Genomic DNA, 125,856 nt, shown 5'->3' with positions numbered 1-125,856 from the left:
TTTACTGCATATATGAATATATAATTTTATCAATACCTACTAGTACCTGTATACATTCTGAAACTGTGATGATGACATTTGGCTAACCTCTTATGATCTGCATTTGTTTAGTCCTAATATAGTGTCATTATTACTATGGTGATGTAATTGTTTATAAGGCATTCTACAAGCTTGTTTTCAAACATTCCTGGGTATGCAGGAGATAACATGATACATTGTTCTTGACATGATATTCACACGGCCATTATTTTAAAATAATAAGTAATCATTTATACTTCTGTAAAATATATCAACAACATCAAAACTTTAATTCTTGTGATGACACTAGGTAGAATGGGAAAGCACCATATAAAAGCAATATTTGGGGAACATTAATTACGTCAAAATTCGAAGGTAAATAATATACACATACACTATTTAATAAAAGTAAAAAATATGAACAATAACTTTATTATCACTTTTTTGAAAAAAAAATGTCTACTTAAATTACAGTTTTCCTATGTTTAATACAATACTGAATGGTTTCATATATGGTTTACTGTGTTTCGATTCTCTTCTGGTTTGTCTTCTGGCGTGTAGGGGGGAGGCGGAATACTGCTGTCGTGGATCTAGAACAATGAAATTCATTAAAACATCATCAAACCTTACCTTACCTAGTGAGAGGTGGTCACTATAAGAGGCTTTATTAAAAAAATAACATGTTAACTGAAGTCTTTTGAAACGTGTTCGTGTTTTATTTAGAACTTGACCACTTTTTTATTTAAAAAGTAGATAATAATTAAAGGATCAGTGTGTATCTTGTATTTGTATAGCTACTTACAAATCCAGCATTGAGAAATGCTACGGCAGGGTACGTTGCAGAGCCTGCTACTGGCGTTCGTGAATATCTGAAAAAGATAGGAAATTGTTAATGAGTAAGTAATTTAATTAGATATAACAAACGAGTTGGCATCCTCTGGTTTAAGCTGTTGGTAGTTTTAAGCTAAATAAAAGACTAATCTAAGTAAGTTAATGTAAAAGACTGATCTAAGTAATTCTGTCTAAATAGGTAACTTTCGATTCCCTTTAAATTGAGGAATATATTTTGTTATGGAAATATTGCGGGACTGATGACTTGGGCAAGGCATGGCATGGCAACAAATTATTGTTTCAGCTTTTCACTAAGAAAACCTTTTTCAGGCTTGTGCAATCCATCACTGACTATAGAAATGCAGCGACACCTATACCGCTACATAAGCAACATAAACGTGCCATTTAAAATTTCTAGATGTCGCTAGTGTCATATGCTATCGGAAAAAATATCTTCAACCAAAGTATCACGAGGCAGTAAATTTTTGTATAGAGCCAGCCATTTTTATTTGAATTTCTTATTTAGAATAAAGTTTTCTTATATCTCATTTTTAACACAAACAATAACAATATTTTATTCCCTAGAATTAAGAGATCTGCTGAGGTTACTTGACCAAGCCAATGTTTAAGTGTTTACCATGCAGCTAAGTAGGTAAGTCAAATAACAGTGCCAAATTCATCACACCAAAAGACACGTTAATAAAACGTTTTTGGTGTTACTACCAGACCACAGGTCACCGTAACCCACCGTTTAACTTGGGCCGGTTGTAATTATTATTTAATCTACATGCCAAGACCCGTCCTCTTTATTGTAAGCCCTCAGGGTAAATTAAAGGTTTCAAGGAAATAAGTACCTTCTTATATGGCAGGTACTTAGGTATATATGTTTATATGGCATCTGACCGTAAAAAGGTAAGAAGAAAAAGCTTGGGCAGGTGAAAAGAATGAAGATAGGTTTCATTTAGGCGTTCTGTTTCTAAAAATATATTTAGCCAGAGATCATAGAGTGATTCACTCTCTTCAATTTGTAGCAGGTATTTGTTAATTCTTCAGGCTAAAACGACTGAATTAATGTACTTAAATAAACATTGGTAGTACCTAATGTAGATTATGTACCAATCTTTTATCCGGTTGCGGGAATTGGGAAGAGTTTAAACTACGAGAAATAGCTGTTTTACGTTAAATTAAAGGCTGCTTTTGTAAAATCTGAACTCATGGTAAGCCATTGTTCCTGGTAGCTCGATAATTCGAAGATATTGCAGTGTATTGATACTTCCAACAACTAGGTACGTTGCAATTACGCATTACAAAATCCGCATTATTCTGAGTATATAGGTAGGTACCTTTCCTATTTGTATTCGTAATTCGTTGGTGTGTTTTAAGTTTAACAATAATTTTTACCACCATGCACAGAGAGTGTGGCATGTTTTTGGTAATTAATAGTGTATGTAGTCAGTACCTACCTAAGTACCTAATTAAGGGGTTCTTTCTATAAATTATTGTACTTGAGAGGGCGTGCTTTAAGCACCCATATATTTAATTTTATGTTACGTCGGAGACGGCCCTGCTTGTCGGCATCCCTCTGGTAGTCTACCTAATGCAAAAATGTTATCCCATACAAAATGCAGGAATAGACAACGAACTTCCTTCAATGACCTCTAAAAGGGGTACTTTAAGATAATCATTAATATTTATTCTTAATATTTATTATATAATATTCACCTTGGTGGGGCGTCTCGTAACCTTTCTTCTACGTACAACTGTAGACTTCCAATAGACAGACGGCCGTCACCGTTGTACCCTGGGCCGAAGGCTCTGTGGATCAACATTAATCTTAGAATAATACTCATTTATCAGAAGTCTTATTAGACTAAATTAAGAATATACTTCTGAGTTTAGATTGCTATAAAATGAAGCTGCGGTTGTAATGGCAATTTTATGAATATACTTAGGTAATCTTAGATAAGTGCATTTGTGACCAAAGTGTAGATACTAGATACAAAGGCAGGCTTAAGGCCTTAAGCGTTCTCTACCAGTCAACCTTTAGGAGGAGGGGGAATAGTCATTAGAATTTAGGTCGTAGACAAAAAAGCAAAGTTTACTTTACAACTTTAACCAGATATACGACTCTACATACTAAAGTAACACATAACATGTTACCTCAAATCCGTAGCCGCACAAAGTTTGTAGAGTAGTACGAACGTGGCTATAATCCCGAGGATCAGCGCTGCTCCCATTATCACCTGAGTACTGGAAATCAGAAGAATTTGTTCTAGCGATTCCCTGGAACGTAACATCAAATTCGCTATTGATTAAAACGTATGTAAATCGCCTAAGATCATTAATTCCTTTTTGAGCTACGAAAAATAGGTGAAAAATGATTATGTCCTGCTACGGGCTACGGCGTAGCTCGTAGTAAAATATGTGCGTACATAAAAATAGTTTCATGTCCTCCAGTCGAGTTTTTATGCTAGTGAAGAATTAGGTAAGAATTGCTCTTTAAACTACCTTTGCAATAAAATAGAAGTACCTATAACCACTGTACGGTAGGCAAATGGAAACGCAAAAAATATAGGGTTCAAGGTACTAGGAAATATTTGTTATTGTTATTAATGTTTTATATTGAATTGTTTTTTAGATTCATTAAGGAGAAACAAATAAAAGACGCATTGGACTAGAGTTACAATTTTCAAAGAACCGCAACTGTTTATATCCACGGTTTACATCTAAAGAATGTCAGTGACTGAAACAAAAATAATTGATTGGTTTCGCGTTACGTATTGTTTCAAAAACATTGTGGATATTTCTTGCGATCATTTCTAGTATGTAATTAATATTAGACTTTATTATCTACACTCGTATTATAAAGAAAAATATTGCCATTCTTCTAAGAAATTAGCACTTACTTTGTGAGTGGACAATTTATCTACACTTAAGTGCAATAAAATTGAGTTACATAAAGAGATTATTAATTTTAACTACATATTCATTATTCAGTAAGCCATTCTTCTTTTGTTTCTATAAATAAATGGCAATCTAACCCGAGTGATATACTAGATGTTAGAAAAATGTCGTCACTTTAATATTTTCGCTCAAATCCTCGCAATTCCTTTGTCGTATATCCCGCTTATAACAGTGCATGCGAACCTGCAAGTCCATTTACCGAGGTTATCGTAGCAAGGCTGGCAAATCCCCTGCCAACACTGCAGGCTCCCGTTGCCGTACGCGTTGCAACAAGGACCCAAACACTTCTCCCCTAAGCCTGAAATATGAACGTAGTTTTAATTATTGTTGTTGCTGTTTTAACTTTGACTCGTTTTGTTTGGCCAGAAGTGTAATGCTATATAATTTAGAGACACGTTGATTAGTTATTAAGCGATTTGTTTGTGTTTAGTTCGAGTAGATCTAATTCGGTTAATTTCACGTTAATGGTAATAAAAGTTTGGCATAAATAAAATAGTTATGGCTATGTTGAGGTGAGCCCGACACAGATCAATATTAACTAGTTGTATCATGACATATATGAATTATGTACATTTTAAAAGAGTGAGCTATGTTAATAAACAAATCCTATGCCTATATTAACTAGGTAAGTAGGTAACCTAGAATTTCCATCCAGTCTACTTCGTAAGTCCAAGGATAATTAAGCTTAATTTGAATTAGTCTCATAACTTCCAAGGGAGCAGTTACCCAGTGCCAATAAACACTAATATAAGTCAGATGAGCCGAACTTGGGATGCTTGCCAACGCTCGCCTCGGCCGAACCAACGGCTTTATGCACAGAACTATAAGAAAACACCGCAAAGCTTTTAGTGCTCGATATTCTATCTTTAAAAGAAAGATGGCTACCAATAGATATTGTTTTGTTTTTGACCACCTCGTTGTTGGAGGAAGACTGTACTAGAACGCTTTTCGTGGAAACTGTAGAATCCGGATGAAAAAAAATGATTGTCTATGTCCCTTTGTTAGCCTTTAGGTTATCTGTGTAGCCTTTCATTGAAATGCATCATTTAGATCGAAATAAATCTAATAATGGTGGGATATATTGTTAATCCTACTAAATGAATAAATTTAACATGAGTAACGGTACTAATTAAAATTACAATTAGTTCCATAATTAGTAGTTTTTGAAAAATGTTGACGTGAGTAATGGGCAGTCATTTTAATTGACAAAATTCGTAATAAGTCATACCTAATTGATTTCAGAACAATTGATGGAATACTTATTCTTCTGAATAGTTTGTACCTACATATATGTACTTATATGTATAGTATACGAATGCTAAGTATATATTTGAATTATGTGTTAAGGAGATAAATCAACAATTTAATGCTGAGTATTAGCATGACAGGAAGAACATGTGTACTAGAGTAAACATTAAAAAGATATGGCTTAATCTAGGTGTCTTTGGAAAATTGTTTGGTGAATTTTTCTTTCATTCAATCATCCTTACATGGCACTTTTTGAGGGCAGAGTATTTTGATTTCCCATTTGATAACAGAAAGGGGATCAGTTTCCCAAAATCAGGAAAAATATAGGATATGAGAGGAACTGTATAAGCTTACCGTATCAAAATCGATCGTTTGATTTACTAGATAATGTTTAAGTACTCAGATACAGTGACTTAACGTGTTACTTATCAGTACAATAATAGTTGGTTCATAATGTTGCTATGAGCTTGCTATATTCGTGTACTTATACATATGCATATGCATAGCTAACACTAACAGTCATTAGATTTTGAATTTAAAAGCTGAAGCTAGCCAGCTGCAGTCTGAAAACAATCAGAGATCTACAAGGTTGTTTCTACTTAGAGAAGAAGGAAAGGGTGCCACGAGCCCAAGGGTGACAATGATTTTTATTTCAGAACTGGTAACTTGTCCATCGGGTGCCCAGATAATCGCTAAGTTTTGGGGCACCTATTTATAATACATGACTCTATTTCCAAGGACCTGGGAATGGTCCCTTTTAAATTCCACCTCGCAAACAGTTGCAAGAGGCTGTGAGCCTAAACCAAACACCGCCGATTTTTTAAAGAATTAGTTGATAAATGAAAACTTACCAGGACATCTTATACATTTGTTGTGATAGTGATTAGGTACGTATCCTTTAGCGCAATAGCACGTGCCGTCAATGCAGTCGTATTCTTCTCCAACGCAGTTGATTTCTACACATTTGTCTGAAACAGAAGATAACATGGATAACTAAATGAAGAATAATAGGTAAAATAATGAATAATGGGTAGACATATTCGTATCTGCATATACATTTACCTATAAGTTTTGTATTGGTCATCCCCTGTCTAGGTAAACATCATTACTTTGTTGTTTTTGTTGTGAATATGCAGATTTGAATTTCTATGTTTGCTTACAATTGCAATATGGGATGAAAGTATTTATGGTGATGTAAGGTGAAGAGTTTGTTTGTTTGAACGCGCTAATCTCAGGAAATAATGGACCGACATTCAGTGTTAGATATCGAGGAAGGCTCTTTTTTTTTCGACTGCGCACATTAGTTCCCACGGTTTGCGGGTGAGACCGCTGGTGGAAGCTGGGGAGTAGTAGTTCGATTTCTAAATTCTTACTACATGGTACTTAACAAAAAGATAACCTATTTGGCAAAATAGGCTTTGTTATTAATACTTTTCCGCGAAATATATAGTTAGTACCACTAGTACCTACATAATTATGTACTTACAACAAGTTTTATAATATACATCAAATGCACTTCTTGGTAATTAGAAACAGGAAATTTTGCACTCAAGAGTGCTTTTCTGTGAAGTGCCTAATTATACATATAATTGTTATGATATGACGCTCAATAAAGGCCTACGCAGACCGGGACGGAATGGCAAGGGATTTTAATTTTTACTAATGGACATTCAACCGTACTGTTACAGAAATACGACATAAATTGCTATGCTTTAAAATGATGCCGTGGCATTGAAAGGGATTTAATCGAAAAGACACGCCACAGGCTCCCGTGGCGGGATGCCGCGGCATACTGCGGTAGGCAACGGCATGACACGGACTCCGGCGCTCGTCACAGGCTCCCGTGGCGGGATGCCGCGGCATACTGCGGTAGGCAACGGCATGACACGGACTCCAGCGCTCGTAGTAATATACTGCGGGGTATTAATATACTGCAGGCAGCAGGAGTCGCTGAGGCGTGCTTTGTCATGCCGCGGCACCCCGGGGCATGCCGGGGCATGCCGTGGCATGCCGTGGTAAAATGCTGGTATGCCGCGGTATCTAAGCAGCCGGTGTGCGCTGACTCACGGCAAAATCCCTTGCCATGACGTCCCGGTCTGCGTAGGCCCTAACTAATCGAAAACACAAGTACCTACATCCTGAAAAGATATAAACACTTGACTATATTTAGACAAACTAGTTACCAGCGTATTTGTGAAATCTATAGTAATATAATAAAGAGGTTTCTTTTGTTTATAGCAGTTTCGGATTTTCAGCAGTTTCTGAGTCTTTATCGAAAAGGCTTCAAACTGCTGAACCAATTTGAAGACTTTCAGCGTTGGTAGGCTACACTCTTCCCGAGTATTTCTGTTATTAGTCCTGTTTCTGTCGTCAGTTAAGGTATTTGGCGGGATTCTAGCAATTAATAAGTATTTAATTTGTATATTATTGTGTTTACTACATTACCTACTTATTAGACGTTAAGAAAGCGGAATACCTAGGTACCTACTGGTCGATTTCAAGTGAGGAAGAAAATAAAAACTTACTTAAAAATGACCTAATATGACTACTTGGTCGTATTTATTGAAGTGGATATCTACATTACCTATTTTCTGTTTGTTTTGTTTACATAAATAAAAACCTACAGATAAATTAATGAGATCTGATAACAATGATTAGGCAATAAAAAGTTTGTATAGGTACCTACTACTTACCTACCATGAGCGCTAAGATGAAAACACCAGATAGGTTATCATACTTTCAGACATTTTTTCCGTTCTAGTAATTTCTTTTGCCTTATTTACCTCGTTAGGTGTATCTTAATGTTTATATTGTTAATATCTACTGGTATAATCTATTGGAATAAATATTTGAACAAAAACATTACCTTCGTCTTCAGTTGTCTGAGCACACACTAACACAAAAAATAAACAGCAAAAAACGATCCGGTTCAACATTGTTATAACCTTACAATCATTTTAACTATATTACACAGGCAGTACAAAAAAACAATACCGTTTTGAACGCACTAAACACAACCACTAGCTGTATATTATGAACATTTTTGATATATTAAAATAAGGTACGGTGATAAGTTATCAGAGATCTGCACTCGTGTGATACTATGCTTATCGGTACGCGTCACCAGTCAGCGAGCGGCGGTTACCACTGCGATTCACAATATCGGTGATTTACATTTAACCTTGCAAGCGCCACTGTTTAAGACAATGACCATCACTGCTGCTGTCCCCGTATTATACTGACTTTAAAGAATATAGAAATCTCATTAACAAAGACTATAACTCTTCGTAATTTATGTACACAACGCGTTTTTCTTCATGTGATATTTATTTTTCTCAATGACGTGTAATTTCCCGGGCTGCGTAAAATGATTTATCGAATTTACGAGCCTCTGTACCAACTTCTAAGGTCAATGAAATTGCTTTCATTAATCACTTTCATTTATTTATTTTAGTCTTTTGGGGCTATAGATCAATTAGTGGAAACCTTGGCTCTGCCTCGCCACGAAAAATAAAGTAAGTTTCATTTTAACTGGATTTTTTTGTGTTCCCTTTTTTCTACGAGCGTACTTAATTAGGTGCGAGCTAACGATTATTTTACTGAAGCTATTTATGACCCTATTTTTTTTAAACGAATCCCAAATTGAAAATCGATGTCCAAATAAAATCGTTAACAGAAAAAAAGATGGCAGACAATGGGTATTTGATGCTAAATTATTCGTGAGTGCATCTTCAAAACCACTTAAAGTTTACATCAGTCTTGTCCAACGTTTTTTATTTTCATGAATAGGTTTTAAGATCTATCGTTACATTATTAAGATTGCAAATAGTGACTAGAGATAATTTATTTTCACGTCGCGACTCGTTCAATTCTCAATTGATAGATTGATGATGACGCGATACCTATAGGTGGGTACTTGCATTTTCTGCTAGGGCAATGGTACCAATCTACCCAGTTTTTTTTATCATAAACGACAACACTGATTGTATTAATAGAATAGGTATATAAATTATAATAACTAATACACACGCTCATACCAATTCTGGTTTTAGTTTTGTTTACCCCCGCTTATGTTGTGTTACCTAGTTACCTGAACTACTCTAAATACCTACTTAGTTTATTTCAGAAAACGCATTCTTTGAACAATATAATATGGGTTTGTGTGTTATTACTTTTATCAAAATTGATCCAGTTTAATTTGCGATATCTATAATCCACTTTTAAATTTTAAAGTTCCTTCACCTAATTAATTTATCAATATATTTCTTGTAACTTGCAATGATTGTGCTTTCTTTTAAATTACGATACAAATAAATACAAAGTTGTTTTGCCTAAGTACTTTAAAGTAATCTAATCTTGTAAGAGATGACACACATCTATTTTAAGCCAGGTGTCAATTATATGTTATCTTAAGTATTTTGTCAATTCATCAAAATTTCTGGCGTCAAAGTTTAATCTTGAGGAGATTTTTATTTCCGTGGTTTTTCCATTAAATAATGTTAGCATCAATGTTATACTGTTTTTCAGGGATCCGTACTCAAGGGGTTAATCGGGACCCTATTGCCACATACTGTGCTACTAAAACTACTTTGAACTTCGCTGTCCGACAATGCGATGTTTTTCATGAAGCGTGATAGTTAGACAGTCGTAATTTTCTCAGATGATGTGTTTCTTATGACTAGGATAAAAATACTGAAAAAAGTAGAATAATAATTTTTTTACGAGGCATCTGTTCAACAAACGTAATTTTTTGCTAGTTATACAATAGATAATAGTGGGTACCTACCTACAGAACCTTTTGTGCTTAATTCTGACACGTTCTTGGCTAGTTTTTTAAACTCATAAAATAGTTTTAATAAGCTTTATGACTGTATTTCATCTCAGGGGAACCGTGTTATACATTTGCGCTTGGCAGTTCTCGTTTCGCGGTCATATTTTTTCCATAGCCATAAAAAGCTAGGAAGGTCGGCAAAGTTAATTAGTTTATAAACTAGTACGTACACAAAAAAGAACCTTTATGAAACTAGTTTATTGTATTCTCATCTGTGGGTATTATCCAGTATAATACCTACGGTAGTTGCCAACTTCCTCTTTTTGGGTCATCAAGGGATTTAGATATTCAGAAGATAATATAGTTGATACGTAGGTAGGTACATACCTTTTGAATTTGGTAATATTTTTCCTTCAAGTACTTACGTGTCAATAGCCGATAGCTAAAATAACATGATATATCTCTTATCCTTTATATAATTGTGATTTTGTTTTCCGATATGCGGTATCAAACAAAATAAGAATGCAGTCATGTCTGCCTAGTGGAATCCACATGTGACCAAAGGGCTGGTCTATACTTCGGTTAAAGAATATGCATTGCCATCCAGAGTTGCATACAGCCAGCCTTTTGGGGTCGATTTCCGCTGACGAGTCTTTTGACACTCGGTGATTACGTAGCTTTCTATATAAAAAATAATATTAAAAAAAAAAAAAACGCTAGTCATGTATTGTCATCAGAACGCAGAGCGTGTGCTTTCAACCTAATCGAAGACCGGGAAGTGGGTAAAATTGAGATTCCAAGATTTTCTTACATACACAGTTATTTACCGGTGAAGCAAATATAAGCGTGTTAATTAATAAAAAAAAATGGCACCTAAGTATACAAACATACAAACTTAGGCATTTCAGCGTCTTTGTAAATTAGTTAAGATATGTAACACATAACACTGTTGCTTTTAACATTTTCAAGTACTTATACATTATGAATTCCTAGCAAAAGCAGAAGTAGACAAAAGTTACAGCGAGAACGTACTTCAAATAGATTTTGTTTAGCAAGCTCGTTTGTACGTATTAAGTTGACAGTTGGTGTTCGCTAAAACACAGCAGTTTTGTCTTGTTATGATTGTTTCGAAAATTATGGTTTTAGGCACAAACTCTCGAACAACGCTGATAAAATGGGACAACTTTTGTGGCGTGATGTATTGTTCAAACAATTTGTGAACATGTTACGTTTATTGTTTTTTTTTTCTTGTCACATGACGCATGATACGGTTATTGTAGATTTAGGCAAACAGGAAAAAGGTTATAAATAAAATTGAAAGAAAATATACTTGTAACTTGATAGATATTAAAATAATATGAACGGTTTTCAGTAGGCACGTCAATAGTCCAAAAGGCAGTCGGACAGAACAGATAACCTGCCACGAGCCAGTTTCAAGAAAATATTCTCAAATAAAAATAACCTAGCTCCCAAGTAAAAGCCGATATAACAAGTCATATCTACCTAAAAATATACGTAATATTGAAAATGTAAGGACTCTTAAAGACTTAACATACGTACTATTCTGGCAGGTTTGAGAAGAAAACCTTTTTTGATTTAATGAAAATATACGTAAAAGGAAATCCTGAATTCATAATCTATGCCCAAAATAGCAAGGAACCTCTCGTGATGTTGGCATAATGTAAGTACACTTACCTCAGCCTTTCCTGTTATTTTTCGGTAAAATAGCTTGATATTATAATATTACTGGCTATTTCCCATGCTTTCACCTTACACCGACATAAAAATCAACAACTTCTCCAGGCCTCATCAATTTCCATGCCAAAAAAACAAAGAAACATTCAAATTCGTTCGAAATGTTTTTTTGAAATTATCTAAATACTTAGAACTAAAGTAGGTATATTGATTTATTCATTACCTAAGTATTACTTTTGTACTTACCATCGGATATGAATTTACCGGTTCACAGAAGACGGAAGCCGACCGACTTCCGAATTTTTCCTATATTACCATTACCGCGGCCCTCGTTAACAACTTACTTTTTCATGTAATAAGGCCAACTTGGTACTTTTTGTCTGGAAAAAGTTTTATTCAAATTCTATTACAAAACTCATTTATATTCAAAGTACATGTCTGCCGTGAATGATATCTCAGCAAAACAGAATTATTATGAAATATTGGGAATATGATTAGTCTAAGCACGAGTTTACTTATTGTTTTTGTTTCAACGTCTTATTGTACCTACTGACATGACACTGCTTACAATTATTAAGGAAATTAAATCAATAGCTGCAAATTATTTATTTATTTATTTACTAGAAGGAGAATCAACAGCTGTAACAAAGGGATAACAATTCTATATGATATAGTAAGCCAATTATAGATTCTCACGGGTAGAAACTGAAAAAGTAACAGACAACTTAGGATCACTAAAAGCCTAATGGACATTTACACATATTTTAAAAGCACAGTAAGCAGGTACTTATGTTAAAAATGGCTCTCCCCAAAGCCTAAAATACTGTTAAAACAACGTTACCATTCCAGTTCAAAAGCTACTAAATAATGGAATTCACTCTAAAGTCATCGAGGAATAGGTAGGTAGCAACAGGAACATTTTAGTCAGCGGAACCCATAATTATTTCCCTGAATTTCAACTGTGGCGAACATTCGGGACAGCACTTAGGAAATTATCACCATGTAATAATGGAATTGTGCCCGTTTCCATAAATGTTTTAACCCTTTTTCTAATATTTGCAAAAATTGAGATAAAGGATAAAGAAATTAAAGGCTTGTGTTTAAACACCACCCAAAAAAGTACCTATTTTACTACCAAAAAAATTCTAAACGGTTACCAAAATGGATAAATGGTCACCAAATAACGTTTCCAAAAATATTATTCAATAAAACCATTTTTTCGTATAATTGACTACTAAAAAAATATATGGACGGCTTTAAAATACACTTTAGACCAAATATTATATATTGTCACTACTTAGATGTTACCAATTATGTAATACCATGACTCCTAATTTGGCCATTTTTGTTAGACTAAAAAAGCTAACGATCGCTAGAATATTTCCCAAATACCAATTAATATACTGGGGTTCCCAAACGTACGTCGCTTATTTATTGTTATATGAATTTGTGTGTAACTCAGTACGTTTAAAAAGTAAGCACGCAACATGCAGCAAGCATGGCTTCTGTCACGGCTCCGGCGCTGCGTGGCTCCGGCGGTCCCATGCGAGCTTATCGTCGCAGATGGTTTTCACGCTCACCACCGCGGCTTCGGCTTGCTGGCCGGCTCCGCCGGCCAGCCTCAGCCGCGGCGGCGAGCGCTGAAACTACCTGTGCCTCAGCTCGCAGGCCGCCTCGCCCCTCCGCGCCTACGCGGTTTTGAATTGCACTCTAGGGGTAGGGCAGACAAGACTACGTGGAGTCGGTTTTGCAGCGATTCCTTTTCGTCACTAACTTTGATTTTTGGTAGTAATATTAATCTTTTAGTTGGATAGAATTTGGTGAACATTAATCCATTTTGGGAACCAAAAATAATATTTGTGCGAGATTTGCGATTTTTCTGATGTTATTTTATTTTTTTTTGGATCATAATATTATATACTTTAGTGCCCTTTTATTAAAGTCAATTTATTTTTTTTGGAGTTGTTTATTTTATTTGGTGCCTCAGCTTAGATTCTTAAAAATATTTTTGGTGATCGCCTAAATTATACCCGAAATTAAATGATATCGGGATCCAATCTATAGATGAAAAACCGCTGAAATACCTGGAATTTCCTAAGGGTTTGCAGCATCCAACTATAGCGATAACCACGTTATAAACAGCCGTCAAATCGGCAATTTGACGCCGGAAAAGTACTAAATGTCCTTACCTTATAATACCTACTTAACCTTTTCATAATCTTTAGATAAAATATTAATCATCTTATGATGTTGCCATTTAAGATCTACCCACGTATTCCACTGAAGTGTTTTTACCTCCGTTAATTATCAACGCTACTTCCCGCTTTAATTAATACAATAGCACAGACTCTATAACAATAAGAAAATAATAAAGAGGAAACATTTTTTTTGTTTCTTTGTTTGTCCAAAGGCTCAGAAACTCCTGACCAGAGTTGAAAAATTCTTTCACTGTTGGAAAGCTACACTCTTCCCGAGTAATATAGGCTATACTTTATAACGGTACGCGTAGTAGTTTCCACGGGATGCGAGTGAACCCACTTGAACTCGGCTAGTATTATATAAAATAGAATTGTATTAAGCGACATTTACTTTACTTTATAATTAAATTATTTGTAATCAAGTTAACATTTCTAACGGTAACTATTTGCCCCATTGAAATATAACTTCTTGATTCGATTACGAAACTGGACCCCTTTCAAAAACAAATGGCTGTAGGTAATTGTTCCGTAAGTTGCAGTTCATTTAATAATATGCTTTGAAAGAGGTCCTGTTTTATGTCGAATTGTTTTCCTTGTTAATTTATCGTGTATAAATTTAACTGCTCATTTATATATAATGTACGAGAATGTACAGATTTATTAAATACTAGCTGTTGCCCGCAACTTCGTCTGCGTGGGCAATATAGAATAGTCAAAATACTACTTATCCCGTAGGTGCATTCTTTCACGTGACAGTATAATTAGGATTAGCACTTAGCAGTCGCATAGATTCATTGATCAAGGTTGTGTTGTGGATGTGACCATTTATCTAAACAAAAGAAGTAAAGTTTGTGACGTTGTGAATATCTCTGGATCCAGTCAGCCAATTTGGAAAATTATAACGTATGGTGCGTAAATAATTTTCACAGGAAACAGTTATAATCTATGTCTATATGCTTTGAGTCTGACAAAGCTGTCATTTGTACATTTTCTGCAGCTGCTGCGACTAATCAGAAGCCAGAAAGTCTGTCAGTCTTACCATGGATATCGTCTTGTGTAGTTGACTGGATTGAAGGTAGCTAGATAGGTAGTCGCTCCAAGCAAAATATTGGTACTCAAACAGATTCGGTGACTGGAAGCCAACACCAACATAGTTGGGGAATAGCTGGATGGATGATAAAATGAGTCATCATCATCAGCAGGCGCATAGGGTAGGATAGTTTCACTACTGGGGAGAAACACTTGTATGACGGGATTTTCTGTGCACTTACTCACTATGGTAAGGCTGACCCCACATTAGGCGTGCGCGATCCTCGGGCGTGTGGTAGCGCGGGCGTCGCGAGCGCGCTGCGTGAACGTCGCGTTTTGCTGCCCTACGGCATGTGCACGCGAGCACGCGGCGCTCGAGTTGCGTTCTTACCCCTTCGCCCGCTAAACGCCTTAGCAGTTAAACGTCAAGGAGAGCGGCACGTGCGCGCCGCGAGCGCGCTATAGGTAAATGCCGCAGGGCAGCAAAACGCAACGCACGCGCGGCGCCCGCGCTACTCTCACGCCCGAATTCGTACTTGAAACCTGCAGTTTTGCCAAGATTTTCAAAATGTACGCTTGCAATTTGTCATTTCTTGGTGGAGCCAGCAAATCGAAAGAAACATAAGTGTTGTATACTGTGCGTCACTACCGCACACACCGGGAAAATTTCGCTCTTGCGGAAGACGTTTATATACCATATTTTTTGTCACACAGGACGACAGTATCCACCGAAACACTTTCAAAGATCTGACGAACGAACAAATCAGACCTGACTTGGTCACCTGGGGTCAATCAGAGCTCTATGAAGCGATCATATGCTTTGGCTCCTACTGTTATTGCGGTTTCTGAAAATGTATTCACCTCATTCAACGATGAATGTAATTCTGATGGTACTATTAAGAACACTTGCTTAGCGCAGAAGCTGACGTTGGCAGGTCGACTCTTTTGACTTCTCGAGTAGGATACCATTGGTTTTTGTGCAATGCACACCTTTAATGCATGCTGGATTAGGATAGGATACAGGTGGATAGGATTTGCAACAGAAAACAATACTGTCTTTGTGATTGAATGACATCAAACGTAGTTTTATATAAAAGGTGTTTTTTTAGACTTGGCTCGGGTCATAAAGTAAATAACCACTAGAGAGCGCACTCGCCAATTTCTTCTAAGAACACGACTCACCACTGCGGGCGGGGGGACGCGGCATAATCCGCGGCTGCTATTGGTCAGTTCACGGTCGCTACTAAAGGATCGTACTGATCGTAGCCTTATAGTACGCGCAAAATCACTAACTTTTGGCGAGCGTCGGGGCACTGTATGCGCAGTCAAGTGGTTTTATAGTCTTTGGCTCGGGTGCTACTGAGACTGTTCGTAATCGTGACCAGTGTATTTGCGATCAGAAGTTGAAAGTAAGCATGTCTCTGGTATGCGACGCGTAATGTGTTCGTTTTCAGACGCATAAAGCATTTTACGTGTGTATGGTATTAAATCGAGAAAGCTCCCATTTCTTATCTGCACTTTGTATCTGGGCTTGTTCTTAAAGCTACAGAATAGCTACCTCACGCTTAGCAGCGCTTGCGAGAGACAGGTCCTCATTTCTTCTAGGATTAAGTTTACATATTTTGCATCAGAAAAAATAATTAAGGTCTACTTAATACTACTCACTCAAAGTAATTTGTTTTAAGGCCACCACATTAGTGGAAGATAAGCTAAACTATGTTTATGAAAAAATCCTGATATGAACTCCATCTGTAACTTTAAATGATAATTAATTGGTATACTAAAGTCATCATTTTTGACATAATGTTCAAAAATTTATTTAGATGGCACCGTTTTAAAATTGGCTGAGAACTATTAATTTTCCTTTCATCAAGGTAATAATTATAATTGGATTTTGATGTGGCACGGCAAACTGACAAACACTATTGAAATGTCTATCGAAAAATTACACTACGTGTTAAAATATGGTGAATTACGGAAAATACACAACTCCATCTGTTGAAATAATAATCCTCTATAAAGAATGTATGGTAATTTATTGTCATTTACCACCTCGCTCCTTTGTCAAATTGTATGTATTTTATTTAACACAGATTACCACAGATGGAGCTACTTTAACCTTGGCTAAACAAAATTTTCATTTTTTTTTTCTTCCGAAGTTACTTATGAAGGTGTGATTTTCTGTGTAAAGATTAATAGGCCGATCAACTAATATAAGTACAACATTCAAATGTGCAGTTTTGACAAACAGATTGCGTGTCGTAATATTTTACATCTTGAATTCACAAAATTAATCATATCTTTTGATAGAGTGAATCGATTTCGATGAAACAAAAACTAAGTAATACCCCAAGCTACGTAGAATTTTTGTATATAAGCATTGTCTGAATTGAATTCGTAGATTTTACGTGAATCCCGAACGAACAAACAGATAAACAGACAAACAGACAAAAATGACAAAAATGATGGAAATGGGTTCTGCTAGTTATCCTTTAACATGCTGGCTATTTTTTTTGTCAATTTCTTCAATGTACAAAAATTACTTTTCTACAGATTTATTATATGTATAGACTTACGTTATGTACATTTGATAATGAGGCTTAATCTTTCAATGTATATATGTAGCTTAACTAGCTTATGTAAGCAAGTATATTTTAGTCTATCATCTTTCTTGAAACAACGCAACAAGCTATTCGGAGCTTTCACTAGTCATCACCTTAAAGGTGGTAAATAAATAGGTATGCATTTTGGTTAAGATTTTTTTCTTAACATAATTTTTTCATTGGTTTTTTAAAGCCAAACATGGAATTACGAAAAAAAAACATTATGAAATTAGCCATCAAGGGAGCGTACATTCTCAATTCAGCAGAATGTCATCTTTCGAAAGGGAAGTGTCTCAGTCTAATACGGTAGGGTTGTCACGTTTCGGATAAGATAATTTAAGATTAGGGTTCGCAAATACAAAATACATAAAACAAAAAGTGAAGAGGAAAGTGAGGGAGCATTAAAAGTTTGGCTGAAGGCTAACAAGTAAGTACCTTTATTGGATTAAGCTCTGTAATCCTTCTAATGGCGACAGTTGGATACTGAGTGGTTCTTTTAATTTAGTTGGTGAACTTCCATCCATCCTCCATCCTCCAAGCCCTTTTCCCAACTATGTTGGGGTTGGCTTCCAGTCTAACCGGATGTAGCTGAGTACCAGTGCTTTACAAGGAGCGACTGCCCCCTCATTCCATTTACCCAAGCAACCCAATACCCCTTGTTTAGACTTGTGTCAGACTTACTGGCTTCTGACTACCCGTAACGACTGCCAAGGATGTTCAATGATACTTGGTGAACTTCATAGACGTGATATGAGGCCTCATTATGGAGCATTCATTTGTAAGAAATACATAATAATATATTAAACTGTAACGCCTTGTTTTCAGACGATATTTTAGGACCTAGGTTTTAGCTACACAATGAAGAAAGCAAATGAACCTTTGAACCCTTAAGCTTCATCAGCTTGCAATACAATACAAAAGTAGGTACACATATTAAACCTATACCTGTATAAAGAAAATCTCTCTATACTATGAAGAAACCAATCAAGATGAGATTCGGTAAAAGTATTGAGAATGATTCACAATGTCCCTGGAGAAATGAAGTATCTATGAAGTCCCTTGGCTACGTTTTATTGTGGTAGAAATATTACTTGCCTAGATTTACTAAAAGAAAAAAATAAGACTTCTTAGTAACTGGAGAAAGGTAGACAAGATATGTAATACTTAAAGGTAAGTATATCTACTTGTAAAATGTGAAAGGATATGACAACCACCTCTGCATTTGCATAAACGGAGAATTCACATATTCGCATTTAACGAACCACTGTAACAGAAAGAAAAACAATCATCAGCTTCAATAAGATACAATCAAATTGAAAATTTCCTCATTTTAGGATGTCGGTTATAAAATATTGTTTTACCCAAAAATAATGCCTTTTTAATCAAAAATAAACAGTCAAATTGTTGCTCAAAAACGCCTGTACGGGACCCTTCACCCCTTTCGTTACGCACTTGACCTATTTTATATTGAACTGTATAAGTGGGTAGCTATAGCTTTTGAAAACGATTGGTGTTGCTATGACAACACACAAAAAGATACTTTATATAAGTACGAAGAAAGTACAAAAGAGATTAAGACTGAGTTCGTCCATTAAATTAAAGACTTATAATTTATTAAATTAGTTTACGCATGTGTTGTGTTTGGGAAATTACCTTATTAGTCTATGAGTTTACTTATGTTGTTTTTTTTTTAGTTTTGAATAGTAATATTTTGATGCAGTTAAATGGCCTGATTATTGTCTCGTAATGAGTTTCTTCTTCAACGTCTTGATTATTACATTTACTTGAAATATTTTTGTAAATTAAAAGCTGTCAACTGCACAAGAGATTCGGTATACTTAGGTCTAAAACAATGCTACAGCCTACATTTAGCACAATTTATATAGAGTAAACAACAAGAGCAGTACCAGTAAGTAATTAATAAAATACATGTCGGCTCGTAACGAGGTAGGTACCGTTGTACACTAATTAAGTAATGTTATAACTTCATTATCTATAACAAGAACTAGCTCTAACGTCGGGCTCTGGCAAATAATTAATGGTTACCTGCTAATGATTTTGTAACAATACAAAGGACCATGGGCAAAAATGTATGAAGCCTGGGCTCACCCACCAACAGAGATGAGACCACTTTGAATATACTTGTAAAGCACTAAATATAAAGATTTAAACTCATTTTTGCGAAGAATCCATGGGGTTATTTTTCTATAAATATTTTTCTCCGACCATAAATAAACTAATATTCTGCAAAAAGTAGTGCTGTTATGGCATTGTAGGTTTTGTTATTGAACACCTTTAACTAGTTTTAAGTCCAGGTTTAATGTATACATAAACAATAAAACAGCTGCTAGCAGTTAAAATTATTTTTGTTAACATTTCAATCAATACCAATAATAATGTCGTCTAAATATCCTGCCGGTGGATTATGCATATCTACAATTTTCGAAAGTTGCCCTCGATTTCTCAGAGTTTCCATCATCAGATCCTGGCCTGGTGATGAAGGTGGTCCCATAATCCTAGCATAATCAAATCCTGCGAATTAGGTTTTATGTCATGTATAACCAAGCGCACTACGTCTCTTAACAATTGTCTTTTTCTACAAAACCTATTTAGGTGCATATCTTTTTTTTGCCATGGAATTGAAGATAGTGCCCATAGTAACAATTTTAGTACAAACAAAAACCTTCACAATGGCATATGCTATAACTCTGTTGGACAATGAGCCCAATTTGACTCATGGTCCTTTGTAGTGTTGATGGTTATGTTAAGGGTCGGTTGCACCTTTTAACTAAGTATAAAGATAACCAAACCTTAACCAGCTGTCAATTTCTCGCAGATTTTTCTTATCGGCGATTTGACAACCGGTTATGATTTGGTTATCGTTTTAGTTACATGATGCAACCTACCCGTGAATTCACCCTAATGTAAGAAAGTGAAACAAATGAAGAACAGTGATGAATATCTAAAATATTTCTAAAACAATACAAACGCATTCAAAATATTCACATTTAGTGATCGGTAGACTGGTCTAGAAGTAAGCTTGAGTGCTGAAGTAAGACCTCGTCCCTTTTGCATTTTCCATCCCTGATCGTACGAAGTATTATTGGCATTTTTCACGTAGGGGCCTACATATGTATTTGTGTAGCATCGTAGAGTTTGCACTTTCCTCCGATAGTGGCTAGGTGAACTCCTATTGATAAGTCTAACCAATATAATGAGGAAGAATATATATGTTACGGGTAATGCTAGAAGGTGGAGTAAACCTAGGTTTACCCGGGTTGACTTAGTATTACCCAAGCTTCTTGGGTAAAGTCCGAATAATAAGTAAAATAAATTTTTATTCGGGGTTTACCCATGCTCACCTAGGTCTACCCGACTCCTAGTAAACCTAGGTTTACTCCATCTTCTAGCATTACCCGTAACATATATATTTTTTAGTTTGTACCCTAAAGGCTCCAAAATTACTGAACCGATTTGAAAAATTCTGTGACTGCTGGAAAGCTACATTCTTCCCGAGTAACGTTGGCTATATTTTATCTCGGTAGGTATGGGTAGTTCCCACGGGAGCGGGTGAAAATGCCGGAAATCGACTAGTTTTTCTTTATTTTTTTTCAATAAATGACTGACGAAATGCAAATATATTCTGGACAGTTATCAACTTTGATGAAAACCGATGTAAAGTTACGTAACATTATGCAAAATAATTGACCTATAACCTACATAAATTGAATTAATTATTCATGTGTAAATGTTATGTAACCCGGCATAGAATAATATCCCGGGGCAGTTTGTAGGAGGCAATTACAATTAGCACGAGGCAGCCCACTGCACACAGGTGTGGCTTCAACTTCCAGCTAAAGCTTAATTTAATACATACTATGTTACGCTCACCCTTAATTTTACTGAGAAATAGATTAAATATCGTGCTGGCCTAGAGGGTAAAGGACCAACCTCCCAAGTATGAGGGCGCGGGTTCGATCCCAGGTCAGGCAAGTACTAATGCAACTTTTCTAAGTTTGTATGTACTTTCTAAGTATATCTTAGTGTTTCGGATGGCACGTTAAACTGTAGGTCCCGGCTGTCATTGAACATTCTTGGCAGTCGTTACGGGTAGTCAGAAGCCAGTAAGTAAGTCTGACACCAGTCTAACCAAGGGGTATCGGGTTGCCCGGGTAACTGGGTTGAGGAGGTCAGATAGGCAGTCGCTTCTTGTAAAGCACTGGTACTCAGCTGAATCCGGTTAGGCTGGAAGCCGACCTCAACTTGATTGGGAAAAGGCTCGGAGGATGGATGAAACAGATTAAATATAACAATAGGTAAGCACGTACAGATTAATGGAAAAAATTACAGCGCAATTTTATGAAAAATGAAAATAGGAAGCGATACCTAAGGATAATTAAAAAAAATGATAATTTAATAACACTTTACTCCAGTTCAGCTTTTACGAAAGTTATCCTATCAAAACTCAGTCAAGGTAAAAGTTGAGTCTTCATTAAAATGCTGTATTGGTAAGACTTTCTGTATTAAAAAGTTAAGTTTATTTTTTGTTGGTGTTCGTTTCTTGGGTCAATAGATTTTCTTTTTGCCGTCAATTCGTCTTCACGTACAGTTTTCGATTTTCTTTTGTCTTATCAGTGTGTCGATGTTTTCTTACCTCCTAGATACTTGGAAGTTTCACATGTAGACTGCTTTACCAGGTCTTACAATAGTTTTCTAGTAGGAAATTGATTTTTCTCTTACATCCTGTATCCATCTGAGGCGACAGGAGGTTGAATAGTGTTTTGAATAGATTGCTATCTTTTAGTTTGAGTTGTACCTATGTATTCAGAAGCTAGTGAAGATAGATGTAGGTATATTCTCTCTCTAATACAACCAAGTGATACTGTGGAGGAAAGCCTAGTTTGTGATTCCTATGTCGGGTATAATGGTATTACGTTTTTCGAGGAAATCCCGAGTTCCGTAGAGCTTACGTTTGTGTTGCTCAAAGGCATAGCATAGCTCTTCATGGCATATTGTTTCATATCTCTACGTAATAAAATGGCGAATATGTGATGTGGGCTCTTGTATCATTTAGGTACTTATCGTTCTGGGATGAACTACTTATGTCAAAATACAATTCAAACTATTTAGGAATTTATCTATTCTATACCCTCGTTGATTAGTAGCATAATTGGCATAACTGCCTCCATTAAAACAAAAATGTATTCACCAAACTACCACCGCTAGTTGGCAGTGTTCAAACTTGTCGATTCGAGAGGATGGTTCCCAAAGTTTGAGGGGGCCGCGAGATCATACCCAAATTGTACTTGCAGATGCCACCTGAATTTATGCAAATCCTCGGCTAAGCTTCTATAAGTTATCAACGGCTATGTTGCGGTGTTTGAATATTATTTAAGCGTACCATCCCTCGGCCCTTTATGAACAATCATAAACAAACTAATGGGTCATTAGAGTTGTTCCTATTAGTGAAGTTACTATCTAAATTCAGATCAATGTTCAAAAATATAAATTATATAATTACACTAGATTTTTACAGTGTCATTAACTGACCTTACTAAGTATTAATTACACGGTTTCTTAGCTATGTATGCTTATTATTTTACGTAAACTACATCAATACGCACTTATGTTGCACCATGAAAGTTTTTGTATCTTTAAAAGACCTTTATTCGACACATATTATTTGTTAGATTAAAATAGAGGTTCGCACATGGGACTTAATACCGTTATCAAAAAAAGTTTCTATGGAAAGTTCACCACGATTCACACTGTGGTTTTATGTGTTTTGGTGTGTTATATTTTTGTGCGTGTTGTATACTATGTGGGTTAGTATAATTCCGAGAAAAGTATACTGAACTCAAAACACATTTGACCAGGCAATTATTGGTCCGTATCCATAGGGCTCTTAATGCATATGTTAAACTTAAAAAGTGTTTCGTATTTTATGATTAATTTTAAGTTCAATGTTTGAAGATAGTGCTCATCACTTTAAATTATTGTTTCAATGGCATAAAATTCTTGAATTAAACATATTTAAATTCAAATAATTCCTTTGAAGCGTCTAAAACCCATTCAATTGGAATGATTAAATTTTATCTTTTTGCATCAATTTAATCTTGGTTTGAGAATGAAATTACGATTTATAAATGTGTATTTTTCTTAAGTAATAAGAAATTGAGCAATTACGTCTGAAAATAGAAGTAAGAGTATTTGTTTCAATATAAAAGCTCTAGTTTGAAGAATTCATTTAAGTTTATGATGAAAACGGCGGCTAAATTCAATGATTTTTTTCTTCTATTTACATTTTCGTTATTGATTCTTTTGATTAACTTTTTACAACCTTCTCAGTACAAATTTAGAAATGGCAAATGATTTATAAAGTTGAAATTCATGAACAAAGCATCGCCTTTTACGCCAGAAGTCTTAAAACTTCTAGTATTTGTCTATATATCTGTAAAAGAAAGTCGTTTTAGTTTCGCTGGTAAGTAGTCACCAACCAGCTACGGGAAGCAGTTATCTCGGGGCGCGGTTTAAACCGCGAGCGGAAACTAGTCTTTTTATACGGACCAAAAGAATAGGTACTCATATTCTGTCATCTATAGGCAACCATAAATATCACTTACCTAAAATTTCCATTAAACCTAAACGCTTCAGATTTCAACCAATTTAATCTGAATTCAGCAAAGGCGATGAGCAGACAATTAGGTTCAGTATTCAGATTGTCTTTCCAATGAGTTTATCATACATAAATACCCAAAGTTGAACTCATGAATTCGTCCGAATCGACTCTGATTATGCAAACGAGATCTAATCCAGCTTTGTAAGGCGTCGAAGTCAAAAAGCATTGTATAAACGTCCATCCAGGAGATATTTTAAAGTACGTTCGACTAGAAAAAAGATTCGATTTTCTCTCATTTGGAGTGAAACGTGACCAGCACGGGTGATGATGATATTGTCAGACTTGTCGAGGTGTAATGTTCGTTATACGGCACGTGTTGCGAACAATTTGCTACATTGTATCTCAATGATATTGCTATGCAATTAGATGTGTCGGGTAAGTGAACGTTTTATTGAAAAGTGCTGATTGCTTTGTTATAGAAATTGGACTGAATTTTATTTTTAACATTTATAAATGTGGTCATGTGAGGTACTGACCTATATAAAACGTTGTTTACTTCTTCATGTAGCTAAGTTTTACGAAAGTGCTTCTTATTTATCCCTTTTGTTATTATTCCATGAGAATATGTCGGCATAGATCGGTAAGGTAAATAAATGAGTTATCAGAAAAAGCTATTTGAGCGAATGGAAGGCGACTGTTGTCCTTTGCCGGCTCTAATAATATTTTCATTGTTTCAACCCTTTGTCTGAATATTTTTGTGCCTCTCAGTTATACAGCATATTCTTCTAGATAAAGAGTCTCGTGAGTGAGTCTAGTAAGATTTAATTTAATGTGTAGAAATATTGGGATAGTATTTAAATTCCAAAAGTTATGAAGTCGGTATCAGTGGTTTCACGGTGTTTATCAGCACCCTGAAAGAAATACTTACTAATTGGAAACAAAGTGACCTATAACCGCCTCTGTACCTACTTATAAAATTTTATCTCATTATTTCGAGCCGTTTCTCCGTGAAATGGTGTTAAAAATATAAAGCGCAAAGTCTAATTTCATTCCACTCATATAATCATCACATTACATTGCAATCTCTACATGAAACCTTGTATCCAAAAATATAATATGTCGTAACAAGGGAACAGCCACACGCTTGCCGCAAAGGACAAAAAAATATTAAGATAATCATATAATCATGATTCAATAATCATATCGGGGTTGGCAAAGAAAGTTACGGGTAGATCCTTTTATATAAAGTGATTTTTTTACCTGAAGCTCGGTTTCAGTGGGTCTTGCTTATTCCAAATTACACAAGGGATGTGAGGCAAATAATATTTTCCCGACTCCTTGCCAAAAATCTTTTTGTTTCTTGAATGGAATTGGAGCTTTGAAATCAAAGAGATTGTTTTGTCTGTGCGGTTTAATTAGGAGTTGCTTTGCAAGTTGCACCTTCTCAAAGGTATATAACTATGATCTATATATTATATATGATAGTGTGTGTTTTTTTCCACAAATAGAGCTTTCAGTAAAAGAAAAATCGAGTATTGTGCGGGACAATACAATTTTTTGTCAGCCAATAGTTTGTTTTTGCTCATAAATCAGCAGGTGTGAAGATGAATAGTACAAAGCTATTTAGCCGGTGTCAGATTCATTGCCAATGACCGGGTCGTCGATCGGTTGACTGTTTGGTCTGCAGTGTAATCTTAGTGCATATACATACATATGTAGGTAGTACCTACCTATCTTCATAGAGCTTTGGAAATCCATTCGTTGTAAAAATAAATTTTAATACGCGTTTGGAAATGTCGATTCTACCTAGATATTTTTATTTCACAGAACTGGGAGGATATGATTGCGAGCATAAAATGTATTCATGAGCTACATAAAGTTTGTAATCGTTAATCCGGCTGCAGCAAGTTGGATCAATACAAATATTTAAAAAACAAAACACCATTTATGTAATATTTGCGTCGCGCGGTACCAAAGAGCTCGAATTATTTATTTTCTTTCTATTTTATAGGTCTTCAAACAGACATTACTTTATATCGATTCATACTGAAATAATATTCGTAATGAATTCCAATAGTTTATCGGTTTTCTATTCAATTAAAGTCAATAAGCGTACCTAACTGGTGATATAACTTTGAGCCTACTAATCAACTAAGTACACCCAAAATTACAAAGTACCTACGTGGTACTTTAAGTTCAGGCAAATAAACTTTTAATTGTACGCTATGGAATATTGTAATTACAATGCTAAACTTACTTGCGTAGCCTAGTTTACATTGTTCTGAAGGCCTAGTTAAGATATGATGACTATATATTTTACCCACTAGTCGTTTTCCTGCGGTTTCTGCCACCTCTCGTCTGAACTCCTCATCTCCCGAGCCTTTTCCCAACTATGTTGGGGTCGGCTTCCAGTCTAACCGGATTCAGCTGAGTACCAGTGCTTTACAAGAAGTGACTGCCTATCTGACCTCCTCAACCCAGTTACCCGGGCAACCTGATACCCCGGCGGTTTCCACCGCCTACCGTGATAAAATATAGCCTTTGTTAATTGTGTAGCTTTCATACAGTGAAAGAATTTTTCAAATCGGTTCAGTAGTTTTGAAGCCTTTAGAGTACAAATAAAGAACAAAGAAAAATGTTTCCTCTTTATTATATTAGTATAGATTTATTTGCATTTCTCTCATGTATAATCTAAACAATTCTATTTTGAAAAAACCACAGTCCGATTCGAGTGCCGCGTTTATTATTCCGTTTTCCAAGAGAAAATCAAACATATAAGCTTTGGCTTCTATTTTTATGTTCTATTCGAACGAAAACATGATAGAACGATGTATTTTTTCCCACAGATTGGTACTTTTTGTTCGATTTACTTAGTTCTGTGCTTTTATAAGTAATTCCTGCGGCGGGACTTAGTGGCGGCTTATGATATAAGCTGGGAGTATTTAAATATGCAAATGTGTGACGACTATGTTGGTTGAATCTTAATAAGGTGCTGAAGTGAATATTTTGGTACTACGGAAGTTATGTCAAAGCTTGTTGAAGGTTGATAAATATGGTTAAATATCTGTAAACGAAGGTTTAGAGTTAGGTGTATTTGTCCCGCGTAAACTAAGCAGACTACCTTATTGGAATCAATGACCAATTATAAATTTAAATTCAGGCATTCTATTAGAAAGCCTACAATACATAATATCTACGTGGGCAGCTTAGCAGCTAGCAAAAACTTAACTTGAAATAAATTGCTACAAAAGGGCAAATATTTTATCACCAACGCAACGCTTATTTAATTTAGTTGGCGTTGACATTTAGCCAAATTACGTTACACATTTTCCTTTGGATCTTTGAGAACATTCTTACCTATAGCTTATGTGTTAAGTCATTCATGTCACTCGATAAGAATAAGAAATTCCTGTGAAGTGAGAGTAGAACTCGCATGAAGGATACCGTACCCCCTAAAATGCTAGTTTTCAGTATTTGTTGTTTTATATCATCATCTGTGAATATTTCAGCTGCCTAGCTATCATGGTTCAAGCGAACACGAGACAGCGAAGTCTTACCAAATAGGGTCAAGTTTTATCCTATCTCTCATAAGTCTTCCTATCTCCAGTAACCAAATCAGCAGACAGATACATTATTGAAAGCCACCCTAAGATAGCATAATCCTTCATCAGTCTGACAAGCTAATACAGTCGTATCTCCACTCATTAATGGATAGTCCTATATGATTTGCTATAGTAAACCTAAGTGCCGCATATTATGTACTGCGCTATATACTAGCGAGGGTAATGATCAATGACAACGTAACTGAAATGCATTAGTGGGTTTATACGTCAAATGTGTATTATATTACGGTAGTAAAGAGCTGATATACACACTGGGATACACGAGGCGAGTTTTTCAAGCTAGGATAGAAATCCGGTAGTCTATTGAATTGTACTACTTACTGTACTGTATAATAATGGTGTCCAAGGCCGATTTCGACCACGACGGCTGTTCTCATATCAGGCTGTGCAGGGCATATTATAGCATAGCCGAACCTCTTAACATGATGTAAGATTATTTAAAGTAATAGGTGTTCTGAGTCTAACCGTGTTCAATGCTGTGCTCAATCTGGTTAAATACAGTGCTCAATCTATTTTTCTAAAGTTACCAACCGTCAACAGTCGCATTGGTCGCTTTCACAGTACCTGACAGATCACATTACGACTTCTCTAACGTATTTTGTCAGGATGCAAGTTGCCAAACCCTAATGTAACGGTAATGCATTGATGCAGGTGACCTAGAATGGCTAATGGTCGGCTAAAAGTAACTTATGCGGCTTTCGATTTCCCGACACTATCCGGATAAAGGCGGAAAAAACTGGATTTCGTATTCCTGCGATTTTTTCATCGATTTGTAGCTATGTATGCGTAGGTGTATTTTGGTCAGAAGACTTTACCTACTAACTGAAAAAGTAAAAACTCAAAAACACAGCCACTTCAATATCTTGTAAAATATCGTCTCTGTAATTTTATCTAGTTTTTACTATCAAACCTTTACTTAGAAATTAATAAAAAAGGTTATCTACAAACGCGAGCTTTCTAAGAAAAATGTCTACTCCTAGTTGATTTTACGTCTACAAGTTTTTATTTATCAAATATAGAATTACTTGTGAGTATTTATTGCTAATTTATGTTTTTAGAATGTTTTTGACAAAAATAAGTACCTATTTATTTTATCGGATTCTTTTTATTTTTGTAGTGACATAGAAATACTGGACAGGGTACACGACTACATACACGAGTAGAGGGGATTATCGTCATACACGAGGCGGCCATATTGCCACGTGTCAGACTTTTTTTTTAAAGTGGCTCAGGCATAAAAGGCGTTGTCATAAAGATTCTGAAGTAATCCAAAATCAAAATTCGGTGCTCATAGAAATCCATCTAAAAGTTTGTAAATGTGACGAAAAAACCCATTGAAGCGTTCAAGAAACTTTTAAAATGGTTTAAAACCGCATCCCGGTCGTAACATCCATTTCTTCCGTAGTAAGACGATCGCTCTCTTTTTAACGACTTTTTAAAGTGTGTTATTTTGTTGAACACCCTATGTGATGGAAGTCTTAAAGAATTTAAACTAACTTCCGAAATGATGTATAAACTGCAGAAATTGATATTTGTACTGACATGCTTAGATTTTTTACGAATTTAATTACAAAAAGTGATTACGTACTAAATGGCTGATGCTAACATGCAACAATAAAAAAAACAGCCAGCAACTAGTTATAAAATATTTGTCTTTACAAGTACCTAGTACCTACTTCAACGACAAACAAAAAATTGCCATGAATACATACATAAAAAGTCACGCTACCTTACCCAGAGCAAATCACGCGGGGTTTGACGTACCAACAAACTTCGCAAACCCCAACAGCCAGTTCTTTAATAAAATAATTTTCTTTCAAAGCCAAATAGACTGGATACCGAACAATGGAAAGCCGACGCGATCACGACGTGCCGGGGAAAATGAAAAACGAAACAGGTCATTCAAATGAAACAGACCGAACGAAACTTAGTGTGGAGTCCATTGTTATTCATTTTGCTAAAATCGTCAATCAAAGTCGAATATGAAAGGTCTATAAAACTGTGACGTAAATCCAGTCTGAAAGTCAGGGTAGGTCGGATTGGGTAACCAAAGTTTTGTCTATTACATCTATTTCAAGGTAAACTGGGAGAAAACTATAGGACTCAAGTGTCGCAGCTGATTTTAGGTAATGTAGATATTTATCGGTTGGATCATCTCTTTGGCTACCGGCAATTTAAAATGGAACTTTGAGAAGTTTTGATAGGTAGAGAAATTGCTACAATAAATTAGTGCAGGATTTTCTCAATATTTATCTAAAGGTGATAATCAAATCTAAAGCGTAATTTAATCAGAAAAGAAAAGTACTACCTACGAGTATCTAGATGTTTCAGTGCCCTTTCGTCACCTGCACACGATGAACATTTTCGTATTAGAACGGTAATGGATGAACCGAATAGTATTGCCGTTGACAACTGTGGTTTTAGTTCGTAATCAGTAATGTCAGAACGAGCTTTTACAGCACTTTTACTAGCGGATTCAGTCATCTTTCGTTTAGTTACCGGTAGTAGTTTTACACTGCTCGTACGAACCTAATACGCTAGGGTGAAAGCGTTGTAAATCTTATGCAAAATTACTTTTTTATTAGCAGTAGTGGGAATGTCCAAATATTTAATAGATTCCATAATTTTGTTTATGGAATCGAAAGATGTTGCAAATATAGATCTGAATATTGATTGATATGTACATAATTTATCGCCTGAGGTACCCTATTATTAGGTATTTAATCCATGAAAGGTTGCTCAAAATATGCCTTGCAAACTGCAATATTTATTCCGAAATGGCCCGCAGTCCAAATTATGTATTATAATAAACCTTTCCAGAGTGGTTGGTAGTCGCTAGTGATTAATGTGAGATGTCAAAAAATACTCTCATACCGTCTTGCACGATTAACTTGAGTGACTTCGAGTATTCGAGCTCCTCTATATTACATCAGTGTCCTCGCCAAACGATTTTTATTTCAATTGAATGGAGATTTAAATTCAATTAAAATATGTAAGTAATTTAGGTTAGAAGAATGTTATTCATCATCATCATCATCATCTCAACCATAGGACGTCCACTGCTGAACATAGGCCTCCCCCTTTGATCTCTGAAGAATGTTATTGCTCTGTTAAAATTTCTTTTAATCAGCCTGTCTTTAATCAGGTACGCAAAGGACCAACATGACAATAACAAGGACCAAGCTTGTTTATTTTATAAGTTCAAATATCACTGGCCGATTATATAGATTCACTGGCGACTTTATGTCTCCATACGTTTTCCCGACATTACGAAACTTCACATAGTGACATAGTGGCGCCACTTTTAACATTGTAAAAAAGAACATAAACATAAATAATATCAGAAACAAGGATGTTTCGCAAATGAGTCAACAGGGCTTTATCATTAGGGTCACGGCAGATCGGGGGGCGATGAGAATAATAATTTGTATGAAGAAGTGTGTCAGCCTATCCTTATGTTACGTATGTTTATCTATTATCTATCGGCGCATACGCTGGTGTTCGAGTTGTTTATGTGGAGTTATCAGGCGCCGCTCACTGGGGATGTCTCATTTCTTATCGACAAATAAACAACAACAACAAATTAAGGTTAGTCAATATACTAATGGACAATAAATACGCTTGTTGTCTGTTTGTTGCACTCACTTGTTGATTAGCAACAATTAACTGTCTTGTTTTCTATTTGCCTTTCTGATAATTCTAAACTATTATAAGTATTTATAAATATTTTGTCTATTATTAATGACGGGGTATTTCCGTGAACATCTATATTAAGTCGTTGTATAATAAAAGAGAATATCGAGTAAATAAATGGATACGAAATATATAATCAAACAAAACACGTTAGCAGACAAGTGAAGCAGTATCCTTGTCAATATGTGGGACATTACAAACAATATAAACACAATTACAGATACGCTCACAGTTGTGAGTAAACAGTGACCTGTGACCCCGCTCGTTATTTTTAGTTAGTACTAACTTCCTGCCGCTATCTCTCTGATATCGTGTCTGTTGCTATGTGCACGCGATGTACCAGAGTAATGTGTACTAGTCTTTAGAATGGTATACAATAGACCAATTTTTTTTCCGACGTTTGGACCAATTTTTCTACTCGTTCAAATATTATTCATATTTTAGGACCGAGTTATTTTTTATAGAAAATATATTTTAAATTAAAAAATTACACTTTTGGTGTATTTATCAAGTTGTTATTATTACTGGTAAGTTTATATAAATCAAATAGTTATTTGTATTCATGAGAATAGTACTAGTAGAGGAAGCGATAAATAGAATGTTTGTTATTGTACCTAAGCTTGCACTCGTGATAAATAGAGCTATGTTGACAAACTCGAGGTATGAGCTAGGAATTGATTTTGATTGAGCATCGGTGCAGCGTTGCATCTAAATTCCGTATTTTTACAATATTTTGCTTGGTATGAAAAAGAAAAGAAAGTCAAAGTAAAAGAAAGTAACCTTACCTATATTGAAGGTAAATAATGCTTTACATATTTGTTTCGATATAAAGATATCGGGCTAAAAATATGCTAAGGTATCTATAATAACTAAGACCGAAGTAACTCTTATAAAACACGAAAAAGGACCACAACAATTTCGGTTCTAAATAACCCTTTAGTCTGTTCTGTCCAATAAATCACTTGTTGTTTAGAAGAATATCGTTATCTAATTACCATGACAATGTTTTGTAAACGTGGTTATCGATATAAATAAGTTTTAAGTAATTCCGTACTCTGGACCATCGGGGGTTATTTTTAGAGGCGCTAGTGTTGGGCCCGATCCATTCATCAGGTATCTGTGTGAGGGACCAAACAAGTGTGGAGTGCCTGTGAATTTTTTTAGGTATAGCAAGGATGAACTTGAAATATTCCGTATGTATTTTTTTATTTATTTTGTTTTAATATTAAGGTTTTTTAAATATTTAATACTTTAAAAATTAGGCGAGTTTTTAGATTATATTTGTATAAAGTTTTTTTTTACGTGTTCTTAGTTTATGTTCTGAATGTGTAGGTATGCATGAGGGTGAATGATGTCATTTATGAAAATTGAATTTTCTTTCAATTGCGTTTACATTTAAAAATTACAATAATTAATGTAAAAATCTGAGTTCCCTATTTTGCCTTCAGCAAGTTTTTAATTGACGTAAAATACCTACGTACCTATTAATAATGCATGCGACAATAATTCGATTCATATAAAGAATTTTTGAGTGGACTTTAATCACCTACGTAAGTGGACTTTCAAAATTATGGAATAAGCCCTAGAAAGTTTTATCAATTATCATTGAGGTATATAAATAAAATTGTAATTAACAAAATCTAATTAATGTCAATATAGATTCATTGAACACATAAATGTTGGTAATTAAAAACCTTCATACCTGTTAATAAAGTTTATATTATTAATAGCAATTTAGTGCCGAAATTAATGAAAGCTATGTTATTCACAGTCTGCCAATTTAGCCAATATCAATTAATAAATTTATAATTACATTCCTATTGTAGGATACGTTTACGTACGCTTTGATTTAGCACAAATAGTTACTACCACAACTTTTCGACATAGATAGCCCAAACTGTTACTGTTAAAGCTTTTTTATCGTCCCACTGCTGGGCTGCGGCCTCCTCTCACACGGAGAAGGATTGAGCATTAATCACCACGCTTGCTCAATGCGGGTTGGTGATTTCAGACTTTACCTATAGTCCAAAATTGCTTTCAATTACGCTCATCATAAAGTCCTATAAAACTTTTCCAATGGCTATAAAACTGAATATTTAAATAAAATGTATTGATTGCTGCTTCAAAATTAATACAATCTCTCTGTGAATGAGAAAATTATATGATTTCAATAAAAAATGGTGTATTTGGCCATTTTGATAAAGAGCCGATTTTAAGGTTGATGTAAATACTTAATTTGGAAAGTTGATTGACCGTTACTGTTCAATTGACTTTCGATCTGTCGCATAAAATATAGGTCGATACTACAAAATACAATCAAACAGCAATCATGTATTAATTGCTTATTATAATTTATCTATTCTTGAATTAGAAAAAATATTCAATCGTTTCAAATTACAAAATTATATTAGTCTTATTTCAATTTGTTGAAATAATGTATGAAAATGAACGTTACATAGTTATTAAAAATGAACGCGGATAACGCGGATAACGCGGATAACGCGGATAAGTTTGGGGTCGTCATTCCCGAAATGTGTTGTAGACAATACGAACCATTGAAGTAAAAAGCTGTTTACTAGCTTTCGTTATGCGCTATCAAAGTTCATCGTTTTAGCTTGTAAAGACTATTCATAACGAAGTATAATTTTAGAAGGAACCTACCTATAAATATTCTTGTTGATAGGTTTCTATGTACATAGAAACATTGACTCTTAACTTCTAAAGACCGATTGTTTTCAATTAATCATGAGCCGGTTTATTTCCATTCACTTTCACAGTTATTATTGAATATAAGTTATTTTTTACTTATCTGCAAATTATTATTGTCATTAAAATTAATATGCCTGTCCTTATAATATTAATATTTACTAGACAAGATAAATAGCATGCCTCTTTGGTTGAAGCAACTTTTTTTTTAAATTCTCGTTGGTAAATTAAACAAATGCGTTACTTTAAACTTTTCAAAGAAAGTATTTTATGACTTTATTTAAGAGATCTTTTTTATTCATCATATTAAATAAATGGGATCGTATTATTTACTTTTGTTTGCTAAATTGTAGCCATCAAACGAATATATTTGACTTATGTATGACTGCGAAAATCTTTTATGATCTAAGGACCAAAACAATTTCTTGCAGTTAGAACTAATGGAATAATTGCGAATGTATTTGATCCTTTTATTTATTGGTTATTGATAGCTACATTGATTTGTCATAATATCTTAGATCTTATAGCACGAAATACCTAATAGAAATTTCAGGTTTTATTTTTCTGATTACTTTTTATGCTTAATCAATATCTAAGATTGATATAAATTATATACCAATTCTGCATTAATAGATAATTAGGAATATGATCTTTATTCATGTTATAAGGCTGGACAGTTTGTTCGTGTTGTCTTGAACGCGTTCACTCCTGAAAAAAGCTTTCAGTATTACGTAGACCATTTATTTTATTTATTTATAAATATTTTATTATTTCGTTGTTTCAGGTCTACATCGTAATGATACTATACAGTAACGAACACTTAGTATATGGCGATGTCAAGATCTACAGTATAAACGATGAAGTATTAAGTTGTAGTGGATGGCTGTCCACTATTATATTTAATTTTTGTAATAATACGTATAAAATAGTCAAGAGGGACACCTCGTTAATGATAGGTAAATATTTTCTTAGTTTACAATTTAAATATTCCTTATCATCACTTAAGTATTATTTTACTAGGATATTGATAATATGAATTATTATGACAGTGCAGCCTCCCTAAAGTCTAATTAGCGTTTACAAACTACGCTGAGTACTTATACCCTAAAAACTTGAGTCTGAAAAGTTCTGTCTGTTTATCTTTTCGGTTCGCATACAATATCTTGGCAAGCCCTCCCGCGAGCGCCGAGTCTGTGAACGCTATTAGCTTTGGGTTATTATGTAGTACTTACATGATAATTGAGGATGGCCAAACGTTAAGATTATCTACGAATGCAAACACGTAACATAAAATTCTTCTTTCCAGAAAAAATGGCACCTAAAGACTTACAAAAAGACACAAGTAGGAGGCGACTGGTCGACGGAGAGAGGTGGCACCGGGTGCGAAGGCAGGTGGCCTCACAGTGTTGTCTCCACCCATGCACGGTAGCCGATATCATAATGTACTGTCCCAACGATGCGAAACTGCTGCAAGAAAACCCAGATATATTCGATTAAAGCCACGACTTAGGCCCAATGACACTGACAGTTAAAACGTCATTTTGCATAAAGGAACCCTTTACTTTGAAATTTGGAAGCTAGTAAGCAGTTCTTTTGAGAAAAAGGAGGTTTTAAATGTTGTTGGGGAAATTGGGCCTTGATAGTTAGTTTCATAGCAGAGTATTACTATTTATAAATAATGTTTAAGTGTACAGTAACAAATAATTTAATTGTGGAATATATTCTGTGCTGGTTTGAAAGCTAATTCGATTTTTTTACCCTTTGCTTTGGTTGGTGTGCAATATCATGAGTGTGTTTTGAATAAACATTGGTTAGTTATCCAGTATTTGCGGTTTTGTGGTCTGTTGTGTGGTTTTCGCTAAATGAGCTTTATATAGGAAAATAGAACTATACGCTCTAAATATTAATATCGTGCATATTGTAGGGTTTCAAAGCATATGATATGGCTCGGCATCAGCTAGTTAGGTTCAAATACCAAATATGTAATTACGAGTGGTTTTTTAGAGATGTTCATACATTTAACTAAAATATTTCTTGTGTCCCTCTTACTCAAAGTAGATAAATAATATCAGTAAGCAGGTAATGATGACAGTAAATTTTCATTAATAATTATTTTAGCTATCTGCTATATCTTAGAACTATCAGAGACAACGTAGAATATTCTCTCTAGAGAGAGAGCGTAAACTATTTCAGAGTAACCGCAGAGCGGCGCCGCGGAAACGTTCCCGTATATAAGGGAAAGTTTTGAAAAATGCTAATGTCCCTGATTGTGGACACTCTAGATTTATCGTCATATTAGGTGCAGGTACCAACTATGAGAACTTTGGCTGGAACCGCCACGGTATCAGGTTATAGAAGATAGTTTTCTGGCTATGTCTTGGTTGGAAAAAAATATATAAGGAAAGGAGTTATTTTTTGCTTGAATTAGATAGATGTTCCTATACAGTGCTTTATTAGATATACCAATTTTATAGTAGATGACATAATGGGCTGTGTTATCGCTACAGGTAATCTCTTCCAGACAACCTTAGGATCGTGAAACAAAAGTTTATACGGTAGGCAGTTAGCAACAAAAAAGTTTCAGCAAAAAGTGAAATCTGTTGGCATTAATAATATTGTAGTATGTACCACTTCATGACGCAAGCCATATAAAATGTTAATGCGAATTAACAAATAATTACAAGCGTTTTGAATTACATTTCATACCTGTTTCACATTACAAGTAGATGCTGTAAAATTGGTAACATTGAAATTTAGGCATTTATGTTTTATGAATTAAATCGAGGATAAAACATACTTAAAATGGCTATTAATCTGTTTGGGAGCATGGCAGTGACTCGCCAAGTCAATCAAAATATTACCACGGTCATATCATCTTTTCTTAAAAGTAGTTAAAGCTATTATCGAAGGCCATTATCGAACTCATAAAGGGGTTCTTTTTACAATTCACGAACATCCTAAAATGAAACTTAGTTTCTTTTTACAATTCAGGAACATCCTATTATGAACCTTTGTTACTATAAATCAAGATAGCATTACCAAGATCGCAAGCACTACGTTATGCTGTCAATCCTCCCTGTCGTGTCAATAGCCATCGTTCAATCAAGGTCTACCTGGTACCGGATTAGTCTGGCTAGTTTAATTGCGCAGTAAACTAGCCACATCCACACGGAAACCTGACAGCGATACTGTGGGGATTGTGATTGAAACTATGGTAAACGATTCAAGTGTTGGTGAATTGATTGTTTAACTGAGGGCTGGTTTTCAGTACAGTGGAGAACATTGACCTGAGTATTGTAGATTTTTTTAACATATTGTTTTTAATTTTGTTTTTAACATAGCATTACATAGCATTACATAGCGTAACATAGCATTACATAACATTTTTAACAGATTGTTTTTAACATAGTGATGGAATATTTTTGTTAAGGAAAAAAAACGACGTGCACCTATTCATTAAAGAAATAAAGCAGGGAACTGTATTCATCCAAACATTTGCTTGTCTTGAATCTCTGAATTACTTACCTATAATGATATAATGAAGATGAGGGCAATGCCATATGAAGTAAGAAGACTCTTGGAATCTTTGGCAACCGTACCTAAACCATGGTTCAATTTTGACACATAGGTAAGATGTTGGAATATTAAGTTACCTTTCGATCTGTAGAGTAACGGCTGGCTCTATATGATACATAAATAAGAGCTTAAGCCACCCACAAAAAAGTATGTACAATCATCATGGTAGTTGTACCTATGTATTTAAATTATTATGTAGATTAAACCATTTGTAACCTATATTCACAGTGAAATTGTATTACTGAATCAGTTTTCGCAGCCTGTTTGCTAAGCTGGTTTATCTATAAGGTAGAAATTGATTATTCCCATTAAATAAAATATCATCTCAGCTATTGAATTAGCATTAGTAATGCGTTTGATTTCAATTTGTTATAAAAGAAAAAAGATAATATAAAGAACAAAACCTTTTCTAGCCTTTTTTAGCCTTTTTTAGCACATCAAGGTAAAAAGGCTCTTGTGAAAAAAAAAAACTGTGGGTATATTTTTAAAGGCACTTTGATAGTTCCTATCCCGTGGGAAAAACTGTTTGATCACCGAGTTGACATGACGTTGTTAATGAAACTGTAAAAAGAAAACTTTGCTTATTTGTACCTACGTTTAGGTACGTACTAAGAGAAAGGTCTACAGAAGAATATTATAAAATACTGAAGTATTTCGACAATCCAGTGGTTCTTATTGTAGACATAGCAAATAGTACTTGGATACAGAGTGTGATAATTGCTCAATTGTCATCAGTACCTATGCTTGTTAGAATGAAAATAGGTACCTAATAAGAGAAGGAAAACTCAAGACTCTTCACAATTAAAAAAAAAATAGGCTATAGGTAGGTACTACAGGTGTTAGTAAAACTTTCTTGAGGTAAAAATATTTATCGCTTTATGCAGTTGTTAGTCAGCATTTTCAGAGGATCCCCGGCCCGAAGGAAATTAATTTACTCGTTATTTATGTGGAACCGCTCTAGAATATAAATTGGAACGTTTTCCTGCTTTTTTCGCTGATTCCGAGGTATCGTTTCTTTTACCAATTTCGCTGGCAATTAATAAAAATTAGGATGTAAGAGCTTCCATGGATGACTGTATAATTGATCGTCATTGCCACTGATATTTTATAAATTCCTGTTTACTAAATTAGGCAATTAAATTACGATATTAGGTACTTTCGTTTTTAGAGTGATTTTACTTATTTATTTCCTCGTAGTCTTGTTTATTTTTCTAGATGTAGGTAAATGGGGGTGGTAGTGAAAATGTTACAAATAAATAGAAAGTGGAGTAAAAGTTAGGGTTCAATTAAAATTGAAAACTGAACTCGTAATGTAAATAAACCGGCCAAGTGCGAGTCGGACTCGCGCACCGAGGGTTCCGTACAAATCCTGTATAGTTAAAAAGCGAGTCTCGCGCCAACCGTTCAGTTTAGAACAATCATAGTTATGGTAATTTCCTGAGAGTCAAAATAATTAATATTTTTTATTTTATAATATAACTAAAATAGTAGGCCAGTACCTTGTAAAAGTTATTTTATTAAAGTTATTTATATACAACATTTTATAGTAATCATTCAGAAATCTGATTGAAAATAACTAATTATCTCTTAAAGGTCATTGGGCATATCTCACCCGCTTTGTAAAAAGTGGCGGACATGAATCAAAGTAGTTTGAAATCTTGGAGAATATTATGACGTTTCTTTGAATATAAATATTTTATTAAAACTCCATGGAGACGAATGTCCAGGATCGTTTGAAAAATATAAAAGACAAGCAGTTTCAGAGGATTGTACAGGTTGCAGTGCTAGTTTTTATTGTTAAAGACTTTTCATAAAGAAAGAAGATGCCAATTCGGATGACCAGGATCTGATGAGGATCTGGAAACCCTGAGAAATCGAGGGCAACTCTTGAATATTGTAGGCACGCATCGAGTCAAAACCAGACATGTGAGTGTATTTTTGAGGGTACTTGTAAACAGTGAAGGTTTGGAGCTGATTTGATTATGGAGACCACAGAGAGTCGAGGGAACTCCTGAACGGTATGTTGCAACTACCACGTGTTTGGGCTTATTTAATTTGTATTGGCGAAGACTTTCCACATAGATAGGTTAAACTGCCATTGTGGGATCGATAGCAAAGATCAGATATAGTTATGGGAACTCCTTTACAATTTATAACGTAACCTTGTGTTGGAGCTTATTTTATTTTAGGAGATGAGAATTCACTACTAATGGGATCTTTTATTTTTTTAAACATACATAGAGTTCTCTCAACTTTCTCACGTCTCCATCATCAGGTAAGCTCTAAACTTTCACTGTTTGATAGTATCACCAGACATACATCTGAGAATCAAGTTTTAATCCTATGCATGCCTACAATTTCTGATAGTTGCCCTCGATTTCTCAGGATTTCCATCATCAGATCCTGACCTGATGACAATGGAAATAAACGGCGAGTATACTCTTTCACTACAAAGAAATGATTTCTCAAATCCGTCAAACTTGGTCGTTTAAATTCCCCATTGAAATGAGGAAAATATTTGATGTTTACACCTGATTTTCTCTAGATTCCCATGGTTCACATAGATGCGACTAATGCCATAGTAAATCAGAGCCTTTATCATTATACTGTGCTATATTTCGTTCGTATCCGCCGTGGGTATGGTTTCCATACTAAGGTGCCCAATGACCTTTGAATGATTTAAAAATGTTCACAGTTTAGAGGCAATTATATTTAAGAAGGGTTTGATATGAATTTCAACTTTAATATCTCTACGCGTTCATGTAAAAAAGGGTAGGTAGTAAGTTTATAATTATTAAAAAAATATTTTATGTCGTGTAAGCAAAAATAATATTTTAATATCTTATGTAACTTCAAATTTATCATTTTCGCAATTTTTCCTTTATCTGTAGGTACTATATAACGCTGCTTCGTGCCGAATTTCAAGATTCTGAGTTCACGGGAAGTAGGTTTTGATTCCCTAGCGTGTGACGGAAATTCGTTTAAGGTGTCGGTATAACTGCTGTATCTTTTAATCGCGTTAACTTAGAAGTTTGATTTTTTCACTGCCTAAAGGGACAATAGACCTAGGTATTTGGTATAAATTTCAATTTGATACCTTTATTCGTTCGTGAGAAATAAGGTAGTAAGTTTCATTTTATTAAAATATATTTTTTATATTATATAACTAAAAAAATGAGATTTTCGCAATTTTTCCTATATTTGCATTATATGACAATGCTTCATGCCAAATTTCAAGACTCTGAGTTTACGGGAAGTATCCTGTAGGTTTTGATTCCTTTGCGAGTGTCGAAAATTTGTTGAAAATATCGACATAATTGGCTGTATCTTTTGATTGGCTTGGCTTAGAAGTTTGATATTTTCAGAGCTTAAAGGGACAATAGACCTGAGTATTTCATGTTAATTTCAGCTTGATACGTCCACGCATTCTTGAGATAAATTGTCTTGACAGACAGACAGACAGACAGACAGACAGACAGACGGACAACAAAGTGATCCTATAAGGGTTCCGTTTTTTCCTTTTGAGGTACGGAACTCTAAAAAAATATATCTTTAACCACAGCGTAGGTACGGATGAACATGAATGATAAAGTTACCGAAGTTTATTCATTTTCACGAAAAAATGGGAATTGAATTAAAAAATATTTAAATGTTATTCGATTTATATTTCGTAAGTGTATTTCGAAACTTAACGACCAGATTACTTGATTTTGAGCTAACTAAATGGTAAAACAATACTCCACCTATTTATAAACCTGATTAAAACCAAAACAGTAGGTACCTACTGTACGAAAATAACTCATCAAAATAGACGTAACTAAATTTATTTACACGAATTATCGAAAACTACCGAATATGAATTCATTAACGACATGTAAACTTAACATCAAAATTCATTCAGGTAAAAAGCTATCAAGTTGAAGAGTACGTAAGCATTCAGATGAGTGTAAAGGTGTGGATATAGTGAAATAAAAAATGCTTAAAAATGCAATTTTCAGCCACAGCGGCCACTCTCGAAGGAGATTGGTTGGACATTCAGGTACTCTCATGGCCCGATGGACTGGCAATCCGACACTACCGGAGAAAAATCAAGTGTATTACTGACATTTGATCTCCGAGACACGGGTAGACTCTGGACTGCTTTATGAAATTTCCTTACAACAAACAATGCTATTTTCGGCCCGAACCAGGAATCCAACCTCAACCTCCGTGCATAACAGTCACGCTTTATGACCAGTACCAACGGGGCAGTCTTATAAAACTATGATTTGTCCTCAGTGTCTCTCGGTTATACGGAGTAAATATTTGCTTGCTACGTGACCTACAAACTGAGCTTACGACAATTGTGATTTGTAAGTGTATTGGCATCTACAATCGGCTTTCAAATCCTTGTGTGTCTTGAATAACAGGCTTATTGGGCATGGAAGCAGCTCAATATTAATTCTTCTGAACTTTGAATGGACATACTTAATGAATCTCTGTTGGAACATGCATACATTCATGCGTTATAAAGTGAAGCGACTCATTTTGGGCACACATTTTAGTATAAAGTACCGTTGATAAAGTAATGTAAGTATACATACTTACATATTTTTTTACCTACCATATTTTTTTCGTGTTTTTGTAAAAAGCTGCAGAGCTTTTAGTAGATATGTATCATCCGCTAATTTATTCAATGTAACCTCACCCTATCTTTCCCATAACGAGTATATAAGACGAATATTCTCAGAATTTACATACAACTATAAACTTTCATTTGGACAGCACCTAACTGCTTAAACGGTAAGAACATTTTCATTTACTATTAAATTGCTAAGGACAGAATTTCCATAGATAACTTTTCCATACTGTTTTTCATAAGTGCATGCAAAGGAGTATTGTGACTCGTAATTATATTTGAAATGAGATAAGTGGAATATAAGCGTTTCGATATGGTTTTAACCATTCTTTTCAAATAAGAGGATATTCTCAGCTGTTCTAAGTTCTTCCCTGCGAAAAATATAGATAGGTAAAAACGCCTAGAGGAAGAGAGCGATATTGTAAATCAAATTTTACCAAAACCAGCTTTCTCTCTATTCAATCCTCAGCCACAGTTTTCGCAGAAATGTATTGAATAAATCAAAGGCATGTATAAATATATGCTGTATATTCACTCTGTTCAAACAAAATGTTTTAAAATTAAACCAAAAATATCGAATTGCACACTAATTATTAATTCAGTATTCTTTTTATATCCTTGCTGTTTAATTTTGTTTACAGAACTGTTTTACTAAACAAATAATCAATTAAACTATGTTTAAAAATTCTACACTTCTGTAAAAATATTTACACGATCACCATCACGCGATTTATCATTAACTTCATGAAATGACCGATCAACAAAGGTCGCGGGTTACTTTTCTGTTTAGTTGGACCATCTATCTTAGACATATTTAAAACGGGCCAGTAGTAACCAAACAAAATCATTTTTACTAAAACTAAGCTGAAAATAAGCAATCAAGAAAAAATGCAGACAGCCCCCGAAATGCCTGGCCCTCACCACTTCCTATGTGTTATTGCTGTAAAGAAGAAGTCAGGTCTTGTAATAACGTTTCTAAAATCTAGCCAGAACCATAAACATAGGCTGACAATTAGCACTTTTTGACGTCAAGTCAAAATATGTAAAGACTCCAAAACTCTCACTCTCTACTACTTTCGAACCCTTTGTGTCTTATGCAGTTGCAAATCTAGCCAGAACCATGAAGCTGATCATCGTGTCCTGTCTCCTGGCCCTATCCTACGTGGCTGCTGACCAGACACCAGTCATTCTCTGCGGGAGGCAGTTGGCGAACACACGGGCGCTCCTGTGTTATGGGTCCGACTATGTCGACAAGAGAAATAGGATTATGACAAGTTTGTATATATTTTTTTATATTCATAAAAGTACTTTTTGTGTTAAGGGGAATGAATTAGTTAGACTCTCAGAGACTCTCTGACTCTTAGAGGATAGAAGTAGGAAGGTATCAAATTAAGGTCCAGGTCATTTTAAAAGGTAATTCTGAACTAACACATTTTCGTTTTGGATTGTACCTACTTAGGTATCAAATAAAATAAAGATAGAAATACTGAAAGCTGCTAAAGCATTAAAGTTGGAAAAATGCAGAACTAAATGTTTGCTTGTTGTTGCTCTTTTCTCTTTAAGTTATCTAATAACTTCAGTAAGAACTGAAAGTCATAATAATTTTGCAGTGTTTTGTATTCAATAAACCATATAATACGAAGCAGTTAAAAAAAAACTTTACCTACTTGACCTAGATAAAACCAGGTAAGGAAATTCTCTCTCCAAAAATCAAGAAAGGTATTTGAAAGCCCTTGAAATTTTCGGTAGGTCATGTTTATTCAACTAGATGCATAACACAACAGTGTAAGAATATTCATCGTCACGGTCCGAGGGTTCTTTTTTCAAAAGCACAGACCCCTAATTTTAAATTAAGAATATTTGTTTACTTTTTAAGTGTCATACTGGCATGATAGCAACGACCAAGAAGGATGTATGCTGTTCTCGTTCTTATGCTTGTTTTTTTTTTGTTCAGCTGATTTCTTCCCGGGAGATAAAGCCAATGAGATTGACTGGCCCTGGACTGGTCGTCGAGGAAGTTTGTCTGCCAACTGGTCGCGATACAAGAGAGGTGGCCTGGCTGATGAATGCTGCCTCAAACCTTGCACCACTGACGTTATTCTCAAGTACTGTTAGACGAAAACAAGCTTTTATTCCTGCGCTTTTGAAATGAGACACTTTTTGCAATCCTATACGAATCTCTGTAGTGATATCAGTAAACGTGTGCTAGCTACGAAAATCACATTGCGATAAGATCTCATTTTGAACGCCCTCGAATCTAATATTTTTGTACCAATTTATTTATCGTAAGACCATAAGTAACTAGTCCACATAAATGTTTGTATACTCATAGGTACATTGTACCAAAACCTAAACAGGTTTTATTCGAAATGACTGAGAAAATTATTGAATAACACATTATTTGTACATTTTGAATTAAAATAAAAATATATAAGAAAAGAGAAACAAGCTTTTCAATGTCCATTGAAATTAGTGTACATTTTACGTTTTTAATTTCCAATCTACGTGGGAGGGAATACAAATCAGAGGTATAAAGGAGAGCTATTGTGTTCCGGACGGTGGAAAAACAACCAATGTTTGAATAGGGAATATCAATATTGATAAATATGAAGGTATAAAGCCTGCTTGCTATGTACCTACACGTTTTTTATTTCTAGCCAGTAATAAAGTATCGAAAAGATGTTACATGGTAAAACAAATATTTGAATATCGAAACAAGTGGGTAGGGGTAGCCATTATGAATAATTGATACCTAAATAAATGCTAGCAAAGGCTTATTTTTTAGGTTTATGAATAAAATCAAGCAGAAAACATGGAATGTTGTCTGAAAGGCCACTTTATATACTCACTCTAATATATAATATAAATTAAATGGCATTTATTATTCGCTTAGGTAGGTGTAGTATTTATGTAGTAAGTTTACCTTATAAACACATTGAAACATCTTTAATTAAAATCCTTCGTAGGCGAGCAAACCAAAGTCTAATTAGATGTAATTAAAGTTAATCCCATAAAGGAGATATAATATAATATTTTATGTTTTCATTCATAATGAGATTTATTGAAAGCGTCCTATTATTTTATAAATACCTTTGGAGGCCTACTATGATATTTTTTGGAAGTATTTTGTAGTAATAATTTGTTAATTAAAGATTCTCATAATGTGGGTTTCCGTGAATATTATTCTGCAGCTATTTACATTTTGCTAAAATGTCCCACTTAAAAGACGCTTATATTTATAATATATGAATGACCTCAGACATAAATACCTCAATAACAATTTCCTTACTCGGGAATCAGACTTACACCTTCAACTAATATCATCAAAGATAAAAAAATGCCTTCAGTAAAAAAAGTTACCTAGTTCAACTTTTTGATCCATAAGTTTCCATTGATGCTTATCACCCTTTCAACATTCGGGATATTGAAGTCATCGAGTGCCATAGTTCAGAGCAATATTGGCAGCAGATTGCCCCAATATGTATCTACGTACTTTGAACATTTATAGCGCTTTCAGATAAGCGGTTTTTTGTTGCGCGTAAAAAAACCGATCGTATCGACGCACGACATTTTCCGAGCGGAAAAAATCCGTCGCGCAGTTTCAAGTGGCATCTTTGGTTCAATTTGGTACAATCAAACAATACGGTAGTTTCCAACGAGTCAAATTCATTACTTTTATTTAACTGTCAAAAACTGTCACTTTCTTTGCAATATGTATGAAAGCGCAACTTATGACGTCACAGATTTTTCACATCAAACTGGATTCTTATTTAGCTTATATTATCAATAAAAAAATTGAATCAATTATTCCATCAAAACGATAAATGGAAGTGACATTATTTTTAGATGCTTCACTAAATGAATATGACAACGTAATTTATTTTTGACCTAGTCATCCACCCAATTGACAACTAGGTACCACCATTGTTTTCTGTTGTTTCGAATACGATGCTACAACGCATAGGAAGCGAGCGATGTCGTCACTTGGAAAACCTGAGCGGGAAATCCGCTAGTATGAAAAGGCTGTTAAAAGTAATATTTAAATATTTTCCCGTGGTTCCCTCGTAACGTTTATTAGTAGGTCGTTATGGTAACAGGTTTCGTGTTCAGTATAATTTGAAATGTAATCAAGAATAAATGTGTAGGTAATTTAATTTGTAAGTATTGGGAGAACGTAGGAATTAAACGTTGGGATTTTTGCACGGTGTTTTTTTTTTGGTATTACTTAGTGATTGAATTGTGGTGTAATACCATATTTATTAAGGCAATGTTTTTTCAAACTAATAACTTACTGTGTTCAAACCAAAGCATTATATAGATTTTAACTAGCTTCTGCCCGCGACTTCGTACGCGGATCCTGTCCCTTATGCCAGCGACTACGGGGTCAGCAAAATCAAAGATCTGAATAGTCTGATATTGAATTTTAAGGGACCGAAGAGAAACGTTCTATATACTTAATTTTTGTACTTTAACAGCAAAAGCACAGCAGATTAAACAAAACGCTGAGAATTGAACCGCAATAGACGTGACCATAGGGATAAAAGTAGTGATTCTAATTAGTCCGCATTTGTGTGTGGCAAAAATATTACACAAGTATTATTACGTAAAAAAACATTAAATAGATGACAAAGTCGTGGTGACTTAGTGGAAGTCGTGGTGGTTTAGTGGGTAGAGAACCAATCTCTCAAGTATGAGCTGAAGGGTGAGGATACCTCGGTGGACTTTAAACGCAGATTACGCGCTCCCTGTGCTTACCATGAGGCACCTACCCTCCGAGCAGGGCTACTAATCCTGTAAATAGCGACTCCACTCTGGACGGCCAAGCCAAGCCAGAGGCGTGAGACCTACCCCCGTCATGATTCACTCCGACTGGCCGGAGATGGGGGACAGTATACTCTCCCTGGAGAACTCAGTATATATAGCCCCGTGGGGTCGCTACTCCCCGTCTCCCAGCCTCAGATGTCCTGCGGTACCTATATCTCATTATTATTGTCGTTATTATCTCAAGAGCCTTGCTATAGTCTAGCTCGGCCCCTGGAGTTCAACATCAGGTGTTTTAGATCTTCAATTTGTGTAAGTCAATAGAAAGTGCTTATCAAATTGAACAACTTTTGCTAAAACGTCATACCTGTATATGGAGAAGCTGGGCTCTTGGGGTTCCACATTAGGTGTTCCAGATCTTAAAATTTATTATCTCAGCTGAAAATGCTCATCACATGAAACAATTTTTGCCATGGCATCATTTTTGTATCTCTTATAGTTTTGTTGGTCTGTTGGAGTTCTGCACCAGGTCTTCAAGTTTCGAAGATAAATTATAGCCTATATGTTGACCAGGCTTAATACTGATACAACAAAGAAAAAATCATTGAAATCCGTTCAGTAGTTCGGAAGATTAGCGTGTACAAATCTAAGAAGATGTATACAAACTTTCATCCCCTATTTTATCCCCTTAGGGATGGAATTTATCAAAATCCTTTCTTAAGGGTTGCCTACGCCATAGTAGCTTTATGCATGCAAAGTCTCAGTCCGATCGGTTTAAAATTGACAAAGTTTCATACAAACTTTCATCCCCTATTTTATCCCCTTGGGGGTAGAATTGATCAAAATCCTTTCTTAGCGGATGCCTACGTCATAACATCTACCTGCATGCCAAATTTCAGCCCGATCCGTCCAGTGGTTTCAGCTGTGCGTTGATAGATCACTATGTCAGTCAGTCAGTCACCTTTGAGTTTTATATATTTAGATATAGGTAAATACTTTTAAAAACCTCAAGGTTCATCAGTTAGCTTATTCCGTATTTTATGATCTATTTACTCACAAATTGACATTGATATGAGATGAATATAGAACAGTTACACGTTTTTCCTATCTTTTTTGATATAATATTCCAATAAGTATGACAAATTGAATGAACATTTCGTAAATCAAATAAATTCAAGTGGAAGTAAGTATGGCCGGATATTAAAGAAAATATTTTTCGTATTATCTTTGATATCTTTCTTTTCCTTAGTAAGTTATACACTAAGTATACACTTAATATGTGTATTTCATTATATTCAGAAATTACCATACACGTGTAGTTAGATAGCCCTTAAAATCCTGAAATGCTTGCTTAACTGATGTAGACTGTTTACGAAGTCAATGACTATGAAGATTTTTCCTCATTATAAGTTTCTTTGTCCTTACGAGTGTCCAGTTTTGATCTGTATCAGTTTTGACCATTATGATCATAATATAACTTTTTATTATTTACTGCTGGGCATCGGCCTCGCCATCTCGCTTCCACATTTTCCGATCCTTCAACCGTGTTCACCAATCTCGATAATAGCCATCCAGTGCGTAACGCCATCGCTTCCGAGGCCTAGGCCTGCCCGTCCTGGAGTGTCCACTGGGTGACATTTTCTGACTTGATTTATGTAAATTGCAGATATTTTGTGAGCTGTCAGTATCTATATGTAAGTACATAGGCACGTAAATAACTTAATTCTTAGAGATTTATTTACTCTTCCTACAAGCTTATAAGGGTCGCGTACCTAGTCTTAATAGGAACCTTCCTTCAATACTACCGTCACTGAATATGAAACTAATTTAAGCTTCGAAGTTCACTATCGTTCTAGGCTGTTAGATACTCAGGAAATCCCTTGAAAGGTTATATAATTGTATACTCAAAATAACATGTGTATTTCTCTGGACTTTAGGTATATTACAGAAAAGCAATTACACGATCAATCATCAAGCCGACCCCAACATAGTTGGGAAAAAGGAAATTGACTTGCATGATCATTATGGATGCAAGGGTATTAAAAATATTTCTTATTCATATAGCAAAAAAGGAAAACTGAGAAAATTCAAAAGGGTTGCCTTTATAGAAATTAATACTTGGCTCAAAGACACAGTTCATTGAATTGAAGACACAATTTCTAGACGATTGGATAACAGCGTATACGGGATCGCTCATAACAATAAAACGACACAAACAATGTCTTATATTGTCTATTTATTGAATGGAACCTTTCAAAATAAAGTACACAGTAATTGACTTATGTATAACGTAGTTTGAATTCCTTACAAAAGTTGTGACCGTATTCACGTTTACACACATATGATTCTTTAATTTTAACAGGTATTTACAATCAGTTCAAATTATATCTACAGTAAAAGCAAACAAAACTTTACAAAAGAACTTTAGTTTAGGCCTCTTAATTGTCATAAACGTGGCTAACCAACCATACAAAATGAAATTAGCAGTGACATTATTAAAGGCGTCATATGCGATTAAACAAGTCTAAGATTAAAAAAAATGGCATTCATACACACAACATTAAGTGATATTTGATTCGAGAAATAGTACTTTTTCTTTATGTAGGTAAATGGTAAATGGTAAAAGGCTCTTATTAACAGTAAGGATTTTATTTACATTATGTCACATACCAAAAACACAAACAAAGATTTCTTGCGCGAAATAAAAGACTATTATTTCTTTCAGACATTAATTAAGTACACAATAAATTACTTAAACACTAATAACTAAACTAATAAGCTCTTATAATTACAAAAACGTCTTTGATTCTTGAACACAATTTCGTGTTTACTAGGCTATCTATATATTTTTTTAGTTTGAAACAGTTCATCACAGTTTACACTGTCTGCCAAATTAATGTGGCCACTATAATAACACTAGAGATGTGCGTCTGTAGTTTAAGTCCAGATGACCACACATTTGATTGGTCCGAACTGTCCTGGGGTCACGAACTTGGTGAGAAATCTGTAAAACGAAGATTTGTAAAAAAATGAACTTAAGGGATGGAAGAGAAAATTGGGAATTATTATTAGGAACTTACGTGGAATCTAGAAAAAAAGAATTCCTAAGTCTTTTTTTATAATTGGTAGTGATAGAAAGACTGTTGAAGTACAAAAATTGGAATAAAGTATCTACAAATGCCATATTACGGATAATCTGCACTCGAAAGTTTATAACATAGGGCGTTTGACAACGGTCCAAACAAAATAAAAATGCTTAAAGTACCCTAAAGATACCGTAAGTTATACTTAGGCGGCTGCGAAAAAGGACAAAGTTACGAGAACAATTTACCGTGGGCAGGTTGTCTAAGTTTCCGTGGTAGTAAATCAATTTGGCCTTTATTAAGGACGAGAATCGAAATCGATAACGTTTATTTTACAACGAAAAGAGGTACAAAAAAAGTTTTGATGACTTTATAAGTAAAATGGGAATTTAAACAGAATTTTTAAAATAAAATAAGTGACGATTCTTCTTTAAAAAACTTGTGAATTTGAACGATTCACTCTTGAGGATTACTAGCTCAAATTAATGTCAACATTGGTATCATGATTATCTCATTTTATTTGCCAGATAATTAAAAAATATATACATTTATGTATATTTTTGCTTATACGAGCGTGATAAATTAGCTTTTTTTCACAATTTGTACAATATACATTTATTAGCCTAGTCATAGCAACAAAATATGTTTTAATTTTGAAAATCCAGCATTCCACATCAATTTGAACGAATTCCCTAAATAAAAGCGATTTGTTTGTGATGTAAATTCTCAATTTGTTTGTGTACTGTGTAAAATATTTACGCGTGATCATTATTTTCAAATAAACCTACACGTACACTGGAGCCATGAAAATTGGGTCACTAAATAAACAACAATACCTCCAATATTAATATTCATAGCATTTTCATTTATTCCCTAAAAATAAAGGTCTATCTATATTATCTAAAAATATAGGTATATTCTCTAGTCATATGTAGCTATGTTTTAAAAATTATGTTATATGTATAGTATAGGTATTATTAATTTTACCTATCTACAATATCAGACAAAAACCTCTATAAAGCCTTTTCTCACAAAACTGGCACCGAATCTTTATTATAAGTACCTACTTATATGGTACTTTAATCAAGCCAATCTCTCTATGTCTCACAGTATACACCTTCCCATTTAAGGAGAAACATAACTTTACCAAACAGCAGCAATACTAATAACCTACTTGATTAATTTGATTATGTTGTGAATTCAATATTGACGTGAACCAGTAGAATTCAAAGCGTGTGAGCTCGAAACTTAGGTAAACGTACTGCATAACCTTATACTAATAATGCAATGTACATTTATGTATGTTATGTTATATTGCGAGTACGTTAGTAGATATTTGAATGTTATCTAGGTTATATGATTATTAGGTATATGTGCTGCAACGTAATTAAGTCCTGCTCGCCCTCATTTTTTGATTTCCACTTTTTATAAAAAGTGGATGTTTTATTTGTGGTATACCACAAAAAATAATTTTGATGACAAATAGGATTTTACCCAATTTTCATGCACTGGAGTGTAAAGTATAAAACGCAAATGGGGTCTCATCTTAATTGATTGCGAATTAAGTGAACCAGTAGGTAGTTATTAGTACTTACATAATCCTTACAAATATTACAAATGCGAAAGTGGGTTTGTACCTATGTTATGCTAAAATGCTAACAGCTGACCCAATTTTGATGGAATTTAGGTACCTACAAGAAAAATGGTAGCCTGAAAACACAGTTATACTTAGGCTAGTTTACGCTAACTATCAAGTTAGTATTAAGCTGGTGGGTGGTAAGGGATTTACAAGAGACGTCACGGGCGAAAACTTATTCAGCTATGAATGTGGAATATTACCTAAGCTCTGCATCTGATGTTGGCTGAGCACCACCACGATACGGTCTTCGTCCGGGAACTGAAGGTCGAGATCATGCTCCTTCACTTCTAATTCTGCATCTGTTGGGAAATCAAACGGTGGTTAAAGCATGTAGGTACTCTATGGTTATTATTTCATATGTTTTAAGGTGTTTCAGATGTCACTAGTCACTAATCAATGATAATTAGGTATTAACATTGTATTAAGGATCAATAGTTATCGTGGTAATTTATTTAAATAAGTTAATTAAGTCATAAGCAACCATTTAAAAATAATAATAATAAAATAAGTTATCAATTTCAGTATTTTTTTAAAATTAATTCTAAAGTTAAACAGTGATGGAAAAAAAGTTAAACAGACGTTTGACACACATCTTTAGGAAATGTATTCAAGTTTTTGCTATAACACCTGTCAAACATTTTAGCAGACGGAGCAGACGTAACAGACATTCTTGTAATACAAAACAGCACTATTTAGAAATATTTTTACAACAATACAACACCTGTTAGCAAACATACATAAAATAAAAAAAATATATCGACTAAACCAAAAAGCTATACAGTTTTTATTCCATCACAAGTTTACCCAACGAGTGCAGAACAGAGTACTCGATTCATTTAAATGTGGTTTACGAATATAGCATACATAACGATTTCGTCGAAAACCTGCAAAACTGAAACTCGAAACTGAAAAAAAGAATCGAATCTATCAGCACAAAGAGAGTGCGGCTTTATTTGTAGTTTTATAACATGGAGTGGTGGCACAATAAATATAGTAATCCAACTGTGAAAAACTGTTACAAAATATCCTGAAACTAATCTAAAAATAAACAGGATTTACAGTTAACTAAAAACCAAAACACCTGAACCTGAACACAGTGTAAAAAGGTAACCAGATTGTTGCGAGGTTTGAAGAAAATTACAATCTAAAATCATCATCTGTCTAGTCATCACAACTATGTTAGGGCCAGCTCCCAGTCTTGTAGGATGCAGCTGAGGACCAGTGTTTTACATGGAGCGACAGACAAACACTTATTTTGTTTGGGCCTGGTTTGAATTTGATCTTCGTTTTTGGTCAAAAATTTTGTCAGAACGAACAAGGCCTATTCAGCAACTTCTAGATAAAATAGAAGCATAAATTGATATTGATACCAATACCTAGTGTAGTTCAATAACCATTTTCCAAATAGACTTGAATTAGAAAAATCCAAACATAACATGAAATATTTGTTTCATTGGCCTATGCAAATATTACGATACACGTGAGGCAATCAATATATTTGTACATAGTTTCAATTCGTCAGTTTCTAACTACACATCATCAATGATAAAATATTTGAAAGTTTAATTTCAGTGATTTATTCCAAAAATAAAATCGAAAAACTAACGAAAAACGTGGAAGGATGTTTCACTTTATAGATTCTGTTGAACTACACATCTTACGCGGATTTAATTTACAAAATCTTTAAAATGATAGTAACGAAACCAATTAAAACTTTTTGTTATGCTTAACAGTCTAATCCCACTGCCAATAAACCTACATTTAGCTCTAGGCTAAAATCGACTTATCTACCTTTTCAATTCACAAAAAATAAAACCAAAAAATGGATCGTGAAAACTTGAATGCCCCTTAGGGATAGGTACCTTATTACATATTAACATGCTTAACCTAAATATTTAAGAAGGTATATAAATGAAATTAGAGTAAGGTAAACGCGGGTGAAGTCGTCATGCCCCAGTAGTCGTCAATTAATCTAAAAACTTTGATTATTTTTTTCTACATAACTTAAAATGGGCCGGTTTATATGCCAACATATTGTTAATAATATATTGCACAATTGAAATGACAACACGGGGTTTTAACAGTCATGGCATCGGAGATATGTAATTCGAAACGTGTGTCCTATAACAAAATCGTTTTTTCGTGAAGTTCAGCTGTCAAAAGTGAAACTCAGCACGTGGTTTTGTGTTTTGATTTACATAACTCCAGTGGGGTCTGTGGTATGTTTCTTTGTTTAATTAGATAGTTAAGTTTATTTGCTAACGATGTAATGTACAATTTGGAATACTTTTAACATAGAAGATATATTTTTTTAATGTGACATCTATTGGTACTTTTAAACTCCCATTTGACCCAAAACTCGTCAATTTTAGAATTATTATGACGAGTACTGGGACATGCTCAAAAGTTGCACCTAAACTCGTCATAACGAGGATATTTTGTGTTTTACAGTACAAAATGCAAATAAATAGCTAATAACGGGACTTTTACAAAATTGTTAACTCTCTAGAACAAACATACTTAAGGTTTAGACTACATTTGTTGATGAAACTGCGTTTCTTTAAGCTTTTTCTTAGGGGTATATTTTACTGTGATGGTTTTTGATGCACGTACACAGTCATGTTATTCGATTCAATTAATTTGTTTCTTAATGGTTAAATCCCCTATTTTCTATAAGTATGCACTTATTCATTGGCCGCTGTAGGACTAAGCCATTCGATTAAGATCTACCGCTTTGGCTACAAGTTGGCGCTCGCTCCCTGCGGGTCCAGGATCACCGGCCCAATCGCCACTTACCTCGAGGCACCTACCCTCCGAGCCAGGCTACTAACCCTGCTCAAATGTCCTTCGGGGCTAATTAAGATTATTATTCGATATTATTTGTATGTCTCTACCAGACCTCGGGACTATAGAGTCCCGGATTTTTGGGAGGCAAACGTGGGGCCGAAGCCAACACGCTGAAGCCATTTTGAGACAACTTTAAATGAAATGGTGACACAAAACCGGCGATTATCCCTGTATACACTATAGAAATGTAGCCAAGGAAAACCCCCGGTTCTGTGCTAAACTATTGCTAACTTTGGATAAAAACTACTTGGGTGATTGTGATGGGATGCTAATGGTCTAGGAATGGGGAAACTACGGGAACTATGGCACCTGCCGATGACAATGTATTAAATACATGTAAAAATGGCAGGTGGAGACTCGCCACCTCACTTCAGTAAGTGAGGGCCCAGTGGCCCTCGGGAATCAGTCACTGAACAGTAACAAGAGGGCAACAGATACATGAGCGGCTGAAGGGTAAGGATACCTCGGCGGACTTTAAACGCAGATCACGCGCTCCCTGTGGATCCAGCATTACCGGCCCACTCGCCACTTACCACGAGGCACCTACCCTCCGAGCAGAGCTGCTAACCCTGCTCTAGCGACTCCACTCTGACCGGCCGGTGAAGGCAAGCCAAGAGGCGGGAGACCTATCCCCCGTCATGCTTCACGCCGGCAGGCCCGAGACGGGCCCCGAGGACACGGTGGACCACACAGTCCAGGAGTGCCCTGCGTGGGAAGGGCACCGCCGGGTCCTCGTCGAGGCTTTAGGCGGCGGCGACCTCTCGCGTCCGGCCCTGGTTCAAGCCATGGTCCGGGGCGAGAGGGAATGGGACGCCGTCGCCTCCTTCTGCGAAGCAGTCATGCTCGAGAAGGAGGCGGCGGAACGTCAGAGAGTTCGCACCTCTCATCCCGGCCGCCGCGCTGGAGCAGGTAGACACCACAGGCGCCGGGTGTCGCGAGACGACTCCCGGCCACCGTAGGCGTGGGTCTGTGGGCGGTGAGTTCGGGTGGCTCATCGCTCATGTCTAGTTAATAGACAACAGACCCGTGTCGGCGGCGCGTGTTGTTCCACGCGCTCCTCAAAGAGATGTCAGCAACCCCAGCGGGGCCCAATAGGGCCAAGGCCTCCCGGGGCTGCGGGTTGTTCGAAAGAGATACCGCGGCCCTAGCACATAAAAAGGCCTACGACGAAACACGACGGTTTTTAGTCAGTAAGAGTCTGACACTCCCTCACCGCTGCCAACCCACAGCGGGAGGGGTCATTTGATGATTTTTGACGTGGTTAAAAAAAAAAAAGCCCGGAGATGGGGGACAGTATACTCTCCCTGGAGCACTCGGCTATTATTGGGTTTGAACGATTAGTTGTAATCATAATTTTGCATGCGCTAAGCAGTTCAGAAGTTTTGATGAATGACAACCTTACCTACATATTTATGAATGTTAGTAATTATTTCGCGGAAAGCTATATAAATGAATGTGGCTTTAATTTTTTGTGAAACCTGATTATTTTACAATTTCAATATTTAAATAGTCATAATTTTACTCGTGCTACATATGCACATGACTGCATGGTTATTATGATTAAGAAAATATAACATTAATTTTATAGACTGATTTTGTGATTCCAAGCGTTTGATTTTAGGAATATAAATTAAAATGCAACTATGTATCTGTTTTATTGAATACCTGCTCTTCTAACAGATGGTAACCTGCTATTCTAAATAGGGATTTGGTTTTCTATCTATCTGTATGTTTCAAAGGTATGCTTAAAAAATTGAAGCACAAAAAAATGTATATACCTTGAACTTTATGTTCAAAAATATAGAGTTCATATTAGCATTAAAAATTGACGAGTACTGGGAATATTTGACGAGTATCGGTACAAATCAGACGACTACTGGTACAAATCGCCCTTTTTTTACTTTTTCCTTAATAAATACATAAACCCATCAAAATGATTAAAAAACATTGGTTACTTAGAATAACGAATAAATTATCTATCACGTCATGCAAAAATTGTCATTTTCTATTAAATATTGAACACACAGTAGAGCTTCAAAGTCAGTGATTTCCGAAATCCGACGACTATTGGTACGTTTACCTTAATTGGCAAGTAGGACTATAAACTTTAATTGCTCTTTAACTTTATCCAGACTTTTTCATGTGGTACGTTCATGTTTTAGGTTATAAGTACTTCATTTATTCTAAAACTGAAGTTTACAAAGCCTGAAGTAGGTCAATAGAAGTTCACATACCGTTGAATATTTGGTCTATGGGATTGAATTTCTGAGTATTGTTGTTAGATAGGTACCTATATCTAAATCAGTCTGAAGTCGGGATCTATGTTTGGTTGATTAGCCCGTATAAAGGAGTCTCCAGTATGTTAGACTTGTCTATGGACATCAAAATTTAAAACGGAATAAACAGACGTAAATTCTAAATTATATAGACACAACGACCACGACTTTACTGCTTAAAAGTGACAAAAATAAAGATAAATACAAAGAGATTGAATAATCATATAAAGTGTACATTTACAACATATTTATATTCGTATTTACTCACAAGTCTGAAGTGGGGTGGTTGTAACATCTTCGAGAACCGTCGTAACCTCCGTCGAAATAGGCGTAGTGGTCGCTAGGGCTGTAACATAAATCTTTTATGCACCTCTCACTATACGGCGTAAATATATTTCAATATTTAGGAATATTTTCGTTGTATTGTGAAAGAGGTTTTATCAAGGTACAAACGTCAAATTGGACGTTTAGTTAGTATTATTTTTCTATGCATTAGGTAATTATAAGATAATATTTTTCTTTCAACCATTTAGGGTTAACAGAGGAATATTTTTCAATGTAATTCAGTTTTAATAGACAGGTGACTGTCATATTTATTAGCATATTTATGCTGTGACTTATACACAAAAAAAAGAAATGATTATTAAAATAAAGTTTTTGGTTTAAATAAGCCCTTAATTTTCAGGTAGGTACTTCAATTCTGTGCTTATTACACTAGGTTTTACCTAGCCAAAAGATTTATTTCTAACTTGGACAGGCTATAAAAAGGAATTGTTTCAGGCAAGAATCTCCAAGAACAGATATGGAACACGAAAAGCTCTTTCCTTATATAAGTACCTACGTACGTACTCCATATGTATGTGTTACATATGTAGGTATGTATGTATGTGTATATCCTCTGTGAACACAAAACTAATGCGGCTATATCATCTCACTATGTGGCATCTACTCATTTTCTTGGATCAACTGATGGAAAATATGTATTTAGGCTGCTCAAAATGGGTATTAGAGCAATATACTCGTACGTGTGTGGAGACGACATTTTACGTTATGAAGTCGTCACGTTAGTTTTTTTCGTGTTCTATTTTTTTGGAACAAGGTATCGTGTGTAATGTGTTCTAGCTTAACCTTTTTAAGAGATTTATTAGTAAGTGCTTATAGAAGTATAAAATTATGCTGGATCTATTTAATTATAATTTTGTATTTAATACTACATTATACTAGGTGCATTTTTTTTTCAGGATCTATACCTGGACTTTGTTCTTAAAAAGGATAACTTTGAGATACTTCAAAAAATTTAACTAACCTGACAGGTATGATCTGTATCCACTCAAAAGTGCCTAAATCTCAAGGTATAATAACAACAAAAATACTTTTTTAAATTCACTTAAATTGTGAAATAGAAAAAAGTATATCTTTAAACTTACTGTAAACCGTGATATCATCTCTCGCCGACCCCATAGAGTTTTCCACATAACAGTAGTAGGAGCCAATATCATCTCTAGACATGTTCCTCACTCGAAGTAGCGCAGTGTGCTTGTAGCCTTGCGATTTTAAACTCATCTGGTATTTTGATCCTGTACAGAAAGGAAATATTGTGACAAATATAATATAAAGACGAGCCTATGTGGGAATTGTGTTTGATTTTGTCTATAATTGATTTATTTTCGTAAAGTGAATGAGCATTCGCTTTTTTGGTTTAAGTGCGTTTAAACCTCAGTCTATTCCCATATTTCTGTGATTCCCATCTATCAAATGCTTAAGAAAATGCTTTGCGTCTCTATACATAAAAGAACTTGATATGGAAAGAATGCTTCAACACTCGAATTAATGTTCTTTCTATAAACTGTTAAGTAGTTCGTTACTTCTTAAACAAACACTTCCACTGAGATTATAAAAAGCTTGCTATTAATCCTCTTAAAACAACGGTAAAAAGACAAAAATCAAATAAGAGGTTACTAAAGTATTATATTCATCTTACCTTTTATCTTAAAATATCTTACCGTTATAAAGTTTATTAAGATCAATGTGTGTCCAATACACAGTGGGCGGTGGATTCGCTTCAATCCTGCACTTTAGCTGCATCGTTTCTCCGACGTACACGCCCAACATTTTCTGAGTAAATCTAGCTGTCGGCTTGCCTGATAAAAGTATATATTTTATAGTTACATAGTTTCTTATAAATATATGTAAAGGTTAGCAGCCTTACTAACAAAAATATCTAATCATCTTCTAAGCATCATTTTAACTAATTACTACTTACTTAAAGCAAGTAGTGATTAAATGTCAGTTAAAACATGCTTAGGCAACGTTTATAAGTAAGAATTTTCTTAAACAGCCCTTAAGTATTACTTATTATTTAATTCACGATTATAAGTAAGGCTGTATATGTCAAATGCTGAACCTATTTTTATACAAAAGTAATACACATTAACTCTTTGTCTAAATAATCTTAGCAAAGATTGATCTAGAATTCGAGTCTAAAATTGACAACATTCTTAAGTTTCAATTAAACATAGAAAATTACGTTGAAAAGCCAATGAAAACCAACGATGACAAGAAGCAGAAGTAATCTAATATCTTCAAACTAATTAAATTGTATTGATCTTTGTACATTGCTCCAAAGTAACAAAGTTGATCGCTAAAATGTAATGGCTTATGTTTAACTGATCACCAGATATAGTAACAAATAGCAGACAAAAATAGTAAATGATCACCAAAATGAAACTCGCATTTTAATGTAAAACTATCACCAAAGTTTTAACACTTTGCTATCCTATTTAAGTGAAATTACTCCAAAATAAATCATGCGTAAGCCAAAAATAGTAAATGATCACCAAAATTATACCACCATTTTAAAGTAAGATTATAACCAAAGTTTTTAAATTCTGCTATCCTATTTAAGCAAAATGAGTCCAAATAAATCATTGTTATCCCAAAAGTAGTAAATGATCACCAAAAGCAGTAAATGATCATCAAAATTATACCAGCGTTTTAATATAAAATGAAAATCAAAGTTTTTACATCTTGCTACCCTGTTTAAGTAAACTGACTCCAAAAAAATAAGTTCGGCCTGATACAATAAGAGTTATAACATTATGGGGACCCTTTTCCTGCACTAGGGTGGAAAATTGTCTATTGCATGCCTCTAAACAGTGCGATAAGAGTGTGTTTTCGAGGGAGTGTATTGAGAAACACATTCTTCTTCTTCTTTCTCCTGCCCTGTTCCCAATTTTACTTGGGGTCGGCGCAATATGTCATTTTCTTCCATTTTCCCCTGTCACTCGTCATACTGACACTCACGCATGCATTGCAAGCCGGACACATAACTTAATATGGCATCATAATACTTTATTTGGTAATAAGCCTACATTTTATGGCAATCACAGTGACTTATTTAGGCAAAAATAATACATTAATTTGGTCGTCAAGAGTTGGTGATCATTTACTAAATTTGGTGGTCGAATACAATTTAAAGTGAAGTCGTGACTAAAATAGCTGGTACTATTACATTTTTAGACTTTATTTTTCTGGTGTTCAATAGATATTTCTGGTTACAAAACTTAGGGTATCAAAGCATTTTATGGTGGTCATTACATTTGTTCCCAAATGTAATTACACGCATTCTTAAACGTATCAAGTCTTTAAAGCCGAACGTTCTTCTAAAAGCAGATAATCATTGAACTTATGTAGGTATTTTAACTCGCTCCAGAGGTTCATTTATCAAAGCCAAACTCTTGAAGTCGGTGTAGTTATTTCAATTAAATTTAATATTAACGAACTTCGTGGATGTGAAAGTTCTATTAGGATAACAAATTGTATGCTGTTAGCGTTCAATTCTTGGTTCATTTATATTCTAGTTTCAACGTAGATGTAGTTCACGCCAATATTTTGCCAAAGTCTATTAGTAAGTATCGTTAAAAGAACCTAATAGGCTGATCTAAGATACCGACATGCATACATATATCATTCGGGACAAGATTCCTTCTGAATGGAACATCCTCATCGCGTATTCGCGTACGTGAGAGATTGCACTAGCTCCCGATAGTAACTTACACAGGACATGGAGTAGAATCCTCTTGCTAACTGAAGGTGGGACCCCGTTCGTAGCAATGCAGAGGAGGGCCCCATTCATGTCGCGAGTCACAGTTGTCATGTTCAACCAGGCTCCGCTCCATTTGGTGACTGCAAAGTGATTTTGAGTCACAAAGTGCAATGTGCAACGATGTGGATAGCGTCGATATGTTCGTGTGATAGAAGATATTTGAAATTGTGTTTGGTGTTGATTTATTTTCAAAGTTAAGAAGGATATATTTATTTTTTCGAAAAAAGTGTTAAGTACCTATCTTGTACGTAGTTTGAGTGATTTGTACGTTCGTAAAGGACAGGAGCGTATATAAGAGTAGAATTAAATTAACGCAACCTTTGTAGATATTTATAATTTTTACTATTATATAATGACCTCAATAAACTCACACGTTACTTAACTTTAAAATAAACTTTAAAGTATTTTTGTTACAGAAAACGAAAGTGTGAAAGGCATGGAATATTTGAGCAGTCTTTAAAATTGAGTGGTGTTTCAGTATTTTTGCATTATTTACTCAATGACATACCATAGACACCTTAGATGACTTCAATAGTTAATTCCGTTACTTATGAAATTTACTCAGAAGTTATTTATTTACCTACCAGTCTCTCTGCCGACATTAAAAGGGCCAGAGTCCTCGCGTCTCCAGATGATGGTCGGCTGTGGAGTCCCTGATGCAGCGCAGTGCAGCGTCACGTTATCTCCCTCCCAGACTATCACTTCGCCGCTGCTGTCCGAGTCCACGATATCAGGCGGGACTGGACAACATTCGAAGATCATTTTATTTCAGGTTACCGTATAATCCAACAAAGCTTCTCAGAAACACTTTATAAGAAGTATTTTAATTGTATTTATTTAATTCTTTTTGCTTGCACATACTGTTTTATGGTGGACTTGTCCTCTACCAGTCTACCTTTGTGTCACTTGACTATTCGTTTAAATTTGCTTATGTTAACCTCACGGGCCTAAACTTCTTTGACACTTTTGTACCTCAATATTAAACTGATAAAAGTTTTACCATTTATGCGTAATTAATAAGGTAATGTAAGTAGGATAAAGGAAAACGCAAAGAGGATTAGGTATACATTGCCATTTGCTTCATCTCCCCATAATACAGGAAAAACGCCGCCGCACCGCAAAAATCCGAATTGTACTGACTTAAATGCAATGAGAAAAGAGTAGGAATTGTGTACTTAACCGACGTTAATGAACGCTAAAGGAACTGGTGTAAAATATCATTGATTTCCAACTAAACCTTACGCCGTGTGGAGTTTAATTAGTGTATTTAAGTGAATCCGTTTAAATGATACCATTGTTTCGATGTCAAGATTTACTTACTAGTATTTAATCACTGTGTGATATTGAATTACTGAAGCCACTTTATATTGAGGACGTAGTACTGTGTTACAGACTAGCTGCTCCCCGTGGCTTGCCTGCGAGGCCTTCAAATTAAAAGAACTACTTCACGTACAAGGATAAGGATAAGTGCCTCCTCTTTCAGCTATGCCAGCCGCTATGCCAGTAGGTAGTCCATTAGTATGTACGGAAAAATCACGTCAAAATTAGTCCAGCTATATCAGCCAGAACAAACATACACCCAGACAATAATAATTATGAAAGAGTGGATTATCCCGTAACCAAGGCTTAAATCCGTCCATCTATCAATCATCATCTGTTAATTAGCCACGACGCCTTTCAAAACCGCCATTTTGTTTACAATACGAAACAAAAGCACGTTGAATGGCCGTTCCTAAAGACTAAAAAGCAATAATAATATCTGGTGCATTGTCAATTCTTTTGTTTGGGAGAGAATGGCAGATTAAGCGCTAACTCCGTGTGCAGTAATTAATGAAACTCAAGATAATAAACGTCAGGTGCCAAGCGACTATAACTCACGGTTATTATTCTTTTGGAAAGAACCAACCGGCTGGATAAATTGGTGTATACAAAAAAGTTAATATCGAATTGGAGAGATATTTGCGGCCGAGAGCTTGAATTGCCTATTTATTGAAATGTTTGGCGAACCTTTTCAATTGAATGTATAGGTAACTAAAGCAATACAATACGTATTTATAATTGATTTTGTTACTAGCCTCAAACGTTAATTAAAAAGTAGCACTTATCCTCCCTCCACAAAAGAGCTTTCTGAAATAATTTTTAAAATCGGACCAGTACCTAATTCCTGAGAAGAACACCGTTTTGGGAGCTCAGGAGCTGTTATTTTTAGTTTAATGTTCGAATAGCACTAATTCATCAACCTTATTAGAAGTTTACATACCTACAAATATACATACCTGAAACATGTAGATGATGTGTTTGCGTGATCATAGGCTCCGTATTAATCTGACACATGTACCGGCCGCCATCAGTAGGTCTGACATCTCGGATCAGCAGCGACCAGGACTGGTCTCTTCGGGAGACACCGACGCGATGGTTCTTCGTGATCACGTGGTGACCTATAGTGAGGATCGTTTGCGTGTCCACTCGGAGCCATGCCACCTGGTGAAGATGAGAATTTAATTAGGTCGGGGTACGTAAATGTTTTGATTTGATCGAAAAGAAAGGTGCCTTACAGCGCTTTCGTTCCCTGTTGTAAAAAAGCTGTTGGTCATCGTTTAGTTGATATCGAAAAACCATTTGCATTATGCATATTTTCAAGATCTTTTAAAGATGATACCTCAAAATGTGGGATATGAAAAGTGATGAATCTATATAGGAACATTACCTACTCACTACACTCAACAAGTAAACAGAACAAAGTAAGTATGTACCAAAATGATCCTTTATCCAAAAGCAAAAAAAAAAACAACCGAATGGCATAACCACGAACATAGCTTACTTAACCGAGTCTGTCTCTAATCTTCTTAAATACGTCTGTTTGTCTGTATTATCGTGGGTCTTGCAGTAAACAAGTCTATCTGTAGCCACAGGTGTCTCAAACGGCGACTTAGGTTTATTTATGAAGGTCTGTGCAACCATATTCACCTGTGGTTCATGGCAAAACTTACTGCAGACTCCCACTACCATTTGCTTGGTTAGAAGCAGAACTGCGTTATACTCATAGATATAGAAAAGTAGATAGATCGGCAAACGAGTGATTTTAGTGAAGCCAAATCAGAAAAACTTAAATCTGTTGAGTGGCTTTTTCATAAGGGAGTAAATATGTGCTGGTCAACCATAAAATCGGTGTTTTTTTATCTTGGTCATAGAACATTAAAAATATTTTCAAATTATCGAGAATTATGCTGTAAAAATTTGCGCTTGATACGTTCTCACGTTTTCATTTCTGTCAAATGGTATTGTGATGCCATATCTAGGGTTATACGGAATAATACAAAATGGCAGTCAGTATTAATTGTTGTACATAAATTCATTCACTCATCACTCATACCAAAATGTTAATTTATGTAATATTTTTTAACAATATACTTCAAAATAATAAAATTGATTCGATCAGAGAATTCTTTTGTTCTTTCAAAATTATCGTACGCCGCATTTTCATGATAAATTCCTGTAAACTATGATAAAATACCGTGAAAACTATCACAGAATCTGAAAGCTAAAAGCATATTTTTGAAACAAGAACAATGTGTATATGTGATATTTGCCTTTTTAAAATATTACCGCTACATTTCAAAACTTACTTTTTAATTTTTTTTATCTGTAAAACATTGTTCAAATAGAAATTAAATCAAAATAAATGACAGCTTACTTTCTACCCCTACTTAAGTAAACATACCAAACAAGAAAAAAAGTATTGAAGTAGGTGAATAAGATATGTTTCACTTAATTAAGCTTACTGCAAGTTGTAAGCGACAAACTAATATGAGTAACTACCGTACCGATATTATTTAACTAGCTACTTGTAACTTCAAAGACGTAAGGTACAGTAGACTGCACATCAGTGGTAACTGACATGCACCTTGACTCAATAGTAATAAGTACGATTTTCCTATAAAACTGTTACCACTGACATGAAGTTGACTGTACAATGTACATACAATGTATAGTTTGAACTACTACAGAATGTCTTATTAAATAGAGTTCTTAATTAAAAGGCCCTTTATTAAAAACTACGCCACTCGGGTCCAATAACGATAAGCACTAGAAGTCTTACTTATATTAAACGAAGGTGGTATTTTTCAATATTTCATAATTTTTCTCTCAGTAGAGTAATATCTGTAACTTTGTTTGGCAATATTGGTTATATGATTTTACAGCAGAACTAATCAAATCAAGAAAATCAATTTGGGACTAATATTAGATATTAATGTACCACACTACTTCGGTTAGGAAAATTCCTTTAGAGGCAGAATTTTGACACTAACCATTTAGCTATTTATAGACAGTTTACGGCGAAGTTATAGGTAAAATCTAGAGTAGGTACTCATCGAAACCTAAAAAATACAAATCTTAAACAGCTCTTATCACCTAACACTAGAATTACTTATCCCATATACACAACAAATTCTTTAAAATCCACTTAATTCACGTTACACGGCACGTAAACGATTAGCCTTCAACTTACCAAAGGGCAGTTTCTAAGCTAAGGATCCGGATCAAGTGTTCGCAACAAAGGCACTTGTTCTGCGAAAATTACTTACTTCCTTCAGGTCGAAAACCACCATGTTTCATGGCTGTAAAGCTTTACGTAATTCGCAGTCTGGGACTAAAGCTATGAACCGTTGCGCCGTGAAAATGTGATAAGTGTTCAACCATTATTTGTATTTTTTAGTTTTTCGGTATTGTTGACTTTTTTTGTTTTGAATTTTGAGAGAATGATAATGTTTTTGTAACATAAATCATCAGAAAACGTACTTTATAGAATAAGTCTGACATGAATCTTGTGCAGAGCGAAATCAACTTTTAATTGCAGGCTGAAACACTTTAATTATTCCAGCCACACCAATAACATTTTTATTCACATCGCATTGACAAGAAGATAAAATTAATTAGGCCTCTTAACTCTACCTTTATTTCTGAAAATACTCAAAGAAACATTTCCTATACAAAGACAATAACAATATTTCATCAACCAGAAACCAAAGCCGCGTAATAAATTGAGCAATGACATATTTCAGCCTGTAACTGTACCTTCATAATAATTGCTCTCAGGGACGACAAACATTTGGGCTCACATGGAGAACAGAATGACTAGCGGAGGTGCCATAACGAATAAAGGGTCGTGACAGACAGACAGACAGACAGACGGACAACAAAGTGATCCTATAAGGGTTCCGTTTTTTCCTTTTGAGGTACGGAACCTTAAAAATCGCCTAAGAAAGTAGCGCGCCAAAGTTCGGGTGAGCGGGGTTGAGGAACATTAATGTCTTCGCCCTCATACGCCTTCTTTGGACCATTTGACGTTGACAGATGCCTCAAAGAACTCGAACGCCTCGTTAGTTCACTTGTAACTGATCGTTTTGGTAATGCCCACCGTACGAATTTGACCTAGCAGAAGGCGCCTGACCGACCTTCATTATGGCATCTCCGCCGTCTTTCCTTGCTCCGTGTTCGGTCTACATTTCTGCAAATATTTACGCAAACGTACTGGAACCTTTTCTATGAGGAGGCGTTACTGGTGAATGGTAACGCATTACCGGTGGAAATGACTAATGGTAACTATTAGCCTAACTAATGACGGAGCGTAACCGAACGGTCTCGGAGGTGTAATACGGGAAACGAACATCAAAGGCATATGATGTGTTCTTATCTATTTTATAGGGAGGGCTTTTGTTAAGAGCCTAGTGTAATCTGGAGAAATGTGATAGACATATGACAGTAGTTTTAGTGGGATGTGGGGTGTAGGGATTGGTGATTTTTCAAGTGAACATCTTGTCTTTGGTGGTCTTATTTATAGGTGCGTGGTCGCCTCGAAGGTTTTGAGATATGACTGTATGCTTGACGAAATTCTGTTTTTTATAGTGAGGCCTGAGACAAACTACGATAATCAGTTAATGTAAAAGTCAAATCTATACATATAATAAATCTGTAAAAAAAGTGTGTCTGTACATTGAATATATTAAAAAAATAATAATTGGGTGGGGTTTAGAAACAGTAATGGAGCACAAATCCAAAAAAAAAAATTGTCTGTATGTCTGTATGTCTGTATGTCTGTATGTCTGTATGTCTGTATGTCTGTATGTCTGTTTGTTTGTACACGCTAATCTTCGGAACTACTGAACGGATTTCGATGATTTTTTCTTTGTTGTATCAGTATTAAGCCTGGTCAACATATAGGCTATAATTTATCTTCGAAACTTGAAGACCTGATGCAGAACACCAACAGACCAACAAAACTATAAGAGATACAAAAATGGTGCCATGGTAAAAATTGTTTCATGTGATGAGCATTTTCAGCTGAGATAATAAATTTGAAGATCTGGAACACCTGATGTGGAACCCCAAGAGCCCAGCTTCTCTGTACCATATACAGGTATGACGTTTTAGCAAAAGTTGTTCAATTTGATAAGCACTTTCTATTGACTAATACAAATTGAAGATCTAAAACACCTGATGTGGAACTCCAGGGGCCCAGCTAGACTATAGCATATAGAGGTATGACGTTTCAGCAAAAGTTGTTCAATCTGATAAGCACTCTCTGTTGACTTATAAAAATTGAAGATGTAAAACACCTGATGTGGAACCCTAGGAGCCCAGCTAGACTATAGCATACAAAAATATGACGTTTTAGCAAAAGTGGTTCAATCTGATAAGCACTCTCTATTGACGAATAAACATCGAAGATCTGGAACACCTGATGTGGAACTTCAAGAGCAATATACACTGTCTTAAAATGTATAGAAATGAATGTTATGAAATAGGTATGGTGAATTAAAAAAAGTAATTAGTCCGTCTTTTAGATAACCCTAAAATAATGGACACGTATTTTTTATTTTCTTCTTCTCACACACAAATAATAACGAAGATATAACACGCTTGAATTTTGTGTTAAGTCACTGCTTAGTACAAATTTTACATACCTAGACGTGGCGTCACGAGCCCCCACTCTCCGAATTTGTTGCGTTATATCTCATTATTATTTTGTATGTCTCTTCCAGACCTCGGGACTACAGAGTTCCGAATTTTCGGCAGGAAAACGTGGGGCCGAAGCCAACACGCTGAAGCCCTTTTGAGACAACTTTAATGAAATGGTGACACAAAACCGACGATTATCCCTTTATACACTATAGGAATGTACCCAAGGACTATCCCCATTTTAGTGCTAAACTATTGCTAACTATGGATGAAAACTACTTGGGCTATTGTGATGAGATGCTAATGGACTAGGAATGGGGAAACTACGCGAACTATGGATACCTGCCAACAGGCCCGCCGCTAGCAGTTTGTTCGCCCGCGTGCAAAACTGATTATGCCGCCCTACGACTACATAAGTTTTGTCAAAAAATATTTAGGGGCGGATTCAGGGGGTCTGGGTCCAATAGAAAAGAATATGTACATGCACCGCTCTGATTGCAGAAAACCCACCTACTTTTGGAAAAATAACTATTGCAATACATAACATACATTACACATAACTTTTTATTTACTTGAAATGTTCAGAGTAGGTAACCTAAGTAGTCCTGGGTTAGCCCATAAGCAAAAGGGCATCAATACAGTGCAATCATTACCCAAGTGGCCCCTATGTATTGAAAGATTGTGATTAACTTAAACTAACGCACTTAAATATCTATAACAATGTTTAAAGTCAGTAACATATGTTATTTGGTGGATTTCCCGTTGAAAAGTTAACTTATAAGACACATTTTATATGTAAGAAAGCGCGAGCGGAGCGAGCGCGAAAATTTTTTAGTCTAAGGATACAAAACAAATAAAAACCACTGTAAATAATAAAATAAAAAGCAAAGTCAAAAAGTAAGATATGTACAGAAGTGAAGTGCAAAAGCCGCGAGCGAAGCGAGCGCGATTTTTTCCTTAGAGTTTTCATAAATAAAAAGCCATAACGGACGTGCGCGAAAAATGTTTTTTCGGAATTGAATGCCTCAACAATTAAACAAAGATAAAACGCGATGTCTGACATGGAGCCGCGAGCGCAGCGAGCGCGAATTTTTTTGGGGATGCAAAGGGTGAAACACAAAATTGATAGGAGACGACCAAAGCTAGGGCGGCTTTTTCTGACATTTTCATGGTTTAATTTTGCCGCCCCCTAAATAGCATTTGCCGCACGCTACGCCACTGGTTAAGAATCTTCAATTTTGAAAATGTCCTTTCAACAGATGTACCTAACTAAAAACCGGCAGTGTAAGTAATATTCTTAGCGATATTGCTGTGTTCGGAAATATTAAAATCAAATCATTAGTAAAAAGATATTGTATTTTTTAAATATTACGTGATAACTTGCTAGATTTGCCGCCCCCTAGGACGTGCCGCCCGCGTGCTGTGCACGCGCTGCACGCCCGCTTACGGCGGGCCTGCCTGCCAATGACAATGTATTAGATACATGTAAAAAATGGCAGGTGGCGAATCAGACTCAGACCCCCGGGAATCAGTCACTGAATAGCAACAAGAGGGCAACAGGGACATCATGAGCGACTGAAGTGTGTGGATACCTTGGCGGATTTTAAACGCAGATTACGCGCTCCCTGTTTGTCACTTACCACGAGGCATCTATCCTCCGAGCAGGGCTACTAACCCTGCTCCAGCGACTCCACTCTGGACGGCCAAGCCAAGCCAGAGGCGTGAGACCTACCACCGTCATGGTTCACTCCGACCGGCTGGAGATTGGGGACAGTATACTCTCCTTGGAGGACTCAGTATATAGCCCCGCGGGGTCGCTACTCCCCGTCATCAGCCTCAGATGTCCTGCGGTGCATATATCTCATTATTATTGTCGTTATTATCTCAAGAGCCTTTGTCCCAATTATGTTAGGGTCGACTTCCAGTCACGATGCAACTGAGTACCAGTGTTTTACAAGGAGCGACTGCCCATCTGACCTCCACAACCCGGTTACCCGCTCAACCCAACACCAATTGGTAAAACTGGTCAGACTTACTGGCTGACTACCCATAACGACTATACGAATGTTCAATGACAGCCGGAACCTACAGTTTAACATCCCCTCCAAATAACGGTCATTGGTATCCAAAATATACGTAGAAAGAAAATACAAACTTAGAAAAGTTGCATTGGCAGGTACTTGCCACATCTGGAATCAAAGACGCACGCTCATACTTGAGAGATTGGTTCTCTACCCACTAAACCACCACGACTTCCACTAAGTCATCACGACTTTGTCATCTCAATAACATTTAATGTTTTTTTTCGTAATAATACGTGTAATATCTTTGCCACACACATCATAAATGCGGACTAATTAGAATCACTACTTTTATCCCTATGGTCACGTCTATTGCTGTTCAGTTCTCAGCGTTTTGTTTAGGTAGTCTGCTGTGCTTTTGCCGTTGAAGTACAAAAATTAAATTTATGGTACGTTTCTGTTGTAATGGCTATGCGTATTCCGTTGTTTTCAAGTCAACGGGCCCTTAAAATTCAATATCAGACGATACAGATCTTTGATTTTGCTGACCCCGTAGTTGCTGGCATAAGGGAAAGGATCCGCGTACGAAGTCGCGGGCAGAAGCTAGTACATAATAAATGATTTTAATAAAGTATGTTGAATTTTTTTTAAGTTACTTTTTCTACGATCTATTCAAGTATTACAACAAAGAAAGAAAGACAGCGTTGATCTCAAAGTAATTATAAAACTTTACTTCTGATAATACTCGTTGCATTCGCTCGTTCATAGGAAAGTACATTATTGGATTTAAGTTTAAAGCTTACATTTTCAGGACATCGCTAGAATGCAATAATTTCCAATATTAAATCTGTTATCGTGAGAAATACCTGCTACAGTGAACATTGAATATTTCGAACTATTCTTGGCTACTGGACTGTCACGTTAAAATGTGACGGCTCCGGCGTGGAGTCCAAGCTTTAATGACATCATAATTTCATAACCCCGAATTTTGGATCGGAAATAATTATTATCGAATTCACGCTGCTTGATTTTACGAAATTATTTTCAGTCATACCTGCCTATAATATTATATCATTTATTTTCTACGTTGATCTGTGTGCATTTTCATCATCAGTTCTTAGATTGATAGTCATAGACTTTAGTTAAAAGGACAATTATTACTCCGCTTTGTTGAAAAACTTTTTCTTATGTAGGTTACTTATCTACCTATATTAAATATGCATTTCAGTAAAAAAACAAAGCGTTAAAAAGTTATTATTAACATAATTAATTTAAATGAACTTCCGAGAAATCAGACAATGTGTTTATCCCATGTAGGTACAATCGTGGGCAGCGAAAATGCTCAATTTTCAGAAAAGCGAAAACTTAATTACTGTCAAAAAGTTCGACCCTTTGAATAAAACGAACAATTAATTATTTAAGAGGAAATCTTTTATATAAAACCGAAATATTATTGCTTAAAATAATGATTCATTATAAGCAACTGTCAATGTTGTATTGACGATATCGATTTTTAGTTACCTAGTTTTAAATAAAGAGCCATAAGTAAATTCGTGATTGTTTATCTTTAGTTAAGTGTTTACTCAAAATGAGTATATATAGATATCTTACAATACAAGCTATACCAAATATCTAGCTACCTGGTACAGAGACATTAAAAATACTCTTACCTTATAACTCTCCAAGTTTTCCACCTTGCAAGTGAGTGATGCATCTCTTCCCAAAATCACAGTGACATTGGATTCCCTTCCGATGAATATAGGCTCATCTGTCAAAAATAAACCTTATGTCAACAGTAATATAACTTACGATTGCATGAACATGGCCCAGGTCAAATAATTAAAACATATACGCGAGAATACACAAAAACATAAATTGCCAATTTAATAATTAATGAATTTCAAAACAAATAAATTGTTTTAGTCGGATTAATGTATATTGTTTACTGGGTAAATAAATCGAGTTATTTAACTAAACTATTTGTTCTCGCCAATGTTATCGGCGTAATTTGTATTTGTTAATTACATTTATTAACCAGTTTCGGTTTTAGCGGGTGAAAAATTGACTTGCTGAACTAGTTCTGTAGGTAATTGCCCGAGTATTATTAATTTACCTTTGTGAACTACGAAGGTAAATTAATAATACCTACCTTTAAACTTTTGCAACGTAACTGAAAACGAAAAGGTATAATATAGAGATTCCACAGCTGTGTGCTATACAAACATAGCAGGAAGAAGAGTGACTCAGTAACTAGTTTAATTAAAAATGATTTTTAAGCTATTGCATAGCTTCTATCGCAGGCCTTGAGCGCGGGGACCAAATCCAGAAATTCCGTAACGAAAAAACCTCACGCTCCCCACTCCGACGGGCACGGAGGTGTGGCTTGAAGGCCGTGCATCGTCTAACGTCGTGTCAGTTCGGCAGTCTTCGACACGGCGTTGTGTGTCGTGCGATTAGACGTATTGTACGACTTTACGGAACTCGCCCGAATCGAGACGAGCTGCTCCGAAATCGGACGAATACATAATCAGCTGTTTGTGAGAAAGTATATCTAAATATATAAAACTCAAAGGTGACTGACTGACTGACTGACTGACATAGTGATCTATCAACGCACAGCTGAAACCACTGGACGGATCGGGCTGAAATTTGGCATGCAGGTAGATGTTATGACGTAGGCATCCGCTAAGAAAGGATTTTGATCAATTCTACCCCCAAGGGGATAAAATAGGGGATGAAAGTTTGTATGAAACTTTGTCAATTTTAAACCGATCGGACTGAGACTTTGCATGCATAAAGCTACTATGGCGTAGGCATCTCTTAAGAAAGGATTTTGATAAATTCCATCCCTAAGGGGATAAAATAGGGGATGAAAGTTTGTATACATCTTCTTAGATTTGTACACGCTAATCTTCCGAACTACTGAACGGATTTCAATGATTTTTTCTTTGTTGTATCAGTATTAAGCCTGGTCAACATATAGGCTATAATTTATCTTCGAAACTTGAAGACCTGATGCAGAACTCCAACAGACCAACAAAACTATAAGAGATACAAAATGGTGCCATGGCAAAAATTGTTTCATGTGATGAGCATTTTCAGCTGAGATAATAAATTTTAAGATCTGGAACACCTGATGTGGAACCCCAAGAGCCCAGCTTCTCTATACCATATACAGGTATGACGTTTTAGCAAAAGTTGTTCAATTTGATAAGCACTTTCTATTGACTTACACAAATTGAAGATCTAAAACACCTGATGTGGAACTCAGGGGCCCAGCTAGACTATAGCATATAGAGGTATGACGTTTTAGAAAAAGTTGTTCAATCTGATAAGCACTCTCTGTTGACTTATAAAAATTGAACCACACCTACACCTGATGTGGAACTCCAGGAGCCCAGCTAGAACCATGACGGGGGTAGGTCTCACGCCTCTGGTTTGGCTTGGCCGTCCAGAGTGGAGTCGCTAGAGCAGGATTAGTAGCCCTGCTCGGAGGGTAGGTGCCTCATGGTAAGCACAGGGAGCGCGTAATCTGCGTTTAAAGTCCACCGAGGTATCCTCACCCTTCAGCTCATACTTGAGAGATTGGTTCTCTACCCACTAAACCACCACGACTTCCACTAAGTCACCACGACTTTGTCATCTATTTAATGTTTTTTTACGTAATAATACTTGTGTAATATTTTTGCCACACACAAATGCGGACTAATTAGAATCACTACTTTTATCCCTATGGTCACGTCTATTGCGGTTCAGTTCTCAGCGTTTTGTTTAATCTGCTGTGCTTTTGCTGTTAAAGTACAAAAATTAAGTATATAGAACGTTTCTCTTCGGTCCCTTAAAATTCAATATCAGACTATTCAGATCTTTGATTTTGCTGACCCCGTAGTCGCTGGCATAAGGGACAGGATCCGCGTACGAAGTCGCGGGCAGAAGCTAGTAGGTGTATAAGTATATGTATTTAAGAAAAAATTGTTTTCCTATCGGTCACCACGCTCAAAAAGTGTAACTTGAATTAATATCAAAGAAAAAGAAATAATGTATTAATAAAATAAAAAATAAAAATAAAAAATAAATAATAATTATAATTGCATAAGTTGATACAGAATGCTATGCAATAGCTTTACCGCGGCAGTCCCCGAGTGCCACACGTATTTTTTTTTAGTCATTTCACATGACTTACATGACTTGACATTCAATACTCTTTTAATCACCGTCTGAAAGCAACAATTAATATTAATATGAACACAGTCCAGTCACCATGACTACGTTTCTATCGCATCTACCTACACATTTCAACTGCAGGCAACGCCTAAGCTAGTGAATTTCAGGCACATTACGCACAAAGGCAGCGTAGGCTATTTCTGATTGAGTGTAGGAGTGTCCGTCTAATCTTCCACTTGGCTTGTGCCGCACTAGTTAACTAGCTGGCTAGCCAACTGGCCAGTGCAGTTGAGTGGCATTTGAACATTTCAAGTACGACACATAGCCAGGCCCGCCGCTAGCTGTTTGTTCGCTCGCGTGCAAAACTGATTATGCCGCCCTACGACTACATACGTTTTGTCAAAAAATATATAGGGGGGGGGGGGCGGATCCAGGTGGACCGGACCCCATTTGCAAACTAAGCAATTGCTTAGGGCATCAATGCAGTGCAATCATTACCCCCTATGTATTGAAAGATTGTGATTAACTTAAACTAACGCACTTAAATATCTATAACAATGTTTAAAGTCAGTAAAATATGTTATTTGGTGGGTTTCCCGCTGAAAAGTCAACTTATAAGACACACTTCATATGTAAGGAAGCGCGAGCGGAGCAAGCGCGAAAATTTTTTAGTCTAAGGACACAAAACAAATAAAAACCACTGTAAATTAACAAAGCTAAGTCAAAAAGTAAGATATGCTCAGAAGTGAAGTGCAAAAGCCGCGAGCGAAGCGAGCGCAATTTTTTCCTTAGAGCTTTCATGAAGTAAAAATATCATAAAAAGCCATAACAGACGTGCCCGAAATTTTTTTTTTCGGAATTGAATGCCTTAACAATTAAACAAAGATAAAATGCGATATCTGACATGGAGCCGCGAGCGCAGCGAGCGCGAATTTTTTTGGGGATGCAAAGGGTGAAACAGTCGAAATTGATAGGAGACGACCAAAGCTAAGGCGGCTTTTTCCGAAATTTTGTTGGTTTAATTTTGCCGCCCCCTAAATCGCATTTGCCCCACGCTACGCCACTGGTTGATCTTAAATCGTTTTTAAGAATCTTTAATTTTAAAAAATGTCCTTTCAACAGATGTAAGTACCTAACTGAAACCGGCAGTGTAAGTAATATTCTTAGCGCTATTGCTGTGTTCGGAAATATTGAAATCAAATCATTAGTAAAAAGATATTGTATTTTTTAAATATTACGTGATAAGTCGCTCGATTTGCCGCCCCCTAGGAAGTGCCGCCCGCTTACGGCGGGCCTGCACATAGCAAGTTTCGAGGAAACGTTTGTAACATCGTCTTTGCTGACGGCTTAATTGTTTGCGGTGATTGAATTCATGGGCGGCCATTGTTATGTGAATCATAACTAATTTAAGTCAAAGGACTGCTTCGGGCATTGAAGCTGAAGCTAGAGAAACAGTAAAACTTGTTAAAAATGAGATTTCACATAAGAACTTATCAACAACAATTGGCACTTGTACGAACAATTATAAAACTTTTCACGACCTATTTTCTCAGCAGAAAAGCTCAATAGTTTTCAATTAAACCAAACACCGCAACAAATTACCTTTCAGCGGCGAGGTGAAACTGATTCCGAACTCCCACCTGGATTGCTGGAACAAAACCACGGGTGCAACCGGTACACAAAATTATCAAAGTTCGAGTGCTAACAAAGAAGAGGACAGCAAGCTACATTTTATCTCCACTACAAATAAAAGAATAGGGACTCAAGTACCTTCTCCTATTTTCGCCGTCCCAATCGCATCTTCGATTGCATTTCACGCTCAAATTGTAATACATAATTTCCTTAATGCTGTAAGCTTCTTACTTCTGCAATGTCACTTAATTACGTAAGAATATAAGAGGCTTCAACTAAGTGAGTCCTTATAGAAAAGGTTCTATTTGAGCGGGTCAATTTTAATCGATTTATTTGCAAGAAAGGTGAAAACAAAGTATGAATGTTTCTCAACTTATTATCTATACATATAATAAATCTGTAGAAAAGTAATTTTTGTACATTGAAGAAATTGACAAGAAAAATAGCCAGCATGTTAAAGGATAACTAACAGAACCCATTTCCATCATTTTTGTAATTTTTGTCTGTTTGTCTGTTTGTCTGTTTGTTCGTTCGGGATTCACGTAAAATCTACGAATTCAATGCAGACAATGCTTATATACAAAAATTCTACGTAACTTGGGGTATTACTTAGTTTTTGTTTCATCGAAATCGATTCACTCTATCAAAAGATATGATTAATTTTGTGAATTCAAGATGTAAAATATTACGACAAGCAATCTGTTTGTCAAAACTGAGCATTTGAATGTTGTACTTATATTAGTTGATCGGCCTATTATCAACCTTTACACAGAAAATCACACCTTCATAAGTAACTTCGGAAGAAAAAAAAAATATGAAATTTTTGTTTAGCCAAGGTTAAAGTAGCTCCATCTGTGGTAATCTGTGTTAAATAAAATACATAAAATTTGTCAAAGGAGCGAGGTGGCAAATGACAATTAATTACCATACATTCTTTATAGAGGATTATTATTTCAACAGATGGAGTTGTGTATTTTCCGTAATTCACCATATTTTAACACGTAGTGTAATTTTTCGATAGACATTTCAATAGTGTTTGTCAGTTTGCCGTGCCACATCAAAATCCAATTATAATTATTACTTTGATGAAAAGAAAATTAATAGTTCTCAGCCAAATTTAAAACGGTGCCATCTAAATTATTTTTTGAACATTATGTCAAAAATGATGACTTTAGTGGAACAAATAATTATCATTTAAACTTACAGATGGAGTTCATATCAGGATTTTTTCATAAACATAGTTTAGCTTATCTTCCACTGATGTGGTGGCCTTAAAACAAATTACTTTGAGTGAGTAGTATTAAGTAGACCTTAATTATTTTTTCTGATGCAAAACATGTAAACTTAATCCTAGAAGAAAGGAGGATCTATCTCTCGCAAGCGCTGCTAAGCGTGAGGTAGGAAATTTAGGATTCTGTAGCTTTAAAAACAAGCCCAGATACAAAGTGCAGATAAGAAATGGCAGCTTTCTCTATTTAATATCATACACACGTAAAATGCTTTATGCGTCTGAAAACGTACAAATTACGCGCCGCATACCAGAGACATGTTTACTTTCAACTTCTGATCGCAAATACACTGTTCACGATTACGAACAGTCTCAGTAAGACCCGAGCCAAGTCTAAAAAAACACCTTTTATATAAAACTACGTTTGATGTCATTTAATCACAAAGACAGAATCGTTCTCTGTTGCAAATCCTATCCAGCTATATCCTATCCTAATCCAGAATGCATTGCAGGTGTGCATTGCACAAAAACCAATGGTATCCTATTCGAGAAGTCAAAAGAGTTGACCTGCCAACGTCAGCTTCTGCGCTAAGCATGTGTTCTTAATAGTACCATCAGAATTACATTCATCGTTGAATGAGGTGAATAAATTTTCAGAAACCACAATAACAGTAGGAGCCAAAGCGTATTATCGCTTCATAGAGCTCTGATTGGCCCCAGGTGACCAAGTCAGGTCTGATTTGTTCGTTCATCAGATCTTTGAAAGTGTTTCGGTGGATACTACTGTCGTCCTGTTTACGTGTGACACAAAATATGGTATATAAACGTCCTCCGCAAGAGCGAAATTTTCCCGGTGTGCGGCAGTGACGCACAGTATACAACACTTATGTTTCTTTTGATTTGCTGGCTCCACCAAGAAATGACAAATTGCGAGCGTACATTTTGAAAATCTTGGCAAAACTGCAGGTTTCAAGTACGAACACATGAAGTGGACTCTCACAGATACGTACATTTTGCCTATTCGTGAACTAATGCAAACATTTCGGTGGAGTCTCGGCTTAGGCCACCACATTAGGCGTGCGCGATCCTCGGGCGTGTGAGTAGCGCGGACGCCGCGCGTGCGTCGCGAGCGCGCTGCGTGAGCGTCGCGTTTTGCTGCCCTGCGGCATTTGCAGCGCGCTCGCGACGCGCACGCACCGCTCTCCTTGACGTTTAACTGCTAAGGCGTTTAGCGGGCGGCTGGGATAGCGGGCGAAGGGGTGAGAACGCAACTCATGCCTTCACACATGCCGCAGGGCAACAAAACGCGACGTTCACGCAGCGCGCTCGCGACGCCCGCGCTACTCACACGCCCGAGGATCACGCACGCCTAATGTCGCACGCCTAATTTTCTGTCACACAGCCACACACACAGACCCACACACACACACACACACACACACACACACACGTGCGTTTTTTGTCTGCACAGAAAATCCCCAAGTCATACAAGTGTTTCTCCCCAGTAGTGAAACTATCCTACCCTATGCGCCTGCTGATGATGATCACTCATTTTATCATCCATCCAGCTATTCCCCAACTATGTTGGTGTTGGCTTCCAGTTACAGAATCTTTTTGAGTACCAATATTTTGCTTGGAGCGACTGCCTATCTACCTATCTTCAATCCAGTCAACTACACAAGACGATATCCCTGGTAAGACTGACAGACTTTCTGGCTTCTGATTAGTCGCAGCAGCTGCAGAAAATGTACAAATGACAGCTTTGTCAGACTCAAAGCATATAGACATAGATTATAGCTGTTTCCTGTGAAAATTACTTACGTAATAATTTTCCAAATTGGCTGACTAGATCCAGAGATTTCCACAACGTCACAAACTTTACTTCTTTTGTTTAGATAAATGGTCACATCCACAACACAACCTTGGTCAATGAATCTATGCGACTGCTAAGTGCTAATCCTAATTATACTGTCACGTGAAAGAATGCACCTACGGGATAAGTAGTATTTTTAACCCCCGACGCAAAAACGACGGGGTGTTATAAGTTTGACGTGTCTGTGTGTGTGTGTGTGTGTGTGTGTGTGTGTGTATGTGGCATCGTAGCTCCCAAACGGATGATCCGATTGTAATGCGGTTTTTTTTGTTTAAAGGGTATGTCAGTCAGGAGTGTTCTTAGCTATGTTTGGTGGAAATCGGTTCAGGTCTTCAAGGTCATCAGCTCGTTTGCTAGATGTGATAGGAATGTTACACGCTCAGTTTACTTGCAAGTATATGTGGGATCTGAAATTTGAAACACTAATGTCTTTTGGAACCACTGAGCTGGTCTGCTGTTAAGGCACGAAGATAGGAGATGTAACCCTGAACTGCCTCTTAGTAAACCCATCGAGTTTGGGCTCGTTGAATTTGTCTTGGCGAGTTCTCTTCATGTTTCTGATTGACGAGAACCTGATGCTGGAAATGGGATGTGGCGGATGAAACCCTGGAATGCCGGAATGAAACGGATAATCCGATTTATATTTTTGCTGAAAATCTAGAATGTCCAAAGGTTAATCTTTATTGTTGTTCAATCTGTGCAATTCTCCCAGAGCCAGTTTGTCATGAGGATTGTTAAACAGCTTTCTTTGGCCGAGATAGCATATAGCGACCCCATCTTAAGATAAAATAAATTAAATGAAAGAAGGAAACATTAAGGAGCTCCTTTAAAAAGCATGAAATAAAATTAAATTATAAATTTAAAAAAACCCCCGACCCAAAAAAAGTACGCAATAATTATGACAAAAGGTTAAAAACGATAAACCCTATAAAAAGCAAAAAATAACTTTAACACTACGTAAACTAAATTTTGACGTGTCGGGGGACCGCTTTTTACCTTCATAAATACACTTACACAAATCAAATGATACCTACCTAATTACAACATTCGTTTAAAAAAAAAAACACGTATCTAAAGTAATGAATTAGAGCGGTCCCCCGACACGACAAAATTTAGTTTACGTAGTGTTAAAGTTATTTTTTGCTTTTTATAGGGTTTATCGTTTTTAACCTTTTGTCATAATTATTGCGTACTTTTTTTGGGTCGGGGGTTTTTTTAAATTTATAATTTAATTTTGACTATTCTATATTGCCCACGCAGACGAAGTTGCGGGCAACAGCTAGTTGGAAAATAAAATGAATATTTGAGTTACTCATAAAAGCTCATAACATAAAACTTTTGGCATTAAATATTTGTATTAAGGTACTTATAAAGAAATATTCTAAGGTCAAATCCTTTAAGAAAAATGATTACTGAATAAAAAGTGCTAAGTAGTAAGTATACATTGAAATGGAAATCTATTTTTAATACAATTTCATGAGCAAATTAAACTTGAAATAAATTGCTGTGTAAGTACTTGGGATGAAAAATTCAACGGTTTAATAATAGTTTTCTACATCTAGATACAATTCTCTTACTGAAGTGTCGCTCCAATGTTCAAATGTCTTAAAAAGGAATGAATAATGTTTTCTTTACATTTCTTGAGGAACGCGAAAGTTTTCTTCTTTGCATAAAAAGCTAATTAAATGATGGTTCGAATACTTTCAGGTCTTCATGTTATTTATTTTATTAATGAAGGAGGTAGGTAAGAAAACATCTTGAGGGAACCTGGACTATATAGTCTGAAATCACCAACCCGCATTGAGCAAGCGTGATGATTAATGCTCAATCCTTCTCCGTGTGAGAGGAGGCCTGTGCCCAGCAGTGGGATGATAATATTATATATAGGTACTACCTGTCTTTGGTATCTTCTCCGTAATTCAATTTCGCGTTACATCACATATCAAGAGCAATACCTACATAACTATGCGTGTATGTGATGTTACATCATTATAAAATCAAGTCATAACTTTGTATTTAATATACCTACTTACTTAATAAAAAAATCATCCTACAAATGGTATCTACGAGTGATCATCTAGTTTCAAAATGTTTCATGTTTTTTACTAGTATGAAAATAATAGTAGGAATGCAATATTCAATGCCAATTCAATATGCTGTTACAGAATGAAAAAATAGACAGTGCGATGGTATTAATAAATCTGTTACTAAAACAGACTTATTTAGGTAGACATAGTACGTTAGTTAGACTAAAAATGTGAAATATTTCAAGTTATCAAAATCAAATCAAATCAATTCAATTTATTCATTTTGTGAAACAGGGGTGATTACAGGTGTTTGTACAGATTTATGTACAAACCATGTCCCGCCGATAGGCATACAAAATTATTTAAGAGATTACAATAATATAAAATGTCCGAGTATATGAATGTCAAAATAAAAACAAGTAAAAAAAAATGTGTCAATAAAGTTGTGTTAATGTCATAAGTAAAAAAAATATATATATAAATCGTCATCAGAATTTGTCAACATAGGTAGGAACTTACATAAAGTAGTTAAGTTTCCTTTTTGTGAAACCATATTAACATGCCACATACCCATTGAAATGGGTCAAAAGTGGATTTTTATTTTGTCAGCTTCGAATCAAAGTAGTTATTTGGCTTTTTGCCCATACATGCTTACCTGGTATTGATTGCGCGCTTACAAAATAACTAATTATATAAAATGAAATACAAAATATCATTGAACATTTTTAGCGATCGTGAACATTTTTAGCTATCGGTACGGGTAGTCTAAAAGCAGTCTTCCCTAGGATTATTGAGTTGGCCCGATAACTGGGTTGAGGAGGTCAAATAGGCAGTCACTCCTTGTAAAACACTAGTACTGGTTAAACTGGAAACCGACCCCAATATAGTTGGGAAAAGGATAGGCAGATGATGATACTTTCAAATTCGAAATGCTATAAAATATAAACTGCAAATATTAACTTTCAACAAGGGTAAAAGGTTGAAAGACCAAGTGATTTTCAATCATAACTTTAATTTTGAAATTCTACATTAGTAAGAAGTTTAAATTGCTGTATTATGAAGCTTCTATTGTCTGTTAGTATAATGATTGTAGGCGTTGATTAGCTCTCAATCCTTTTCATAGTGAATCGAGAGCTTTATTCAAGTGTTATTTTAATTTCTTTGACCTGCCTAGTGATCGATAAAAGATTAGATATTATTGAATTGATATTATGATTGAACCTTAGATATTATTGAAGAACAATGTTTTAAATAATTGATACCAGTGTGGATAAAATAACTATGTAGCTACGTGCATGGTACCTATGCTTTGGGCAAGTGAAAATGAAGTGATTAACATAACATAACGAAATGCAAAACAGTAAGTATTACTAAACACCAAATGATGTAGATACCCTAATTGAATTCTCTACCTATTGTTTTTTTTAATACAAGCTTATCGAAATCCATCTTTATGATTTCGGTGACATACTTAGTACCTACGTACTTATAACTATTTATTTTAATTTATGCTAGGTTTAGGATGACTTTTTTCCACTCACAAGCGGGTTTTTTGTAAGTATATGAATGTTACAAGCTGCGCAATTGTTTACCTTTTCTATTTGTATGTAAGTTCGTTTACGCCATCTCAAAATTCCTTTCTCTTCGGCCGTCGAGTAGTTACTATCAGTTTCAAAGTATTATACTTTAAATTGTTTCCTTCCGAACTCCTTGCTACATAGCTGCGTGGTTTCGACTTACAAACTATCATAAACTAGAGAACCAAGTCACGGACAACTACAGTCATTAGAGTTACTTCAACAAGTATCCGATAGGCCATTATTAGTTGCTACTATTTATAAATGTAGTTTGTAGCTTGGTAGATACCGATATATAGGTGCTTCGTTTAAAATTATAATTCCATTGATAAAAGGGATGTTTTCTTTTCCGTATATAATTCCGTAGGGATTTTGAAAAGGGTGACATTTTGTCATGGCCTGGCCATAGGCAAAGCACACGTCAAAAGCCACGAATTAAAATGTGTGGACATTGTGCATATTGTCATCATCATCTAATACAAATTATTATTTGTATAATATATAATAATACAAATTATTATTTGTATTAGATTAGCTTAGAGATTAGTAACAAATAATAATTTGTATTAGATAATTTGATAGACAGCGGTTGCATTTTAAAATTCAATTTATTCTTCAGTGTTAAGTGTTCATATCTTTGCCTCTCATAGCAATATTTAACTTTTCAATTATGTCTCGTCGTAATCAAGGAAAAGCTTTTAACAAGATCTGTTTGTAACACGTGTGGTTTCATTCGCTAAGAAATTTTCCGCTAATTCTATTTAAAGGCACACAATATTTACTAGAAACGGAATAAGGAATGTTTTTTTCTTTCATTTATATCCTTTATATGTATTTTTATTTCATCTTGTGTGCTGAAGGCTATTTGAAACTGATTTAGATATCCTGCTAAATTCCAAAAGTTCGGCCAGCCAGAATTATGAATTTAATGTTAATTCGATTCTAATTCTTTGTTAGATTGCATGTTGACTGACATAAAAATGTTATTCTATTCAATTTTTTTTTACAAAATCGTAGCGGGTTCCTTAATTCAAATATTTTGAATGAAAACTATTTCTGATGTTCAAAATTGGAACACGTGGCTTAAAAAAATATCGTCCAAAAATTTTCGTATAACTAAAACGATTTTGTTAAAGATACTTTTTCGCAGAACCTCGTGCGAGCTCTCAACTTGCCACGTGTATCGATTGCTGAACGAATAGAAAACCCGATCTCGAATTTGTACCGTCCGTTTACCTCCCATTTTTAGTTTAACCAAAAATATTTTGGTAACGCATCCATAGACACAACGTCATAATTATGATGATTTTCTTTACATATTCATTATATTTTTAAATATGAAATATAAAAAGACATTTAAAAGTATAGGCAATAAGTAGCCACCGATATCGGGCACACTGTCCAATTGGTCCAGGGTACCGGTGATTAGGACCCAAGAGACAGAAACCTCACAATACATGCCGTAACAAGAAGTACCTGAATGCCTACTGAATCAGTCCCTTGATCATCATCATTATTACCTATATTGATTATCGTATTTTATCAAGGCCTCTTTTAATAGTACGTAGAACATAGATCACATATCAATAAATGAAATAATACAACCATAAGTAACATAGAATGATATAACCCATGATTACCCATGGTTGCATGAACTTTTATTCGTATCATTTTTTCCTGTAACCTCACAATGTTATTAGAAAAAGGATCGCAAGAAAATAGCTGGCATTGTTTTTCCAATAAATATGGATTCTATTGCTGCCTGTTAGCATAATATTGAGTAAATAGTTACAATTATTTATATTGTTTTTTTGCTAGACTTTTGTTTTCTCGTATAAAGATGAAATCTCCAGCAATAATATTTTGTAGGTAAACACTTCAGATAACTGTCGTTTCCTAAATGCTTAATTACCGTGATTATACTACTATGACGGATTTGCCATGGCTCATGGCTCGATATCATGCAATGGAATATAGAGCTCTGAACCTTTGGGAGGACAACGCTGAAGCCAAAATTCGTAGTATATCTTGAGTTAGCCACGAAAACTTGAGTTGGACCCCGTGGAATAGGTACGCAGGTCTTCGAAAACTTTTTAAGAAAAAAATACGGTTACACAGGCGATTATGGACGCAGAAAAATCAACAATTTTTGTGAGATTTTCACTTCATCTTCTATCCGCATAGATACATTTCAAAACTATCACTCAGCATTGTTCACTAAGCTGCTTCTAGTTCAGGTGACTTGAAAGTATACCGTTCCAAATAATGTTCTTTACTTTAATTAATCGATATTAGGTACGTTTGTCGGAATTTCCCATCAACCTGCCAGTCAGGTGTTTGGCAGTGGGGAAAATGTTCAAAGCGACCGCATCTTTGGTACTTGCTGAAGTACAGAAAAAGGTATTTACGGCCTTTTCAACAATCTTGGATATATGAAATAGAAGAGCCATTGATCAAATGCCTGCCTTTGAGGTGTTGTGGAATTTTCTTTTCTTTGAGGTAAAATGCCACTTCTGAGAAAATATTGTATCTGTGTAAAGCAAGATCTTGATACTTAAAATGTACACACATATACATATATATATACATAATGTTGAACAAACAAACCCACATGAGTTGCTGTGATTTTATAGAAATGATCGAAATAGAATTTCATTTCGCAGAAAACTATTACCTAAGTAGTTCATCGAAAGACGAAGAATATAAGTATTTTATTTTTTTTAAAGAAATAGAATCACAGATGTTCTTTTAATGGAAAAAGGTTGAATCGTGCTCAAGAGGTAGGTAGGTAAATAAATTCAAAACATATTTTCATAAAATTACATTTTAAAAATTAGGTCTAAATGTAGGTATATTTATTCTCCGTGTGTCCCAATCAACTGAAACCATCTCAACGAAATCATATATTCTGGTGAAATATTTATGTCTGAATTATTGTATCTTCATATTTCCTGGAATAAGTAAACTCATGAATAGCTTTTTCCATTTTAATATGGATTACTAATATTTCAAAAATCGTAATTATGGCAATTTCCATGCTCACCTTTGTTAAAAGCAGTTCTTAGGAAAAGGAAGATTACAGATAATTGACTTAATAACAGCATAAGCCCTACGTCGATACGCCAGAACATTGTATTTTCCTATTTACAAATCTTCAAAGCCAGAGAATTCTTCATCCAACAAAACATTTAATAGCTCGAAAGTGAGACATTTAAATTGAAAATGTAATAGGAATTTAAACGTCCGCTTTGTATGCAAAATATAAAATTCATAAAGGAACGTTTAGTGTAGCAGTTAAGATAGCAATTTCTCTAAGTGCTACGACCGCTACGGGCTACGGAGCTACGGGCTACGTAGCTACGTTCTCACGTGTGACATTTCAATTATTTTGTCACTTGCAAAATAGATTGCGCTCAGAATGGTGACGGAATTTGACGTTGATATTAAGTTATGTGATTTGCTTGTCCAAGTTTATGCATGAAAGCATTCCTTGTCAAAGGTAACTGTGTTATTTTATTCGATCGGACAGCCTATAGTTTTATGGGGAGAAAAGTTAAGTAAGACTGAAGGATAATACTTGCAAGTACCTACATAATATGTTAATTAAAGTTTTGTCTATTTTCAATCTGTCTCCTGTATAGTTGAGTTTATAAAGTAGGTATTTACGTATCCTGGAAGATCTGGTAATCATTCCAACACATGAAAGTTTAGAAAGATGAACTACAATTTAAAGAATATGATGATGCTCCATGAGTAGATGGACTGTTTCGACTTTAACTTTGCTCTTGAAAAAGAATGGTAAGTACCTAAATTAGTATCATCTATGCCAATGGACGTCTATTGATGAGCAGAGGTCGAGGTTTATGATTAGCCTAAGGTGCCTGTCACGTACCTATCTAAAATAAACTTATTGGACCAGGAACAGTTTATAGTGCATCAATTTATTAGGTTAGTGCGCATATGCATCGTTGATTGTATTTTGTTCTCAATAAGTACGTGTGCCTGTCGATACGACATTTAATGGTTACTTAAACCATTCCTTAGTGAAGGATCTGGGGGCACGGCAGTGCCCCAGCCAAGTCTCGAGCAAAACGGGCACGGCCGTACCATCTTTTCTCCAAGCGATTCGCGGCTGTTTCGCCCCCCCCTATATCTTCGACGTGGACAAAGCTAGGAGTTTAGGTTTTCGGTGAATAATAGTAGGCATTAGAACAAGCTTAAGTTCGAAATTACATGCCAATTGAATTAATAGTTTAGGAGTTACGGTCGATCAAAGTTACACCATTTTGTCACTCACTGACTCACTGACTCACTGATTCACTGACAGATCATCAAAAATCTAAGGTACTTCTAGCAGACTTAGAAACTTCAAATTTTGCACCAAGATAGGTCATTAGCCACATATAAAGGAAAAATTATAAAAACATTAAAAAATAATATGCCATAGAAAACAATTTTATATTTGCGGTTTGGCAAGAACATTATGTATGGATTTTGACTGCATTGTTAACTTTGTTCGTTGTTTAAGAACCTATTCAATTGGATGAATACATACATAGAATAGAAAAGAATAATATAAATGTAATACATAGACTATCATTAATACAAATTAATACATAAAGTTCATAATTCATTAAATTAATAAAGCTAAAACTCCATTGTATTGCGATAAATATTGTATGCGCGCTCGATAGATGGCGTTGTACCTGTCTGAATCGCGCTATGGTTTCGTTACAAAGCGCAGTCTAAGTAGTACTTCAAAAATAATTCGATAATTTTCATTTGATAGCGCCATCTGTCTATGAAAAACCATTTCGAAACTAAAAAATATTGTAGTGATAATTGATATTCGGAGAACTTTACTTGTTATTTAGTTTAGTTATAGTTTGTAAGTTAGTAGATATATATTTATTTAGTTAGTTATTTGTAAGTTAGTTTAGTTCTATTTAGTTTGTTAGTTATTTATTATACATATATATATATATGCTTGTGCTGTTAAAACCAAATTTGAAATTATATCTAGAGCGTATGTTCATCGGGAACAATTCCCCATATGCATAGCTTATGCTACATATAACCATACATAAGAGTCAGGGGCTGAGCCTAAACAATGCAATGATGGATATAGGTTCTTCAGTTTTTACCTGTGGTCAAGCATACGTGGCCCTTTCAAGAGTGACTAGTTTGGGTGGATTACATTTAATAAATGTGAATTTTAGTAGTATCAAAGCTCAGGAGACAGCAATAGCTGAATATAATCGACTCCGAAGTATATATCGCCCAGACTTGTCTACCTTAGAAGTAACGAAGCCTCAGAGAAGAAACAAAAGAGATAGAGATAGAGAATGGGTTCTAAGCAAAGCAGTAGCTGAAGTCCGAGAAATTATGAGGTCACCTAAAAAAAAAAAGAAATACACTTACAAAAAATAAATGAGATCCCACCAAAAACATTAAATGTAAAAAAATGCCAAGTCTCTCGATGCAGTCTTTCCATCGTAAAAAGTTTTGAGATCTCATAGAAGCCAAGTCCTATTCAAAATATTTTGTAGTTATAAATCAACATTTAGTAATTGTATCAATAGTTTTCTTTATATTATAATTATAGTGACTTGGCAATGAGCACAAATTAAAAGCTGCTTGCTGCCTGGAATTATGTGCAAATGTTACTGACGAGACCAGTGATCAGATTATTTGTTATGTGTGAATCATGATGGTCACTACCGACTACATGCTCCAATACAATAATTAAGAATACCTTACGGGCCATCGCTTTATGAAAGTAAATGAATCGAGAGTACACTAAGACTGACTGCCGTTGCCGAAATTCGGTTGGGACGACACGGATAAACCAAAAGAAAATTAATTTTGTGATATTAATGTTTACGCATGCGGTGCTTTCAACTCCTCCAAATATGCCGTTTTATTTGTTTCTTCTTGTGCTCATTGCCAAGTCACTATAATTATAATATAAAGAAAACTATTGATACAATTACTAAATGTTGATTTATAACTACAAAATATTTTGAATAGGACTTGGCTTCTATGAGATCTCAAAACTTTTTACGATGGAAAGACTGCATCAAGAGACTTGGCATTTTTTTACATTTAATGTTTTGGTGGGATTTCTTTGACCATGGGTCACTAAGGAGTGAATTAAGTAATCATTAAATGTCTCTGAGTGCGGGGGTAAGACTAATTTGTGGCAAAGTTATGGAATTATTTCTTAAACCTATTAAACAATGTCGACACCTATGTAATATTTATTCCTAACGCAAGCTCGCCTTCGTTATTTCACGCACGTATTACCTACCTACTTAGCTACCTGATTTAAAGAGATACCTACAATTTAATTAAAATTCAAGTGGAGAAATTGGGAGACTATTATCATCAAAATCATATTTAGCTACATTATAAATAGGTCCCTATTAAAAAAAATATATACCTATATAATATACCTGCTTACCTACTAAGCAGGTACCTACTACTTCTAACTTAGAATAATTTTAAATCCTTAAAAATTCTAGTGCAATAACAAATAAACTTTATAAAAAGGAAACTTTCAAAACTTACTTTTCGCATAAACTATACAAAACAATAACACGGGTACTGTCAAATACACCACTTTCATTTTATTTGGAGTACACTGGCACAGAAAATCGTTTTAAGAACTTTAAACTTTTGCACTTCTTATACTTTGCCGGCGTTCGTAAACTTTCGTTCGTACTTGTGGGTACAGTCAACGAGAATAGGCGTCGAGTTCATAAGCGATACTGGCTGTCCCGATATTCCAGGCTGCCGAGTGAACGGTCTGTGAGTACCGCGCACGCGCCAACTTTCCTTAATAAACTATTGCTGTTGGTGGTAGTACCATATGCATTTATTGGGTGTCCATTTCGACCGCGCGGCCACCTCATAATTTTTGATGAAACTTTGCCAGGAATTAGTAGTAATTTGTTACTTTTCACTCCTCTTTTCCTGAATTTGTTACAAAAAAAACCAAGCCGCTATGACAAAGAACAGTTGGCCGCTAGAACCGCCACTTGCCGTAGTCATCGCCCGTGATTACTCAGAAACTATACAATGCAGATAGACGAATGATACATCAAAAGAAAGGTCTTAATTTGTTAAATTTGTTACAAAAATAAAAAAGGTCAAAACGTAGATATACAAAAAGTTATGCAATGTTAAGTTTTCAGGTTATGAGTAGGTAAGTATATCACCGTAGGCACCAAATTAATAGAGGCTAATGTGTATAGAAAATTAGTCTTTAATTTGTTACAGCGAAAAAAGACAAAAAAATACTAGAAAGCAGGTTCAATAATATGTTAGAGTCGATTTTAGTTGGCCGCGCGGACGGCAATATGCCTAAAATACAATTTCGTTTTTCTCGTTATTAAAAGTAGGATTTAGCTTAATTAAAGTACTAGTCGATGGGTAACGTAACCTAGTTTGAATAAATATAGCGAATTTAACTGCAGCATTCGTATTTTAGGAGATATTTACAAAAACACAGTGGTATGAAACTGTATGAGAGTAGGGTGTCCATGCATTTTCACATATTCGAAATTTTCGTTATTCACGTCTTATTTTTTAGGAGAGTGCATACTTTATAAAAATCAAAGTCACAAATAGATTAAAATTTCTTTATTTACAATCAACACAAAGGCAAACATATCAATTGTTTGCCTTTGTGAACAATAATGTGTCAAAAATGTGACACAGAGTTGAAAGGTGAACTTAAGCTAGGCGAGATCATAACATTTGATTTAAACGGAGCTGCAGACTCAGTTTTAATCACTGAATTGCCGATTACTATTAGCATTAAGGATAATTATTATTTCTTAGTTGGTACTATAGAATTTATACCAGGCACAAAAATAGGCCACTATAAATGTCATTTTTTAAATAACAATAAATATTTTTGTTACGACGACAATTCTTTTAAAATTGAAATAAGTACCTCTAAGAAAATATGTCTACATTCTGTGTCATATATTCGTGTCAGTTAATTTATAAATATTATGTTAGTTTATGAACATTTTATATTTATCTGGTTGTCTTTTATTACTTGATTTGTTTGCCTTTGTGTTGATTGTAAATAAAGAAATTTTAATCTATTTGTGACTTTGATTTTTATAAAGTATGCACTCTCCTAAAAATAAGACGTGAATAACGAAAATTTCGAATATGTGAAAATGCATGGACACCCTACTCTCATACAGTTTCATACCACTGTGTTTTTGTAAATATCTCCTAAAATACGAATGCTGCAGTTAAATTCGCTATATTTATTCAAACTAGGTTACGTTACCCATCGACTAGTACTTTAATTAAGCTAAAACCTACTTTTAATAACGAGAAAAACGAAATTGTATTTTAGGCATATTGCCGTCCGCGCGGCCAACTAAAATCGACTCTAACATATTATTGAACCTGCTTTCTAGTATTTTTTTGTCTTTTTTCGCTGTAACAAATTAAAGACTAATTTTCTATACACATTAGCCTCTATTAATTTGGTGCCTACGGTGATATACTTACCTACTCATAACCTGAAAACTTAACATTGCATAACTTTTTGTATATCTACGTTTTGACCTTTTTTATTTTTGTAACAAATTTAACAAATTAAGACCTTTCTTTTGATGTATCATTCGTCTATCTGCATTGTATAGTTTCTGAGTAATCACGGGCGATGACTACGGCAAGTGGCGGTTCTAGCGGCCAACTGTTCTTTGTCATAGCGGCTTGGTTTTTTTTGTAACAAATTCAGGAAAAGAGGAGTGAAAAGTAACAAATTACTACTAATTCCTGGCAAAGTTTCATCAAAAATTATGAGGTGGCCGCGCGGTCGAAATGGACACTTTATTGGTACTAGAGTTCATCTTTCTTTTAAATTTTATTCTCTTTTTGTTTTTAATAAAATAAATTTAAATAATATTGAAGCTACTTGTTATTTTTGTTGGTAGTTTTACCTAATTATTGGGACCCTATATATGAAACAAAACGTAACGTACATGTTCACTTCAGATATATAAGGATTAAATTCCAGTAACAAAAACTGTGAAAACTGTGTCATACTTTATCTCGCTCATATGCCAGAAAAACATTTTTAGTTACCTTGTATGAACTGAATCTAAACTTCATACAGGAAAGTGAGTAGATAAAGGTAGGCACTTACTTACCTCTAAGAATTTCAACCCCCAATTTCAGCCTTCACTACTCCACTCTTTATAATCCATAATCATAGCACCGTACCTACCTAAGAACTTACCTGGGTACAGGGTACTAAATCTTGCAGCCACCTAGTTCGTACCATAAACCTCTTTCACTTGAACCTCGACAATTGAGCCGTGAGTTTGAATTATTTAATGCAGTTTAAGTTCGTCGCCGGTCCGGGATCACCATAGGATTAGCTTTACAGAATTTTGTCCTACAAAGCTTGAACATTGAAAGGAATTTTATATACGAACTACGTACTCAAGGCAGCTAGTTGAATGTACAATTAATAAATTAATAGTGTCTAGGTATAGGTACAACAAAGTAATCTAAAGTGGCTTAAGAAATGGCTTGGCAGAATATTGGGTATTGTAAGGATACTTCTCATTTTATTTGGAAATACCTACACTTATGTACCAACATCGTCACCCAGTAGCTACCACAGGATGGCCAACGCAGGCGGGGTAGGCCCCGAAAGAGATGGCGGGATGACCTGGATGCCTACAACCCTGATTGGTGGGAGGACTCAAAAGATCGAGAGTTGAGGAGGCAAAATGGGGAGGCCTTTGCCCAGCAGTGGGACAGTACGGGCTAAGAAAATAAAAAAAGTACATAATAGGTACTATTATTTATTAGGGCACCGAAATAGATATTTAAAATGTTATAATAATCTGCTAAATGCTTCAATGGCTTGAGGCTTGAGATGAAATTTTTTGCACAGAGATAGGTGGTAGGTACCCTGAATACTGACATAGGCTAATTCTAGTGGTGGGAATAGTTCTACCTGGACGCGCGCGGGTGAAAACGGGGGCGGAGGCAAATTTTTAATGGATAAAACCAGATCATTAGCAGGAGTCCTGAATGGCGGTGACTGACTTCCAGATACCTATTAAGCGAAAGCGTAGGTAGCGAAACCTATAAAGGAACTATCCAATGAATTTATTATAGGTACCTATAAGTTGTGTAAGCAATATATTAAGACAATGCTCAATAAATAATTAATTAAATACACGACAGAGCGATTGATCTCGTGTAAGTAGGAGCCTACTCAAGTACCTACCTGCTTAGGTACGTAAGACGACAAAGCGGCTTTAGATTAATTAAGTACTCATTAATTGATTACCTAAAAGCGCTTGTTATACTTACCTACAATATAACAACTCTCCGGAGTTTTTGTCAGCTTATCAGATCTCATACGAACTCGCAGTGACGTAGAGACAGATGGTGGCATCTACCATGAGCGCACACCTATCCACGGGGTCACCGCGTTAAGTCTAACTTAACCTTTTGACAGTTAGTAACGAGCACCCCTAACATGGACCTAAGTATAATGTACATCTATTACTTATATTTTAACTGCCGTACCAAAAACCAAGAGCTTGTTAGGTTAATAAAATTTTAAGCCAACTTTTAATTAGGTACCGGTCCTTAGAAGTTCAGTATAGAAGTTATTATTAGGTAACCTACCTACTTTTTAAGTGACTGAAAAATTGGAAGAGAATTTGGAAACCTATCTATGGTAGAATTAAATATTTAGGTACACTTATCACAAAACTCGGGGACGGTCGGCAGCTAAAGCACATGTTTGCGTATGTGGCCTATTCCCTTGCTGCACCTCCGCCCACTGATGCCTGAACAGGTACATTTTGTGGGGTTTGCAACAGACTTCCATCTAAGTCTAGGGGCCAACTATCTTCTTCAGCTTTCGGAAAAGTTTCAAGAGACACGTATCTTAAAATTACGGGACTTACACTTACCTATATTTATAACATTGATCGGGTTGGTGGTTCGAAGGACAAGGAACATTGAGATCCATTTTCTACAATGAACCTAGATTTTCTAGAACGTTATGACAAAATCATAGTAGGCACAAAGTTACGCAAGCGAGGCGTTGAAAAAGGAAGCAACTTAATGGGCCCTGTCTCATAAAAATAATGCATTTGGCTGACTTCCTAACAGGAATATAGCGCAATCGGTCATTGTGATCGTACGGCACGAATAACGGGCTTCGGCTTGGCAGCGATACCATGCAATTACGAAAGAAAAAATTGTAGTCTAGCCCTGGCCTATTTTCAAACAGGCTCATTATATGATATGTCTTGGCTCAAAGTTGGAGATTTTATAATACCTATCTATTTACTTAGTTTTGTTATCTAATGGGTCTATACAAGATTGCAAGTGGTTTCTGAAATACAATAGGTAATAACTAAGTCGAATTTAGTTTCAATAGATTTTGTTCCGAGAAGTCATGCCCACATAACCCTCCCTCTATGAAATAGGAACTTGCATTTTGTACTCAACTGCAGATTTCCTGTAGCAGCATTAGAAATGAAACATATTTCAAGCGGTGTAGGCACGTTTATTGTTAGAAATGAAGCAGGAATACATTAATTATTATCTAGGTTATATGACAGTTATATTTTCGGAGTTATATTGTTAGTAGACGATTTTCATTCATCATCTAGATTTCCACATATATATTCTACTGCAAAGTAAGTAAGGGATACAAACCACCCAAGTACTAATAGCACAAAGCAACCTGCAAAATGCTCCATACTTAGCGGTTCAGCTTGCTTACTTCTCAACCTCTGTAACAGCTTTTTATCATGGTCCAAATATCGTACGTATGTTCTCTGTATGAAGCCAGCTTCAAAAGCAATACGTAACGCAAAATTCATCGGAGGCACCAAAGGTGAAAACTTCTTGAAGTACACTACTGTAGGACTGTTAACAATTTTCTGTGGAATGATCTGTAATTGCTTGGTACCATTATATTTCATGATGTGATGCTTTATAAACTCTTTATTTGACGCTAGAACAAAATCCGTGGATCCTTCCAGTATATCGTCTAGAGTTTTGTCTAAATTTTTCAACTCGACGACTTTCCATTTATCGTAAATAGCACGATCATCGATATAGTATTCCTTGAGGGAATCTAAGCCACCGAAAGGATAATTTTCTTTAAGGACTTCTTGGAAAGTCTTGAGGTTATCAAGGTAAGCCGGATTTTTAAGAGAATTCATAAGTGCGGCTTGGTAAGCACTCCTCATAATAAAACAGAACCATATCCAAGTATAAACTGTTACCACAAAACTCCTTCTTTCAGGCGTTCTCAGAATCGGGACTCCAAGAAATACCACCCACGAATAAAATAGTAGACTATACTTCGGTGGTGCAATTTTAAAAACGTCTCTAATTTTGCTGATAACTTTGAACAAGTTTGTTTTGCAAAACGTATTCATGAAAATTATACAAATAAACATAAGTAGTAATATGATTCTGATATAAATATTCAAGGGGTGTAAAAGTTTTTGCCACGGAGCCTGTTGGGCAGGTAGTCTGGTAGCCCACACGATGTCCATAGAATAATACGTGAAAGATATTTGAAAATTACCATATTTACCAGAAGTTATCGGCGCTGAACAGACAGACGCATGCGAGTGGTTATTGTATATGTCACCTAGAGATCCAGTCCAGTTGTTGTTGGCAAAGTGTCCAGAATCAGCGCCATCGTAGGGAGGTTTGAGATGTAAAGTCGCGTTCAACATGTCAGCTACTAGTCTCATAATGTCGCCATCTATTCCCGTGGGCTTACTAGTCAAATTGTGTAAATACATAAAAGGTGGTTGTTCTATAGTCGACATGATCAGAGGACATTTTCGAAAATTCGATAGTCTCTCCGGATACAGGTTCTTGAAACAATTGTCATTAAAGCAATCCGTTGTTAAATTGACTTTATATGGAATACTATTTTTGCATTTCCCTTCAGACAAGAAATCATATGAGTAGGCTAATGATTCTTTCGTCTTATTCGATGTTTTCAACACCACCGCGTTAAACATATAAAGTGATTGGAGGGTCTGAAAAATTTTCAGTTCGTCGCATTCTTGCTCATGGTGTGCACAAATTATTATAAACTTTCCGTTACTATCATATTTAGCCCTGACGGTCCATCGTATAGTGCTTGATATTTCAGAAGCGTCTTCTCCAAATATTATCATCTGTGGCACGGCGGATCTGCGAGCAGGGAGAAATCTGCCGAGCTTCACAATTACAGATTTCTCATAGTGCATCAAAAATGTGTTCAAACCTATGGCTTGTACGGTATTGTACATAACAATAGTCAGGAAACGCCATTCAAAGTTATAGTAGGCTACCTTAGCTGCTAATATTCCGAGCTCCGATGCTGGGTCCTCAGTCACAAAATGCTCCAAGGTATGGTTACCTTCTGTGTCACGAACTTCCATCTTGATTGGTAACTTATAGAAATTCGATTTCCTACTAATGAATCCAACTGCGTATCATAAAATGGTTGTGCTGGCTTGTGTAATTTTCTATTAATGCATATGCACTAATGGCCGATTTACATGTTGTGGGCGTATACAAGCACCATCTGCATTTATGCCATTAGTGCTTTTATACGCGTAATGCATTGCTGATCCTATAAGAGATATGATCTGATTGCGCTTTCAATCATCAACCTTGGTTTGAAATGTAATAGGCAGATATTTCATTTCCATACATAAGTATATGTACCTAGGTAGGTATATATTTTTTCTAAGAAGGATGTTTGTATATTTTTCCGAAATAAACTTCCAGTGAAAAGAAAATTGCAGATACGATCCAACCCAATATCAATACAACGTAACAAGCTGTAAAATGACTCATTTTCAAAGTTTCTCCTTCGTCGCTGCCTTGGTCCACGATATCAAATGTACTGGAATATATTTTATACAATTTGTCCGGAAATCCAGCAGCGATAAGACGATGCAAAATTGTATTGACTGTCTCCGAAAGGGGGGAATATTTCTTAAAAAATAAAACGGTTGGACTAATGATTATTGGTTCAGGCAATATATGTAATTTGGCCTTTCGCGTCTTCATAACCACACGAGCCGCGTCAATGTTCATTGCCAAAACGAAATTCATCCCTTTGGATATGTTCACGGCAGTGGGCGCGATTTGCTGCGTGTCGATATTCACCCAGTTCTTGTAAACAAACGGATAGTCGACGTAATAATCCTTGAGTGCCGGGCCACCACCGAATGGATATTGCGCATTAATTGCTTCGTCAATTGACTCAAATTGACTATCATAAAATCTTCCTTTCAACGAACTTATTAGATAAACTTGATACGCTGTCCTAACAAGGAAACAATACCATATAAAGAATAGCGTCATTTGTACATACGCAGACTTTGTTGGTAATTTTTCGACTGCCTGACCCATACATATCATCCAGGAGTAGAAAACCACGCTCCTAGAACTTTGATTTTCTTCATTACACATTGCTGTCCAACAACTAGACTTCATAACAAACGCACAACATATGACGAGTAGAAAACTAGCAATTAACAAGAAACGAGTATTTTTCTCAAATGGGTGAAGCAATTTTAAGGCCACATTTTGTACTTGCGCGGATTCGGACACCCATACCACTTTGGAGGTAGAATAACCCGATGATATCTGGAAGTCGGTGAACCTCGTCAGCGTAATGGCTGCCGAAGTCATGGAGAAGTTTGCTAAGTCATCGTAAACATCTGCTAGGGATCCCATCCATGTCCCGTTCTTTTCTCGAAAGCCCCAGCCAGTGCCCCGGCTCGGTGTCATCATCTTGAGACTAGCATTCATGCCATGAATCAACATTCGGAGAAGATCCCCATCGATGCCCGTAGGAATTCCATTTTTGATGTACATATAAGGAGGCTGTATAAATGTCGATGCTATTATTGGGCAAAAGTTTAAGTTTCTAAACTTTTTTCTGAATATTTCTCCGTAAGTCGTCTTGGTATATTGATTGTGAGAGTCAAGTTTTATTGGTTTTAAATTATTACATATGCCGTCCGCCACGGGATAGTACGTGAAGCCAACAGCTTCTGTTTCTTCTTGCCTGATAAATACCATATTAACTATTCTGTAATTCCAACACAGGACCATAATATCCTGTTCATCACATTCCTTTGGCGTTGATGATTCGCAAATAATAATAAATTTACCAGTGTTGTCCATTTCGAAGCTTATAATGCCATCCAGTAACAGTTCTATATCAGCAGTGTCACTTGCAAACAACACAAACTGGCGAGTAGTTTTGCGAGCCAGTACCTTGGCCCTGTTTATCACAATATTATAGTGGTAGAACTGCAGAAATACTTCTACACCGTAGCATAAAGTCGAGTTAAAAAACAACATTGTAGCGTGACGTAAATCAAAGTTCTGTATCGCAACCTTTGCGGCCATATCACCTAATTGACTGCCGGCTGTCACATTCGTATCAAAAAAATGGTTTAACTCACTTATCGCCATGTTTGCTGTTAAATGACCGTAAAGCATTTGGTTCGACATTTATGCGGCAACGTAATTAACGCTGAAACACGTCACGTAACAGATTTATATCAATGGCCATTTATCTAGTCAATACTAATAGATTTATAATGACATTTACTAAAAGCACGCCAATAAGAATCCATTAGTGTTTTATTGTTTTTTAACATCACTCGGGTAAAATTAAAATGGAAAGTATAAATAAAACGACTCGTATAGCTGAAAAAAATTATATTTTATGAGAAATTATAATTTACAATATTTCATTCAGGCATCCATCTTCAGTCGGAACTTAAGCTAAAATTCTCACAATCTCACGCAAAAGGTAAAGCAACGTTAGACTATAATATAGTTTTAGCAATATTTTGTGTAGCCCAACCGTAGAAACAAATAAGTAAGAACCACACACCAGTACACGATATTCAGTCCATTCGTAGGAAGATACGAATTGGCGGCACTTAACTCGGACGACACCAGTCGGACCGTGCGACGCTCGTCTTGTATGTAACTAATCACCAATGTATCATTTCATTGTGCTTTGTTTTGTTTTGACACTACTGCAAATAAATATAAATTCAAGCTCATGCATTGAATGTCAATGTGAACCAGTAATAGCATACGGCCGTATCTATTATAGTTAGTGTTACATTCGAACATATCAAAATGTAGTTATGTACATAGGTACGCGGAGAGAAGACGAGCATCGGTAGCTGCGAGTTAGTAGCGACTCGGTACAATTGGGAAGTATTCGTGTACAGTACATAGCAATTTGTTTACACTGAGGTGCCGTGTCGTCGACAGTATGAACAAAACCGCGTCGGTCCCGAACTAATTCACAATATTGCTGTACAAATGCACAAAAGAAATATAGTTTCTATGTACACGGCATACACAGATTGCACTTCAGTGGGTAACATCAAATAGAAATTTCCAATATTGTGCGCTAAGTTTCAACGTCACATTACTTTGAGCATCAGACAGCTGTATCTTAATTAAATCATGGAGTTTTGCTATTGACAGTGTCACTTGTGCTTAGCGGTCCATATAGAAACTTGAAGAGAAGACAAAGTAAGACACAACAACAAATAATACAAATAATTATATATCTTCAAAACGAAACTTGGTTTCTTATACATTAATAAAACTAAATAATAACACGAAGCAACACTCTTAATTAAGCATGGTACAATAAAATATTCTAAAATATGGAAAACAATTATAAAATGTAGTTATATATTTTGTGCTTCACGTTACGATAAAAAAGTATGCCAATAGCAAAACTTGGCACTGAACTGTCAGCTCAATTCACTCAGCTCATTTAGACCAAATGTACAATATATTACATACTGGTAAAAGCGTTCGTGCAAAAAACTTCGGTTTCGGTTTTTACAATCCACGTTTCGCTTTGTTTATCCGAGGGTTTCTCTAGTAAAAAAAGTTTATATCAAATGCATCAAAAATTCCTTAAACAACTAACATAGTAACTTCCTATATTTTATACTGTTTATTAATGAACCATTGTACACGGATAACGTTAGGAAGAAACCAAATACACCAGACCACAGCGTACACAAAGCCTACAGTTAACATAAAACATTTTGCGTCAAGTCAATTCGTGTAGAAAAACACCATATTTAAATATAAACAGCTTAAATATTAACATATATTCAAGTAACAAAAATTCCAATGTACAAAAGTAACGAAATATTAAATACAGTAATAAAGTTATAATCTTTCAATTTAACAGAAAATAGGGTACCGATTTATAATTACGTCTAGTGAATTTAATCGGTAGGTAGAGAGAGTGCCGGCAACGACACGCGCTGCTCTGGGTCGAGCGCGGCTTCCTCACAACTTACCACAACTAAAATAAATACGTAATAGTAACAGAAGCATCCCGATCAATACCTTAGTAGGAAGTCCTGTCTCGACCCACGAGGATGATACTAAACACGCGTTTCATTGGACTAGTTTGTTCAAATCCATCCGTCTGGACATAATAAAATGTATACTAATGTAGAAAGATATTATGGCAACAAACTTTACAAAAAAAAACCCCTAAAACAATGACTAAAAGCAGCTCATGGTAAGGCCAAGACTCACCATAACTTTTAAAATGCACAATTTAATATTCACCAATACAGACACATACATAAATTGTGAATAACTTCATCATAAAAAAACATGTCAAAAAACCTGACGCGTCGTGAAACGATCCGTACGGATCGAGAACGAATGTTGTCGGAGGGAGAGCGGCCGGCGAGAGCGCATCGCCGCACTCCCAACTCTAGTTTTCGGGTTAAATGACTTACAATCTATCCTTATTTTCTCATTAAACATTTTAAGTTGAAATTAGTTCGTCCATCCGATCTCAGTTCGCGAATTTACATACACATTCTGACGTGAAGTGATGATGTTTAAATTATGTGTTTTACACAATCACAGATTTGTGTCAGGGACTTGTTGGTTTCGCTTAGACGAGGTTGTACTCCTTAAGGTTGGATTGTAGGATTGTATCTTTGACTGCGGCGAACACGAACCGGATGTTTTCAGTGTCTGGAATTTAACACATTGAACATTTCAAAATAGCTTCAAGGTAATATTGATTATAAAATTATGTCTAAAATTATACTTATCTAACATGCAAGGATCCTCGGCGAAATCTATTATAAGAGTTTGGTTTTCAAAATTACTGCACTTTAAAAGTTTGAATATGCATATAGTTTGAATAGGCTAGAAAAGTTTTTGTGTTAATTGCTCGGGGTGGTTTACATACCATCCAGTACATATTTCAAAATAACCTTCATTTGACAATCATCCTATATAATTTTGAACTCAGTCAAACAACTTACAATTTAAGTCCATTTACCTACATATCAGTGTCTCAGTAACATTATTTTTTTTATACATGAAATAGTGGCATATTTTTTTACTTAATTACAAAATGATTCGTGTTGTGTTGTTACAAATATACCACAAACATTAAAAGCAGTTAAAAGTATAACATTTACCATGCACATCTAAAAGCAAAGATAAACTTAGGACAAATAAATAAATAAAATACGCATGTTAGTATTAAAAATATATGTTTTATTATTCGACAGATTTATTTTATATATAATTAAATTTATATCAGGTATAATTCATGCTAGATTAAATTCCTTGAGGGCCGATTGCATTATAGTATCCTTCACAGCGCAGAATACAAGCTTAATGTTTTCGGTGTCTTTAAAAATATCCAAGGCAGCATGCAAAATAAACAAAATAAATAAAAGTGTGGAAAGTATAAAGCAAATTATCATCAGAAAAAGACATGTTCAAAATTATTTAGTATGGAGAAAACATAACCGAGTATAATGAAATTTAGTATATTATGCAGGATAAACCAAACATACACAATACAAAATTGGATAATGCTGAATTTGGGACTTTACTATGTAGTCTTTTTACCCAACAGCAAAGGATTATGATTTTATCATAATAAAATTGTATTAAGGAATAATGTGCACGTACATTTACACAAACAAGTTTCGTTCACCCGCTTTAGTGGGGTTAAACAACCACTGTACTGGTGTGGTACTGGAAAATATACACAAAATATTCGATTGCAAAAAAACTACGGTTTAGACTACACCATCTACAAATTCTACATACATACACAAAAAATAAACACAAAAATATACTGTGTTTTTGCGAAATACTAAGAAAATAAAAATTGCAAAGAGTTAACAACCACATAAATATAAAATAGCTATTAGACTACAACTTACCTTAAAATCCAAGTGAAATGTTCTGATTCAGTTTTGATGGCGCCTAAAATGTTTTGTCAAGGACCACAAGGATATATTGTGTATTGCCCTATAGATAGTTCAACTCAGATTTGCGCGCGGCCCTATGTGTGCGTCGGCTTGTAAATATACAACTTTCATTCGTGTGACAGTGACGTCGTCCGAGGATGACGTGTTCTTATCGCTTTTTGTTATGGGTACAGTCGTTTACGAAAATGTCTAGTTCTTCACGGAGAAAATGTTTCAAAGGAGTCAGGTAGCGTTTCAAAAAATGAAACATTCAAAGCTTTTTATTATAACATTTTACAGTTTTTCATTATTTTCTCATACGTCTTTTCAAATTGACATTGACAGTGTCTAAGAAATAAATGACGTGAAATATCTAAGATGAATTAAATACTCCTTACATATTTTCTAGCTCGGGGTACGCGGACAATAAATAAAAGTGTGGACTAAGAATGTAAAAAAAAAACGTAATCGTGTATAATGATGTAAACAAAATGTGTGGGGAATTAAAAAAAATTATATTGCTTCGCATAATGTCGACCAAAATAAGACGGAAATAATGAAACTCATAAATGAACGTTTAAATCAAATTGATTAAGGGATGTGGGGTAATACTTGTCGACATGTACAAAAGAATAAAGAAGAATACTATAGACATTTTGACATGGAGTTAGAATTTACAATTCACCTTGGAAAGTAGCGAATCCAAAAATTCATCATTTGATTTTTCAAGTAGCGATTCAGAATCGTTATAAAAAGATTAACACTAAATTACGTTATAACTATTTTTCTTAAACACCTGTATACAACCCCGAAATAACTGTATTGTACCCGACTGTACCTCTTGTCACGCACACAAAGTCACTGTATATGTACAAGGATTACCCACACAAAAGGCCGCGCGCACGACTGAGTTGAACTTACTATACCTACATTTTATCTAAGTGCAGAAACTTTGAAACCAATACCTACGTTTAGTTGGAGATATGGTAAATGTTCTTAGTAATAATGGCTGTTACTATTACTAGAATATGTTTTATCAACCTAAAACTTGTGAAAGAAGCCCAAGGCTTCTGTACGATCACTGCATTAATACTTGATTGCAAAAGCAGCGCAAATCTTTGGAAGGAAATGTTTAAGAAAAGAAACCACATTTTGACATTTAGATAGATGCTCGAACGAGTATCTTTTGGCAAAAAATCCTCATTATTTCCCAAATTAAAGTGATGACGATAGCATATATTGATATTATTTCATTGATTGGTAACAACACCACTGTTTAACTTATTAATTTACATCGTCAAGGAAAATAATTTTTTGTTTTGTGCAACGTGGGGAAAACGATATCATTAAGTTTTTCTGGTATATTATATACCGATAAAGATCCAAGTTACAATAGTTACACTGTAAAAATACAGTTTTAATGGGTTTAAAGGGCAATATTTCACCAACATTTCAATAATTTTATATATCTCGACCAATCTGAGCATACCGTTCGTGGTGATATGAAATGGTCCCACAGTGCACCACTTTTTACGAGTTGACATAACATTTCCAATAATTTACATATAGAATCTTAAAATAAGAAGAAAAGCCAGTTAATTATTTTGTGAAAAACTTATGGCTTGGACTCGGGTAACACTTTTACTGTGGACTGAAAAAGGTTGGGCGGAGAAATTCCATTGGTGAATTAAACACTTCAACGCTCTTTAGAGTACAAAGTTTAGACGACAACTGTAAAGCCAAAGGCTTCAGCTTTCATGACAAAGAGTCCAAATATTGAAATGTTGGCGAAAAACCCCAATATCATTAAAATATAACATGTAACATGAAACTGCAAACATGTACTAACCTGTCGCGCAAGTGAAATGGGAGTAGATGATCTTCTCGGCGTCGGGGTTGAGGTCGACGAACATTCGCAGTATGAACTCGCGCGCTGTGTTGGCGTCGCGCTGCGGACCTGCGCTCGGGGGAACATAGCATATGTCTAGCAATACTACGGTAACATGTACATAGTGGGTAAAAATAGTTATCTTCATTCGTAAGTTATTGTTGGGGTTTTTGGTCAGTTTATATCTCAAAACAATTCATACAAGTAAATTGAGCACCAAAATTGAGTAATTTGTCAAGACTCAGTTGATACGTTTGGACTATTGTCCACAAGATGGAGGCCCATTTTCACTGGACAACATAAACGCATCCATTTTGAGCAAAACATCTGTTTACTTTGAAAATTGAAAGAGAAAATTCATGGTAACAGATGTTTTAAGTATACTGACGTTTACGCTGTCGGTAAACTCGGACCTGAGCGAGATGCATTAAAATTATCAGCGCTCTCATGACCTTTATTTTTGTAAACATGGACTAAACCGTCTCGTGCACCCAAAGGCCAGCCTCATTAAAGCTTGATCATTAGAATACATACTTTCAACCAACATACCTTACGAATGAAGATTATAAAGAAATCTAGCATATAAAACGCCTAGCCAACTAGCGATATACCACACAGTATAATGTTTGTCAACCTGTGGCAGTGGTGAAGTGAGAGTAACACGATCTCTCGGGATCCGGGTTCTCTTTCAAATACTTTTGCAGAATGAAATCTAAGGCCGGCGGGGCATCTTGCTTCGGACCTAGTTGTTCAATAAAGTTGTATTATAAAGTGACAGGTTACTGATCTTGGTAACAAGTCCAAACACAGTTATATACCGGCTCTATCATCAGATCAGTTAGACGGTGCTATGTATATTATTGTACTGTCATCAGAACTTACACAGCTGTAAATTTTCATGCCTTTACGGATTCCATTAGATATTTACATACAAGTTGACCTGATAAAAGCGTGATACATATACATTCAGACCACTATGCTTATTATTTTGCAAGTAGACATTTTAAGTTGCTAATCGATTTTGTTACAATAAAATGAAGAAATAATTTAGAAATTAAATGCAATTCAGATTTACAAAGAAAATATTATGTGTCTTAATAGTTTTTGGAAGTAATAAATTGAGTTCGATAAAAATCTAATCTCATATAAAAAGATAAAAGATACCGGTAGACTATCATTATATGGATTATGAATAGGTGTAATTAACAATTATATAGTCTGTGAACATTATTCAATGATATTATTTTAGCTGAATCATTGCACATTATATATTACACACGGCCGCGTTATCATTTATTGGCATGCAGGGTGTTAATTAATTATCCATGTCTCAGTTAGAGTAAGATCGACATCATACTTTCACATCTTCAAAGAAATTTCAGGTCTGACCACCTTATTAGGTACTCATTTGAATGAAATAAACATATTTGAATTTCAGTAAAGAGAAAACAATTGAGCAATCCGCCATTTTGACGCATTCATTTCTTAGGGTTTTCACGACTATTTTTGTACTTATTACCAATACTTCACCCTGTATAATCATTTAGGACCAAAAAAACCTGTCACTTTCGAAAAACTATTATAAAGCTATGTACATACCGTCGTATTCAGGGAAGTAGTCGACGAGATGAGAGTACATGATCTTCTCTTCGAGCAAATCCTTCTTGTTGAGGAACAGAATTACAGACGAATGCTGGAACCATGGATACGTGATAATCGTCTTGAACAATGCCTTCGACTCCTCCATTCGATTCTGTAAAGATATTGAACAGGAAATGTAGTTCTTACTTCGAAGACCAAGAACCTTATTATGTACCTAAGTATATAATTGTTATAGATTCCAGTTCATAATTAACCTTTCGACTTTCTAATCATATTATAAAGCTGAAATGCTGAAAGGTTTGTGTTATATGTTAAACGTTTTTTTTATTAAACGTTTGCTGGAACGCGGGATCTAAGGGAATACTGATCCGATTTGAAAAAATATTTCGAGTGTTAAGACAGCCTATTTAACGCACAAGGTTTTTTTCAGGTCTAGTATATCCGGCAATATTCTGATCACCAGCATTCATATTTGTTGGCATGTCCTATGTAGATTACAAAATTATAATTCTAGAATCTAAATATTGTAAATTGAGCTCCACAATAAAATACTGGTATAATGACGTTTTTGGGAAGACCCGTAGACTAAAATAAATGAAGCAGCTGAATTATACGTCATTGCACGTGCATTCTAAAGGACATTGAAAGTTCATCTAGCATTTATGCAGAACAAAAATCATTTTTCTATAGAGAATGGAAATTTTTGTTAGACGGGTTTTTCCTGACAGTTCAAAGGTCAATAGTCACCGGGAAAGGAAACTCATGTGTATAAATGTTAAACCTTTTAGTATATGCGTACCCTAAATAGATAATTACCATAATTTGCATGAGTTGATGAGGAAATATTTATACTGAAAACTTCAATCAGTTTTCACTGTAGTGATTCAACTGTATAATCAAATATAGTTACCGCGGCCTTGGTACATAAAGGGCTCCAGAAGAAACAATGGTGGGTCGTAGTCAGTAAAAGTCTGACGCTCATTTCCAACGTCAAAATAAAATCTCAGAAGAGCCGCCAATTATATTCACCTTGTCTTCTACCAAACTAGCGACCCAGTTGGAAGTACAAATTGTACAGACACTTAAATTTCTGGGAATACATGAATCTTCCTATCGTCCAATCCGAATGTCTGCCGATTGGATCAGTTCGAATTGACCGTGTGTGGGCGTGGATTAGCATGACGATTATGTATAATTGTCGAAAACAATATGAATCATTTTATCTACTTGAAAACCGTATCAAAATCCGTTATTAAGTTATCGCGACCTAACATACTACGGACCTAAGAGAGTATATCTACAGCTACGTTGAGAAATATTATAAACAATGTTAAGATGTACTCACCTCGTTTTCCGATTCGAACAAAATTTGATCATATTCACTAAGAGCTACTAAGAATATGATTGAGGTCACATTTTCGAAACAGTGAATCCACTTCCTTCGCTCGGATCTTTGTCCGCCGACGTCGACCATTCTGTTATAAAATGTTCAAATAAATTATTAGACATTATTCGCAATTAATAAATGTATAAGCCGGTATGAAAAAAGAAACGTTATTAAGTGCAGGATGTGTTAAAACATAGATATTATGTGGCACCTCTGCTATTCGTGGTTCAAATTAATATAGGCGAATTTGAAGCAAAATAATAATACGGGGTCATGAAAAATTTTATGCTGAATATGCTGCTTTCTGTACAATTAAAATTAAAAAACAAGAAAATACACATTTCGCAGTTCAAATTAACAATTGAAGAAATAAACACACGAATCGCGAAGGAGATTGAAATACATAAAATAAGGGTAATTAGTAGAGAATTTGAATGTTAGACAAGCAATAGTGAATAGCAAATTTCACAAATACAAAAAATATAAAAGCAGTGAATGTGAAAGAAACATAAAAGCTATGAATAGTTCTGACCTAATAAAAACTTGCATCTTCGACACGCCAAACATGCTAGAATTTAATTTTAAGATGATTTAGTGCAAGGATCTTTTGAAGAGATATCTCCACAAAATAGTATGTTGTGCAGTGTTCAATAATATTGGGTCTCAGCGGTGGGCACAGCAGTTGCATCGCTTATCAATGATGATTTTGAGCCTATATCCTAGATATCTGAATGGCAATAATGATGATTATGCCACATATTCGCTGGGGGACAAATGTTTCAGGGCATCGCTCAACATTTTAGTAGAACAATCTTACCATATAATTTATAGGAAATTTGTCACCTAGCGATATGAGGTATGAGGTTTGATGCAGTTGTAAGAATTCTGAACAAAATATTTTCATAATTATTCCCAATGTGAACTTTGGCTGGTAAGTCATTGTGTGGGTGAGAAAACCCTAATACCGGATTCATAAGCTGAGCAATACCTACTACGTTAAGTATTTCAGCATTAAAGCAACTTTGTAGTTATATCTATTACTTGTAAAGTAAATAATTCATTTGTGACTTTCTTGGAATATCCCAGACAAGCTAATTATAGAAATCATTATTGAACAACTAGTTTTGTATTATCATTCGCTAATGTTTTGCGGTCCATAAATTGTTTAATAGAGACCAAAATCATTACTGAATATTAATGTGTACTACACGTGATGTCCACGTGCACACATTGGGAGCTGGCTTTCTAAATTCATGATTCTGCAACCACCACCATATATTCGATATGACAATGAATGATAATAAATATCAGAGGCAAAATGTAAGACAATATTATACCACAAAGTGTATGCTGTACCCGACACCCAAAGACCAAGCAATAAGCCAAGCATTGTGCTCATAAGCGTTAAATATAAAACCTGATATGCAATATAGTGCATTTCAATAACAAGAACATTTTTGGACAAACATAACAAGCAAAAAGTATCAAGCAGGGCCGACCGTAGTTCATTAGTATATCAAAACCACACCTTGAGCTTTATGGGAAGAACTCTAACAAGGTTTTCTATTTACTGTAAAGGTTGCTAAGGTAAAAATGACTCATTGTTTCATAGCGTTAATACGGAATGTACATCGTACAATTCACAATTACCTACGTCAGTATTGAAAGGGAAATAGCTGTCAGGACACTACTATAGTTCTTCAATCGCACCAAACAATCCTGTGGTTTTGAACATACCTAAACACGATTCCGTCAAGATCGAAAGGGTACTCAAGGATGCCGGTGGTCGGCTGACGAGCGCGCAAGATATCCTGCTCGGTCGGGAGGTAATCGTCTTTTTCGATTCTTGCCAAATCACTTAAATAGCTGAAATGTATATCATGCAGCACTAACAGCCAGTACGCACACATGCACATATGATATCCTGTTACACACGTACACAGGCCACTTATATAATAAAGTTGCAAGAAGACATAGAAACAGTAAGAGAGACGGTATAGTCCCGTGTACCATGCACCTGTGAAGCGAGACATGCACAGCCTTTACATGTTATAGTTTTACCTAAATCGTATTTCTTCCAGGTCAAATGGGTATTCTATAATGCCCGTTGTTGGGACTCTTACACGCAGTATGTCCTGTTCGGTTGGTAAGTAATTTGGTGCCGCCACGCGGTCAATCTCCTGCAAGTAGCTATAGAAATATTTTTTTCTCAGTGTGGGTTCCAATTAACATTGTTCAATGTAGGTACTTACACCAATGCAGAAGGACTTATGGAGACAGTTACTATAATATGATTCTCGTGCTCGATTTTGATGAAATTTTATCAGACTTTACATTTCTAAAGTTCATGCCATCGCTTCATTTTGATGTAAAATAAATTACAAAACCTCATTTGTGAATTGAGTAAATAAAAACTCTTTTTGTCGGCCGACGGTAGTAAGATACCTAATTATTCTTTTTTATAGGAAGACCTGCTTTATTTATTGCCAAGAGTAACACGCGTAGCCTTGTATGATACTTACAAGAGACAAGATCTTGCCTCGTGTGGATAATGGCGAGAGGTGAACGTTCTAATACACCTAGCTTATTTTAATAATTTTATTTATATGGATTATGACATCATATTCCACATAAGAGGCAATCTTTCGTGGTTTTATTCGACATTCCCGGCTATTTAGTTTCCTGTAACTGGGATTTGCAGATATCACCATGAATCATCACGCTACAGACTTTATAGGAAATTATATTTTAGTGAGATAATTACCTACACGTGATTATTCATTGTGATGCTATTATAGGAATTGATACAATACTAATACCGTGTACCAATGCATGGGTATGGTATTCAATTACTAATCATAATGCTAGATTGTAAACATTATTCCTTATTATGGAACTAGTTGGCACATATGTCACAATAGTTATTTTATGTTGTAAGTGGAGTTTTTATAACAATACTTACTATTTGGCGGAGTCGGTAAGCTGGTATTCTCGCCTGCGATCGTAGCACTCCTGTATGCCGGCGTCGGCCCACAACGCCTTGATGGCTTCAACGTAGGGACTCTCAAATGTTGTCACACTCTCAAAGTCGATCGATGATATCAGCTCCGCCTTTTCCTGGAATTGTTTAGTTTTCACCATTATAAAATAATTTCATGTTTATATTATTTACTGTAAATACCCATACACATATGATTAGTCATCAGGACAATGGGATTATTTTATAAATGTATGCATTACTTGCTATGTTAGTTGTGGAGATTGTTGTTATTACAGCCTACATCTATGGCTTGCTAATATATTATTGGAAATAAAATTATGTAATTTCTATATTTATTCATCAAATCATGGTTAGCTAATTTTAATTGGCATCCCATTGTTTGTTGTATTTATTTTGAGCTACACTACCTACATACAAAAATATCGTCGCTGAGCTCAAAAATACATCCGCAACTTTAGCTATCAAGTTAATATTGAATTCACGTTAGAATTACAAGTCGATGATCTACTTATGAGTGAAGTTGCGTGGTGGTTATTTGTAAGTTGATATAGGCACAGGCTACTACGAATATACCTAAGTCCATAATTGCCTACATACCGAGTGACTGGTAACTCAGAAGCATTCTAACTTCGGAGTTGAAAATATAAAAATTAAATAAGTTTTTTTTTGTCCATAATAATATTTTATCAATAGTGATACTCACTGAGTTGGACGGATTTCCATATTGTATAGATAGTAGTTCCATAGCGCGTATCATACTCTGCATTGCCATGAATATATTTTGGTAGACGAGCTTGATAAATCCCCTTTTATCATCGTCGCTGTAGCCGGAGCCATGGATAATTCTCATCTGCTTGATGAACGTCGACTTGCCTGACTCGCCAGTACCTGTCATATGGAAATAAGTATATTATTTATAGACGAAGGAAGCTGGAGAGATGACCTGGCCCTTTCTTCGCCGATAGGCCACAGCACACTCGACAGAAAACAAGACTTCCTAGCCGCATCCAGCAAAATTTTATTGCAGTTTTCGTACTACGCTTTGTAATGTTAGTACATTACAGAGTGTGGTTTGATGGTCTTATTTTTGTGTAAATTCTTTTTTTTCCAATCCAGGTTCTAAAAATTCACCATTTTATCAGAGGAATGAGAAAATCCGCCTAACATCAAAATAGATTGTACTGATCGTAGTCAGAACGCCATGTTCCAAAATGAGTCATGTAGCATTTAGGTAATTGTTCAATTTAAAATTACATCAGTGGCTTCCTTGACCGTAGGTACATGCGAGGATATTACTGGTACTATTCGTATTTGACTCAGTGCTTAATTAGATTATTTTATTACGAGCCGAAGCTATCACGGTTTCTACATCGCGTGCAAGATTATGGGTGTCACATGACAGTCGCGGCTCTAGTAGGGCACAGCCGACCCCGAAAACGCTGTCCGAATTTAGTTCTAAGTATAATACTGCTGAATTTGTACAATTTGTGTATTTAGCACATGCCCAGTAGTTATATGGAGCAAAGGTTTTCCTGGTTCATACTTTTCTATAAGTACACATAGATTGATCTAAAACTATTATCTGAATGCATAAGAGGATAATGTGTATCATGTACTTTTGTATTTACATGAATCATTTGAGCAATGCAATACAATATCTTGGCATTAGGGTAAATCCTATTCTTTGCTAAAAGGTAATTCCACTGAATAAAATATCATGTAAATAATCGTCTTGTAGAAAAAAATATTGAGATTTGGTCTCCTCATTCATTTATGAATGGTTCTGATCGTGTTTTGAAACTAACTGTGATTATAACTTATGTTTTTTATGGAAGGAAATTATAGATCCATCACTTTTTACAAGATCAGAATAAGTTACATTTATTTAGTTTTTTTATTTGTTTGCCTATTCTGCCTGCCTGAATCACATCAAAGGAACTAGCTCTTGATTTGTCATGAGAACTTTAAGATTTATCAGAGCCATATTTTTACTACCTTCATAGAACCCCAAAATTTACATCCGCTGTGTAGGTCTTATTCTGCCCACAGCTTGGTCCTCTTATTTTCTGTGACTTTTTCTGCACTGTGCATTATTTTTAAATTTAAGTAAATTTAACTATGCCTGTTTTAGACTGTTTAAAGTGTTCATCAAAAATATAAACTGTAAAATGAGAATATGACTATTAATACTCTAGACTTTAGTGACATCCCTTGTCTTAGCCCTATGCCTTTCAATCAATCCTAAAGGTAGAAGTCCAAAGATTAATCTAATGTTAAATGGGGTAAAATATATGACTCACACTTTAGTTTTCCTGCATAAGAAAATGACTTAGTATGTTTTCTTTTTCATATTCATTCATACAATATTTTTTGGTCCTTTTTATTAGATACCTTTAGAAATGAATAAAAGAGGAGGTTGACTTAGTAACAGCCGCTCGAGTCTACCGAAGTTTAAGTTTGGCGCTGTCAGTCCCTTGATGGTGACTATCCAGCTAAGTCATTACTACTTCCTCTCTCTTGAAAGGCACATAGCACGTTAACAGTCTCAAGTGCCATAGAGGCAAGGCTGTGATATTATTCGAAATAATTAACATGGCCCTGCTATACAAATGCCTGAGAAAGGACAAATGTGTGTTTCAGTAAAAATCTGACACTGCTAAACGCAGCTGACCAACCAACCGGAGTGGTCATTTGATGACTTCAGAAAGAAGATAACCATACCTGCAGTTCTTTTGTGTAAAAGACTGTTTTCATTATTCACCATACTTGTAGAAGTTTTAATCAGATAGATTTTTTTTTACTTACATTTTAATTTTATATCTGCAGAATGAAGTAGGTACCTAAAGTTTTTTTCGAGACCACTACTTAATAAATATTAAATATAATGTTCTAATATTGATATTGCAATCTTATGTGAATGAAAATCAGAAAACCAGTTTATCATTTTCTGATCATCTCCTGAGCTTTGCATATTTTTTTATTATCAGACATTGTGACTCACACTTGCATTTTTTTTAAGGAATTTTAGTTACACCGTTTGTATTCTTAATAATTGTATTTATCTATTTAAATGGTAGTCAAGTGTCAGTCTTCCTGTAATAGGGGCACATAGTAAAAAAAACATAGGTAATCGAATTTTAAATCAAGTTAACCGAATTGGTCATTACCATTAAATTTTATGCATTCATACATAAATCGCAATTGCAGTTTTTATAGTAGAAAGTTTTTTCATTGATTTTTTTTACCCATAATTACTGACTGTTGATGATAATTGCTCCCTTTTTCACCGGGTATCTATTATTTTATCTTTAAAAACGTTTTTATATTTTCCAAAGGGTGGTAATCTAAATAAAGAGTTGAACAAATAATACCTACAGTCACGTGCATTTCAACAAGAGAAAAGAATTTGTGTTGAATACTATAAAATATTAAAACTGCTGTTTTTAGGAATTAAACATCCTGAGAGGTCATTTTTTTCTGGTATTTATTTCATTTATATTTATGTGAGGCGGAGAAAATAGTGAAGAAATGTTAACGGAGGCAATTTTTTAAAACTTTTTTTATCACTATTGAACCTAAAGAACTACAAACAAAAATAAGCAGAATTGGTTGCTAAGTGGTGTGTCTAAACATATTGTTCCCACGAAAGCACATTTTGAGGACAGACAGGATGCTTTGTGTAAAATTGACCTTGCACTTAGCAACATTTCAGTCTCTGAATAAATTACACTTTATTTTATTTGCTAATGCTCCAATTAATTGACATTTTGATACGAGTCAAATTAGCTATTATATCAAAATGCTATTTTGTTTTTAACCATAGAAGCAGGAATTAATTTTACTGGTTTAATGTTGACATTGTTTTTTATACTTTTGACTTAGTACATGTTTTTAACCATTTTATTTTTGCATCCCAGTTGTTTTAATTTTTGTTTTGGTTTAAGTATTATTATTGAACTTTAAAAAATACCCCAAAATACATAGGCCTTTATAACTTTCTCATCAGGTCAATTCAGGCCAAGGCACTTAAGACATATTCTATTAAGAGTTTACATCCCAATTTTTTTTATACTAGTGGTGAGATAATGTTCTTTCATATTTGTCTCATGAATAATGATTTTGGTGAAAAAATACATAATGCAGTCAAACTAGAACGAGTTTAGTATGCAATATGCTATGTTAGAAAAAAAAAACTGTAAGTACACAACATGATTCATGATGATAAGAAAATTGGAATTTTATCAAATATCTACATTCATGCTTGATATTAGAGTTATTGGTTGGTGTATCCTATTGGCATAATGAGCCCGTTGATGGAATATAATCAACCTATTTTGAATATTGACACCAATTAAAAAAAAACTATGTTTGAAATTAGAATGTTATAAATGTTGTAGGTACATGTACATTGAATGTTCACAATATTATAGCAAATAATAATTAGCATAGTTCTTGAATTTTTAATATTCATTGAAAGATTGTTATAGAGATAAATATTAAGAGATAATAATGAAAGATATATCTATCTATTTTATATTAATAAAATTGACTCTAGTCATTGTTCATAAGTTTTTAGTTAGGTAGTTATTTTTGTTATAAACGCATTAGTGTAGCTTAACACCCAGAAATATTCCTAGTAGAAAAAAAATGGTTTGAGAATGTCTTGTTTTCTTAATGCTGGATGGTAAAAATAGACAAGAATTTAGACAATGCCAATTCTGCATACTTGGTTAAAACTAGGCAATAAACACTTTGTAAAAATTTTTGGAACACAATATCTTTAATTTTAGATGTACTTATTTAGCGTTAATGGTATGAATTAAATAAAATATTATTTAAGAGCAGATTTGTGCTATAAAAGTTTAGATAGAGGAAGTTGCTAATGGAACATTAAAAGCAACAGTAGTAAATGTTTCAGACCGTTCCTGGGAGTTTTGCTGGTTGCAATAACACGGTAATCCTAGCTATTCATAAATTATTTATGTTTGTTCTACATGTAACTGAGAGTAATCTAGCTATCTACATATCTTTTTCATGACCATTTAAAGTTTACTGATAAGATACCTTCAGACAAATACACTTTGTACCCGTACAAATTAGGCTACAAATGTAAGTTAATGTATATTAGGTATACAACAAATTAACAGGAGGACAAGTGTATCTACCAAGTACAAGTGCACTTGTTACACAAAACATTGGTACTTGACAACCTAACCTTAAATAAATAGCTATTGCTCACCGACTTCACCTACTGATCAGGTGTGAACTTTGGTACAGTTCATCTGACTCACAGCTCTGTACCAATAGCATCATTATCTATTTAAAGTCATACCTCATGTACTAGAATTGACCTCATACTAATATAGGGCATCTAGGGAGTCAACTATAGAATAAAATGGTGCTGGCACAAAATTTTGCTGGATGGACTAGCCACAATAAAGACTTGACACAATGAAACTTTCAGGCCAAAAATAGGTTTTCCAGCGATTGGAAATGACAGTTATTTCCTGTTAATAATAAGCACTCACCAAGCAGCAGCAATTTGAGTTCGCGACGAGCATCTCGTTTGTCCTTTCGCAACTGCCTCTCGATTTCTTGATTTATTCGTTTTTGCTCCTTCGCCTCCTCCGACATGCAGCACTCCATGATGCCCAAGAGCGGAGTGCCGCAGTCCTTCTTCCTCTTGTGTGGAGCCTTGTCCTTCCGGCAGGCCTTTCAACCGAGGCACACCACTCCTAGAAATTACATATTATTACACTCACTGTATCACGTTAACACACCACACTAATATCACAAAACACGCACAGACGCGACGACGCGCGAACAATCATTCGAAATAAAAACGATCAAATACTAAAACCGACAATCCGGTCACTGGGTGTGGTGACTTATGATCGGTCATATACATAAACGCTTCTGTCAACTGCCGACATAAACACATCGAAATCCGTTTATATACGAGCGTGGAACCTTGCGAAGCGATCGCATAATCTTGTTAATGTAACTAGATTCAAGAAACCTATGGCTATTCCACACACGTGTTATTAATAAGATTAAAACTGTGAGCAAACAGTGAATTGATGATACCTAGGTAATCTACTGATAACTAGAACGGCCTATGTCTAGGTTACGATGTGATTTCCCAGAGCTTATTGGGTGAGTATTAACATCCTGTAAATGCACTTTTCCACTTATTACGTACCCGAGAGTATATCCATAGGGCAAGATCGAGTATTCCACTTCAAATTATTGCACTAACCACGATTAATCACTCAAGTCATACAACGTCTGCCTCTCAATATGGCGCTCGGAGATTTTTGGGCGATGGGTGTTCTGCGCGTGCGTTGTTCGTTTATTAGCAAATAAAAAATAATAGACTAAAATTGGATTGAAAGTTGCTAAAATTTGTTAAGTTATCAATTTTGATCAAGTTTCAATAAATTTTATATCTTGAAAATGAATATCAATCTAATTTTCATATTCGTCAAACTGGTTGACAGATTCTGTCAACTCAATTGTCACCTAATTTATTTCCTCGAGTGACTAATGTTTTAAAACATTATTTTACTCTATTTTGTTTAGTTATTAATTTATTTGTTAATTTCAATTTATTTTATTTGCATAGAATTTTATTACTTAAGCTGAAGGCCATAGCCTTGGGCATATAAAAAAAATATATTTTGTCTGTGATTGTGCCCATAGAGCTTTGAAACGTGATGTCGGGCTTTTTAATAATGTTGCCATTGCAATATGTCGATGTGCAACCATTTTTATGATTCTTGAATCTAAGCAATTTTTGTTGGTTTCACGTTAAGCAATGAGCATGTAACGAAATGGGATATAATATTAATGTCATGAAACAAGTTTCGTAAGTATTTTAATCTATTTTTGGCTTAACCAGATTTAGTTAGTAGATATTTTTAAATAATTACATTTAAATGATTGAATCAATAAAACCTTCACGGGCAGCATTATAATATGCAAAGTTATAATCGTATGAAAGTTTTTGAGATGTCAATGAGCAATCAAGTTTTATACAACTAAGTTTATAACTTGAACAAGCAATCTTGCTACTTCATAATATTGAATAATACACAAAAAGGCTGACATGGCAACACTGTGTGACTAGCGTGGAGGCATGTCAAGGCCTTTTTGAATCGATTTGTACTAGCAGTGTATCGATATTGATTCCAAAAATAAAATTTTGTAGTATTTTGTTTTTAATTCACTTTTTTAACCATTGGGGTTAACCAAGGGTTGTACGTAGGCATATTTAAGCTATGTATAAATTAATAAATGTATTGTGTGACCTTACCTGCCCCTTTGATGCCCAGGGAGAATTGAAAAATATATAGGTATGAGATAAAGTAGGTACCTACCTAGTGATGTTACTTTGGTCTATATACCCATAATCCGTTATTCTTTTATCTGGATTATATTATTATTTGTGGCCCCAGTTAAGCAAACAGCACGATTTCTAGTAATGATGCACGGAGAAGCCTTACAAACTAACGTAATACTCGGCTACCACACAATGTCGTGAGCTTGTCCTAGACATAGAGATTAACCTTGGAAACTAGGCTTGGTAACTAGGTTCATATAGTTAAGCATATGTGTAAAACGGTGTAGGGTAGTCATAGTTGTTACCTACCTATTCTCATTGTTTTGTCGTGTATGGATAACGAGTTCCTCCGTGGTTCGGAAAGGCCCGATAAATTGGTAGGTCGGAAACCAAAAAGTCTGACAACCTGTTTCAAGGGGTATCAGGTGGCTCAAGTTAGTGGGTTGAGAAGGCTAGATAGAAAGGCGCTACATGTTAAAACACTATCACTCAACTGCATGCAGTTAGTTTGGACGCCTACCCCAACATTTGGGAAAAGACTAGGGCAGAGTTTAGGGCCAAAGCAGTGCCCCAGCTTAAATGTGCTAAAAAAAATGAAACACACAACCTTTCTTTTCTGAAAGCAATTTGTAGTAGGATTTTTGAACCCAAATAACCTGAGTTTGGATTATGTATATCACCATGTTGTGATTCTGGAAAGGTATGTCTTGTTATGTAGACGCTCGTAGAGGTTGCTTTCTTTTCATAAAGATCTTATAACGATTTGGTCGTGAGAGTCATATATTATGGTCTTGCCTATATTCTATCACTCTTATTGTGGCCTATTTTATGATCCCTACCCCATTTTTCGACGGTTTTTCCGAATGTTTCTTTCAGAAGTTTTTTGTTTACATTGGTTGTTATAATACTATTATCTCCGTCTTAGTGCGGGCTTAACCGCCTAGTTGAATTTAATAGAAGCAATGCGGCATAACAACCATTGGTTGCCTGTAAAATAGTAGAGTAGTAGATACTACTTTTTGCCACGAAATCAGAAGGTTATGAAGTGGAAGTGAATGCAAAAACGTGACCGTTTTTCCCAAAACATTATGAATCCGTTGTTTAATCTCATGTACCTACATTATTAGTTTGCAGGTGTTATAAAATATCGCTTTAATAAAAAATACTTAATTTCCCGCAGGGTTTTCCAGAATCTACATATCAGGTAGGTTCATGCAAATTGAACTTGTTTCGGTTGGGTAAAACCCCCTTTAAAAAGGTTAATAGCAATCGAAAAATATACTAGAAGGATTGATTTGAAAAATATACAAATTGCAACAGTTTTTTATTTACTCAATTTTACATGAAAAAAGACAACAAAAAGCCTGGGGAACCAGTGACGCTTAGGACTGCTAGAGTGAACAGTAGGTAGGAGTTATATCCAAAGAGATTTAACCTCCTGTATTTCGTAAATATATGACAATAGAGAATCAATTGTGTCTCGCGTATACCTATCTGCATACAACTTACGGGTTAAGCCACATCACATGTAGGATATATTATTTACAATCTTTTATTTTATATATTAAAGCATAGAACAAGGAAATACCACTGCCCAATTTCAGTTTCATTAAATATGTTTCGATTATCGCATGAATATTCTTTATTTCTTCGAGTCAAACCTGAGGGGTGATTTATTTTCTAGATTTAATATGTGTTCTAGAAATTGAGAGATCAGTAGGTATTAAGCTAAGTAATATTTTTGTTCGACTAGACAAAGAGTAGGTAGACCATATTTTCAGTTATTGAGGAAGGATAAATAACTTTACAACACAATGATGTAAACAAAATTATTTATTTAAATTAGGGAATAAAATATAATATAACATATAGATATGTCGATTATTTAGGCAGATTATGTTTTTATATCACATTTGGTATCTAGGTAGGTAATCTTTTCAAAAACTAATTTTAGGCATTTTGACTAAAGTCTGAAAATAGAAGGCCCAGTTTTATTTTTTATCAGATCTTTTACATAATTTGACGTATTACTATTATACACCAAAGACGCGTAGAACTACCTATAAAAACATAAAGTTAAACCTTTTAACATAAAGCTATATTAGGATAAATACTCTTAAATTAATTAGGTCAACAGTAATACTTTTGTTAAGGCGCAGAATCATTCTGATCTAAGACGACAACTGTACAAAACTCAACTTGTATAGTTAAAAATATATGTACACTTTGTGAGTCAGTGAGACTAACCAGCTACCGTTATAGTACCATCCTAAATCGAGACAGAACTGAAGTATAAATCCATAACCTTCAGCGAGAAACTTACATACGTTTTATTTTCCAAGAAAGAGCAGCGAATATGTATCGAAAAGTCTATGTAAGCAAGAAAAAACTGCTTTTTCTTATCAATAACTAATTAGGTACAAGTTTCATACGTGTTTCGATCTTCTTGTCCCTTGTCCCTCAATATCCTGACAAATAAATCAAAAAGGCTACAGTTGGTTGAAACACTCAGACCATAATTATGTAGACCGGCTAGCTACGGATGTTTTCAGTAATTCGTGGATATCATATTTGTTCCCAAATCTCACAGTCTCTCTACAGTTTTTACCCTGTAAATACATGTGCTACCAGATCACTGTCAATAATTAATTGCCAGTAATACCTTAAAGATTGGCTCCAAAAAGCACTATTTCGAGCATATTTGCCTGTGCCTTCAAGGGAAAGTTTAATCCAAATTATTATTTTACAACCATTATCTTAAGCAGTCTTGATATTGTTGGCAAGTTCTTTGTTTGGGGGTATCCATCCACCGAATGCTTTCTCAAATTCCTTGGCGACAGCTATCGTTAGGTGATCGTTGCATTTATTGGCAGCTATCTGGATGCCAACTGGCAGTCCTTTTCTTGTGAGCCCTATGGGGCACTGTGTGACAGGTAGCCCAAGAGCGTTGAACATGGTGAGGTAGCCACAGTTCAGGAATTTGTAGTAGATTCTGTAGTGCAGATGAGCTGGCGTCGGGAACGTGGGGTGTAGTAGTACTACGTCATCTGTTAGCACTTTCTGTAATAAAATAGACAAAGAAAATTATGGTTTTAATTGAGTTCGGTTACACACAGCTATTTTACAGTTGCTTATGGGACCTACGTCTTTTTTAATCGAATTTATTCATGGTCATGTGACAGGTAATTTTTAAGTCAAATTAAATATTTCCTGTTTTTATCGCGCAAAATATACGTCAGACTTACATCAAACTCAGCCTTGATTTCATCAAAAATGGAGAGCAGCTTCTTGTAATAACTCTTTGGTAGTGCATCGAAGAATTTTGTCAGAGGCCCGTAACATACACAGATGAAGTTATGGTTAGACATGCCAATCATTGTTTTCAGGACTTCAGGCCATACGGACACCCATTGGTCGCGTTTTTCTGGGTCCGTGTAAATGTTGCGGACATGTTTTATGTTCAACAAAATCCTGATGCTCGTTTCCCACATGTGTTCGATGTTTTTGATTTTTAGCTGAAATACAACAAATAGGAGAATATTACAATAGGTTCTGTGGAATAGTAAAGAGTTGTTCAAGATAAATAAAAAAAACCATCTCGGGGACTTCAACAGATTTCCTTAAAACCATTAGGTATTTATTACGATTAATATAATATTATGTGCAGTAAACTAATTAAATTGATCATAAATATTTACCGGCTTAACTTCGATGTTATAAGTATTTTTGATGTGATCTTTGGCTTTCTGCATTGCTTGTCTGACTTCAGGACCGATAGAGTCTGTTACGTTGCTGCCGTCACCATCCATGTAATAGAACTTCAGTTTTGAAATGTCGACCTGAAACGTAAACACAGAAACATTTAGTTTCAAAGAAATAGAAACATATTGGATTGTGGATGTAGACTGTCGGAATTAATTTACTTGCTCGAGTAATCGCCTACCATACCTACACACTGTCTTTGAAATATTTAGCAAATTCTAATTTTTTTTAAATTAAATTAACCAATCTCTATCATCATCGTTCTTCTGCACTTATCCTCATTTATTACTATCGATCGATCAACCAATATTTTATTATGTATCTTTTATTTTCATTATTTCCAAACTTACCGGCTTGTCCAAGGGTACATCGGGGCCTCCTGGTTGCTTCAGAACTTTCAAGAGTAACGTGAGGTCCTCAGCATACCTCGCAATTGGTCCAAGTGTAAAGTATTCCTCGAAATCAGGATCTAAGCAGTCAGGAACGTGACCTGAAAGAATGTTATAAATACTTTTGAACGTACCTACTGCTACATCATCTATCTTGAACATTGCATCAAGTTTTCGAAACGAACAGTAAAATTACGATCTTGTGAAATTCAAATAACAGTTGAAGTTGTAAAGCTATCATTATCAGCCTTATTTTATTGGCTCACTGCAGGACTGCGGCCTCTTTTCATGCAGAGAAAGAATGAGGGTTAATTAAACCTCCCCTCTCCAAAGCGAATTGCCGTTATCAGGCTTTGTCAATCAAAATCCAGGTTTTAATAATTGTTTGCTTCACCGTTACCTACTCGAGTCATTGGTGTCTAAAACAAACTTAGTAAGTACATTTGACTTGCGCGACATGAACCTGAGAGGCCGGGGCTCTGCTTCTAGGCCACTACAACTTATAGCTTTAGTTTTCATTAAGTAATCTTTACCTACCTTTACTATCTGGGAGCGGATCATACATAAGCGCCTTTGCTCTATTGCAAATGTATCAAAAAATCAGTTTGGCTTCACATCATCCAGATCAACCACTGATGCTATTCAGGCAGTTAGAATTCTGATGGAAAAACACAGGATCAACAAGTCAGATCTTCATCTTGCCTTCATCGACCTTGAAAAGGCCTTTGACAGAGTGCCTCGCAAACTCGTGTGGCAGGCCCTAAGAGCGCAAAATGTTCCGGAAAGATACACATCAATAATCAAAGATATGTACAGTGACATCAGTACACGAGTCAAAACACCAGCAGGACTAAGTAACGCGTTCGAGGTCAAAGTGGGGGTCCATCAGGGATCCGCTTTGAGCCCTTTTTTGTTTAATCTGGTAATGGACTATCTGACCAACCATATTCCATCGCCTTTACCGTGGACTATACTATATGCTGACGATATAGTGCTGGCGGCCAACACTGCAAAAGACCTGCAAGAAACGTTAAATACGTGGACACACTCTTTAGAGAAGTACGGACTCCGAGTGAGCAAAAGTAAGACGGAGTACATGAAATGCCCCTTTAGCGGAAATGCAACTCCTGAAACTATATGTATTGGATCAACACCTATCCCCACAGTAAACAAGTTTAAATATTTAGGATCTATGATCACGCCGGATGCCAACGTAGAGACCGATGTTGCACACCGTGTAAATGTAGCGTGGCAGAAATGGCGGTCACTAACAGGAGTTATGTGTGATACTCGTATGCCCATAAGAACAAAGGGTAAAGTGTACAAAACAGCCGTCAGGCCCGCCTTACTGTACGGTTCCGAATGCTGGACAGTCAAGAAAACTCATGAACAGACAGCACATGTAAATGAAATGAAGATGCTGCGCTGGGCAGGTGGGGTGACCAGAATGGATAGAGTTCGGAACGAATACATAAGGGGGAGCTTTAAAGTTGCATCGATCACGGACAAAATGACGGAAAATCGCCTTAGATGGTATGGCCATATTATGAGACGAGATGAAGACCATATAGTGAAAATCGCACTAAACTTGCCAGAACAAAAGAGAGGTAGAGGCCGCCCGCCATTGACCTGGTGGTCAAACATCGAAAGAGACCTTAAGAAAGCCCAATTGCCAAAAATGACAACCCAGGATAGACCAACCTGGCGCCGTAGTGTGAGGAGACCCGACCCCAGATAACGGGAACAGGGACGGAAGAAGAAGAAGAAGAAGAAGTAATCTTTACCTTCAACCGAGAGGAGTCTAGGTGTTGGTTTGTGTCCAAATATTCCAGTGAACATGGGAGGCAGGCGAAGAGATCCGGCAATGTCTGATCCTACTCCGATGACGGAACCGGCTGCGGAGATCAATGCTGACTGTAAAAGTAGAAAAACAAAGATTAGATGTGCAATGTTACTGTAAAATTGTTTAAGTAGATAAGTACCAAAGTTACTTCCGTGGAAAAGGAATACCAAGTCTATTTATATTAAGGTCATCGGATTAAACTGCAATTACAAACAGCTTAATATTGTCGTTTCTTAAACGAATCTATAGGTGCCAACATGAGTTTTTTTTTCTTGAACGCACTAATGTCCAGAAGTAGGTATTGGTCCGATTTGAAAACATCTTTCATAGCCAATTTATTGGCAAAGGCTATATAGGCTCCTTTCCTTACGGATGCGGAAGCTAGTAAATTATACTAGTACAAGTAGAGTCACAGCTACCTCAAAGCATTATCGTCATTATGAAAGTGAAGAATAATGTTTATGTAACTTGAGGTAATGTGACATACTTTTGTGACACTTTTTGGTGTTACAATAGATCTACTTAGAACGTCACTTAAGTGGCACTTATGAAACGTTACCGAAATGAAATTGCGCGATTAAGTTACGCAAAACTTGCATTGCAGTAAAAGGTAAATTCGATGGTAGTGCATTACTGACTGTATCCCAATTTAAATTGAAGAATAGAGAACTTTAGCACTACTAAACGTACGTACCCCTACGTACCCCCTTATGTGTTCCTCCTATGTATTCCGCCTATAAATATAATTCCTCATATACTTCCTTATCTAATCTCTACATGTTCACAAATAAAATGAATGTGGGTTTTCAACATCTATGTACCCTAATAACATATCCACGCCATTGTTATGCCAAACGAGGTTTTCCAAAACTTACTTCTCCTCCCGAAGATCCACCAGTCGTCCTCTTCTGGTCATAAGGGTTCATAGTTATTCCAATAACGTTGTTATAAGTTTCCCAATTCATACAAAGCTGTGGGGTGTTCGTCACGGCTATTGGAATGGCTCCAGCAGCCCTGGCTAGCCTTATGACGGCTGCGTCGCTCTTAGCTGGATTCCTGTATGGGTACACGGTACCACAGTCGTTGCTCATACCTGAAATAAGTAATGGTTTTTTATTTAGGAATTGTGATTGAGACTGGTGGGATCGTTTGAAGGATTGGGCTGTCATATCTCCCGAGCCTTTTTCCCAACTATGTTGGGGTCGGCTACCAGTATAATCGAATACAGCTGAGTACCAGTCTTTTACAAGGAGCGACTGCCTATCTGACCTTATTGGATGGGATGTATGGAGACGAAATGGGGAGCTTCGCCATGCAGTTGGGTAGACTTAAAAAAAAGGAATATTTCTTTAAAAGTTTTGTTGATATTTCGGCGGGAATTTATATTTTAGTCTTCGATAATTAGGTACTTTGTTTATATTTTCCTATCCTTGATTCCCTAGTCAATATTAAATTACTTTATATGGTCATTGTAAACGTCATTTGTCATACCTACTCATGTTTTGGTCATTGCACTCATGAGTTGTCAACAGGTTAATTAAATTGCCCTAATATATTACATACCTATTATATCTTTTATAATCTCTGATTATAAAATAAGTTACAGTTAAAATATATTCAACTGTTTATACATAATTAAAATTCAAGCAATTATGCAGTGATTAATTAATTTGCATTGAATGTGACAGAGCATTTCAAAGAATGTATCGAGTTCATTTCAGATATTCTTCCTTATTAAAAGTTACATGAATATTAAATAACTGTTTTTTATTTCCTACTTTCAAGGTTCTGAAGGCTTATGAAAATTAACATTTAAAGACATGTTTTATATAGTTCGAGAATTTTATATAGAGAGAAAGGCGTCAAATATTTTTTCTTCGAAGATGAAGAAGTAAGTAGGTAGGTATCTACTATGTACCTAGTGTGTGCCCATTTCTAGTTCTAATGCAATGGAAATCCTCCCGAATGAATAAAATAGCCGGCAAATGTGCATAGGCGATGGTTAGCTATACCTATTGATTACGATGTAACGGGAATGCAGGTTTTCTTTGCAACTGCAATCTAAATACTTAACCGGCTTATGCATTAGTTTATACACCTACTAGTAGGTACCTACGCTATATATGTACATTTTATTTAGGTATCTTCTTTTGTTTATAATACTCTAAACTAAATTAACAAGGAATAACATTACGCTTATGAAAAGTCTAATCATGTAGGAGTTTCATATAGTGAAAACATCGCATTAATATTATTGCGCGAATTAATGGATGGATGAGCGGAATTGTGGACACCAAGTTATTCTCTCACGTTAAAACTACAGATGAAGCGTGTAATTAAACCTTATCTTATAAGTTCTCGTACATAATAGCACAGAAACTCAATGTATCCAGAAATAGTATTTTTAAGACTCGAGTGAAACTGCGATTAGCAGCTTATACCTCGTAATACCTCTTACCTTCAACAGCAATGCTTTCCTTAACAGTCATAGGTACGCCCAACAGCGGGTATTCTTTCTCCAGGTCTTCAGGCGTCCTATCAGTGGATGCTATCATCTTGTCGATGCCCCTAGCTTCTCGCATTGCGGCATCGTATCTCGGCTCCACGATAGCATTCAAGTATGGGTTTGCTTCCTTGCATCTCTCTATGTATGCTTCTACAACTTGTTCTGATGTGATCTGGAAGATAATTTGATTTTTTTTTAGGTTTGTTTTCCTTGAAGTCATGATCAGTACCGACGGTTACAATTAGTGTGATTGATGATTGATGATTGTGCAATTTTTCTAATGAATGTTTATAAGTTCATATTTCTACGGTAGTGGGGCGTGTCATTTCAGCTTAGACGAGCTCTTCCGTATTTAGTCAAACTTCCACGTGTAGAGTAAAGATACTGGTCATTAGGAATCAATTACATAGGTCATCA

At 35.4% G+C, this 125,856-nt stretch overlaps 8 protein-coding genes across 17 annotated transcripts in view; 2 read left to right on the top strand and 6 right to left on the bottom strand.

Moving 5' to 3' along the window:
* Window positions 1-434: 434 nt before the first annotated feature.
* On the bottom strand, window positions 435-8,188 carry LOC110384030 (uncharacterized). Of its 2 annotated transcripts, none has more exons than XM_064037247.1 (7): window positions 7,928-8,188; window positions 5,913-6,029; window positions 3,997-4,111; window positions 3,010-3,099; window positions 2,572-2,664; window positions 821-887; window positions 435-608 (listed from the first exon to the last, which is right to left on the bottom strand). In XM_064037247.1, exons 1-7 carry the CDS (start codon window positions 7,995-7,997, stop codon window positions 525-527), a joined length of 636 nt encoding a protein of 211 aa, XP_063893317.1. In that variant the 5' UTR covers window positions 7,998-8,188; the 3' UTR covers window positions 435-524. The 2 variants fall into 2 exon arrangements, with proteins under 2 accessions (XP_063893317.1, XP_063893316.1); XM_064037246.1 differs by having other exon boundaries at window positions 3,010-3,132; window positions 7,928-8,186.
* Window positions 8,189-32,336: 24,148 nt separating this feature from the next.
* LOC110384003 (uncharacterized) lies at window positions 32,337-35,565 on the top strand. Its single transcript, XM_021345012.3, has 3 exons — window positions 32,337-32,485; window positions 34,783-34,954; window positions 35,305-35,565. Exons 1-3 carry the CDS (start codon window positions 32,468-32,470, stop codon window positions 35,493-35,495), a joined length of 381 nt encoding a protein of 126 aa, XP_021200687.2. The 5' UTR covers window positions 32,337-32,467; the 3' UTR covers window positions 35,496-35,565.
* Window positions 35,566-43,309: 7,744 nt separating this feature from the next.
* On the top strand, window positions 43,310-44,783 carry LOC110384007 (bombyxin G-1). Its single transcript, XM_049838888.2, has 2 exons — window positions 43,310-43,466; window positions 44,147-44,783. The coding sequence occupies exons 1-2, from the start codon at window positions 43,313-43,315 to the stop codon at window positions 44,305-44,307; spliced, it is 315 nt and encodes a 104-aa protein (XP_049694845.2). The 5' UTR covers window positions 43,310-43,312; the 3' UTR covers window positions 44,308-44,783.
* A 4,860-nt stretch (window positions 44,784-49,643) lies between these two features.
* LOC110383943 (lachesin) lies at window positions 49,644-89,144 on the bottom strand. The gene is made up of 10 exons (XM_064037352.1): window positions 88,956-89,144; window positions 71,555-71,652; window positions 63,180-63,384; window positions 61,488-61,643; window positions 60,855-60,983; window positions 58,802-58,939; window positions 58,226-58,375; window positions 57,067-57,144; window positions 51,876-51,974; window positions 49,644-49,957 (listed from the first exon to the last, which is right to left on the bottom strand). The coding sequence occupies exons 1-10, from the start codon at window positions 89,011-89,013 to the stop codon at window positions 49,938-49,940; spliced, it is 1,131 nt and encodes a 376-aa protein (XP_063893422.1). The 5' UTR covers window positions 89,014-89,144; the 3' UTR covers window positions 49,644-49,937.
* A 4,895-nt stretch (window positions 89,145-94,039) lies between these two features.
* On the bottom strand, window positions 94,040-96,144 carry LOC135117615 (uncharacterized). Its single transcript, XM_064037106.1, has one exon. The coding sequence runs from the start codon at window positions 95,846-95,848 to the stop codon at window positions 94,052-94,054; it is 1,797 nt and encodes a 598-aa protein (XP_063893176.1). The 5' UTR covers window positions 95,849-96,144; the 3' UTR covers window positions 94,040-94,051.
* An 11-nt stretch (window positions 96,145-96,155) lies between these two features.
* Window positions 96,156-97,999, bottom strand: LOC110383944 (uncharacterized). Its single transcript, XM_064037107.1, has one exon. It carries the CDS (start codon window positions 97,941-97,943, stop codon window positions 96,159-96,161), a length of 1,785 nt encoding a protein of 594 aa, XP_063893177.1. The 5' UTR covers window positions 97,944-97,999; the 3' UTR covers window positions 96,156-96,158.
* A 139-nt stretch (window positions 98,000-98,138) lies between these two features.
* LOC110384049 (guanine nucleotide-binding protein G(q) subunit alpha) lies at window positions 98,139-116,112 on the bottom strand. 7 transcript variants are annotated; one of them, XM_021345100.3, is made up of 10 exons: window positions 115,800-116,109; window positions 115,126-115,332; window positions 110,301-110,485; window positions 109,559-109,713; window positions 108,658-108,786; window positions 107,129-107,164; window positions 106,555-106,684; window positions 105,207-105,360; window positions 103,569-103,676; window positions 98,139-100,478 (listed from the first exon to the last, which is right to left on the bottom strand). In XM_021345100.3, the coding sequence occupies exons 2-10, from the start codon at window positions 115,241-115,243 to the stop codon at window positions 100,396-100,398; spliced, it is 1,098 nt and encodes a 365-aa protein (XP_021200775.1). In that variant the 5' UTR covers window positions 115,244-115,332; window positions 115,800-116,109; the 3' UTR covers window positions 98,139-100,395. The 7 variants fall into 7 exon arrangements, with proteins under 7 accessions (XP_021200775.1, XP_049694841.1, XP_021200780.1 ...); XM_049838884.2 differs by lacking the exon at window positions 115,800-116,109 and adding an exon at window positions 115,403-115,615; XM_021345101.3 differs by lacking the exons at window positions 98,139-100,478; window positions 103,569-103,676 and adding exons at window positions 100,992-101,148; window positions 104,242-104,349 and having other exon boundaries at window positions 115,800-116,111.
* Window positions 116,113-119,275: 3,163 nt separating this feature from the next.
* LOC110384019 (fatty-acid amide hydrolase 2-B) overlaps window positions 119,276-125,856 on the bottom strand; it is a 24,298-nt gene continuing 17,717 nt past the window's right edge. The window contains exons 3-9 of one of the 3 annotated variants that reach the window (XM_064037319.1): window positions 125,392-125,611; window positions 123,809-124,026; window positions 122,875-123,004; window positions 121,052-121,191; window positions 120,638-120,778; window positions 120,185-120,454; window positions 119,276-119,999 (exon numbers count right to left, since the gene is read on the bottom strand). In XM_064037319.1, coding sequence (XP_063893389.1) covers window positions 119,697-119,999; window positions 120,185-120,454; window positions 120,638-120,778; window positions 121,052-121,191; window positions 122,875-123,004; window positions 123,809-124,026; window positions 125,392-125,611 — 1,422 coding nt within the window. In that variant the 3' untranslated portion in view covers window positions 119,276-119,696. The remainder of the gene's footprint in view (window positions 120,000-120,184; window positions 120,455-120,637; window positions 120,779-121,051; window positions 121,192-122,874; window positions 123,005-123,808; window positions 124,027-125,391; window positions 125,612-125,856) is intronic. The other 2 variants (XM_064037321.1, XM_064037320.1) reach the window with 2 other exon arrangements.

Source organism: Helicoverpa armigera, chromosome 12 (genome assembly GCF_030705265.1).
Source record: "Helicoverpa armigera isolate CAAS_96S chromosome 12, ASM3070526v1, whole genome shotgun sequence".
Taxonomy (NCBI): domain Eukaryota; kingdom Metazoa; phylum Arthropoda; class Insecta; order Lepidoptera; family Noctuidae; genus Helicoverpa; species Helicoverpa armigera.
The sequence above is the reverse complement of the archived record's forward strand: the minus strand, read 5'-3'. Positions and strand labels throughout refer to the sequence as shown.

What these genes read in the sequence shown, in the direction of transcription:
- LOC110383944 (XM_064037107.1), bottom strand. Translation starts at nt 97,943, where the DNA reads ATGTCGAACCAAATGCTTTACGGTCATTTAACAGCAAACATGGCGATA.
- LOC110384030 (XM_064037246.1), bottom strand. Translation starts at nt 7,997, where the DNA reads ATGTTGAACCGGATCGTTTTTTGCTGTTTATTTTTTGTGTTAGTGTGT. An exon ending in TCAGACAACTGAAGACGAAG is followed by an intron (nt 6,030 to 7,927) that starts GTAATGTTTTTG and finishes CTTCTGTTTCAG; the next exon opens with ACAAATGTGTAGAAATCAAC. An exon ending in CTCGGTAAATGGACTTGCAG is followed by an intron (nt 3,133 to 3,996) that starts GTTCGCATGCAC and finishes GTTACGTTCCAG; the next exon opens with GGAATCGCTAGAACAAATTC.
- LOC110384003 (XM_021345012.3), top strand. An exon ending in GGACACCTCGTTAATGATAG is followed by an intron (nt 34,955 to 35,304) that starts GTAAATATTTTC and finishes TCTTCTTTCCAG; the next exon opens with AAAAAATGGCACCTAAAGAC.
- LOC110383943 (XM_064037352.1), bottom strand. Translation starts at nt 89,013, where the DNA reads ATGAAAGTGGTGTATTTGACAGTACCCGTGTTATTGTTTTGTATAGTT. An exon ending in TAATGTCGGCAGAGAGACTG is followed by an intron (nt 60,984 to 61,487) that starts GTAGGTAAATAA and finishes ATCACTTTGCAG; the next exon opens with TCACCAAATGGAGCGGAGCC. An exon ending in GATTCTACTCCATGTCCTGT is followed by an intron (nt 58,940 to 60,854) that starts GTAAGTTACTAT and finishes TACTTTTATCAG; the next exon opens with GCAAGCCGACAGCTAGATTT.
- LOC135117615 (XM_064037106.1), bottom strand. Translation starts at nt 95,848, where the DNA reads ATGGAAGTTCGTGACACAGAAGGTAACCATACCTTGGAGCATTTTGTG.
- LOC110384007 (XM_049838888.2), top strand. Translation starts at nt 43,313, where the DNA reads ATGAAGCTGATCATCGTGTCCTGTCTCCTGGCCCTATCCTACGTGGCT. An exon ending in GAGAAATAGGATTATGACAA is followed by an intron (nt 43,467 to 44,146) that starts GTTTGTATATAT and finishes TTTTTTGTTCAG; the next exon opens with CTGATTTCTTCCCGGGAGAT.
- LOC110384049 (XM_021345101.3), bottom strand. Translation starts at nt 115,243, where the DNA reads ATGGAGTGCTGCATGTCGGAGGAGGCGAAGGAGCAAAAACGAATAAAT. An exon ending in CTTACCGACTCCGCCAAATA is followed by an intron (nt 108,787 to 109,558) that starts GTAAGTATTGTT and finishes ATATTTCTATAG; the next exon opens with CTACTTGCAGGAGATTGACC. An exon ending in CTACTTCCCTGAATACGACG is followed by an intron (nt 104,350 to 105,206) that starts GTATGTACATAG and finishes TTGAACAACTAG; the next exon opens with GTCCGAAGCAAGATGCCCCG.